We start from the raw sequence: 144,179 nt of genomic DNA, 5'->3' as shown, positions 1-144,179 counted from the left end.
AAAGGCCACCTCAGTGGCCCTTAGGCCACCCCCTTAGTGTCCCTTCCAGATGGACAGCTCCTCATTGGCAGTGATGTAGGTTCAAACAGGTAACTTGCCCTTTCCTCCTACCTGGTCTTTACAATGCACCCCTGCTCCTCGCTTAACTCAGTGCCAGCGTTTATTCCTTTGATCCCATCTTGATGGTCACTGTAGGGCTAATTAAATGCCTACTCTCATGCCCTGGCCCTGGCAGGATTCATGGAAAGTATTGGACAACATGTTAGTGAGCTCTGAATCCACCAGGGTGCTCTGGTGTGGGGAGGAAGGGAGGAGTGTATAGCAAGTCTTGGCTACTACTTCGCCCTGAAGAGGTTTCTTGCATCTCCAGCAGCTCACATGGCCTTTGATGTGGTTTCTGCTTTGGCCAGGGTGATACTTTTGCAGCTCTCTGGCAGGCCTTTGATGTGCTTTTAACACTTTCTTTGCATTGAAATTCTCTCCTCTCATCGTGTTCAGTCTCCCCCCCCCCACATGTGCACACCTGCACTCCCATACACACACACACCGAGTCTGACACATCTATTTATGCCCTTTCCCATAACAAACAGGCCCACAGGCTGCAATGAAGGTGTCCGTTAACAATCTGTTGCCCTTCCTAGCCCCACTGCTATTTCTCCCGGTTATGGCAATACCTTGAGTCTTGGGCCACCAGATTTTCCAATGTGACGGTGAATCCCTCTTTCCAGGGATATCATTTTCAGAAAGCACTGAGCACCCAGCCTGCCAGAACTCATCTCCGCTCAAAGAATCTCAAGTCCGACATGTCAAATCACCTGTCACTTCGGAGCAGCCTGGCCCTATTAGAGACAGCTCATGGGTGCCACCACTTCAAGCACCATCTTCATTAGACAGTGGCTGGTTAAACCAGGGCACCCCAGTCTGCTTCAAACCATTGCAGCTGACCTGCTGTCAGCACTGGGGGCAACTAGAAGAGGGATCCCTAGCGAGATGTGATGTCTGGGTGCATTGCCTTCCACTCCAGTGATGAGTCCGTACAGAACCTAAAAGCTTCTGATTGTAGTGCCTTAGGCAGTTGTTCCTTCAGCACACATGGTACAGCCTTGTGGGGGATTTTAAGCACCCAGGGCACAGACTTCTACCAGCTGAGCTAAAGAAGTCCTTCTGTTGCTTGTAGCAGTAATGGATGATTATCTGGGGTGGGATATAGCCACTGGAAGGGACTGGAAGCCACTTGGCTACCTGTTACCTTGCTTTGGCTTCCACCTTTTATTACAGTAGCATTTAGGACTCTGTCAACACCACAGCAGCACCCTGCCTGCATCAGGAAGCCCCAGAGCAGGCTGCACCCACCTGCTCCTGCTACTCATGCTCCGAACACTGTCCCTAGGAACCACAGTGTAGACAAGGGTCAGCGTTGTGATTGATCCATCACTGTGATTGATGCTTTGCAAAGAGATGGCAAGAAAACAGCCTCTGCCACAAACCACTTCCAAGCCAGATGGACGATGGAAGAAGATGGTTGACAAGGGGGAAGCTTCCCTATCTTAGAGATGAGGATGTGAACAACACTTGAAATGAATGACCTGCCCTAGGTCAGGCAGGAAGGTGCAGCAGTGCTGGCCACTGGACCCAGCTCACTAGGGAGAAAGATCCTAATATACATGCTACATGTACACAACCAGGTGTGTGTCTCTCTGTGTGTGTGCAAGTGTGTGGGAGCATATTTGCCTATCTATGCAGCATACAAAGGGCTCACTTTTAGTGTCATAAACATAATTTCCTGGGATTAATATTAAAAACTCTTCGACGGCTTCCAGGCGTGTTTACTAAATGACCAGCACGGAAATAAGTTATCAACTGCTGCTATAATCCCATATTAATCAAATATTTAAATCAGAGCTGTGTTCAGCCACAAGGAGACACAAACATAATTCTCTGGCTTTGGTAATAATTAATCTTTTCCCCCCCTTTTCTTCCCTTTCCTTTGGACTCTGCAAATATCTTTTGGTTTTAAGAGTTCCCCAGAGAGGCCTGGCTCTAAATGAGGTGTAAAAATCTAAGCTGCACAAAAAATAGCATGCAGCTGGGATCAATATTCTCTTCACAGCTACATCGATTAACAACAATATTCTTCATTTATTAATTATGAAGGGGAATTTTCCATCCTTGCATCTCCTTCTGTGCCTGTTGCATGGGTGTTTTTGCTTATTGGACGGACCCCTCCCCATCTTCTCCTTGTCCCTCCTACTCTTCTGTGGATTATTGGTATGAACTAATTCCAAGATGAAGGCTGACCGTATGAGGAGGGGTGGACACGGCCGTTCAGGGCAGGTTCGGGGGAAAAGGAGCGACACCTGCCAATTCTTGGCCTGGAAGATCCGATAGAAGGTGCTTTCAAGGACTTGGAAACTCCCCCATTATCTGCACAATGGAGGAAGTTCTCTCCTGTGCAGAAAACCAGTGCAAGGCTTAGAAAGCCATCAGAGTCCAGCAAGTGCTTCTTGGCAATTACCTGCTCAGATTCACACCACTTAGAGACCACTCAGCATTGCCGACAGTCCCATTGCCCTGAGTAACTTAGAGGTTTGTATTCTCGCATCTGTTTTCCCCCCTTCCTAGGCTCTGGTCTATCAAAGCATTTAAACGCACATCTCATTTAAGCACTGGAGACTTCCCAGTGGGTGCTTTGCTTGATTAAGGAGAAAATTCCTACAAATACCTATTAGATTTTTATTTCCTTTGTGATTTATTTGCACCATTTCCACATAGAGTTAAAAAGCACTGCAAACTCATCAAGATTTGACTATTCCTAGCAGATCTCAGCCACGGCAAGAAGGTATTCACAGCTAAGGGATCCCTCAAGATGGCCCATTAAGTGTTCAAGGATGGAGTGTACCTGAACATCCTGATCATAATAGTCCTATGTTAATGCAGTTCATCCCTTTTCCTCTGTAGCCCTAGCACAGGGCTGGGCAATTATTTCAGGCTGAGGGCCTCAAACTGAGTTTTGGCAAACCATTGAGGGCCACATAACAGGCAGCCAGGGGCAGATAAATATTAATTTTCTAAATATTTTAGGGGCCCCGCGGGCCAGATAGAATGGACTGGTGGGCCGCATCTGGCCCGCAGGCTGCATTTTGCCCACCCCAGCCCTAGCATGTGCAGAAAGAAAAGGCACTTGCATTGCCTGTAGGGCTACGGGCTAGTACAGGCACATATTTGCAATGGGATTCAGAGCCACTAATCCTGGCCCTCCTTCTCTAGTGTGTATCATTGATAATGAGACAGCCAGTTAATGAATCAGTGCTCAAGGTGTTAAAGATTGTCCCCCTGACTCTCTGTAAGGTGAATGGAAAGGGCAGAGAAGGGGAATGGGAGTATGAAAGAAAGGAAAGCACTGCAGATGGGAAGACAGTTTAATGGTCTTCAATTAAACCCAAATTAACTGTGTTGTGTGATTGAGATTTGGGATCTCCCAGCCTCTCTCCCTGGTGGTGGGCTGTTTGAGGTAACACAGTGATTACGCCGCTTACTGGTCTTAAAGCAATTTGGGGTCTAAAGACGAAAAGCACTATGCACGCTTTAGTGGGAAGATCTTACATTCAGTCCTCCCAGTTCTTTTTCTCAGTGTATGGCTGACTACAGTCTTTGAAGCAATGCTGTATTTTTCTTAGGTTTTTTTTTTTTACTGGAGTTACTTTGGAAAGCAACAGCAGCAAACATCACGAGGTTTTGCTTTCATCCTTAGTCTCTCTGCCTACAGTCCATTCATAGGGCTGAGTTGCTTTGTTGGTCTAATAAAAGATATCTCTACTACAAGTCCTGATTGACTTTTCCTGGGAGCTAGGCATTTTTGTTTGGCTTGGAGCCGCATAAAAAAGCAGGGTTTGCCTAAATGTCATTTGTGACCACCTCTGTTCTGGGCCTGGGGTGCATATAGTGCAAATACACAAGTTGCACTCAGAAAATAGCCAATCATCACATCGCTGATGTCTAGTCCAGTGGTAAATAGACTAGCCAGAACCTGACATTTGCTACTGCTCAGAAGATGGACCAGGTTATTAACTATGGCTAATGAAGGTAGCTGGGTTTACACACATTCACACAAGCAGATATACAAGGTGCTTGTGACTGTGTAATCATTATTTAAAGTGAAAATTGCCCAAGAGCTTTATTAGGCTTTAAAATAAAAATTACAGATTTTTAAATAGATTTTCCCCTAACGAGGTGCGTGACGGATGGGTGTATTGGAGACAATGCAATCTGAGTGCTGCTAAGTGAAATTAAATGCCATTAGGTGGGATCCTTGCCCTCCCCAATGCTCTCCTCCCCTCTAAAATCCATACCGGCGCTGTCCTCCCGAGGTACCATTAGGACAAGGTCCAGAGCTCATTCTTTCTGCGCGTTAAGTGAGCAAAAAAGTTTCCATTTTGCTTTGAGACAGAAGTTTTTCCTTCCATTCTCTAAACACTGCTGGAGACAGAGCAGTATGCTTGGGGGCTATGCCTTCTAGAGTATCCTAACATCCAGCCCGAGTTTCAACCAGTGTCTCCAGTTCCTACCCCCAGTGAAGGAAACACTGTTGTCTTTGGCTGGCTGGGATTATCGTGGGGGGATGAACTAGCCCAACCCTCCCAAATGTACCATCAGAATGACCTCTCATCCCCCAAATACCCACCCAATAGCCATGTCCCCCATACATAAGGTCCCCCAGCTGCATCCATTCGTACGTCCAATCTCAGGTCCCAGCCACAGAGAGGGAAGGGCAGGTGCTGTTAGAGTTTGGGGAGAGTGTACAAAGCTGGGGATAAGTGTGGCAGCCCATTGTGAGTGTTTTACCTGGCTGTGCACCCTTTGCATGAGCACAATTGAAGGGCAAAGGCTGAAACTTGATATGAATTGAGTGGGAGGCCTTTGTCTTTTCACCCAAGGGACCCCCGGGGAAGCAGGAGTCTGAGCAGCAGGCCAGCCTGGCCAAAGCCCATCAGGGTCTCTGATCAGGCAGCAGCCACACCGCCAGTAAGCCTCGGCTAATGAGCTCTGCCCCAGCTCAGAAACGGCGAGCATCCTGGCTGCTGGGAGCACTGCCCGCATTTCGTGCTAGCTGGGGCTCTGGGGTTGCAGGCCAGTCCAGTTCTGACCCAGTTCTGCTACGACAAGCCTCCTGCTTCCTGACCCTGGTTTTGGCTTATTTCTGGACTTCAGCTTTGGATTTCCCTGTGGATGTTTCCTGGCTCCTGACCCCACTTTGGCTCTGCTCTTGAACTTCACCCTTGGACTGGTGCTTGGAATCGCAGACCTGCTGCAAGTCGCTCCAGGACAACGGGGCCTTCTCCAAGGCAAAGTGCTCGCCCCCAGCACCACTGCTGACTGTGGGCCTGTGGGACCTCCATAATTCTGTTTCCAGAGGCAAAAACAAGACTCTTCTTCAATACTATTCCTCCTTCCCTAGGAGCAGCAATTACTTGACCTCCTGAAGGAGAAAGAGAAAGAAATGGGTAGATAGGTAAATGAAAAGAAAGAGCAGCCAAAAGATCAAAGTAACAGCTAGCTGTGATGTAGCTTTTTTCTTCGGTCACTCTCAACCCCTTTAACAAAGAAGGCTAGCGCCATTACCCCCATTTTACAGAGAAGAAAACTGAGGCCTGGAGTGAGGATATGACTTTCCAGGGTTATTCAGCAGGGCAGGGACAGAGCTGGGTATAAAACCCAGGTCACTGCTCTTGCCATCAGAGAAACCCACTGAAGTGGAAAGAAGAAAGATGATCCTCTGGAGGAGTAGCCAAATCTAGTCACAGAGCAGGAAATATTTTCTGTGACATATTTCGAGGTTTCAAGACGTATTTATGTTCCAGATTGGAGATAGTGAGTAGTAATGGGGAGGGGGACCCACCCCAAACAGTCACTAGCCTGGGGTTTGGACATCCATGTTACACGTGGGAGAGCCAAGTTAAAATCCCTGCTCTGAACTGATCTGAAACATTAGGGAAGTTCAGAAAGTTTTGACTCTTCTCCCACGTATTTTCCACTGTCATATTAGCCCTTCACCTCTGCTCCCAGCAAACCCCTTACCCCTCGGTCAGGCTGTCCCCATGGGAACTCGGTCACAGTCCAGCACAGAAACTCCAGTTCCCTGCAGAAGCCCTTCATGCTGACAAAGCCAGCCCGGCTCCTACAGCCCCTAAAAGCCCTATTAAGGCAGGGATTAATCATCTGATTGCTTTGGTTCTTGTCCAGTCTGATCTCCAGAGCTCCTTGCTGTTCATCAACTTGCTGCGTCTAGAGGCTTTTACAGCATGGGGACTGTCGTTCAAGCTAATGACGCACGGATGATAGAAGGCACTAAGGGTACGTAATAGAAAGCAACTGGGCAGAATCCAGCTGAATTTGGAAATGCTGGTGCATCCTGGGATGACAGCTTGTAGCAATGCAGCGCTAGAGGGAAGGACTGCCTTGAGCCTCCCACCCTACAGTGTAAGTGCCAAGACCTTAAACCTTCTTGAACACCATTGCAGCAGCAGTTGACTGGCACCACCCATGAATACACACAGGACATCTGCACATGTTGGATGTGCTCATAAAGATCTGTAGCTTCCCTCACCTGAAGGCTAGGATAAGCTGTCTCCTGCAGGCCTAGCAGCATCTCTGAAGGCATAGCCTACAAAGCCTATATGCTGGGGCTGTGTCTGTCTGTCCACGCATGGGGACGTGTGTCCACCTGTCCGTGCCCTGAGATCACAGCACAGTTGAGTTCTCAAGACTGCAGCAGGCAGGCCTGGCACAATGAAAACCAGCGTCCCATCTTCTACCAGTCTCCAGGCATATTCCAGGGATTTGCCGTGTAGCTTCGTGACACTTTTCAAGATGAAACTGGATGCTTATCTTGCTGGGATCCTATGACCCCAGCTGACGTCCTGCCCTTTGGGCGGGGGGCTGGACTCGATGATCTTCCGAGGTCCCTTCCAGCCCTAATGTCTATGAAATCTATGAAATCACTTCACCTCTCTCTGCTGTACCTAGCCACATGAAAAACCAGAAGGGAAATTAAGATATTATTGTGAGTAACACTGAATATCTTTAAGTTCAAGGTGGAGGTTTTTTGAAGGTGTTCAGCCCTGGCTTAATAATTATCCATGGGCGGTTAGGAGTTGGAAACAGTTTGAAGGGCTAGGATTAAAATTCAAATGGATCTTGATAAACTGGAGAGCAGAGCAATAGATAACACGGTGGAATTAAACCAAGACAAACGTCAGGTGCCATACACACAGCGGGGGGGAAACCTGCCCAAGTCCAGCAAGGAGGACAACTGGCTTGGCAGCAGCACGGCTGAGAAAGATGTGGGGGTTTTGACGGACCTCAGACTCCACGTGAGACATCAATGTGATGCTGTTGCCTTTGGAAGCCAATTACTTTTTTGCCTACATTAATATAAACCTTGTGTGCAAGCCACAGATGGTGACAGGACTCGCTGGGCCTCAGCTAGGCCATCATGTGCTGTCCCAGGCTGTTTTATGAAGAATGTAGAGAAACTGGTCGGTGCCCAGAAACATGGAAAAATGATCAGAATAAAAGTGCGGAGAGTGAGCTGTATTGGGAAAGGCTGCAGGACCTAGGTAGGTTTAGTTTGGACAAAAGGAGATTTAATGGAGACATGGTAGTAGCTTTCAAATATTTGAAAGATGGTTATAGAGACAGTGGGGGAACATTGTTCTCTCTTGTCATGGAGCAGGACGTGTGGCAATGGGTTGAAATTCCAGCAGAACAGATGTAGATCGCATCTCAGGAAAGGCTTCCTGACTGCATGAGCAGTAGAAAAATGGAGCTAGCTGCCTGGGGAAGTTGCTGAATCTCCTTCACTGAAAATTTTGGAGAGGAGATGGGACTGGCATGTCTGGGATGGTTTAGGAACAGCAAATCCTGCATCGGGGTCATCAGATGTAGCCCCCTTCCCTGATGCATTTTTTTAAAAACCTTTACGCACAAAATTATTTTTTCTGTTTGGGGTCTGGTAGGAGTCTCATGACTTTTTCTTTTGAATAAGCAAATATTTTTTGCTTTTATTGTTTGTGGGAAAAGGAAGAATTTCCCTGGAAAATCATGAAAAAAAAAAATCAAAATTTCTTTCAAAAGCAATTGGTGGTTTCCACTAGCTTCATTAAATCTGTATTTTCGTCCTTAAGAATGAGACAATTTTCTATTGATTGAACTATTCAAGCTGTTAGAAAATGTTGTTTGTATCCCTGTGGAAAATTTCAGTTTTTTATTGAAAAGCCCAACCATTGGGGTTGGGTTTTTTTTGCTAAAATGTATATATGATATGGGGGGAGGGGAGTGAAAACTTAAGTTTTCCCAGGGGAAACAGATCCTTTCCACAAAAAACCATTGTTTCACTGAAAATCCAATTTTCCATAGGAAAACAGCTGCAGTAGAAACTTTTCAGCCATGCTTAGTCCTGTGCTATTTCTGGTTCCAGCCGTGTATATACTTATTCATGCTACCGCAGTCCTGATATCCCCAAAAAGCTTGAAGAAGTTGCTTAAATCTTGGTGACTTCAGGCATATCCGTAAGTACGCTATTAAGTACGAGCCTATGTGGTCACCTCGCAAACACTGGAGAATGTCTCCTCGCAACCATTCTCCAAGGCAGGGCGGTGCTATTGTTCCCATCTTGCAGATGATCAACTGAGGCCCATGCAAATTTTCCTAAGCTCACTTGGGAAGAGCATGACAGGCTGATGGGCTAAAGCCAACTTCATCTAGTGTCTTCTCCATGGGACCAGGCTCTCTCTCAAGTGCAGAAGAGAACATCAGGTCCCACAAAAAGGGTCCAAGGTCCATCCCAAGCTTAGCACCTCACTAGCTAGTGCGGTTATGACACGCCAGCTTCGGTAGCCAACAACACACCGAGGGATGACAGGGGTTGGTGTGTTTGGATCGCCAGCCCAAAGGACCAGGTGCCTTTTTACAGCAGGTCAGCTGAGACGGGCTCCAGCTCAAGTGTGGAGCCAGCCTCCTACTCAGGCCTCTGAATCTGGAGTAGGACACTCAGGCTACTCTGCCCGATATGTTATATATACATGCATACCTACATCCATATATCCCAGTTCCTGGATTTCTATAGAATAATCAAGACTCCACCTCAACCCCTTAATTGTGTCTTTAAAAATAGTTGTGAAGCAGTTTAGAGAGAAAAAAAATCTCATAATCCAGTGGTGCATGGCCCCTAGGTGACTCTTTGGCAGGTGAAAGCCATGCCCTCACATCCTCCTTGCTCTTACTACTCAAACTAACTTGGGTCTTCATTAAAGCTGGCTTAGGATTCTTGCCTGTGCTATGACACAGCCCTGACTGCAGTGTAGACAGACCCTAAGCCAGTCTAGGGGCCATGCACCTCCACCACTGGATTCTGTGCCACTGAATCGTCTTTCTTTTAACTGCAGATACCCACCTTGTTCCAAAACAGCAGTAATGGTTTATGAATCTGGAGGGCCCTAGAGCAAAATCCTGGTGCCTGATTGTTCCTAAACCTCCTAAAGCTGCCTTGTGAGAATCGGTCTTCTCCCTAGGAAGGACCAGTGAGGTCATGAAATCGTTGTGCCATGACAACATGCTGACAGGCTCATAAAATCTCCCTGTCCCACAATGGCACATCAATCTGAAAATCTTATCAGAAGCCTGAGCAATGACCCAACTCCGCGAGGACTCTTGATGGGTTAAGTTATTCCCTCCACACCACCTTGCACAGGGTGTATCCCATAGCTGCCCCCATGACCGAGCGTCCAGGAGCTGAGAGGAGGCATGAGAGATGGAGCATGTGGGCCGAGGAGGCCAGGGTGGGGGCAGGCTGATCGGTCTTTGCTGGGGGATGGCTCGGGGCTCCATTTTGTGGTTTGCACTGAATCCGCAAAAATCACCGTAGCTTGAAAAGTGCTCAATACGCCTATTGATCAGTCCTTTGCCTTGATCAGTTTGCCAGTATGTGCTGCCGCAGTGCTGATTTCGGGAAGGGAGGGAGAAGCAGAGGAAGGAACAGAGCAAGAAGGAGAGAAGAGGGCGCAGGGAGAGAGTCCTACAAACTTTTTTTCTGGGGAGTGGAGCTGTTTGGTCAGTTCCTAGCAAGAGCTGCTGTGGACACTCTACTAACCCTTGATCTCCAAGAACTATTCATATAAGGGTAATTATTAATATCCTCCGACTATGGACAGAGCAGCCGTGGCTCTGAGAGACAATGACGTGCACCACGTCCAACAGCAGGGCCCTGGCAGAGCCCAGGGAAGAACCTTACTCTCCATCCAGCTTTCATGGTATCTGGTATTTAATAGGGAAGCTGAGTGCTTGTGAGGTAGCAGGTCTGGCTGCAACTCATGTGAGGCAGAGGAGAATCAGGGCATGGGAGTTGGAGGGACCTTCTGGGGCATGGCACCAAGCGCCCTGCTGTGTAATCTCAGTCATAAATCTATCAGCTCCATCCCATGGTCGACCTTTTCCCCCCTCCCTAATGCTGCTTTTCCTGGCCGGCTGCTCCATAACCTCCCTCCTGTGCCTCCTACAAACCTTCCCTGACTTCCAGGCTACTGCTGTTCATGGCCAGCTGATTCCTGTTTTCCTTATGCTGGCATCATTCTGCAGCATACATAGATCTTCTCCCCTCCAGAGCATACCCCAGGACCACGCAAGCTCCCTATGCAGCCCTGCCCATGAGCCTAGCTCCACGCTGCATGCTCCGTGGCTCCACTCCAAGGGTCCACCCATCTCAGCCAGGACGTCTGCAGCGCTCCCTGGTCTCCAGGCCTGCAGCACATCATTGCGGGCACTTAAGCCCACATGTGCCTCAGTGCCTTTAATGGCAAGCTGCTAACCAGTGAGTGTGTCCTCCCCCCACACTCCTTTGCTGGATGGTGTCAGAACCGCTGGACTGTGTGTCATAGATCCTGTACTGAGATGCAGTTAGGGACTGTGCTGAGTTCTCTCTGGATCTTTGAAATGGCACAGGAGGCAATAAAGAAATGATCACAGCACACTATGTGGTGGCTCATTTATTACAAGGCCACTGCCCCACCGTTCCCCAGCTGGAACGTAGGTCTACACCCAGGAGACCCAGCAGTGTCCACTGCCCTGCCCCTGGGACAGCCTGGCTTTTCAACTTGCATTTGCATGTGCAGTAGCTATCCCAGTGAGAGCAGCTGACAGTCCCCGGAGCTTGAAGGTACTGTGGCAGTGTGTGCAGCTGCCCAGAAATGCCCTGCAACTACAGCACCTAGGTCAAGCAGACGGCAGGGATGCTGCTCCCTTCTGCCTGGGTACGGGAGGGGCTTGGGAAGATGATCCAGTGGTCAGAGCCCTTCCTTGGGATCCAAGGGACGGCAGTGATTGAAGGGTAGAGCAGACGTGCCCAGTATCTCGTCTCATGGCCCAGTATCTACCCACATGTGGCTGCACAGAGCTTCATGTAGGCTGCAAAACCCACCCAGAAATACAGGGTAACCGAGCCGTTATTGAGTTCCATGCTGCAGCGGCTACGTTGCTAGTGCTGCTCCAGCTGGCTCCTTTGTAGCTAACTCCGGTATCTCTGCTGCAATGTAGACACACACTTGGTATCAGTTCAGCTCTACAGAAAGGGGAGAGATGCATTATACTTCAGAAACCTGTCTTGTCATCAGAGGCCCAGGGCAGGCAACCTGAGCTGCCTTTAAACTCCTGAAGCTCCGGAGGAGGTCTTTGTGTTGGAGCAGCACAGGGGAAGTGCAGGCTGCCTCTGCTGCAATGGCTCTGTGGGTGATCAGGAGCCATCAGTCTCAGGAGCTGTCGGTATTTCCCCACAACGTGCATCTCTGAGATATATTATATGCCCTGTGGGTTTGGGATGGTGGGTGTCTACCCTGGTTCTCATGGGCTTGGGGACAGGCAGTGTCACTGTGTTATGGCCTGGTGGTGACTCTGAAACTGCAAAGGGGAACTGGACTCATTTGGAAAGAAGCAGCCAATACCGACCTCAATGGGGAACTGGCACTGACCGGCCAGCTGCAGAGCAGTCCTAGATTGCAGCAATAAAGAACAAGCACCAGAGGGGTAGACTGAGGCTGGCTCCACAGGTCCCCTCAGGCCCTAGCAGGAAGGGGGCTCATGCACCTACAAAGTTGGAGGCCAAGGATCCTGGGTGGAGGAATCTGCCAGAAAAGCAAAGGAGCAGGAGGCAGCACTGTCAGGGCAGGGAATCAGGAACGTCAAGCTTCAAGATGCACAGAACAAAAGCAAGAGAGAAGCCCTTTGTTAAGGGAAGTGGTGGGGGGGGCAGTTATTCATGTGTGTCCGCACATGCGTGTGCACACCAAGATTGTTGCACATGGTTTCTTGAGGTTCTGAAACTGGAATAAGATCCAGCCCCCCTGAAAGAGTTACTGGTCATCCAGAGAGAGTCACAGGGGTGAATGGGAGTGCAGGAGAAGGAAAGTACAGTGACACCCCAACCTCTCTCAGCATGAATCTCTATTTCTTGAATATTTGGATATTTAAATATGTAAGCACAAAGCCATGCTCCCAAGACCATCTCCTCCCTCTGGACTATCGGAGCCTCCTTTGACAGCACCTGGCATCAGCCAAGACCTTTCCAGGCAAAAGCCCCTTTCTCTCCCCCTCCCGATGTGGAGGCTGTGCCCTTTACCTTTCCCCACAAGGCGTGGAGGGAGAGGTGAATGGAACAGGACGCTGGGAAGAGGGGGGAGGGAAGCAAAAACCCAACGCAAAGGTCAAGGTGTTAATTTCCAGCATGTGTCGCCCTCTCACACCTCGCTGATTAATAATTGAAGGAAATGTATTTCTTTTTCGCCTTGGTATAAATCAAAAATAAACACAGCATCCATATTCCGCCCCAGGGAGGGAGCCGGCTCGCTGGCTGAGACGCTGGGAAGCTTTGGAGGCATAGACCCATTGCAGCATCAACTGAAGAGGGTGGGGAGGTGGTGAGGAGCTATGGGGCACGCACGCACCGGTCCGACGCACTCCACTGTTTGGCCCTTGGTGGAATCAGTGGTAAATAGGGTTGGTGCAAGCCTGAAATGGCACAGCTTGCTGTTGGTGCAAGCCTGAAATGAGGCAACAAGAGAGACAGGATGGTGCTGCAGCTCTGTGAGTCCTTGGGATGGATAATACTAGGTGCTCCAGCTGCTGCTTTGCATGAAGATCTTGAAGAAGATCTACAACTATCTCCCAGCCCCCTCCCCTGTGCGCTGCCTGCTGCTCCTGCCCATTCCTAAAGGCTCTGCCCGCGTGTGGCAGAGCTACCTTGTCCTCACATCTCCTGCCTCTCACGGAGGAGCCACGTTCAGACATGCATGGCTATCTCTGTGCATGGAGAAACACAGCACTAATCAGCTCAGAAGGAAGCAGCAGAAGCTACAAGAAAGGTCTGCAGAGGGACTACAGACCTGAGACCAACATCAGGGGTTCGGGGAGCATCTTTCACCCAGCGGCTACAGTCACTAGTGCTGCGGCCGACGGAGGGGCAGCAGGGTTGAGGCATGAAACAGGGACTTGGGGACCTCAGTTCTCTTCCCAGTTCTGCTGCTGACCTGCTGTGTAACCTTGGGCGAATCACTTCCTTGCTCTGTGCCTCAGTTTCCCCTCCTACTTCTTGTTTGCTGGCTTTGGGGAAGGGCCTGCCTCTCGCTGGAAGTCTGCTAGCTCCCAGAACAATCCAGCTCTGATTTGGTTTGCGACTTCCAGATGCTGCCATAACAGTAACAGCAGCAGGTCACCCCTCCATTTCCCTTTACATTCACTGCTTCTGGTGCATTCCCCCACCTTCCTCAGCAACTGTCTTCTCCTCGCTGCCTGAGGAGGCCAGCAGCACCCATTATGTTTGATTGCCATAACCCTGATTTATAGGGAAATTATCATCACTCCTCTGCCTCCCAGCACCCAGTTCTTCCTCCAAAAGGTGTTTATTTTGTCTTGCTTTACCTGAACATTAGGGTCAAACTTGGAAGAGTCTAAAATAAATCAGGGAGAGGTATGGACAGGAGGGATAATGAATTAGAGTCCAGTGGGGATCCACTGAATAGGAGCTTTAATACTGTATTTCATAGGTCTAGATAGGTTGTAGTGAAGGATGCATTAGAAATACCTAGGTGAGACAGAGAGAGGCATTCCCAGCTGGACATGGGTCTTATATATTAGTCTTCCAAGCATTGTCTGTGTATGTGTGTCTCTTGAGTGTAACATATAACATGAAGGAGCATGCGTGTGTTTATATGGGTGTGTGTATCTGCAAATCCAAATGACTTGTGACTAAATATATTTTCATAATCATGCCAGTATATATACTGAGGTCCCACTTGTAGCTCTACAGCTAAGGGAGAACTGAATTTTGTATTTACAGCAAGAGTTTAACTTCATTATTATGAAGAATGCTTCATATGGTTACCATGCACGTATGGGGGGCTGGAGTTTACAGTGGGGTATGTGTGAGAGAGAGAGAAAGAAAAAGAGAGAAAGAGAAAGAAAGATATTTATGTATAAAAAAGTACTATTCATAAGATAAAGATTATTATTAAGGAAACATATGTAAAAATTGCACATGTCTGTATATCTGGAAAAATATACGTATGCACATCTATGTATATATGCATTGTGTAAGTATTTGTTGTACAATCTAATAATCCTTGTCTGTGTCCCTCATGTTAAATAAGACAACATAAAACCAAGCGGATATGCCCAGCCCTTGTAATATGCCCCGGGGGATGTGCTACTTTGCTTTCTGGCCACTCCATCCCCAATCTCTTCCCTTTTGGTTAAATAAAGCTTTGGGCTGTGATGAAGCCCATTAAAGTCAGAGGCGAAGGTGTGGGATTGAAATGTAGGACAGCAGCCGCTGCAGAATGTGGTTGTGTTGGATCAATGGAAAATCAATACCAAGCTTCTGCTTCATGGGTTCCCGCCAGGCCCTTCTGTCCTGGCAGCTTCACCACCCTCCAAATGCTCTGGCCCCCACCCACATCTGAAGCTGTCCCTGTAGCCGTGGGGCTGAGCTTGGCCACATGTCTACTTGTAGCTAACCCCCCAAAACATATCCCTCTTTTGTGGCTGGGGAGAGGGAAAGGGCTTTCATGGGGACACTGCATACATCTTTTCCCTATCAGGCTCATGGGGCTGGTACTGCAAGACCGTGTTAACGAGCAGTGTGATCGAGCCAGGCAGCAGGAAGCAATGACAAGAGTAATGGAAATTGTAGATCCCCCAATGGGAACCAATTGAACCCCCTGGATCCAGACACCCGGGGGGTGGGGTGGCACATGAAATCCAGATCAGAACTTTCCCAACACCTGCACGCCTTGCAGAGAGCTCGTGACATGGAGGCTGCAAGCCTGATCAAGGGGCTGCCCTGAAAACCTACTCAGCTCTCTGTGCTGCGGCAAATTTTGCAGTAGTGTTGCATCTTCCGGTAAGGCTATCGCCCCAGTATCCACCCAGTGTCCCCTACTTAGTCTGTCCACAGGGTCCCCTCTGGATGAGCTGCTGTGGGAGCAGGTGGGGTGATTCTGCACCAAACCTCAGAAAGGCGCCCACCTCCCCCTGGACCCATGAAAAGCTAATATGCTTCTCCCAGCCCCTGCTGCTCCCATCTAGAAATGGGAGTGGGGGCTTGATATTCCACCAGGGAGGTAAGTCTTGCATTGCTCTGATGGACTGTGTGGAGCACTGTGCTTTGGGGAGGGCTCGTTGGTTGTGATGCTCACAGACCTCCCCAGCTCTTAAGCTGTCAGGTGAAGTCCACGCCGCCATTCTCCTTGCTCTCACTACTGATACTAGCCTGGCTACCTGTGCCGTGATGCAGACTGCCCTGGACTGCAGTGTAGACAGGCCTTAAGCCAGTCACTGGTTTCACCTGGTTATGGACCAGGAAAGAAGACAGCTTCAGCTGGTGAACTGAGTTGGAGTGTGAATCCCTCTCTCACCCAGCCTGGCTCCTGGTGGGTCTGGGTAAAGGTAGGAGCACTTTTCACAGGCCAGGGGTCTGGTCCAAAATGAAACTGTTGTTTCATTCCTCTTTGTTGTCCCTTCTGTAGCAGCAACGAGACTATATCAGGGAAATCCGCTGGCAAACCTAAGGGGTTCAGAGCCCTGCTGGAGGAAGGCAGCATCAAGGAAAGCTTTGCCCAGTTGCCTTATGTCCTCCCACTGGTCCCCAGCTTCCTCCTAGGGAGGACAAGGCAGACGAGGGGCTGGGCAGAGGTGGGAAGGATCCTGCTTCTGGGTCCCAGCATAGCAGGGAAGTTAACTGAACCCCAGATCGACGCTGGCCACCACTGAGCTTGATCGGCACGTATAGGTGTGAGTAAGCGGTGGCCATTCCCAGTCCCCTGAGCCCTCCAGCCCCAGTTAGAAAGACAAGGCAGGGAGACGGAGACACAAAGGGATCTATCAGAAATGATAGTTTAATTGGAGGGAGGTGAGCACAGCACTATTTAGCCACAGCTGTGCATTGATGGATTGATCTGAGTCTAGTTACTTTATGTTCATGACATTCAGAAGGCTCCTAGCCAGCATCTAACAGCCTCAGTGATTGCTACTGGACTGAGGCATTCCTGGCTGGAGCTGCACAGCCCAAGTGGAGGAGCAGGCTCGGAGAGTCTGTACAGTCTGGTTTGTAATGGTTTCTTCTGCTTCTTGCAGCAGCCTTGGGATGGGCCGGCTCGGGCATTGGTTGCTCTGGCTGTGTGCTCCTCTTCTGCAGCAGGGCAGAGATACCTGATTTCCAGAGGTGCTGGGAGCTTGCAGCTCCCCCTGGCTCCAGCTGGATTAGAGAATGCTCAGAGCTTCTGGAAGAGGCCTCTGAACACTAGTGGGTCTGCCAGTGGCTTCCTGGCCTGGTCCCATGCTCACAGCATGAATCCCTGCAGTGGCAGCATGGCTCAAGAGGGCCAGAAATTTTCCTGGGGGTGGGGCTGTGAGGCAGAGACCACGGGCCACATTCTGCCCTGTTGCTGCAGCACAGTAGAGAGAGGTAGTTTGTGGTCACGGCAGCCCTGGGCTGGATTTCAACCAGGGACCCAGAAATGAGAGCTGCTCAGCATCTAGATACCCTGCCCCTGAATCAGCAGAGCAATGCAATGGGGAATGCTACTGGAGCTCTGGATCCCCTGTAGCTTTGGCTAGGAAGCTGGGCACACAGGCACGGGGCTGCTGAGCCAAACTTGAGCCACCAGATTTGAGAGGCAGCACGGTATAACCTGTGCAGCCATTTCCTGGGGTCACAATTCAGCACTGGGAACTTCCCATTGGCAGAAGGGGAGACCCTAGGTCCCCTCCCCATCCAACCACTTGTGCTAAAAGAAAATCTCCAGCAGCCCCTGGGGGTATAGGGTCTACGGCCCACAGTTGTGCAGTTCCAGTTCCTCCCAGCAGGTGGCAGTGGTGCACACGCAGACTGGCCAGCCCTTTGCATCAGCATTAACAGGCAGTGAGTGTGTACAATTATAAAGGCAAGTCTCACATCTGATACACTCACCTCCCCCTCCTCCAAGGCACGAGGGATTCCTGCCTCTATGAAGACTCTCAAATATGAACTCTCCTTGCAGCAGCAGCCGCTGACTTGCTTCGTGGGACCGACCAGTCAGAACTGAACCGAAAACTGCCCCTGGAGGATCAAGGCAAGCTCAGCCCCTCTGGCCCAGCTGGCGGCTTTGATTTTTTTTTCAGGGGCTGCTGGGTTCTTCTCCTCCCTGCAGGAGGAAAACCCCAGGGAAGCACTGGGGAGTGGAAAGAGCCTGTAAAAGCTCCATTAAACAGTCAGTTTTATCATCCCAGCTCATGCGAACATGAGAAAACCATGACATGATCAATCAGGTCTGAAAATTAATTATGATTACACCCTGTAATCTCGATTATGATTGATTAATTGATTTGCCAGCCCCTTGCAGCTGCAGTCCCTACATAGGAATTTTAATACGCCGCGTGACGACCAGCTCTGCTGCAGTTCATGTTGGGGTGTGGGGGAAGGCTTGAGAGAGCCGGGGATGCAGCTGCTTTGGAAGGAAAGAGAGACTTAGGGAAGGGACAGATTTAAATCCCAGGTGTCGTCACCAGGACTGCCTCCCAGCTGGCCAGCCCTGCTTAAACCCTCAGCACTTCCAGCAATGAGAACGGCACCTACACCAGTGATTGGGATGTTGAGGGTAGAAACCCAAAAGGGAATTATCAGGGGTTCAATGCATCTCAATCCTGCCCTCTTCTACAATGAATCCATCCATCTCCAGGTTTGTTATCCAGGAGCGTGGTAGCATTTGCCCCATTTTACAGACGGGGCAAGTGAGGCCCAGGAAGTGACAGCAATGGTCACCCTGCAGGCAGCACTGGGAAGAGAACACAGGTTTCCCAAGCCAGCGTTGCTGAACTCAGCCCTAAACTGTGCAGCCTCCGGAGGAAACAATAAGCACCTCCCAGCCTTGCCCCACGGTTCTTGCTAAAGGGAAGTAAATGCAATTACACAGGTGAAATGGGCCCATTTCAGTGCCTGTCTGCTGGACCCAGGGGAGCAGCTGAATCACTGAGCTGCCATTCTGGATACAAGGGATGTCCCTGTCCAAGCCAGAGCTGCTGTCATTAGTGCAGTGTCCAGTGGTCTCAGTGAGCTTGCGACCAAAGACAAGAAATGGAGGGAGTGGATGCAAAAGCACAAAGCAAATTGCCTGACATAGTCCATGGTGTCAAGGTAAAGCTGGAAACAGAGCCAGGCTTCCCAGTTGCTCCTGGAGCATCTTAACCCATGTGGCACCCTGCTTCTGGGGGTGACCACGCTCAGAGCCTGCCACCACTCAGTAGCAGAGTCTGAGCTGTTCCAACCCCATGGATCTCTTCAAGTCCGTCTCTACCATTAAACAGCAGCTGCCTGGATTTCCCATTTTTCTAGTGCTTTGCAGATACAGGAATTGCACTTCTTGCCATGAAAATGCCGCAGCTGCCAAGAAGGGGCTACAGCACACCGCAGCAGTATAAAAGAAGCAGCAAAGGCAAATACTGAACCCACGGGAGGAATCCAGGGAAGCAAAAAGTCATGGCAAGTCTAAGACCACTGCTCTTGTGCTGATGGGGTACAACGTGGGGGAGTCGGACTGCAGATGCTCCAAGCCCTAATAAAACTCCTTTGTTGCTGAGCCTACACACACACACACACACACACACACACACACCATACTTCTATGCTGCTGATTTCTATTGACTTTCTATTGAAATCAATGCATGAAACGTTAGGATGTACCAATTCCTACAGTGTCAGGGGGACACACTCTGTGCCCTAATAGGTATTTTGCATCTTTAGGATCTGCAAAGTATGAGCCTCAGGGCTAAAGGCACTTGGTGCAGACAGCAGCCGTTTCCAGGTTAGCCTAATTATCAAACTCAAGAGGACCGAGGACTTATCTGCACCCCTACAAGCATAGTTGAAAGGGGTCACACTAGAATGGGTTTGCTCAAGACACCAAAGGGTTAGCTCTGTCTGTAGACTGCAGAGGTGATTGACTGTATATGTATGTTCAAAGGCCCCAATCCTTAAAGGTGATAAGGAACAGAATTTCCATTGCAATCCTAGGGCTTCCAACTTGGACGATCTGGACCAACATGCCTAATCATGGCATCCAGAGCCCCAGTGTGGGGGTGGGCAGACACAGAGGGAATAGAAATCGGCAAGGAATGTTTTCCCATCTTGAGCCATTGAAAATTGTTCCATCTCCAACAGAGGCGAATAAAAATTTTTAAAAAATCACAAAAATGTTGTGAATTGAAAAACTGAAAAAAAATGTCAGATATGGATCAATCAAGACTTCGTTCTGATCACTTCAAGGGTTGGTTTCTATTTCCACCTCTTCGTATTTCTCACCTCTCATCTTATGTAAATTGAGGAATCAAAAGGAATTCTGTTGCATTAGAGAAATGGACTGGTTTGGGTTTTGAAAATGATAAAATGAAAAGTCCCAATGACTTCTGAGGTTTTTTTTCATGGGTTTGGATGGGGGGGGGTGTTTAAATTTTGGATGCTGAAATGTAATTTGGAGCTATAGAAGTGAGATGAGGACAAAGAGCAAGACCCAAGAAAGAGATACCCGACCGCTCTCCCCCCAGCTAAGTGCCACGCCACTGGCTGAGGTGGTGGGAGCGCTCTCTCTTTGACAGTGAATCTTGAATTTGGAGGGACAGAAAACATCCTCCCCCCCAGCAACAGCCTCTGTACTAGCTGCTGTGGCCTTCCTCTGGGAAGTCCAAGGAGGAATTGAACCTGGGTCTCCCATGCTCTAAGTGCTAGGCTATTACACAGAAAAGGAAGCCCCTTCTCCAGCTGGCCCAGAGAAAATAGCAGCCTTGCAGCCAGTACCTCTCTGGCCTAGACCAAAGCTTGGCGGATGAGCCCTGTCAATACAGGGTGGCTCCAGACACCTGCAGAGAGGCGCAATCTAGGTGCAGAGGGCTCTTTGCAGTCACACAGAGAAGTAGAAATGTCCATGGAGCTTTGGAGCCTCCAGACTTAGTGAGCCTGGCTCTGAGTGACTTGCCGATGGGCACTAATGGAATAAAGCCCAGGTATCCCAGGTCAAGAACAAGCCCACCCTTCTTCTTAGCACACAGCTGCAATGATAGGAGCAGGCAGAAGTTCTTGCAAGCTTGGGGCCACAGCCCTGCCCCAACCACCAGCAACGCTCCAATCTGGATCCGAAGTGTGCCCTCTAAACTGCCCACATTGCACCCCTCCACCTCCAGCATCTCCTGCTGTGCCGTGCCTCCTCCTTGTCAAGCCATCTGCATTCTGCTCAGCCGTCTCCGTTCGGAGTCATTTCCCAGGGCTAGCCAAGGCATCAGAGTGGTCAGAAAACAAATGATTTCAAATAAGCTGGTATTAATAGCATATTGATAAACAGAAATGGGGCATTGATGAGGTGGAGCGGCAGGGAAAAGCTTCCCAGGGAATCTCCAGGGGAAATTTTCCAAAGGCTAAAAAAATAATAATAATAAAAAAGAAAATTAATTTCCTTTTACGGTAATTTTGCTTGTTGTCATTTAGGTCTGGCTCTCGGGAAGCGCTGAGGTTATCGACAGACATAGTAGGGCTGCTGCCAGCCCCCCCTGCCTCCAGCCTGCCCCTCTGCAGAGGCTACTGAGTGGAGGCCTGTGATTTATTTACTATCCATGGATACCGAATGAAATCAGAATAATGGGGCACTTAGCCGCGTTACTGAGAAATCGCTATTGTGATGCAATTTACTCCAATTAATTAAGCCTTTTTGGTTAGCATTATTCCTTGTTTTAGATTTTGTTTGAAATTTCAAACGACTAGATGCATTGTACTGAGAGGCTGATGACTCTGGCAAGAGGCCTAAGCGTGATAGCAACAATTTACGTGCAGCTCCGGCGATACGGCTTAGCCGTGCCCTGCAGCCCTCTCTCCGTGCTGCTCCAGTCCTGGGCTCCTGCTCCACTAAACTCAGCTAAAGTAACCCCACCTTTGCTGTGGTCCCCACTGCTCTGCAAGCCCCAGGCTTTTCACACCTGTGTCTGCAAATGCCCTCCAATCCCCCCACCTCTCCCCCAGGTACTCCAGTCCTGGGCTTCCCCCAATGTTGCTAGCTGGGGTTGTGGTTGTGTGCTGCTATGACCCACTCAGTCTATTGTGGCCCTCACCCAAGTAATGTATGTTAGAGCACCCCTGGGAGACTGACTGAGGGAGGAATCCAAAGGCCACAAGGGTGGCTTGAAACCACTGCCCTCTTCTCCACCCAGTCTGCCTGTGTCCGGCTCCATCAGACTGAGGTGCTGGTCCAGCTCTCTCTGTCACAGGAGGGGGGAGATGGGATGGTCCCAAAGTTTGGACTTAAGGCAAACTCTGCCAGTTTAAAAAGAAAAGAGATTATAATGGCCAGGGGAGTAGCAAAGGCTTTCCTGGTCTTGTTCCTTCCCAACTGACTACCTTTTATTTGGGGCATGAAGATTTAAAATGAGAAGCCTCAATGACAGTGAGAAAAATCCATGATGTAGCAACCGCTTAATTGCACAGCAGCCGTTATCTTCCTCCCAGAGTCACCTGGCAGGAGTTGTGGGCAGTGAGGACCTTTCTGTTCCATGACCCAGTCCTCTCTTGTTCCTGGTCCCTGGATGATGCTCTTAAGTCCAGGTGAAGGTTGCCGGAGAGCAGATATACCCATGCAGGCCCTCCTCAGAGTTGAGGATGCAGCTTCCTTGAGATAAGCAGGGATAACAGGCAAGGTGGAGTATTTATCAGTGAAACCATTTTCGTGTGTGCATGTGTCCTGTCACCTGCCATGGTTGGACACACGGGAGCCAAGGCAGAGGCAAAGATGTGGCCCTCCTCACCCCCCCATGCACTGACTGCCTACATGTGCTTGGCATAGGGGAGCTCCCCAGCCATTGCCCAGGTCACTTGTCCCTGCAGCTGGCACTGTTGGGGGTGTTTGGAAGGGGGCTGGGGATGATAAAGGGACACAAGGGGTAGAGGGGGTCACCCAGGGGTCTAGTGCTCCTGAAGGACTCTCCAGCAACCCGTGGGGCCTGCTAGACTCAAGAGTGCTTTTATGCTGGTCCCCAACATGGTCCCCATGTCCTCAATCTGTGCTGCTGGTAAAGGAGTTATGGCCTCATGGACCTGCCCTACCTTTAATGCGACTAGCACAGCAATGTTGGGACAATGTTCACGTGAGCTAGCCACATGAGTAAATACCAGCAACTGGGGAGGCACTGGCTGTAGTCTGCCATCCCTGCTCCATTGCTCTTGGCAGAAGCAGATTAACATTCATTGGGGCCTGGGGCCTCCCCCAACCCGTGCTCTGCTCTGCAGCTGTGAGCTCCATCTCCATCTGGTGCAGTGGAAGCAGTGTTCGGAGAAGGACACGCTGCCCCCCAGGCTTGGGGCAGGAGCCGCAGCCAACCTTGTCCACAGGTCCACACTGGAGCCAGAGCCTGCAGCCCATCATGCAGGACCCCACACGGGAGGTGTGGAGCCGCTGCCCAGCAGGCACATGCAGCACAGCCTGAGCTCGTGGGGCAGCCTCTTGCCCTGCCATGACCCAGTCCAGGTGCAATGACACCCAGCAAACATGCAGAACCCCAGCTGGGCTGGGCCAGGACCTGGCTGCACTGGGGTTGCCCCACCACCATCCAGTCCCAGGCATGCGCCTGGCTCTGCTCCTTTCCGCTGGTAGCTCCAGCTGCTCCCAGGGCTCTGGTATGATCATACCCCATGCTCCATGCCTCACCCGGTACCCAATAGCCACAGCCTGCCGCATCTTGCATGCCCAGTCCGGCCTGGACACCCGTTTTGTCTGCATGAAGCTTCCTCCCCTCCTCCCAGTGCCCACCCTCCAGGCATCCGGGGGCCCCCGTTTGACTGGGGCTGACCCATGCGTTAATCCGCCTATAGCTCTTGGTTGCTGAGTTAAGAGGAAGCTGACATGGCTCTGCCTGCCCATGTTGCAGCCCCCTATCCAATCCCACCCTGACAACTCCCAGCACTCCTAGAGGGCTAAGCAGTCCTGAACTCAAAGCACTTTCCAAAGCGGGGGGTTGATAGAAATCGGCTACCTCCAGATTACAGAGGGGGAAAGTGAGGCATGGAGCAGGCATATGATTTGCCCCAGATCCAGCAGTGGGCCCACAGCAGAGACAGGGTACCCCTAGGTCTCCTCACTCCAAGCACAGCATTCAGTGATAACCTCATTCCTGGTGGGACAATGCTCTGAGGTTTCCTATCCAAGGTGTATTGATTATTAGTACCGTCATCAGTGTTTCAGGACAGTCCGGTCTCTCTCACCTTTCATGCTTTTCTTGAAAATGGCTACCCCAAGATTGTTGGGGACATATCACACTTATACTGGTGTAACTTACACCCATATCATTTTACCCTTGATTTTTCCCAGGGCAGCTCTACACCAGATTTACATGAGTCACACTGATGTAGGGCAGTACAATACGTGCCCACTCCTCATTTACACTGCTGCATAGGCCAATTATATCAGAGTAAATGTGTCATGTTTAGGGAGGCTGCAGAGCCTTTTAATCGCTGTTAAGAGTTCTGGATCCTGCCTGCATGTTATTCTTGTGCAGCAGCAGAGAGACAAAGAGAGAAACGTGCTTGGTGGCTCCCCCTACTACCCAGTAGGTCCTTAAAGAAGCCATACCCACCAGCTTGGTTAGTGGTCTCATTGCTGGTAGGGACCTAGGGACTGAATGGGTGATGAAGATGGAAGTCCATTCTCCTCCCTCTGCTCTCAGACCAGGGACAAACCCCTGTGCAGAGGTGGAGCGGGGTGGGGGGGACGGTAGTGACAAACTTAAGTCTATTAATGCCCTTGTTCCTGTAGACAGGGAAGTCTAATCTCCAGAACTAATCATCATCCCAATCCTTTCACAGATGATGGCAATGGCTGAGAAAATCCAGCCAAAAATCAGGGCCCAGTTATCCTTGTTGCTAAGTAGTTAAAACAGTCCCAGCCCCAGAGATCCCAGTTGGAGTCAGGCAACAGGCAACCGAGCAGCATAGACAAGAGCAGGGTTGGCAAGATGAGACAACTGTAAAACAAGGAAGGTTTTGTGGCAAGGAACCTGCCCATTCCAACACCCAAAAAGAATTTAACAGCCTTAGGAGATAAACCTCAAAACAAGAGTTATTCCCCAAAATTGCACAATTAGACTAATTGAAAGCAGCTGTTTCCCTGTCAGTAATGGCAGGACATTGCCAGTGCACCTTCTTCCCTGCTTTTGCTGCTGATGTAGTGTGGGTGTTTCTGGTTCTGTGCCTTGTAGCTGTATGTGAGGGTTTGAAGGGGTGATTCTGGGGACTCCTTAGATAAGCGGTTGCTGCAAATGCAGGGCCTGGTCTCAATAAGCCAGGCAAACCTCCTCCAAGCCCTAGTTTGCTGTGTTCCATAAAACCTTTCATTTCATTGAATAATCATCCACAAAGGGGTTGGCTACATGTGAATCCCTTAGGCCAACTAATTGCCAATTACCTTGTGATAATGGCATTTACTTACAAAACCTCTACAAGCTAAACCAGGAGAGGGTGTTCTGGATAGGAGTGTCCTCATGAAGAGCTATCCTGCTAGGTCTATATGGGACCAGTCCTTACACTAGTGCAAACAAGAGGGAAGGAGAGTTGACAGCTAACAGCTCAGCAGCCTTTATTATTATTCGTGGTCTGTAATTGGGTTCCCAAAGACACAGGGTGTTGTTCCTGTTTCCTGATTGGATGCCTGTAACTTTAAAGCAGGGGAGTTGTTGCACTTGTTGTTCAGTCTATCTGATGAGTGTCTCTGAGTTGGTTAGGTTTGTGGTTCAGATCAAGTGTAGCTATTGCTTGGCAGGGGAAATTAGCTCAGTCAGGGTATGCAATTAAAATGGCACTGTGTAGTGGAGGGTTGTACCCTTGTCTGCTTGCAGACAGGATATCTTATGAGAGCCCCATAGTTAGCTCCTGCTGGCTATTCCAGTGGGAGGGTCTTGGCTATGCACCAATGTTTTGGAAATGGGAGACTTCTCCCTAGCTTGCTTCTGTGGCCATATGGCTGAGGGCAAGCAAAACTTGGGAGTATCTGAACTCCAAGCCTCTGGGCTTGGGCTTGCACATAGGATGCCAGCCAAAGGATTTGGAAGTATCTGAAGCCCCAGGCTGGGGTAGAGAATACTTGCCACTAGCAGGACCACACATGGTTCTTGGGTAATTCAAATGCGTTTGGGCTTTATTTGGCTAATTTGACCTGAGACAGGGAAAATTTTCCTAAAAACAAACAAACAAACAAAGCTGCAGACACAAGCCTAGTGCAGCCCTGGTTAGGGGGCATTACCCTTTCCCAAGCCCTATGGGACCCTGCGGGGATTGAGTTCAGTTCCCAAAGGCAGTTACTTTGCAGTAACAGAGGAAGGACAGTGATTTCCTCTATAGGCAAGTAAAGATGTATACTCTAATCACCTGGGTGCATGAAAACCCACCTGTGCAAACCCGGTCAAAGCATAACCCAAGCAGCAGCTGTCCTGAATTCAGGCACACATTCCCAGCTGTGCTTCTGTAGTACCCTGTCTCTGCTCTTACTCGGTACCTAGAGGTAAGAGACTTTAAAAATGAAGTAAATTCATCGATACTCCCCAGCTGTCCTCCCTGCCCCTCTTGGTAACACTGCTTAACCTCCTGTGAGTTTTTTATATCCTGGTGTAACGATTCCCCCTGCTGCATCACAACTCTTGACTGAGAAGCATCGCACACTTGGCAGCGCTGTGCTCACCGGTTGGGAAGAAAAGGAAAAAAATAAAGGAGCTGGGGGGGGGGGAGGGGATTTTCTGCAGACCTGCAGGAAAAATATCAAACAACAACGTTGCTCCTGCTGTCTTGAAGCCAGTTCCCTCATATGGGATGTGCTGCCCACTAGAGCAGCATAGGGACTAGCCCATGCCCACCTCTGATCAGAGCAGTTGAGGTGCCTTCAAGTTAAAATGACACTATCTCTTTAACAGAGGGGAGAAAAAAATATTGGTGCCCCAGACCCCATCGGGAGTAAATTCATACTGCCGTATTGATTAGATTTTTTTTTCCTTTTGCCTGATTCCCACAGCCTCCTGGGTAATGAAGATTAAGCTTCAAGCCCTTCTGATATTACTTTGAAATGCAGAAACCCTCAGAAAAAGAGACTACATTTTCTCTCTTCTTGGAAAAACAGCAAATATCTTTAGGGATGGTCCAATATCTATCTATTTTTCCCCTTCACCTCCCTTGAGAAATCAAGATGTATATATGCATGCATGCATGCATGCATGTATGTATGTATGCATGCATGGATGTGCAGGTGCATACTACACACACATATACATGTATGCATGTACACTGCTGTACATATAATGCTAAGGACTCATTTGATTTAACTGGTGTTAAATTGCAGCAGGGAGCTTGGGTGAGTTCAGAAGACAGCCACCTTAATATCAGATCAATTAATTATCAGCGCTGTTATGATGAAGGCTAAGAGAAAGCTGGGTTGATAGATCCCCAAGAGCACAAGCAACGAGGCAGTAATTTGGGGGGCCTGAGCTGTGATCCCAGTTACATCGGTGTCAAGCTGCAGTAATGCCACTTGTTTAATTTGGGTCACTTGGGATTTACAGCAATGAACCTAAGTTCAGGATCTAGCCTCTGGGGCTGAGACCTTCACTTATGTCTGCTGCTTTCCCCAGAAGCACTGGGAGTTGGATTTAGAGGCTGGGGATTTAGACTGGTGTGCCAGTGCTCCTGCTGGGACAAAACCCAGAGGTTCCTGGTTAGGGAGTCTTTCCCCTCTTGTCAGGGTCGGACTAATTGCTACTTTTGGGATCAGAAAGGAATTTTACCTTATGCTTGGATTGGGACAGACTGGAGCTTTTTGCCTTCCTCTGTCGATGGGGCATGACACTTGTCCTTGGATCTCTTGCGTGCTTTTAAACAACCCTTGCAGCAGCAGGACACTCACTGCTTTGACCCCAATACTTCGTTTGACCCCAGTACTTTTTCTTTGTTTGACCCCAGTACTTTTTCCTGCCATGGCAGGGGGTCGGACTTGATGATCTGCTCAGGTCCCTTCTGACCCTACCAACTATGAAACTATGAAACTGCTGTTGTCCCCCTGCTTTATCTCTGGCAGTTTAGGGTGTTTTTTGGTGTCTTGGGGCAATATGCCATTTAGCTGTGTGACAGGGTCAATTGTGTAGCTTTTAGGGATAGGTTAGGCAAAGATTGATATGGGACAGTTTGGATAGGGATGATCCTGCCTCAGGCAAGGGGGTTGGAGTAGATGACTGACCTCTGACAGTCCCTTCTAACCCCACTTTTTTATGATTCAGTTAAATGCCAGTAATACCTTGAGGCCTCATTGTGCTGTACATAGACATCACAAAATAATGCCTCTGAGCACCTTTAAAAGCTGTGCATGCAAGGGTTTGGGTGCTTGGCACTTTCAGGAGCTGCTCGGCATTGCACAGGAAAAAGAACAGCCAGGTGACTCCTCGTCGACACCAGGGAAACTGAGCTCAGACTCTGGCCCACCGTGCCCAGAAACTAACTATCCCCAGATGCACTCACTACTAACAAGCAAGCTCTGCTCCTCAGGATAATGAGGCTGCAGGAGAGGGAAAAAAACAGGTTTATAGAATTTGGAATATTTGCAAACAAGCTGGCGTGTGCCAGGAGCTCCGGGGGCATAAATCAGCACTGCTCTGGGCCCTCCATGGAGTTGCACCCGCCTGCACCAGCTGAAGATCTGGCCAAGAGCTGTCAATTGTTCTGGCTCTGCAGGCAAGTGGAATAATGGAGCCTTTCCTGGCTGCCCATTTGGGCCCTGCTTGATTACCCCTAGCAGAATTGGAGCTGGCAGCTTGGTCCCCTCCACGGAGCAGGAATGAATCCAGCGGAGATCACCTTGCAGGAAGCAGAGCTGTGAGGAGTGGTGGCTCCACTGAATTACCCTCAACTTGGTTGAGTTCCCATGACTATTTGTAGCTCAGTAACAGCTAGGGGACCTGCCCCAAAGTTTCTGGTGTAATGGTGAGAGTGGTATCATCACCTCCATTTCCCAGACAGCGAACAGAGAACCACAGGGATCATCTGAGTTGCCCAAAGAGTCTGGGGTAGAGCTGGGATCTGAACCCACAGCCATATTCCTCCTTCTCCAGAGCATTATCCTGATGGAAGGGTTCATAGCTGCAAGGTGCTTCTTAACAGCCATTGACCATCTGTGCAGCTAAGCACTGCACAAATGCATAGGGGTCCTGCATCCAGGGATTTACAGCCTATGTGGGCAAAGCATTGGACGTCAAGTGATTTGCCTAAGGCCACAGAGCAGTGGCAGAGCCGGGAATAGAGCCAGGTTTCATAACACCAGTATGTACGGGCTTTGCAACAGGGCCTAATTCATGCTGGGCCTCACTCTCCTCCGTTCATGAAGAGGTGATGTTCATGCAGGAGGCTGTCTACAGCTCAGGGGACTGGGTCATCTGCAGGGCAAGGCTCACTTTGCAGCCTTCCCCGAGCAGGGGTGCACCTGAGCTACCAATTCCCCTGCTGGCTAGTAGGACCTGGGAACAGTCCAAAGGTGACACATTGCAGTGAATCTTCTAGCCTGAACCTGTGCTCAGTGAATCTGGATACAGCCTGCACGAAGGAGGAGGTGAAGACCTGAGTGGAAGTTCATCATTCAGGCTGACTCCTCCTGCTCTGTGAAGTCTCTTTTGTGCCTGTTGGCTGTGTGTTGTGTTAAGGAAACCCAAGTGAGAAGCAAGGCTCAGATACCGGAACTTCTTGGCTGGGGCTAGGGCTGGTGAACTCGCACTACATGGGTTAACTGTGAGGTCGAAGCCTCCCAACTCCGAGGGAGAGGTTGGGGATGGCATCTAAGAGCCAAACTCCTCTGCTCGTGTGCTTGGCAGGCCAGAGAAGAGATCCTAGACTTGCAGTGGCCTTTCTTTACCAACCTGGATGTTGTTCCCTACAGGCTGAAGGGCAGCCCTGGAAAGAAGAGGAGGAAATTCTGGGCGTGTGGTCATCAAATGTCTTCCATTGGACTTGAGGCAAATTTCCACTGGTGAAAATTTTGCCTAAATATCTTCTGCAGTCCAGTGGCCAGGGTTTTCAAGGGAACCCAGGGGTGCTCTGCACCTAACTCCCACTGAAACCTCACTGGATTTTGGATCTTAATTCCCTTTTTGCCTTCGAAAATTCCAGCTCCTATAGGCTATTGCAGAGCTCTGGTAGAGCCGCCCATGCTGGATGGTCACTTGGCTACTATGTTCGTAGCCGCAGGGCCCATGTGCTCTAAAGTTTCTCTTGGACTGAGCATACTGCAGCACTAGCTCTTTCTTTGTCTCCCTGGTGTGTCTCCCAGAAGCTTTCCCAGGCTCCCCACACCCTTTCCCAGAGGTCCAAACTTGGGGACATTGTGAGTTGACACTTTGCCTCCCCAGGGATGTGTGACAGTGGAAGCCAAGAGACACAAAAGCTGTGCTTTCCAAAAAGCAATCGGTCTTTACTTTTGCTAGCACCAGATCTAAATGTTTTCTTGTCTCCATTTCTTCTGCAGTGTCCTTTGGGCTTAGGTCCGACTCCCTCTCTTGGCATCTCCTCTGAATGATGGACCCTCCGCAGCCAGTTTTCTTGTTGATCTTGCAGTTAAGCTGCTCCCCTCACCTGTTAGGTAGCAAGGGCCTGTTCCTCTGCTCTGTAAGCCCCTCCAAGTTACCTTCAAGTCTCTCAAGCTCCATGGCATTGAAGATACTGCATTAACACCTGGTCTCTTCTCTGCTTCCAGGGAAATCCCACTCTTCCAAAGCTCCTGGTTTCCCTCGGCTTCAGCCACCCCATGGTCCCAGGGGGCTCCCGGCTGAGTGGGAACCATCATGGCTTAATGACTGCCCATCATCCCCCCAGCCTAGGAGGGACGTGACACAGGCCTGGCAGTGCATGGTTGACTCTGCACCCATGGAGGCATCCAACGAGACAGCAGTTTCATAACCTCGGCCATAATACACATAGGGTCTTATCAACCCAGCACAAGCTTCTCCCCTGCGTGGATGGCAGGGAAGAGCAAGCCCTTTAATCTTGAAGGGCCCATTTAGCCCTTGACCTCTCCCAGCTGAGAGCCTCCCCATGGCTGGTGCCAAACTCCGTTGGGTTTGGAGACTCTCTGCCCATTCCCGGGATGAAAGCCAAGCGTGGCAGCACCTGCTGAGCTCCCCCTCAGCACTGGCTCATCTTAGCGGTGTGTCATCCTGGGGCTCTCACGTGGGTCAGATCTCTGCAGACTCGGCTGCTTTTTCCTCCCCTAATAGGTCAGCTCTAACCATGTATGAAGTGATATTTCGACTCTTTATTTTTCTATCAATAAACTTTATTGTCCTTTTCTTGCAAACCCTTCAGCAATTAAAAAAAAAAAAAGAGGAAGAAGAAGACAAAGGGAGTTGATGTTTGACTGCTGGGCTATCACTTAAGTCCTTGTTCCTGTTTACTCAGGGCTTATTAGAGCTCATTCAATGCCTATAGCAGGGCTAGATCAATAGCTGCTGGGAGCAAGAGCGATTCCGCTTGGCCACTGTAGCCCCTGTTGCAGAATTGATCTGCTTGGCTGCTGCAATCTGAAAATCCATCTCTTTTTGCTCTCTCTCGCCAGCCGGGTTGCTAAGCAACGGGGGCTCCTTTGGGCGGTCATTGGTCAGTAGCAGCGGCCAGGTCTCCATAGCCCTCGATGGGCAGTTGGTCAGTTTGGGCTGCAATTTGTCCTCCAGGCTGGCTCCAGGCTTGCGGGGGGGGGGGGGGGGGGGGGGGGGGGGGGGGGTGAAAAAGGAAAGAAAAAAAAAATCAATAGTAGCTCACATTTAACCTTTCTTAAAAAAAAAAAATCTTTTAGAAAACTCTATTGACCCATTCCTTATCACCAGACCCACGGCTGCCTGCGCAGGAGGGGGCTTGCTTCCCCGCACATGTGCTCCCGTAAACACTTCTGGCTTGTTTCCTTTTCCAAGCCAGGGCACTTTGTGTGTCCCACTGACCGTCTGCCTGTCTGGCCTCATCTGCATGGAAAGTTCGCCAGCGTTCAGTGTGTGCTTACACCGATTTCATTAAGCTGGGGCCAAACCTCTGTGTGGATGCTCTGAAATCGATGCAAACCTGATTTGCATTGATTTGGCTTGGTTTGATAAGGAATTGACGGATGTAAACCAATAGAAGCCTGGTTTAAATCAACTTCAGTGTGTCTACACAAGGTTTTTTTTTGTGTATGGACACATCCTCTTTCTTTCTTCCTTTATTAGGCATTTCACTCAGCTACAAGGTTCTTCCCTCGACCATTGTTCTTGGCTGCTTCTATGCAGGCATCTGATCTCGGGCCCTCAATTGTTAAGACTAAACCCAAAGTCTGAAGTCCGATTTCAAAGCCCATCAGATAAATGCCGGAGACGTGGGGTGTGAGTTAATAGTCCAAATTCTCCTTGCCTGGTTTCCTTCCCTGCACATTCAATGAGCTCTCTCTTCCCTTTGCAATCCACATGGCACAACAGAATGGTGCTGATTCCTTCTCCATAGTGCTGTTTTCCTGATTGTTTGGCTTGGCATTGGCTTTTGAGACAGCTCTTAAAATTGCTCGAGACATTTAATGACCAATGAAAGTGTCCTTTGGTTTTACACAAAGGAGTTGCGGGGAAGAGCAGGAGGGGGAGGTTGAGTCAGATTTTCCTATTTAGTAAGTTCTTATGTGTCAGAAACCGAACTGCTCTTGGAGGAGCTGACGGAGGAAGTGAGGAAGGAGAGAGAATCATTATCACATCTCTCACTCTCTCGAAAGCTATCCCTAAACATTGTAATTACTCCAGAAACAGATTGTGACACTGCATTGACACCATGTAGTGTACAGCATACACATTACAGCTAGCATTACATCAGATAATGTATACGCAGCACAACCCACTTATAGCATGACTTATATGTTGTAAGACTTTGCACATCTATCTATCTATCTACACACTCCTCTACAACTGCTTGTCTGTCTGCCATGTGCCTGCTATGATGGCACCAAGATTATGTAGGACCTAGATCTCAAAGTGATGTGCAAAAGTATCAGCATCCTATTTTTATTATTATCCCTATTTTAACATGACAAAAGACCAGAAGGGTAATACCAGAAGAGGGGTGCCTACAGGTAAACACTTCAAGCCAAATGCCTTGAAGTCATCGCTAGACACCTAACTTTAGTGGCCTGGTTTTCCAAAGGGCTAATTCCACTGTGCCAGTGAAGGCCATGTGTGCTCTGTGCCACTGGAAATCAGGTATCCAGATTGTAACTGTATTGGTCTAGAGGCAAAAGGAATCACAACTCATGGAAGAGGGGATATCTTTTATTAGACCAACTAGATATTTGCAAACAAATTATTTATTTGCAAGCTTTCAGGCACTTTCACCCTTCATCGGGCATAGGAGAGAGATTGTAAAAGTTCTCCTAGGTAGAAATGCAAATTCATATTTCACAGGATTGCTGAAGGTGTGGTAAAGTCTTCAGTTGGGAATAGTTCATTTTGTCCCGGTTAGGCACAGAGAAAGATTGAAAAAGTCTTCTGTTAGCTCCCAAAATATGGGCTTGGCTGCTTCTGAGAAGGCAAATGTTAGGAGTGGCTGACTTGGCTAAGATCATCACTGAAAAAATAGATACTGATCCTTAGCCCTCTGCACAATCCATTTGAGCAGAGCTGATCACAGATAGACCGTGACATGCTTTGAGAGAGAGGCTTTTTTGTTCTGTGTACAGCACCTAGCACAGAAGGGTCCTGGCCTGTAACTGGAGTCTCCTAGGTACCACCATGGTACAAATAAATCACCAGTGTCCTCTAGCACGCGCATTTTGCTCACAGTTTAACTGTATAGTGAAACATATACATACAACAGAACAGTGGGTGCTTTGACAGACTTGGACACAACGGTGCATGCTTTAGTTTTGATCGGTGTTACATGGGAAGAAGGTAAAGGAGTAACACGAGTCCTTCCTTTGTGCTACAAGAGATAAAAATTAACCTCAGTGCTAAAATTTAGTACAAGGCACAAGCACCATTCAACACATTCTCCTGCAGCTTAGATGGTGCTAAATCTTGGTGCTGGCCTACTACATAGGAGTAAATCATGTCCTTGGTCCATGTCATGCCACAATGTGTGCAAAGGGGCCAGGTCTTTTGTAACAGAGAACAATCTTGACCCTCGTCTGCAGTTTTTCGCTTGCCAAGCAATCATCTTCTCTAATTTTCTTGTAATCATCCTTCTCTTACATCTAATTTTCCTCCTCCTGCCTCACTCATTCAATAATCCATTTTCCCACATCCCAGGCCTGGTAATTATTCTCCTGTATAAAGAATTTTAAAGGAACAAAGAGAGGCAAGAAAAAAAACAACAAAAAAACCCAAACCCAGCCCTTGATTTTTACTTGGGAACCGGAATCCATTGTTTTTTCGCTTTTGTCTGCAGTAGATTTGGATAGATTTGCTTAAAGTCATTGCAACAATAATGGTGACTAACACACTGGGCAAGAGGGAGTGATGGATTGTCACCAACTAGCAATACCCTGTCTGTGGTCTAGGGACCATCACTGGTCTGCAGAGCATTTGGGTGGTCCAGGGAAGGGTCAGGGGCTGGCTCCTCCTCCTGATTTCCAGCTGGTATTTTGCATTAGAAGCTAAAATTGCATTGCATCTTTTCCTCAGGAATAGAAATATCTGTTCTGGACCTAAGGAAGTGAGGAGGAGGAATCGGGGGGAGAAGGTAAAGACAGTAGAAGAGACAGGTGGGGACAGGAGAGAAGGTGGGGAGCTGGGTCTGTGCTATGGGGAGTGAAAGAGAGCTGGATAATAAGGAAAGTGGGTGTGCTTGTAGATCAGGGGACAGAGGTAGGAAGGAGATGAGGTTTGTAAATCAGAGGGAGTTCATGGGGCAGGGAAATGGGGAATAAGAGGAGGGGGGTGCAGAAAATGGAGACTAGGAGGGGAGGTGGGTCCAGGTTGTAGACGTAGAGAGGGAAGGCAGGGGCCAGGTGAGGCGATTGGTAGGAAAGGCCCCATGATGTGATGTCTCTGTTGGGGTGTGAATCCCCACTGTGAGCCACTCTGAGCAATTCTGTCTTATACTACAAGCTTTTTGGGGAAGACGCTTGCCTTCAGCTCTCCGGAGAACACTACATGCATCTCTGCTCCCATAGAAGCACTTAATTTTAAACCTGAGCACACCCCAACGTGTGCTGGCTTGGGTGGGGGCATCTTCTGGTTGTTCAAATGTTCCTTGGAGCAATCTGGGTCAGGTTGGGGGCTTCATGGATCGGGGATTTTGCTGTCAGCCTCCTGGTCTGGTCACACCATGGTCAGTACGGATTTTAAAATGAAAGGCTGAGCCCTGCTTAGTGCTTACCTTGTTCATATACAATATACAGAGTCCCAGGGATGTCAATTAACCACTTGTGTGGTTAAGATGAGCAGGATTTGCAGAAGAGGGGAGACATTCTTTAATCTCATTGATACTTTTCCCCTCTTTACTTCCTCCTCTCTGTCTTTCTCTCTCTCTCTTTCACCGTCCCCCCCTAGAAATCCCACTGTAATTGCAGAGATTCTTGTGCGTGCCAAGAAATCACACAAAGTCCTCCTCCTCCTCCTCTTTGGCTTAGCACCCATTATCCGTCTTTTCATGTTGTCACTCCAGATTTCCAGTGCTGCAACTAAGAGCAGACTCTGACCCTGTATGCTTGGCTTCCACTGGATTTTCCCCCTTGTCCTGAGAAGCTGTAAACCCATGACAATAGCCCGGGAAAAAGAAGCTTTTCTTACAGCTCTTCTAGCTCAGATGCTCTCTAGCATCCCCCACAACATCTTTCCTCTCTGTGACAAGGAAGCTGCAATATTCCAGTGATTGCGCTTATGTGCATGCCATTATTTTCCCAAGACTTTATTGTAGTTGCTACCCAACCTTGTGCGTCAAGGGTCAAAGGATAAGGGTCAATTCTAGGTTTGACACCTCACCCCAATAAAGATTTTCCACTTTGCACTCGTCGTGTCAAGAGGCATTGATTTTAAGTGTGATCTAATGATCTTCCAGGCTCCACCTTCTTCCACTTACAGTTGGGACAATTTGGTGAGATCAAATTATCCCACAGTTCCTAGGGGAAGCAATCTCATGGTTGATAGTTTGATGGGCTGAGCTCAGGACAGATAAGGATGGGAAAGAAAGGGCCAGCGAGATGTTCAAAGTGAGTCTAGCATCTGTCATTGTGTGCTGTTGACAAAAGCATTTCCTTTGACCCTCAGTCCCAGAGACAGCAGGATTGATATCACCTCTTACGAGCTCAAAAATCAGAATTCAGAATGAATCCAGTGTACACCTGCAGTGACTTCACTAGAGAGAAAGTCCAGGTTTCCCTGCAGCCTATGTGAGAGGAGCCTTGGTCCTTTCTGTATGGACAGGCTAAAGCAGTGATATCAGAGGGCCAGAGCTCAGGTTGCCTTCCTAAGGTGACAGGGGTACACAAGAGATAACACGGACTCCAGCTCTGCTAGATGTACAGCAGGGGCAATGCACACATCAGTCTTTGGGGGCATGATGGTGTCTAGCCCATGGCAGAGCACTCCCTCCCATCCACCTCGCCGCCCAGCTCCCCACACTGCATAAAGCCATCCTGTCACTCTGGCTTGAGACCTTGATCTAAATCCCAGTGAAGTCAATGGAAACGCAGCCTTTGAGTTCAGAAAGCTTTGTATCAGGCCCTTTCTGCACAATGAGCTTGTACACACACACCCAGGCAAATGCCACCCTCGCCGTCTGACTCACCAGGTTGCTGTACTCCAGCTAACTGCTTTATACTTTCATAAGGGCTTTGGTTCTGCAAAGTCTCACCCAGAAATTCAAAAAATGAGACTATCCCAGCTGAAGTCAGTCAGCAAAGCTGCAAGGCATCTGAACTGGGTCACGAAGTAAGGACCTAGATGCTTTTCACACTGATTCTTTGGAAAAATGTAAAGAATCTGAATTATCCTGAGCCTTTTGTCCTTTCTTCAGTGTTTCTGTTTTGTTTTAAACATCACTAAGTCAGTATGATGAAAAGTAGGACGTGTGTTTTCCTAGCAGAGGCACAACCTTAGATAGGACACCTTCCTCCATCCCCAGCCAGCAGAACTGGTCAGGAATTTTCTGACAAAACCATTTCTCATTGGGAAGGATGATGTTGCCCAAACTAAAGCTGTTCCCAAAGGAGGCCTGATTTTAATGCAGGTCCATATCCAAAACCATTGGAAAGAAAAACTACTGAAATGGTTCAGTTGTCCTGTTTCAATGTTTTCCAAAAGCAGAGCATGATTTTCTTCGGGTCAAATTATTATTATTTCTTTCTTCTTATTATTTCTATAATATATAGTATTATCATTACATTATTATATATTATTATTTCTTTTCATTTCAAATTATTTTTCACTTTATGTGAAAACCAGTTAAAACAAATACACAGGTGAAAATCAAAAGAAAATGTTAGAAATTATTGAGCCAGCACATTTTGATTGATGGAATCTGATTTCCTGGAGGATCTTTTCATGGACATTTTTGAGACGTCCCCTTTCTGTTTCACTTGGAGCTGGGGAAAAAAAAGCAAATCTCAAAAACTCTGGTGGGACAGGAAAATCACTTCTTGCCACCTATCCTAGTCAGTCCTTAAATTGACTCCATGGCTTGTGATGGGATGTAAGTGTATGCATACATTTAAGCCCATGGTTATATTTACTGTTGAATAGGAATACTTCCCTGAATGAAAGCAATAATGTCTTTCTCCCATGGAGAAGAACATTATATGTGCTTTATATGTAAGTTAAGGGTTGCTGAATGATCACTTTACTAAACATTGCATCAACCCCTTGCAAATCCTGTCTGCTCTGAGTTGTGTGAGAACTATCCATGCCAAAGCAATGTCTCAGGAAGACCATTAACTGATTTTTGTTTTCACTTAAAGTAGCAACATTGACATGTCTGTTCGATATTTGACAAGCTATCCACTGACCCTGCCAGGCGCTGAGATCTTAGCGGCATCTCAGTAAAATATTCCTCTGTTCTTCACTGCCACATAAATCTTCATTTTGATCCCAAGCTTCACCAGCCACGCTCTCCTAACGACTTGGATCCCGCCTCTACGAGCAAGCGGCTTTCTCCCGTCTTCCACAGCTCTCACTGGGATCCCTTTAACCTGGCCTCAGGCTTGTCCACCACCATCTGAAGCAACTCGCACTTTTGCAGCAGGATCTATGTTACTCGGCCTTCGTGAGCCTTGAGGAATGGAGAGAGAGGTAACGGATTTGCTTTTCTTCTGATTTCACGCTGTTCTTGTGCTGTTTGTTCTTAGCTACAGGCAGAACCATGGACAGCTCTAGCTGCCATGCCAAACCTTTGCCATTTGCTAAAAAGCAATATATGTTCCTTCTGCAAGGCAGGGCTTTCAGTGTGGTCCCCACTAGATGCCTCCCCCAAATTTTGGCTTTCTTCCCTCTGGTTTCATGATGTTACTTTGCCTCCTTGGGACTCCTTAATAAGCTCAAATGGTGACCAGGGGCACAGGGCACCTGGGGTCTATCCCATCTCTGCTACTGTCCTGCTGGGTAACTGTGGACAAGTCACTTCCCATTTCTGAACCTCTGTTTCCACATCAATAAAGTGGGGTTGATTGTATTTGTAAAGTACGCTGCAATCCATGGATGAGACACGATGGATGTGAACTATCGCCATTATTACAACTGTTCTTTAATTCTCAGGAATCAACCTTATGGTTTATATAACAGCCGCACTGAAGAGACCAGACTGCGATCAGCACCATCAGGCTTGTTGCCACACACAGGAAAGACCATCCTAGCCCCAAAGAGCTTCACCCCCTAAAGAGATGAGACCACCACCGCAGAGGACCATCGTCCCCATCCTTCAGAAAGGGAACTGAGGAACAGGGAGGTTGGGTGACTTGCCCAAGTAGCTTCAGAGCAAAGCTGGGACTTGAATCCCCACCTCAGAAGCTCCAGTCTTGGGCCTTAACCTCAAGGCCAACCTTTATATCTAAGCAACCCATCAAGACTTCAGCCCTGGAGCACTCAGAGCCTGCCTTTGCTCTGCAGACCATTGAATTTCTCATCATAATGCCAGCTGGCATGACCCAATCCATGCCTTCCAGAACTTGCAGACAAACCAAGGTTGTGAAAAATGCTCTTGCTTTTCTTTCTTGCCTTCTTGGCCTAAAGCCAAAATCTTTCATAAACTCTAGTGGTTTCTATTAGGGTCATGAGACATTTCAGGTCAAGCCAAAAGGCACCAAGTGACACGTCCCATTTTCCCCAGCATTGATTGTGTTTTACTTGGAATGGCCCAGGGTTGACATGGCTATGGAGTTCATCAAAGTATGGAAAATTGCAAAGAATCCTTTCATCTTCCTGCCGCTCATGATGCTGCTGTTAACCCATCTGCCCTCCATAATTCTCCTTTCTTGGCTCTGTTTCTAGTAAAAGCTTCTCAGAGGAAGAACCTCAACCATAACAGACTGAAGCTCATTCACTATACTATAACTGCCTGATTACAGGTCCAGATCTGCAGAAATGTGTGACAGTCATAGCTCCCAACTCAGCAGCCTTGGGTGTTTAGCTGTCTTTAACCCATAGCAATCTACACTCAAACCCCTGGCGGGTTGAGCAAGACAGGAGCCATCACTGAAGTACTCACAGTGTTTGTTTGTAGGACTTGTTTCCTAGCACTCTTTCCTCTAAACCAGAAAGGTTGGAGTTGTTATCTCACCCTGTGATCCGTGCTTCCTTCTCCTGCTGCACCAGCTATAATCCCAGAGAGGCAGCTGCAAACTTAGAAGAGCAGATTCATTAAAGGAGACCTTGACTCAAGCTCTCCTGTCAGGTAGCTGACAAAAGCTGATTGACAAGAGCTTTCCCCCAGTTTTCTATCCTCCATAAAACCAGCCAGCACGTTTCACAATCAAGTCCCATTGATTTTGATGAAATTTTATCACACACTTAAAATAATCACATGCTTAAGTGCTACTTTTAAGAGGGATATATGCTGCCTCGTGATCCGAGCCATATTGAAATGAAATGTCAGACTCCTGCTGAAGTCAGAGGGAATTGAGTTAGATCCTATTTGTGCTGGGTCAGTAATGCAAAACCTTTGCCGGGAATATTCATTTGGAATTCTCAATCATTTGGCTTTCCGCCCTGGCTGCATAATCACTTTCTAGGGAACCAGTGCCTAAGCCTCACGGACACCACTTCATAGAGAAGAGCTTTCAAAGTATGTAAAGAAAAGACCGCACACGTGCCTGTATGGAGTGGGGGGCATATTCTCATGCAATCCAAAAACAAAAAAAAAGCAGGTGACTTCTGTGACCAATCACTACTCAGCAGCTCATTGCTGATTTGGGACTGATCCATAGAGAAAAACAATGGAGAAAGGGTCAAGTAATATGAAGAAGGAGCATCGATCCCCTGTGTGCAGAAAGCCCACATCTATACCAGGTGTGCCTTCCATCCCATGTAAGCCCCTGATGTTCCCAGGGGGGTTGCCCAGTGCTTAGGCGTTACACTGATCCTCTGTACAGGGATGAATCTCACCCTTTGTGAGAATCCCACCTGATGCTCTAATGGGTTCAGTGGATTCACGAGCAATGGACATTAAATCTTCCCAGTAAGTCACCTCCCATGCTTCCCAGAACTATTGCCTTGTAATGATTATGTTTCTCCTATGGTACAAGTCATTAGGACATCCAGTATCTTCCCCTGGTGACACTTATGGTTGGTGAAGCAGAAAGTTTAGGGAGCTATTAGCACCAAAAGAACTCCATGCTGTGTACAACTTGGACAGTTTCCCAGGTTTCTCCATAATCAGCCCTGAGTCAAGCAAGAAGATCTTGGGGTTAGATTGAGTGGATTTGTGATTCTAATAGTTGAACACGGTTCCTGAAAAAGAATACACTCAGATTGAGAACTTGCCCCTGAACCTGCTTCTGTCAGACTTAGGGACAAAAACACCTTTGACCTGAGTGATGGCACATTCAAGGGCCTTCTCTGTTAACATGTGAAAGTCAAATGTTATGGAAAACCCACACGGGGAACTTGGAGAGGGTTTGTGATGCATTGATTAGAGCAGGGGACAAGGCAGCAGCACTCCTGGGTTCTGTGCATCACTCTGCCACTGAGCTGGGGCTAATTAGGCCAGCATTTTCAAGCTGAAGTCAATGGGAGCTGTGGGTAATTAGCACCTCTGAAAATCAGGTCACTTATTTTCATGGCCCAGGCCCTGCTCTTATGAAGTGTGTTAGCCAATAAGTAGCTTAAAAGTTTCAGTGCTTCAAAATGAGGCATCTGTTCCAGGAGGATGATTCAAAGGCACTGGATGAGGTGCCTGGGCTCCCAGTACAGTTGATGAGGAAAGGCAAGTGCCTTTGAAGGGCCACTCAGTATGTCCAGACACTGGGCAGGGAGCAGCCTATAGCCAAGGGGAAACACTGAGTGCAGGGGAGCAATTGCCCCTCTGCAGAGCTGAAATCAGGGCAGTGCACTGGGCACCTCTGTTCACCTGGGCTCCAGACCACCAAGTCCTCTCCTGAGGATGGAGGCCAGCGGACTGGAGGTTGTGCTAGAAGACTCGCCCCACAAAGGACAGACATAGGTTCTTGGCTGCTCTCAGGTTGAGAGGATTCAAACCCGCACCTTCCACCTCCCAGGAGAATGGGAACCGCTATAGCTCCTTTTGAAGCTGGGCCACTGGGCACCTAAAAATGCAAAGTCTCATGGGGCAAGAAGGAGGGCAAGTCAGGAGGAGCCTGACTCTGAAGCCTAGCGGTCAGGGTACACTGACCAGGGCTGTGGTCTCTGCTGCAGAATGGCCCCTGGTTTTTATCCAGTGACCAGCTAGTGTAAAATGCATAAATCGGTTCTGGGAAGAGGGCCTGGAAATTTGCACTCTGGGAATTCAGGCCGCTGACTTTCACGAGACTTAAGCAGATACCTAGAGTTAAGCATATACCTAAGCACAGGATAAGGCCACTGAAACAGAGCCATGAGCTGAAAAACAGCAGACCCACAAAGCAGCAAAGCAAAAATGAGGGTTTCCCAGTTTCATCTCTGCAGATCCCATAGAGACTTGGTGTCTGGAAGCTGAACCCTCAGCAGCCACTAAAAAGCTCAAGTCTTGAATTGCCAAGGATTATCTGGCTTTCTCACTCCCTGCTTCATTTCTACGGGATGTCCACTGCGGGCAAAAAAGAGAGAGAGATGCAAAGAGTCAATCGACAAACAAGGTTATTAATTTTTCAGAAAAGAAAATGCATTATACATTTTCAGGAGAAATATTGATACAAGGTTTAATGCTTCCTTTGTTTCTATCATCTTCTGCCTTCTCTTCTCTTTGCCATTTTATTTTTGTTCTCCAAACCATTACATTTTAATAATCGCCCATCTTTGATTTTCATTTCTTGTGCATGAAGCAAATCTATTTTCAGCCAAACTGCTGGGTTGTTTTTTTTTCTTCCTCCTCCTTTCTTTGCTTATTAAAAACAGCAGTTAGGGATTAATGCCATGGGATCTTTTCACCAGCATGTTGCATTTATGCTTACTTAGTCCCACACATTATACACCCTGCGTGACTTCAGTAATCCAGGCTGGAAAGGGGGGAAAAGAATATTTCCAGAACCTGGCAGCTCCTCTATTAGTGTGGCTCCATGTTATTTGGAATCCTATTTATTCCACAGTCAAGTCTGCATCTGGAGTGAATGTTCGGGGAAGGGATACAGCCAGCATTGGAAGCTTTACAGATTTCTTTTGGGGTTGTTGCTGTTTTTCTTTTTGGGGTTAAAACATCCACTCTGGATGATGATGATGATTACTGAGACTAGTCCTCAGTGGTACAATCTGAGATCAGTGCTCCATGGGGCTGTATCTGTGCACAGTGAAAGAACAAGCCTGCTGCAAAGATGCTGCAGTCTAAACCGGCAAGACGGGAAAAGAGTCCAAGGTGCAAATAGCAGCACAAAGTGATCTGTGAAGGTCAGGCAAAGGACAGAGCTGGGACTAGCGCTCAGTTTCCTGGATCCCAGGCTGATGCCTTACTCATTGGGCTACACTGCTTCCCAGCAGACAGCCCTAGAAAGGAGGGGGCAGCAGAAGACCTCTGCACCGGCTCAGTCCCATGTCAAGGGTTTACACCCTGATCCTACCAGGAGTGAATTGTGGCCATAAAGACCCCTGCACATGGGGAGACATCGTAGTGATGGCTGCTGTCCCTTGGGTCAGCCCCTGAGCAGCTCCTGATAAAACAGCTCACAGTCTCTGCATGGGACTAAGTCTTACCTCTAAGCATTAGTGGTGAAAGGGGAGGGGTATTTCCTTCAAGGCAGGGATGTGCAGTTCTTCATCCAGGGTCTGCCTTAGTGCCAACTGGAACCAGTGGCAAGATTGTCCCTGCCTTTAGCAGGGATGCAAGTGGGCTGTCCTTCCTCAGTGCGTTTTATGCTCTAGCATCCTATAAAATATCTCATACGAGAAGAAATCCCTTATCTGTGCTATTAACAACCCCATGCATTATTAAAGGGTTAGCATCACCTTACAAATCACAACTTCTGGCTGGATAATATTCCCTTGCATTGTTATAGCTAATCCCTTATGATGATTGGGGCCAAAGGAGAGTGGAGGAAGAGGAAAAGACCTCTGTTTTCAATGTGTGCATTTGAACCTTTGGTTAGGAACATCTTTCACACCACAGTGGAGATGAATCCCCTTTGGTATAGGCAAATGGTATGTAAAACCACACAGATTGGCAGGGAGATCTTGAGGCATTTGAAACTGTTTTTAAATGGTTAGATTTCAAGTTAACAATACCATGTAAAAATTGAAATAATTCCAGGTTATGCTGATGGTAATGCTCATATTTCTCTCCATATAACTTTGCCATCAGGCTGGTCGGTTTGCTTCATTCACCCTCTATGTGTGACACACATTGGCACAGTAAGATTACTGTTGCTTGCATGGGGTCACAAGTGTTCATGACAACACCCAGGTGAGAGAGCCTGGCTAGGCTGGAGTGTTCAATGCCATGCAAAGTCAACAGCAGAAAACCAGCACGTGGTTGGTGCCTCAGTTTCCCCTCTTACATGTTATCTGTTTAGTCTCTTTGGCCCCAGGGCTGTCTTTTCCTTGGAGCATACTCACTGCACAAGCACCATCCATGGGAGATTTGCCTAAGTAGAAATTGCCAGATTTTGGCTATGCTTTCTGCACAGCTGGGAGTTGATACTTCAACTTGGGCCCTAACTTGTCTCTTAAAAAGATGGAGAATAAAGGGAGCCACCAATTAGGAACTGGATTGCCCTGAAATGGCTCACTGGGTGCGTGCCTCAAGACTGATACGGAGTCTGCATACCAACAAGCTCCCACTGGCTGTGATGTGAAGATTGATGTCCTGAGACCCTACAAAGTTTTGAGAAAGTATAATAGTGTGTCACCAGTGACACTGGGAAATGGAGCCATTGGTCACTCCATAGCCTGGCAGGCATATTCCTCAAGGCTTTTGGAGCCATTCCCTTTGCTGGAGTAAATCGGCACTGTTCTGCTGGCTCTCTTGAGCCAGGCTGCACTGAGCTCTGGCTCTTCCACCTAAGGCTCTTCCACCTTAGCGTGTCCTCTGGTTCCTTTCACCCGGTAAGGTTAGATCTTTAGCACTTGTTTGTCCTATAGCTGCCTCTATCCTTGCCCCTTAGCTGCAAAGAGCTGGCCCTCATTCCCAAACAGCCCTCTGTCTTCTCCCATTCAGCTGTCTATGGAAAGCCATAAGTTCTCATGGAATCATAAAAAAGTAGGACTGGAAGGGACCTCCAGAAGTCACCTAGTTCAACCCCCTGTCCAAGGTATGATCATCCCTATCCAAACCACCCCTCACACATGCTTGCCTAACCTATCCCTAAGACTACACAATCAACTCTGTGAAAATACTAAGAGCACCCTAAATTACCACAAGTAAAGGAGGAGGCGGTGGGCTGTCAGCACTGCAGAGATTGCTAAAATGCACTCCAGGGATCTAAGGAAGATGCTCCCTCACTACAGATGAAGTCAAAAAACTCACAGTCTGCAACTCTAACTGTCAGGTAAAATTCCTTCCTGATCCCAAATGTGGCAAGCGGCCTGACCCTGAGCAGAAGGGCAAGACCACTTCTGGGTTTTAATCCCAGCAGGAGCATTGGCATATCCCAAATCCTCAGCCTTGGCTGCAGCCAATATCCAGCACTTCTGAGGAAAGGGACAAAACACAAACCGACACCTGTAGCAACAGTTGGGGAAAATATTCCTCTCTAGCCTCATGTGGCAACCAGCAAAGCCCAGAAGCAGGGGATCACCAGACACCTTCCACTCGGCTCTGCCACTTGGGGACAGCAAGCACAACTCCACACCTCACCCCCTCTAGCTGGTCAGCCAGAGCTCCCCTTTCTGTATCCCCTCCATAAACTAATCCCAGCTCCTTCAGTCTTCTTCTGTGACCAAGGCAGTTCATAGAATCATAGAAAATGAGGGTTGGAAGAGACCTCAGGAGGTCACGTCTAGTCCAACCCCCTCCTCAAAGCAGGACCAGCCCCAACTAGATCATCCAGCCAAGGGTTGTTTAGTCAGATCATAAAAGCCTCCAAGGATGGAGATTGCACCACCTCTCTGGGTAACCTGTTTCAGTGCTTCACTGCCATCCTAGTGAGAAAGTTTAAACTTCTGTTGCTGCAACTTGAGCCCATTGCTCCTTGCTCTGTCATCTTTCACCACCGAGAACAGTCCAGCTCCATCCTCTTTCAAACCCCACTTCAGGGAGTTGAAGGCTGCTATTAAATCCCCCTTCAGTCTTCTCTTCTCTAGACTGAATAAGCCCAGTTCCATCAGACTCTCATAAATCATGTCCCCCAGCTCTCTCACCATTTTTGTTGCCCTCCACTGGACTTTCTCCAACTTGTCCACATCCTTTCTATAGTGGGGGGCCCAAAACTGAACACAGGACTCCAGATGTGGCCTCACCAGTGCTAAATAGAGGGGAATAATCACTTCCCTTGATCTGCTGGCAACACTCCTATTAATGCAGCCCAGTTTGCCGTTAGCTTTCTTAGGAACAAGGGCACACTGTTGGCTCATATTCAGCTTATTGTCCACTGTAACCCCCAGGTAAAAGCTCAGTTGTGGAGCTCTGCTTCATTCTTCTGCTACTGAGCCTGGTCCTCTCCAATATCCATCAGTTCTGGTCTGCAGAGCTCTTCTCATGATCTCTCAGAGAACCATGTGTGGAGAGGCTCCTGGCTTTCCAACCACTGCTCTTTTTCAGGCATAGCTACTTCTAGATCACCTTTGAGCAAAGCTTATCCAACCTCTTCTTGAACACCTCCAATGACACAGAGTCCACAGCTCCCCTAGGCACTCTGTTTCACGGCCTCACTGTTCTAACAGCAAAGAAGTTTTTCCTGATGTCCATCTAAACTTACTTTGCTACAACTTCAAGGCATTGGTCTGCACCCTGGTCTGCAACATTGGAACAAAGGTTTCCTCCAGGCCAATGCAGACTTGTCTTTGCTGTACACTCTCTGCCTCCCCTCCCCTCTCCATCTCACTCACCCTTGGTTGTTATTCATCCTATTCCTCTGCATTGCTTAACTTGCTGAAGACTTTTGGGGAGATGTGCAAGAAAAGGGAATTTAGAAGGGCCAGTCCTTTTCCTTACTTACCCCCTCAAATTTGTAGAGCCATGATAGAAGGGGCCTTCAAGACAGTAGAGAAGGGGGAAGCCTGGAATTACTTTTTCTTTGCAAGATCACAGACTTGATGGTAAAAATCAGCAGGGTGCACACAGAGTGAATGCGGCAAAAGTAGGTTCTCCATACGGTGCCCACAACACATGAGCTGCATGCCCCCCATGCCACACACTGCATCACATGCCCATAACCCACCCCTGCACTGTGCCAAGGCCTCTGTTCCATGCCATATCCCCCTTTCCTCCTGCACTGTGTCACACCTTATGTGCCTCCCCCTGCACCATGCTACCTGCCAGGAAACCCTCAGTATGCCTTGTCAGATCCTTACGTCCCCTCAAAAGCCTCTCTTAGTCCCATGGATGGCACCATCCCACCCCCAGGGGCAAGAGCAGGAAGCAGAAGTTGGGGGAGGGAAAAGGAGCCCAGAAACTCCAGTAGCAGCACCAGAAGAGCAATGAGGGGAGCAGCACCTGGACTGGGATCCAGGTTAGACCCTCGGAGGCTACATGCCATCCATGGACCACCAGTCGGACAGCACTGACCCAGTATGGCCAAATCTACAAGTGTAGCAGCCTTGAGAGGGGAAGGGGGAGCTGTGCATGAGCTGGTAGCAATATGCATATAACAAAACTGCCCCATCTTTAACCCACACATCATCGAGGGGTGATTTAGCTCAATGTGTATCCCTACAGGATCATGCACACGGGCCTGTTACAGCCCAACAGCTTCAGCACCTCCCTGCTCTGCGTTTGAAGCCACTGCCACCTTTTTCTGTCCTCTCAGTGAGATTTAAGTACATGCGTATGTGATTTGCAACATCAGAGATCTCGAGCCGTGACGTATCACAGCGGTGGCTGCACGTATGGATTAAAGCTGCCATAAACAGTTGAGATATTCTGTTTAAACACTCATTTGTTGACAAGGCTATTCTAATCCCATTGAAGCCCTACATGATAGATGTATGTTGTCTTTCTGAGTCTCCTGCTGTATCCAACATTGATTTTTCAGCCTGGATGCTAAGGTAACCTTTACCTGGGAGCTTAGACATAAAGCAATAGGTGTGCGCTCACTGGACAGAAGTGTGTTTGCATTGCTATATGAAGACAAAAAATGATAATTGTTGCATCTCTCCACAGACAAGAAGAGTACAGTTTCAACTCTTTTTAGGAAAACCATGAGAGGGATCAAGCTAGGCTAGAATTATCTGATGCTACAGTGTGACTGAATATGGTAGCTGAAATGAGCTCCAGGTTCAAAAGAGGATTGGGCAAGCTCCTGGCAGTAGGTAGGTCCATCCGTGAGCATTAAATATGATAGTATAGTTAGAGAGGCAGCCTCAAAATTAGGACTTTGTTGGTCTTTGAATTCTGGAAGCAGTATGGGGTGGATTGTTCTGGGTATGCCCTTCTTAAATACTCTTCCATTTAGCATCCACTCTGTCACTGTGAGAGACAGGCCTATTTGTTGCTTGAGGACTGTGGGCCAGTGTCCACTAAGAAATGCTATCAGCCTCCCTTCAGAGAGAGGCCACTGGGTAAGCAACATCTGATTCCTTGGGACAAATCAAAATTTAACAGGAATCAGAGTGAGGTTATGGGTTTATAACAAGTGCACCAAGTGGGGACAGCACGATTGAGAGACAAGATGCTTGGCTGGTTGCTGGGTGGGCTGACCCAGTATGGCATCTTTTGTGTTCTCAGAACACATCTAGCAATAGATGTACTGCCTGGAAACCTTTCTAATCAAAGGCCCAATAGGTTTCTACAGTGTCTGAGTCCATGGTGAATGAAGACAGGATTATTATGTATCATGACAGGGGGCTACGTGAGCCCTAGCTCTATTTGTTTAAGGCTCACACACAAACTCTTTCTCATGCGCACACAAAACTAGAGAGGCAACACAATATTGCTTTTAAAACCAGAGACTTCTCAAGGAGAGAACTGCACAATGACAGACTCACCCTGCTCAGAGCAAATTCTTTGTAGCCAATGTCTAAGTTTTCTCCTTCGGCTTCTTGCCTGTCTTTTGAGAGCTTCACCCTCCAGCCAGGTAATTTCAGTGCCATTTGTGTTCCCCTTGAACACATGCAACACACACTCTTGCATACACACATGAAGGCATGCACACCCATCCAGCTACACAAAAAACCCGCATATAGAAACTGCTAAATCCAGGTGACTCTGCCTAGACTTAGTCACAATCAATCAGAATATGTGTGTGTGTGTGTGTGTGTGTGTGTCTGCCTGTCACAAGTTAGTTTGTCCCCACTGCCCTGCTCAGCACATATGTCCCCTTCCCCTTTTCTTGCTGAAACAATTCAGAAACCAACCAAGGAAAGCAGCAAATGTGTGCCCCCCCCCCCCCAACAAACACATATATAGAGGACTCTGAGTCTTTGACATCTATTTCAAAAGACATTTGTCCCTAGAGAGCCCCAAATTCTCTGATCTCTCTCTCTCTCCCACACACACACACCCCACCAGCTTGGGATGCCCTTTCTGAGATCTGTTTTAATCACATTTATACACTGTAACCAGGGGAAAGGAATCTATTGACAGTCTGTCTTCACATTTCTGTCAATTCTTCTGTCGACATCATTAAATCCAGGAGTGGATCTTAATTTAACGTGTTAGCTAACGGATTATTTAATTAGTTTTCAATAAAAAAGAAAGACCTGAATGATTTATTAGGGGGAAAAAGGAGTGATCAACAGATTCCGATGCCGGATCTGCAGAAAGATTCAGGGGTGGGGGTTGAACCTCTTCCTGAGTCTTTAAAGCACTGGATAGAAACTGCTTGCTTTCCCCATTTCTCCCCACTGTCTTCAATAATAAATGCAAATGCTTAAAAAAAATTTTTTTTTAATGCCCCAAACAAGCAATTCATACCCTGGCGAAGGGGCTGGATTTATTAGCAAGGCAATGACACTAAGGACCATTTCCAGAAAATTACTCTCCTATGTCTTTCTGTGTTCATCCCCCCCCTACTTTGCATAAATACAATAGCAATTACTGCAGCCAGAAGGAAAACAGCACTTCGGGTTATTTCCTGTATCACAGGTGAAGGAAGGAACCGCATCTTACTCCTAAAAGTCCTTGTCCTGCAGTCAGGTTTAGAGCAGGGTCTTGGGAGGGAATTTCTTTGCTAACTAGGGTGTTTTCCTGATTTTTAATTGTGCTTCATGTGGTATGAATGCGTGTGTAACAGAAGCGAATGTCATCCAGCCATTTGTCTGTCTGCCCCGCTATCTATCTATCTAGCTAGCTAGCTAGCTAGCTGTCTTTCTGTCCATGTAGTTATATTATAAGACGTATCTGTGAATACATGTGCCTATATTTATATACACGCAGGCAGGCAAACCGACAGACTGGAGTGGGGGGTGGTCTCCACTTAATTATATATCTATGGAGGCAGCCGGCTACTGAAGTACTGGACACGTTGCTGTTGTTGCAAAAGCATAAAGCAGAGCCCAGTTTGAACCTCCCGCAATAACCCGGGTCCTGCCCTCTGTGCCGCACCCCTGTGGCAGGACGATGTGGACAGAGAAATCCAGCCTGGGTTACGACAAGGTCGGTCCAGCTGCGCGATCGCAAGGCCCCTGCAGGCGAGGGCGGCTCGGGCCAGCCCGGGTGGGCCCGTGGGTTGTGGGTGCGGAGCCGGGCCGGGAATGGGCAGCTGGATCCCGCGGGGGAAATCGCCCCGTTCCCGTGCGCGCCCTCCAGGTGCCCGCCTGCGGCTTTGCCCGCGGTAGAAGAGCAAAGAGGCACTTAACCCGGGGTGGGGGCTAACATCATTTTATGATGAGAGTAACAAGTGCGATCCAAAGAAGAGCGGAGGCGACGGCTGCAAGGGCACGGAGCCGCTCTGCAAACCTCCACGTCCGTGTGCTGCCCCGGAGCCCAGCCGCGCCCGGGTGCGGCTCCCCGGCCCGGCTTCCTGCGGGCTGCCCGGCCCGACGGGCGCTTCTTGAGCAAATGCAACTATTTAGCGCCAGTTCGGCTCTCCAAAGAGACCAGATCCATTGCACGAAGAGGTTTGGGCAGAGAAGCGCCGGCGTGCTCAGGGCGGAGTGAGTGAGTGCCCGTGTGCCCCTTGGCTAATCACCACCCTTGTCCGGGGGCATCTGTATTTTTACATCTGATTTATGCTACCGGGATTTGAAACGTTTCAGGCATGCCAAAGCCCCCGCCTTCTCCCTGCCAGGGCTCTTGTGAAATACACCGGAGCGATGCTACTACATATCATAGGTTAGGTTGTCTTTATCATGTGGCTTTAAAGCTTTATGTCGTTTCTAATGTACTGAATTCACATAGGATGTGCGACTTTGATCACATACACAGACCCTGATGGGATGACTTTTAAGTTAGATGTGGAAGTTCCCAGGGCCGGATCTTGCCGGCCGCGGTCAGGGGTAAGATTCCCGGTCTCTGGCTGCAGGATCGGGGCCTGAAAGGATCCTAACCTTGCAGGCTGCAGCCCCTTCCTTAGCTACAGCGACAGGGTCAATACACAGCTACTCGGAGGCCGATCAAAGTCCCTATGAAATCAATCGATAGGAGCAGGATCGGGCCCTCCGTCAAAGGACATTGACACGTCCTTGTCTGTTTCACTGGGGGGGGTCTAACAGGTGAAGTTAGCCCTGACTGGGGGGAGAGAGGGTTGCTGCTCTTGTTTCCTAAGCCACCTCCCCACCCCTCCGGCATCCATTAACCTTTAATATCAAAGGAAGAAATCACCTGGAAAATAGCCTCAAAAAGCTTGTTTGGAGGCCGGCACGTCCTGCCTGGCTGACAAACCCACGGGGTCGGGCTGTGAACACAAAAGCCTCTGCCCACGGAGATCCGCAATGTGCTGGAGAGGGGATTTGGAGCAAGGGCCAATCGATAGTCTTTAACGTATGCACAGATGTGTAATACCTATGTAAATACTCCTGGCTGTTCACATAAATCTTCCGGCCCCCTCGTCGCCCCCCTGCCCCTAGCTCCGCAGCAGCTCTGCGGGTGTTTAGTTACCGGACTCATTCGCATGCCCTGTTGCAAATAATTTTTCAATCCATCTATAACTTTCCTCCTGCCGGAAAGAGGCCTCCTTTTGTTCCTGTCCCGGAGGCGAGCCCGACAGCAACGACCTCAAGTTTTCCTGTATTTTGCACCTCCATACATAAAGTAGTCCGTCTCCACCACCCCAACACCTCCACCTCCGGCTTAGACGTGTACACACAGCAGGGCTCAAGCCACTTCCAACGATCAGCAGCAAAAGGAAAACCTTACACCGTTTCGGGGACCTGAGTACACCCACATAGGAGCACCCGCAGTTGTACACACACTCACACATACCTGCAGGGATGGTACAGGGCAAGACCAGAATCGGGCCGGTTTATTTTTCTCCCCCACACAGGAATTGATCTGATTTGATCTTCCAGCATGTTTAAGATCTGGGGCATAGTGCATTTAAGTAATTCCTAGCATTTACACAGGCAGGCATACTGGTTTGCATAATAGTGTATATGCACACGTTAGATATAAATTATTTTTCCATGGCAGTATGTATTATGCTAACATATGGTGTGAGGTTTATAAATATATATGGGTGAGTATGTATATATATGTGCGTGTAAGTGTGTGTGTATACACATATATACACACACATACATATATATAGGGGGTGTATATATATATGTGTGTGTTTACACACACATCTCTGTGGATCTCTGTTATATACTACCCAACCTTCCCCATTCTGATCGTTTTTAGAAATAGCTTTTAATAAGCACCCCAAAATCCCCCCCCCAATCCAAGCTCACTCCACCTGTTAGGGTGAGCTGCAGGGACCCTGCGATGCAGGCTGCAGCCCCTCTCCTCCCCCGAGTCTGGCTCATGCAGACGCTCGGTGGCTCTGTGTATTTTCCCAGTAAAAAAAAAAACATTTCCACCTTCGGTGAAAAATCACGGGGGACCCTCCAGGCTGGACTATGGGGGAGAACACCCCTCCTCGGCGTGAGAGGAGCAAGGGACTGGGGGACGTAGGCGAAGAGTAGCTGGGAGCTCTTGGAAGACTGAAGGGTTTTCAGCTGGTAAGACCAAAATCAAGCTGGTTTTTATTTTTCCTTCAGCAACTGGTCCGGTCCCTGCAGTCGCTCCTTCGCCATCGGCCGAGTTTAAAGTTCAGGGGTGGGTCTGCATTTAACTTTTCAAAATAAATTGCGAATTAAAGAGGTTCTCGCCAAGGCGCCATTGATTTTTTCCCCCCTCTCCTTCCTACCCAGCGCATGTATTTTATTATTTTTTCCAGCTTGTGGGATGGGGTGAGTTCCCGAGTGCGGGGTTTCCAATGCAGCACAAACACAGCCGCGGCTGGCACTGGATTTCCAGGTCGTGGGAGATCCCGAGGTGACATCCCGGGCTGGAGCTCCGGAAACCGAAGGAAGGTTAAGAGTTAGACAGGCACCGGGAGCATTTCCATCAAATGGGCTTTCCAAAAAGTTTTCTATCCATCTCTCTACCTCCCTCTCTACCTAGCTGACTCTCCCAGTATATTCCGTCTCCATACAGTCATCTAATGAAAAACACGGATTACATCTCATTTGACAAATATTATTTTACACGGAAAAAAAAATTAGTACAGACTGGCTAATATTAAGGACATAAATTTTGGCTACAGAAATGAGGTTTTCGTCGGGGAAAGCATCTCATCAGATCGAAAAGACGGTGTCAGTTGTTTTTTTTAAATGGGAATAGCTACTTTCTGCCTTGCCTTAGACTAATTCCCCCCGTGGTGGTGTTTCCTTTTCTTTCTCGCCTCCTTCCTTTCTTTCTAAAGAAGCCGGCTTGGTCAAACACATTTCTAAAGCCTTCCTCCTGCGATCTCTTGCGACCCCAATTTTATCAGAGTTTTGTGACAATAGAAAGTTGGGAATCATTTGGGCTTAAATGAGAAAACTCTCCCCTTGGAAACACGGCTGCGACAGCGAGCAATTTCCAGAATGAATATTTCCATATATATATATATATATATATATATATATATATATTGTGTGTGTGTGTGTATATCTATACATATAGATATAGATATATACACACACACACAAATGTTTCATTCTTTTATTTCATTAAACCTCATGTCGTTCAGATTTCCAGATCTTTTCTGTCGAGCTCTTTTCTAATGCATGCATCACTGATCCTTCACGGAGATTTTAAAATTTCAAATAAATAGATGTATTTTAAAACAGCTTTTTTTTTTCCCCCTTAGGAAACCCGGGTGAGTTTGAGCCGGATCAACAAGCTAGACTTTTTCTGCCTCTATAATAGGTTTTAATGTAAAATTAAACAAGGCATGCATATTCAGAAAATAGAAGTACAAATTCAGCACAAACCCTTCTTGTTAGCCTTTTTTTTTTTTTAAACAACTCGCTTTGAATATGTACTTCCACCGAGAGAAAAATATTTCCCACCAGGAAATACTAAGTTAGACTTTTTTAATGAAATATTGCAACACAGATCCTTGGCCACGAATGTCCCCAAAAATGGAATGAGACGAAGGGAATAGAAGGCTTGAGAGAAAAACCAAGCAGTTTCCAAGAAGTCAATGGAAACATATATGGAGTGGATTTAAACAGAGAAAGAGATGTTGTATTTGTAACGTTCTCATTTATTTTGTAATTCCTATGCCAAAGAATAATATAATATAATATAATATAATATAATATAATATAATATAATATAATATAATATAATATAATATAGGGCATAGAGATATACCTACAGATAGATTTGTGTGCATCGGTGGGTTGGGTATATGCAGAGATACTTGTGCGGGGGTGCATTCAGTGGTCGGAGATAACCTATTTATTTACAAGATAACCTCGAGTCCTTCAGCAGGATCCCAGAGATGCAGCTGCACTCACCCCAAGCACCAATGCAACTTTCTCAGCCTGGATCTTTTTGTTGCCGCTGGGTTTTGGTTCCCCCGCTCCCCCCCCCAGCTTTGCTCGGGAGGTGAAAGCTTTGAATCCCCTTCAAGAACTACTATCAAAGTCTCCTTTTTTAAGCTATCGATTGTAAAAGTCTTATTTAAACCAACACATTTTAGTTTCTCACATTTTAAAACATCATCTGGGGGCCATTGTATGGAAAATCGATTAGCAGAAATTGCCACGGTATTTGCCTTACAGTTGATTGTTGTAAAATCGAGACATCTCTAGGCAAAGGCTGCGCTATAAAATATTTGGAACAGAAATGAAAGGGTTTGCACGGGGATCTATAGGCACTAAATAATTCACCTGCCAGGCGGTTCTGCTGCTATTCGGGAACCTCACGGAACTTTTAGTGCCTTGGCTCTGCCTAGGAGACTTGCCCGCTCAGCTCTGCCTACCCACTGCGGAGCCCCTCGCGATCCCACATGTCTTTCAACTGAGATTTCATATTTAAACCTGTTAGATGTCATGCCTGCGCTTGGCATTCCCCTTCCGCAGCTGGTCACGGGGACCTTCAGCTACGTGTCGAGGCGTATAACTTTTGCTTTACAGCCGGGCTAAATGGATACTATGTAGGCTTATGCGTGCAGAAGAGAAATCGCTCCAAAGCAGTAGCTTTATCCAGGCTCCCAGCTCCTGAGACTGGGAGCAAGAAGCAGCGGGACATCCCTGGTATGACATTGTCAGCATTTGCCTTTTTTTTTTTTTTTCAATAAAGGGTTTTAAAAATCGTGCCATCTCGGTAGCCAGTTCCCTCTTCTCCAGTCCCGAGTGCTAGCAGATCTGTGGGGGAAATGATGGAGAACATGAGAGGCAGGGAAGGCGAGGGGAGTAGCTGTGGAGGCAGCACAACGCGCCTGTGAATCGAGCTGTGCACGCCGGAGCGATCAGTCACGGGCGAGCGTGGGTCTGGCGCGGTGGGGAGCGGGGGCCCCTGGCACTGCAGCTGCGCTGCCCCGGGCTAAGGGAGGAGACCACGTGCAGACAGCCCAAGGCGTTAGCAGGTGACTTCACATCTGCGGCGCCCTGAAACTTCCCAACGCCTGGGCAGTTCCTGGGGTGGGGGAGCTTGCAGCCGGGCCAGGGCTTGGAGTGGGGGGTAAGCGGGCTCAGCTTTGGAGCCCCTGGGCCGATCTCCTGGGTCCCTCCAGGGCAAGGTGGCAGCGGGGAGCTGAGTAGGGCCCTTCCCCTTGGCTCTGCCTCCAGCCCCGGTCACCCCTCTCCCTCCGCTCCCTGCGGTGCCTGCACCGCTCGCACTCGCGAAGCGGCCGAGGAGGAGCAGGGAGAGGAGGATTAAATAGAGCGAGGAAACGAGCCCGGCCGAGGAGAGATCAATAGGATGCAGCTGTCGCTGGCAGAGGGAGGGAAGGGGACCCAGGCCGCCCAGCCACGGCGGAGCAGCCCGGGCAGGCCGGGATCCCTCTGCCCGAGGGCGGCGGGGATCAGCGGGCGTCCGTACATCCATCCAAAAGCACCCCGCTTCCTGCCGGCGGGACACACACACATGCAGCCGGCCAGAGCGGGACGGGCGGGGATGCTTGTCCGTGTGTCTGTCTCCCCCCGGCCGTGCATCTAGCCACACAAGCGGGCGACCTCGGCCGACCTCTGCTCCCGTCCCGTCGGGGCGTGGTGCCACCCCTCACCCGTTTCTCCCACGCGGGACGCAGCTGTGGGGCCCGAGGGAGCTGGTGGCAGCGGGAGCGGGCCTGGGACAGCCCCACGCCGACTTAGCCCGGCGTCCAGGGGCACCAGGGCCCGACACGCCGCGGCGGGGGGGATCCCGGCCGATCCCTTTCGGCCCCACGGGAAAGCTGGGCCCAGCCCAATGCTCCCGGCCTTGACACCTGCGCCCTGGGGAGCGTGTGAGTGAGTGTGCAAGACACGGGGCACGCGTGGGGCGGCGGGACGTGCGCGCACGAGCCAGTGAGAGCCCGCGCGTGTCTGTGGCTCAGCCCCGGAGCAGATCCCCGGGGCAAACGCGACAGCAGCAGCCGCGGCTACCTCGGGGCTCTCGGCATCAAAACCGACGTGCAACCTGCAACCGCCCAGCCGCGCTCGGCCCGGATCCTCTGGCCCTGGCCCCACTGCCCCTCACGCCGGCCTGTGGCCCGGCTCCAGCCTGGCACTTCTGGGAAGTCTTTGCACGTGCGAGCAGAGCTCCGGCTCAGCCCTGCCGACCCCCCTCCCCATCTGGCTCGGCACATTTGCCTGCCTTTTGCCTAATGATATTGCATCGATCGGGAGGAAGCGCTGGGCTGCTGTGCTGGGGGGGGGCTCGGGCGCTGCTCAATTATATTTTACTAATTACTGCGAGTCCGCGCTGCACAGCTCGGGCTGGGGAGGGGCGACAGGAGCGGGGCACGGCGCTGTCACCTTCTGGCGCCGCCAGCACCAGGAGCTGCGGGGGGAGGCTGTCCAGCCCCTAGCAGCGTGTGCGCCGCGGGTGTCCCGTGTCTGGACGTGTCCCCGTGCACACACGTGTGCGCTGCGCACAGAGGTGGCAGTGGAGGGAGCTCCCGCTGAAGCCCACGGGGATTTGGCAGGAATAGGCCTGCAGGAGGGGGAGAGGGATGCCTTGTACTCTCCCAGCTGCAACCGGGACGCCTGCCTCTGCACGGGGGGGCGGACTGGCCGGGCCCCGGGGTCCCTTCCACGCCTGTGAACACTCGCTCCCGGCTGATTTCTCCTGGGTTTAGAAACAGCTTGGTCCCGCAGCTGACCCACTCATCCTTTCTCCGGTCCCCAGCCCGGCCCCCGCATTGCCTCGCGGCGTTCCCGGTTGTTCGGGGGTCCCTGCCCGGGAGAGGTCCCTGCTGCGGGCCAAAGCGGCTGGGTTTCAGTGAGCTGCCGCCTTATAAGCAGAGGAAATGGCACATCGGCCCATGCTCCGGACTCAGTCCGGGGCTGTGTCCTCTGCTCCAGCCCTTGCTCCTGTCCCAGGCGGGCACCTCCCAGCTCCGCCCGTCCTCCTCCCCTTCCCGGCTCCGAGTCTCAAGGTGGCAGTTTGGAAAGTCTTTCTGTCTGCAATCCATTGCAAGATCAAAAAGCGATCTCAGTGGGGGACTTTGTATTCCTTTATGCTACAAATCCTCCGTGTAGTCTCCTTAAAGCAAACACCATTTCATGCCGTATCCACAGGATACAAGTGACATTTCCCTGCGGACCCGGATACTCCCTGCAATGAGAACAGTCAGAAAGCCTTTCCATATCCCCACTTCCCCAAGCACCTGAGATGGTACAGATCGGGCCGTCCTGTGCCCGGCTCCCAGTCCCTGCCACAGGCCTCTAATTCTGCGAGGGATGGTGAGGATGAGCAAAATATCTTCGAGTTAGAAGATGACATGACATAAACGTGAGAGAGCTGCCCAGCCTGATGCCCAAGCACGCACACGGATGCACACAGAAAGGCAGCAAGCGAGGCAACTGCAAAGTATTGGTGTTTGGAGTAAGAGGGCACAAGACGACTCCCGTGTTCAAAGGACTGGAATAAACCTTGCAGATGCCCTGAAACCCTCTCCTGGAAAGCGGCGATGCCAGGCCATCATCAGGGCCCTTGGCCTGGTGGCTGCCCCCGCTCCCACGCACGCACGTGGGTGCTGAGGGCAGAGGGGCCTCCCAGAATTGAAGCCCACGGGAATTGTCAGGAGCAAGCCCGACTTTGCCCCTTTCTCGTAACTAGGGCCGATGCTTTGGGGATCCCTGCGGGGTGGGTCTGCCCGCAGGAAAGGCGTGTGCCGGGGGGGAAAAGGGGTCCTGGCCCCATCGCCATCGCCGGCTGGCTCGGCTACATCCAGGGAGCAGAAGGAGGCTTTGCTCCCCTCTCCGCCGGCCTCAGGCCAAGCTCAGCCCCTGGGGTCAGGGAACAGTGAGCATGGAGGACCCCGCCCGGAGATCTCCCCCTTCCAGTCCTTTTCCTCTTGCCCCAGAGGGTGGAAGGCGGCCAGACCTGCTCACGGAGCCTTGCCGCGAGGGTGAAGTCAAACCGCGCCCGGGGGATGCGGGGCGGCGCCGGGCGCGGGGCGCTTGCCGCAGCCCGCCCCGTGCGGAGGGGCAGTGCCGGGCCGTGCCCGGCCAGGCCGTGCCGTGCCGTGCCGTGCTAGCCCGCCCCCTGGGGGCTGACCGCTGCATTGCCGCGCTGCTCTCCCGCAGCCAGCACCGGAGGAGGGGGTCCCCGGGCACCGGGGGGGCAGCCGGACAAGGGTCCCCGCCCCAGGGGCTGGAGGTGCCTGCCCTTCAGAAGCGGAGCGGGGGCGCTTGGGACAGCGACAGACTTCTCCGGGGCTTGATGGGGAGCTTCCCCACGCAGTGTCCTGCTTCCCTCCCCGGCCTGGACCTGCTCCATGCTGCGGGGACAGGCCGAGAGGTCGAGTCCTGCTCAGGGTCTGGGAGCCTCCTGCTCCTTCGGGCCGCTGGACCCACCCCGGGCTCCAGTCTTCCTCCCGGGAGCCTGGAGACAACCCCCGCGCCCGGCCCCCTCTTCCAGGGGCTTGGTATTCATTTATTGTCACTGACGAGGCCTACCACAGACTAAGGAAATAAAATACCTGCTTCCAGGATTGATTTTTATGATGCTCCCCGCACCTCTCTTTTACTAGAAAAAGGAGCAATAGTAAAAACCATCCTCCGTAGTGAAAGCAAAGATTTTTTTTTTTTTCCCAGAGGGAACTTCTTAGAAAGAAGCTGTCATACATCTCTGCAAAGGGGGAGGGAAGGAAGGACTGATCGCGCTGGGGGTATTTTGCCTGAGCAGGCCAGCGCAAAGCTGCGGCCTGAATATTCAGATCAAGTTAAGAAGCTGCGTGGATGCAGTCTCAGCCCGTTGTGGGGATCGGGGGTTTGCTCCAAGTCGAAAGGAAGCGGTGCAGCAGGTGCAGCTGCAAAGGGGGGGGGGGGGGTGCGTTTGTCAAGGTAAGCATTGAAGCTGGGGTATGCAGCTGCTGCAAACATGAAAAACTAGGTGTGTGGGGGGGCGGGGGCGGTATAGGGAGTGACAGATGGGTGCTGAACAGAAGGGTTTCAAGTATTCCGAAGCAAATGACGTGTGCAACACACACGCACGCGCGCGCGCGCGCGCACACACACACACACCCACACACACACCGTTTGGTTTCCCGACCGCTTTCTCAGGAGTGGAAGGTTGACACTTCTCCCGGCTTTTTACCTTCCAGAAAGAAACTGCCCAGAGATTCCAGGGAAAGGGGCTGGATCCAACGAGGAAAGCTGACAATAATTAAAATAAAATACTCCATGTCGAAATGACTCTTCTTCCGCATAAATTACACTTGTTGTGTTGGTTTTGGAGGGTGGTTGGTGCAATGCATCTGGGTCAATAGCAGCTAAATGGAGACTTCTATCCCCCCCCCACCCCCCCAAACGCATTACAATGATTTGTCTCATGCAGGCTATTGTAATAGATTTAGAGGGCTGGAAGATGATTTCCAAAGGAATAGACGTGTTCTCTATTGATGGCCCTTATTAAATCCAAAGCTTCGGAATAGTTAGTAATGCTTTAAAAATGGTAAGCTATAGATTTTTTTTACATAGTCCAATAAAGCTTTGGAAACCAGCATGTATTGACCTGAAAGGACTCAGAACAGACTGAAAATATTGGAACTGTTTCAATATCAATTTGAATATTAGCTGGAGTCTCCGTGAACGTTGAATTCTTTGTCCTTTTTGGTCTGTTCTTTTATTTATTTATGTATTTATTTATTTTTGAAACCAAAGAATATTCTCAGATTTCAATATTGCTTTTTTCCCTAGAAAGACGAGAGGTGATATTTTGTTGTCTGCCTGTCTGTCTATCCCCTGCACGTCTGTATTTTATTGTCTGACCTACTGTCTGTCTCTCTCTCCAAGGATCTATTTAGTGTATGTGTCTGATCTGAATGTAAAGATCAGGAGTTTCAAAGTGTAAATGTTATTCTAACGTCTGCCCGGGCTGAGTGCCTCGCACTCGGGTTTCCAGCGAGCGGGAAGGTTGTGCTATGGAAATGCTGGATGTTTGGGGGTCCCGGCTCTTCTGCGCCTGAAGGATCATGCATGCACGCATGTAGAGTGAATAATCTTTTGTAAATAGGTTGCTAAAGGTGACCGCCCCCCACAAAACCAAATTTCCTTCCCTCCTTGTAAACAAGGCCAAAACAACCCGACAACACCTTAGGGTCCTATCCAGCAAACCCTCTCTTCGTAAGAAGTCCTGCCGAAGACAATAAAGCGACTCACCTGGGTAAAGTTTGCAGCCTCGCCTGACGGGTGCTTATACTCTATGCCTATCACTGTGCGGGTATATCTGTCTCCAGTGACACACATGCACATCTGACGTCCCCGAGCCTCTGAGCGCTTCCAGCTGTGCCTGAGCCATGGCGATCACCATGGATTTATTGACAGCCCGTTCCCTGGCCGGTGTCCTGGGTGTGCGGACAGCCCGGACAGGCTGGAGGGGGCTGTGGGTAGCCTGCCCCTCCCCGCCCCCAGCCCCGCGTGCCCAGGGACCCTGCGCGCAGCCCCTGTGCTCTCGGCTCCACGCAGAAAGCATCTGGAAGGGGGTGGTATTCCTGCCTCCCCGGGTCAGGCCCGTCGTGGGGCCCGGGCCCACTTCCTGGGCTTCCACAGCCCCTGGTGAGGCGCTGCCAGGGGCAGGGAGCCGGGCTGGCCGCTGGGCGGTGGAGGGCCCTTTTCAAGGCACCGCTTACTCACTGTAGCCCCCACCGCAACACCCCCCACTCCCAACAGGAGAACCTGGCTCTGTGCCTCCCTAAGTGAACATACACACACACACCCGTATGTATGTAGATATGCATGCAGATCAATACTTCTTTTGCGCGCGCGCACACACACACACACACACACAATGTATGTATGCAGGTATACTTCTACACACATACAGTGTGTATGTGTGCATGCATGCAGATAGATACTTCCTCTACACGCGCGCGCGCGCACACACACACACACAGTATGTGTGTATGTATGCATATATACTTCTACACACGCATACACTGTGTATGCATGCATGGTATACTTCTACACATCCTCTACACACACACAGAGAATATGTATGTATATATGTATGCATGTGCATGCATGCAGATGCCTCCTCCACACACACATACACACACACACACACACACACACACAAGGTATGTATATATGTCCTCATGCATGTATGTATTTATGCATGCAGATAGATATTTCCTCCACACGCACACAGTATGTACGTATGCATGCATGCAGATGCCTCCTCTACACACACACACACACGCAGGGTATGTATATATGTGCGCATGTATTTATGCATGCATGCAGATAGAGACCTGCTCTACACACACGCACAGTATACGTATGCATGCATGCATGCATGTCTGCATGCATGCAGACAGAGACTTCCCTGTAATGCACAGAGACAGAGGGAGGCAGGAAGGAGAGAGAAGAGCCGCCTGGCTACACGGAGAGGAAGAGAACCGGGAGAAGCAGACACGCGGAAGGAAAGGAAAAGGGGAAACAGCCCGTGGCTGGGGCAGGAAGCCAGCTGCCTGCATGCACCCGGCGCATGGTGGTCCCCCGCCGCCTTTCAGCTGCCCTCCGTGCCCGGGCCGGGGCTGCGCTTCTTCCCCGGGCCCAGCAGCCTTGTGTTCCCCGGGAAATGCTTTCCCAGGCCAGCCCCTGCCTTCCCCGGCCCTCAGCTCTGCCGCTCCCCGGGTCGGGGGGGGTGCATACAGAAGTTCATTTATTTCCCAGCGGCGCGTGGGCAGCGAGTCCCGGCGTCCCCGCGTGGGGGGCGGGGGGGGCGGGGGCTGCTGACGTCAGGCCGCGGCGCGCGAGGCAGGAGCGGGCGCAGCGCCGCGCTTCAATGCGAGCCGCAGCCCGGCGGCGACACAGCGCGGGGAGCCGGGCTCGCGGCGGGGCCGGGGCCGGGGCCGGGGCCGCGCGGCGGTGCATGGCGGAGCTCCGCGCACCATGCACTGACTGCGGGCAGCGGGGATCCATGGCTCCGGCGCTGAGTCTGAATTAACCGGGGCAGCGCGAGCGGGAGCGGGGGCGGGGGGCGGATCGCCAGCCGGGCCGGGGCCGGGCACCATGGAACTTACAATGGAGAACCTGGGCAACCTGCACGGCGTGCCCCACTCGCAGGCGGGGGAGCTGCTGAGCCCCGCGCACAGCCGCCAGGCTTCGCACCGCAACCTGGTGAGCCACGGCCGGCCCGCCATGGTGTCCAGCATGGCCTCGATCCTGGAGGGCGGCGACTACCGGGCCGAGCACAGCCTGGCGGCGCCGCTGCACCCGGCCATGAGCATGTCGTGCGAGTCGCCGTCCGGCATGAGCCTGAGCAGCACGTACACGACGCTGACGCCGCTGCAGCACCTGCCGCCCATCTCCACCGTGTCCGACAAGTTCCACCACCCGCACCACCACCACCACCACCACCACCCGCACCAGCGCCTGGCCGGCAACGTGAGCGGCAGCTTCACCCTCATGCGCGACGAGCGCAGCCTCGCCTCCATGGGCAACCTCTACGGCCACTACCCCAAAGACATGCCGGCCATGGGCCAGCCCCTGTCCCCGCTGCCCAATGGCCTGGGCTCCTTGCACAACGGCCAGCAGCCGCTGGCGCCCTACGGCCCCGGGGGGCACCTGGCCAACGAGAAGATGCTCTCGCCCAGCGGCTTCGACTCGCACGCGGCCATGCTCTCCCGGAGCGAGGAGCACCTGGCCCGCGGGCTGGGGGCGCCCGGCTCGGGCATGATGCCCCCGCTCAATGGCATGCACCCGCACGGGCCGCCCCATGCCCAGCCCAACGGGTCGCTCCTGGGCGAGCGGGAGCGGCAGGCGTCCACCTCCGGCTCGCAGGCCGGCGGCTCTGGGCAGGTAGAGGAGATCAACACCAAGGAGGTGGCGCAGCGGATCACGGCCGAGCTGAAGAGGTACAGCATCCCCCAAGCCATCTTTGCCCAGAGGATCTTGTGCAGGTCTCAGGGCACCCTCTCGGACCTGCTGCGGAACCCCAAGCCCTGGAGTAAGCTTAAGTCGGGCCGGGAGACCTTCCGGAGGATGTGGAAGTGGCTGCAGGAGCCGGAATTTCAGAGGATGTCGGCGCTGAGGCTCGCAGGTAGGGGGCTGGGGGTGCCGCCGGCGCCCCGCGGGGGGAGGCGAGCGGAGGAGCCCGGATTGAACCGCCGGAGGAAGGGATGGGGGGGTGGGGGTCAGCTTGAGACTGCTGGTGTGTGTGTGCGTGTGTGCGTGCTTGTGTGCGCGGCCAGTCCTGACACACGGCCGGGGGGTGTGCATCGCTAGCCCCGACACACGGCCGGGGGGTGTGCATCGCTAGCTCTGACACACGGCCGGGGGGTGTGCATTACTAGCCCTGACACACGGCCGGGGGGTGTGCATCGCTAGCCCTGACACGGCCGAGGGTGTGCATTGCTAGCTCTGACACACGGCGGGGGGAGGGAGCGGGGGGAGATGTGTGTGTGTTCATTGTTGGCCTCAGCACACTGCCGGGGTACGCGGGGTTGTGTGCGCGGTCAGCCCGAGCCGGTGCACACGCGTCTTTAGTGGAACACAGATTTAAAACCCAGGTCTCTCTAACACCCTGCTCCTCCGAGGAAGGGAGTACACACACACACGCATACGCGCACACACATGCATACACACACATATACACACACACACACGCACACGCAGGGTTGTGCTCTCCTCCAGCCGCTCTGTATTGGATAGCAATTCCTGGCGCTATTATTTTTCTCTCCGTCTTTCCCCGTGTGACCGAGTGTTTCAAGTCTTTAAACAACGGGCGGGGGAGGAAATGCGATTTAGCTCAAACCTCGCCCTGTCCCCGCCACCCAGCCCCCTCCTCCAAACGGCCTCCTGCTGCCAGCCTGCAGCGCCAGAGATCAGAGGTCAAAGGGACCAGGAGTGCAAATGCTGCTGGTGACTTGTGTCGGTTTTAGACATCCATCCATCCGTCCTTCTTCCATCCATCCTCCTATCCCTCCGTCCACCCACCTACCTACCTACACACCTGTCTGCCTGCCGTCAATAAGGCCATATTTATCCCATCAGTCTATCTATCCATCCACATCTCCCCCCAGCTGCTCTCTTCCTCTCCCTTTCCCTCGGCCTTTCAGCCCACTGTGAGACCCAAATCCTGGACTGGGCTCTCCGCCCGCACGACAGCTTATTATATCCATGGCCATGGCAAACCCCTAGGCCTGCTTCTTCATGTTGCTGAATGGATCAAAAGTCAGCTGCTCCAGTCCCTTCCCCTCCCCCTTCCCGATGGATCGATGTTTTAGCTCCTTCATTTTACAAATGGCACAGCCAATCCATTAGCTATAGCCCGGGCAATGAGTTGCATTTGGGATGACTGGTTCCTCTCGCCGTTCGGCTTTTCCCTTTTCCAAACAGAGCGGTGCTTTCTAAGCAGGGGAATTAGGCTCTGAAAATGCAGGGTGTCCAGAGAGCCGCTGCCCCTGGGGTGCTGGAGCCTTGACTGCGTACTCAGTGGAGGGGCAGGCACGGAGATATGGTGCCCGTACGGCATGGGGGGCTCGCTGGAGGGCTGGGGGGGTCGCTCTGGCTGGGACTCTCTAGGGCACACAGCACAGCTCCAGGAGATCCCAGAGCCCGACCTGTGAACTTTGACGCCTGTGGGGTGGGGGGCCTGGCTGCCTGCGGGCTGCAAGACTGAGGATGCCTGCCCATTTCCTCCCCACCCACCAGCTAGCACGGTCAGTCCACAGCCTGGGGTGAATCCTGGCATTTTAAACGCGTTTAGCTGGGGGCAAAAATGCCTCCCTTCAGCCTCCTGTCTCATACATGAAGACAGGATTTTGCGTGGATATGTTTTATATTGCACCCAGCGTCCTTTGAATATGTGCGTGGCTTTCTAGACAAGGTGTGGAGCCTTTCCCCCCGCACTACGCCCGCGCACACGTACCCGCGTCTCGACATGCGTGTGTCTGCGGGCATCTGGGCTCAAGAGACGGGGACACATCGCCTTCCCACCGGGCTGGGGGGGCTCGCAATGGCATGGCAGCCAAGGCGCGATGCACGGAATAAATATTGACCCGCGTCGATTTTCCGCAGTTGGAAACGCACCGTGGTTTCTTCCCCGCGGGCCTCCCGTGCGCCCCCCGCCCGCACTCCCGGAGCACCTTTGTACCAGGGGCCGGAGCCTGCTCCGAGAGACGCTGCTTGTATCCGTGGGATCCTGGGGGTGGGGGCTACACACACCTGTGTGCGTCCCCTTCCCGCCACTCCTGATCTCCTGGGGGCTCCGTCTCCCTTCCAGCCGGCCTGGAAGGAGGCAGGGCTGCCTGAGGGCCAGCATGGCCATGAACCCGCACGGTACACCCTGATCCAGGGGATCCACGGTTGCCTATATAACGTATACATTAAATTATGTATACCCATGATAATTATAATATAGTATAATTATTATATTATAACGTTATAATGATTCCAACATAACATATAGTACAAATATATTATAGCATATATGTATTGTGGGTGCAGAGAGCTGGATTGGGCTCTTTTTTTAATTGCACATGACCCGTGAGCCATCTAGTGTCAGCGCGTCTGAGCAGATCTTAACAGAGCCTGGGAGATCTCCCATCTGATGAAGCCCTCCGCACATATAGCGAGGTGTCTGGGGTTATTTATGGGCGTATAGCAGTATTCATATGTATTTAGTGTAATTCAGTTGCTCTTTAATTAGGGCAGGATAGTGGCATCCTTTAGTTCCAGTCGATGCCCTATTGAAAAGCAGTTAATAGAATGCAAATTGTTCCTGCCTTTACAAGGTTCTGGTAAATAAAGATTTAAACACTGCCACAATTGGCTTTTTAAGTACCCCTGTTGTTCAATCTAATTGAGCAGTTGGTGTTTTATTTCTGACTCGCCAAAATAAAAAAAAAATTAAAAAAAATGGAAACAAAAAGATTCAAGGATTCGCTAGAATATATAAGGCATGGGTTTTATTTGCGTGTGCATCTAGAGATATTAAATACGCTGTGCAGACGGAGGGTCGGTTGTGAAAACTTCAGAGCTTCAGGACAACCCCGGGATAAATCAGCGCGTAATATTGTTTCAACAAGTTCAAATTTTATTCTTCCCGTTTTCAAATCCATGCTTCCCTTCCCACCGCAGAAATCCGCCACAAACTTTCTTGTCACTTGGGTTCTTCTTTGCGGTAGGTGATATCCCCCCTGTTTCAAACAAAATCTTTCGGCTGCACACTATGCCCGCCCTGGCACGCGTTAAAATGCAGTTTTGCTAATAATAATGATGATAAAATTAGGGAATATAGGATCGGTTCTGCTCCCCATTTACACACCGGTATTTAGTGTGTGTGTGTGTGTGTGTGTGTGTGTTTATTTAATATATATGAATGCAATGATAGATAGATAGATAGATAGATAGATAGATAGATAGATAGATAGATAGATAGATAGATAGATAGATAGATAAAAGCAACCTCCTCCGGAGCATAGTACACATATCCAAAAGATCGTTTAGGTTAAATAGGAAAATATGGTTTCGTTGAAAATAAAAATTCAGAGCACAGGATACGAAAAGCGTTTCAAGGCCCCTTTCAGGATTATGCCAATGGCACCTCTGAAACCAGAACACCCGGAAAAGAAAACGATCCCCCTGCAGTATGGACCATCCATTAAATGCAGGCAGCTTATTACAGATAGATAGATAGATAGATAGATAGATAGATAGATAGATAGATAGATACACACACACACACAAATATCTATATCTATTTATAATAACCTTACGACACGCAGCTTTGTTCTCACAAAGCGATTTCCCCGGATTAAATTCAGGGCATTGCGACCACACAAGGTAATTGCAGGGTGAGGAATAGAATAGATTTATTCACGAAAACACTCCCCTTTTTGGAAAGGGAAAGATCGTGTTTTACTTTAAAAATAATAATAATAACGACGATCCTATTTCTCATGGTGTCTCCGGGAAAAAACGCAGTGAGGACAGGAGCAAAGCAAAAGCGAAATAAAAGGGGATCTATTGGAAATGAGGCCCGTGCTGCTCATGTCGGGGAGGGGGCGCCCGGCTGTCTTTGCAGCCGTCTGCCAAAGTCCTGGCATGGACCAGGCTGAGACCCCCTTCCCCCGCCAGCACTCCTTAAACCACCCCGCGGGGAGCCGGGGGGCAGCTGCGGCGGCTCGGGCAGACTGGGCCGGGCAGGAACCTCGGGGAGCGGGAGCGCAGAGCTGCCTGCACCGAGGCAAGAGGCGGGGAGGACCCGGGTGAAAGCAAGGGCTGTGTAACAGGCAAGGGGAAGGGAAGGGGCTCAGTGCGGCGCAACAGTAGTCGGTGAAGGCCCAACTGGCTGTGCCAAGAGGTGTGGAGGTGGGTGGCTGGGCCTGGAGGGATATTTTTATTTATATGTATGTGTCTATATATTTATATGTGTGTGTGTGTGTGTGTGTGTGTGTGTGCGTGCGCGCGCGCATAGATAGATAGATAGATAGATAGATAGATAGATAGATAGATAGATAGATAGATAGATAGATAGATAGATAGATAGATAATATCATTGCAAAGGCTAAATCAGTCCCAGAATCAACCGGGCAAAGCCCAATCATCCAGTTCCCAAACTGGACGGAGCAGAGCTCAGTCGCCACGCCTGTGAGCTCAGCCACCGCGGTGCGAGTATCCTCCCTCTCGGACCCACCGCTCTGCCGCTTCGGCTCCTCCCCAGGTCTAGGCTGGCCTCCGACATGCAAGCCCAGGGCCCGAGGTCTTGCGGTTCAGATGCCCCCAGTCTCATGCGATCTAAGCCAAGAGGCCGGGAAGCGCTCACACCCGCGCCCTCCGTGCTGCGCTTCCCACGTTGGCCTTAGCACGACTCCGGCCGCGTCCACACGGCAATGTCCCTCAGCAGGCGGGCTGGAGAGATCGGCCCGCCCCAGCTGAGAGGCAGGCTGCCTGGAAGGCGAGGGGCTGGTTCTGCCTCTACGGATTTCCCCATGTGATCTTTTTTGTATTTGTATTTTTATTTTTTTTTGCTCAGCTGCAGGGACTTTTGTTTAACCCCTGACTTCGCCTCACCCTCTGCCCGCTTTGCATCTCCTCTGCATACGCATTACGCTGATTTCTCTTAAAGCGGAATTATATGGAGGGGGGGACGGGACCAGGCCTCGTCCAACAGCTCCGATCGATACCTTCGAATTACTATCCCTAATTCATCACAGTCACGCCAATCGATTGGGCTTTTTTTTTCTTTTTCTTTTTTTCTTTTTTCTTTTCCCTGGTCCCCATCCTCTCGGCCTGGCAACTCCGGAGCGGAACTAGATTTGGCAAGTGGGAGTGGAGGAAGGGGGAAGCAAAAGGCCGGGCCTCGCGATTGCATCACACGTGCGCTCTCACGTCTAGAAAATCAATCCCCGAGGCAAAGTACAAAGCCGCCGCCATGGCGCGGGGCTGGGGAGGGACGTGCGGGGAGCTGGGGTGCGGGCGGCGGGTCCAGCCCCTGGCCCGGCTTCAAGGGAGCTTGGGAGGGGGCAGGCCCGTCTCTCGCCTCTTGCAAGCGCGGTGTCTGTGCGTCTGTCCCCGCTCCGAGCCCGCCTCTGTCCCAGCGTCTCCCCACGGGCCTCGGGGAGCTCTTCCCCAGCCCCAGGGCAGAATCAGAGCAAACCTCGGAGGATTAAAGGCCTGGAGACTGGACTCGAGGCTAAGGGATTTTCTCCCCGCTCTGTACCAGCACCCTGCCCTGGGGCCGGGGAGGTGGGAGGCTGCTGGGACCAGGTGGGGATGCTCTCCCGGAGCTGGATGGAGCGGCCTGCCCGGGGAGACTCGGGGGCCCTGGGCTCCACCGGCCCCTGCCAGCTGCTAGGGAGGGAGCCCCGGGTCTCCTAGAGCAAGGCGAGCGAAGTGGGGTGGAGGGAGAATGAAGCGGGGTAGAGAAAGTGAGAGAGGAGGAACGGAAAGCCAGAGGTTAGGTTGTGGCTTCAGGGGGAGGAGAGGAGAGTGGGAGGTGTGCGAGTGGTGACAGATGGATGCACAGGAAGGGGGTGGAGGATGCAGGGAGGGGTGGGTGCGTGCGGGGATGGGGAGAGCGGGTGGGTGGATGCACGGGTGTGCAGGGGCACGGGCAGGCGGAGGGGGTCGGCAGCCGGGCGGAGAAGGCCCCTGGCTGCCAGGGTCGCGCGGGTGCCTCCACCCGGACCGGGCCCCGCCAGCTCGCTGGGAAGTGCCTCCAGGGGCCCAGCCCCCCCGGGAGCAGCCGGGCCAGGCCCTGCGGGGGAGAGGAGCAGCGTCTCGGCGGAGGCCCCCCCCGCCCCTGCCCCCAGCCCAGAGCAGCCCATTTGCCGGGTTCACAAGTCCATCCTGATGTGTTCGCTCGAGTCAGTAAATAGAAGATCGATAAACAAGCGGGGCCCCCTATAAAACGGCAATTGCGGCCTTTCTCTTCTTTCCACTCCACTTCCCCTTCCCGCCTGGCCGAGGTGCAGAGCAGCCATTAATTATTCAGCGGGGCTCTAACACGTCCCCGGCCCGGCGGCGGCTCCAGCGCCAGCAGCCGGGAGGGCGTGTGTGCAGGGGGGCTGCTCCCGGGGAACGGCCCGTCTCCCCTGTCCGCAGCGCTGCTGACTTCTCTGCCGCCCTTTGCCTGCGTGTCTGCGGTGGGATAAAGGGGAGGAAAGACAGACCCGGGACACCCGTGTGTGCGCAGCCGCTGCCTCACCTCCAAGCGCCCACGCGGGAGTGTGTGCACAGCACGCACGGCCCGGCCCACGGACCAGCCCCAGCCACTGGCCCAGGGGCAGCCTCGAGGCACGTACACGCGCAGGAAGACACGCGGGGAGCGGCGGGGTCCGTGTGTCCGCAGCAGAGCGGGGCGGGGAAGGTTGCACACGCATGGGGCACGCGCGTGTCCCGCACAGGTGCGTGGGCCTAAGTGTGCAGGCCGGCGCGGGGAGGGTGGGAGCTTTGCTGAGCCCCCGACGTGACAGAGCCCCTTTCCCGTCCCGGTCAAACCCTCCCCTCGCCAGCAGCTCCCCGAGGAGGCTCCGGGCGCTGCTTGTCCGCCCCAAGCCCGCCTCGGGGGTCCGCGATTCACTCCCCCACTCGTGTCACTGCATCGCACGGGCCAAGTACCCCCCACCCTGTCGCGCAGCGGCCCGTGGCGTCGCATCCCGCGTGGCTCAGAGCAGCCCCCGCGGTTCAGGCGCCCCCGGCCCCGGCCCCGGCACCTGTGGAGCTGGAGCGGGGCGTGGGGGTTGAAGCCCAGGCTGGGTGACACGGGCTGGCAGCTGCTCCTTCTACACCCGAGCCCGGATCCGCGTCCCCTTCCTAGCAGGGGAAGGATCAGGCCGCTCTGGGGATGGGGCTCCCTGCATCCCGCCTGTCAGCCTGCTCCGGTTGTCTCCGGTCCCGACAGCCGGGTTGCGAGGGGACTTAATGCCGGCCACCGGCTGCCCCGGGCCGGCGGCGCTGAGCGTGCGGAGGGGACTGAGCCGGAGCTGCTGCGAGCTGAGCCTGTATCGATTTCTAGCCTGGCTTTGCCTCGTCTGTGGGTCAGGCAGCTGCTGCCTCCTCCTCTGCCCCAAACCGCCTCCGCCGCATCCTTGGCGGTGATCAAAAAGCCTGCGAGTCCCAAACCACCTCCACTGAAATGTTATTACAGGGCTAGCAGGGGATGCGCCATACATCACCGCGGAGGCCGGGCGGGGGATTTATAGACCCATCCAGAGGACTCATTAAGGAATGTGGTATTCCTGTGCTGGGGGCGGGGGAGGACCACAGCGATGGGGATGGATGGATCATGCGTATTAGTGACGATGGATCTTCATTTAGATCTATATGTAATCCTATGTAGATGCAGGCGATGCGTACCGAAGTGCTGCTCGTTTGCATGGAGAATTGGCTTATATGAAGAATTGTTTCGTATCAGACAAGTAGGCACCGCTGAGCTCCCTTCCCTCTCTCCCCTCCTCGTCTCCTGCTCTGGGCATTATGGGCATTACCCCCTTCACTTCAGAAGCTTATTTCTCTTCCCAGGAAGGATCATTCCGGCTTCCCTCTTCCCCCTCTCCCCCCACTCTTCAGCCAAGATCAAACAGATCTTTGTCCTAAAAACGCCCGAACTGAAAGAGATCCGAAAGGGTTTGACTCACATCTGGCTGGGCTCAATCCTGAGTACAAAAGCAGAAAAGGAGCTGGTAAATACAGCTGCTTCGATCAAGCACATCCGGTAGTGGATGAAAAAAGTATTTCTATCTATCTATCTATCTATCTATCTATCTATCTATCTATCTATCTATCTATCTCTGTGTACATATATATATGATGTATATGTAGCTATATATATTATAGCTCTATATATTGTATATATAAATGTGTGCGTGTATATATATGATTATATACGATTATATGATTGTGTATATGGTTTATGTGCAGACAAATAAACGTAAGTACACATAAATATGTGTGGGTACATATATATAATGTGTGTGTATACATACATATACACACATATTACATATATGTGTGTGTGTGATTATATATATACATACATACATACATACATGCATATATATCGTGTGTATTTTCTTTCCTTTTATCTACTTCTGGATGTACTTGATAGGAGCAGATGTATTTGCCACCCTCTTATTGTGCGTATGTGTGTGTGTCTTCTTTGCCTGACGAGGGGCGTTTGGGCCCGAAAGCTTGCAAAGAAAAAAAAATATTGCTACTATTTAATTGGCCTAATAAAATATATCGCCTCTACCCCAAGAGTTTTGTCTACCTATGCTTCTTAGACCAACATGGCTACAACCTATATCCTATGCACCCTATGTCCATACGGCCATGAACTGCACGCACATACACCCTCGGACACAGAGGCAAGCAGAGCTAGACAGATTCCCAGTTTGAAAGGTATCTTATTGGCGTGTTTCATCTGAAAATTGTGCTTCCTCATGAGAAGTCACAAATACTAATATGCGTGTGTGTATACACCTCCACACATATCTACGCACTACAGTGTGTACTTGTGTTTAAATGTGTCTGCGCATATGCACACACAATAAATATGCATGTAGCCGTTCACACATTATGATTTTGGCCATTTTAGGAATAACTACGTTTAGAAATACAACCCCCAAGTAAAGCACATTCCCAGTTCAGCCCTATCTCAGTTCCCAACGTCTGCGGTCATTTCTCTAGCCAGGGAGGGTGGGTGGAAGCAGGTATCACCAATGCCATTGCGTCCCCTCGCTCCTGCGCGGTAGGTGACTTAGCAGGAAAGCATCAAAAATCTATTCTCGCCAAAGATTTATTAATAGATCCAGAAATAGAAAATTCACTTGCGATTATTATTGCGAGGGGATGGGGGGGAAGTCAATAACGTAGTTGTTTCTGTTGAGCAACACAATCAGTCCACCATCTCCTTATTTATTTGTCCTTAACTTGAATTAGCGCTCTGCTAATAAATCATTTGGTGTTTTTTCCCTGCTCCTATGAGATGCACTTTATAAAGCATTTGATCTGCAGATCAGATTTATGAGCAAGTCAATAGAATTCTTTTTGTTAAAAAGCCGGCGCTGGAAAGAGATATTATGGACTTTTTATTGGGTTCTCTTTATTTTTACAGTTTCTTTTTAATAGGGTGGATTTGAAGTTCATGATATTGGATAATACTTGAGGAAAAAAAAACAAATTCGAGATATTGAAAAGTCATATTCGCAAATCATTTGAGAGCAATAGAAACGACTGATAGGCGTGTGTGTTATATCTAGAACACGTATACGCATGTACGCGTGTGTACATGTAATAAATAGGCGTGCTAAGCCAGCGTTTAGCCCTCATATACGCACGCTGATTATATTATATTATATTATATTATATTATATTATATTATAGGTACATATGAAAGCTAAGGATTACCTGGATGTTAAATTCGCACATGCCCTATGGTACACAACAGCTAGATATTAAATCCATTACACACCACGAACCTCGTTTCTCAGCAGATGCGGGAGGTGTGCAATGAAACAGTGCGTGTGCAAAGCCACCTGCCACTCGGGGCATGCACGTGTGCTCTGTGCTTTACCGGGGCGTGGATCGATCTCGTGTACTTGTCTCCCGCACGCTTTCCAGGCGGTGCCTGAAGTCAGTGCACGCGGGGGTGGGGAGCGGGACAAGCGGGGGCAGTGCTGCTCTATCGGGGGAGTAAAACCAGCATAAAGGGGATCCCGGACACAGCTGGCTCTGCGCCCCGGGTGATTCCGCAGCACCCCCGCCGCCCCTGCGTAATGCTCTCTTCTGCCCTGGGCTGGGAGGCAGTCGGTCCTGCCGGGCCCCGGATCAGGCCCCCAGCGCAGCCCAGAGCCAGGGGGAACAAGGGCAGCGGCTGTCCCGTGTGAGCGCGGACACCTCCCGCTCTGCAGAGACCCTGCCCCGTCCGATCCGCCTCCCTGGCGAGGCCCGGGCCTCTCCCTGCTGCCACGGCCACGAGACCTGGGCTCGGGGCGACAGCACGAGGACTGGAGAGAAATACAGACCGTGTTCACACCCTTAGACACAGGCACACATCCCATAGAGCTGTATCCAGCCTAGATCGCGTCGCTATGTGCTGCAGAGGGGCTGCACGTATATAAACACACACACGCACACGCTCGCACACTCATATATATCTGTGTGTGTGTGTGTGTGTGTGTATACGCATACATATATGCGCGTGTATATAAATATACATACACATGTACATATGTGTGTATATGTGTGGGCGCTATAGCACTCACCCCACTCATCCGTGTTTACACGCGAGTGTCCGAAGTAGCCCCGGGTTTTCCGCCCCTTCCCGCCGCGCTGCCCCAAGCCCCCTGCGACTCATTCTCACAGGAGTTGCAAAGCAAACCCGCCCCGTCCCCGTCCCTGCATCCGAGAGGGGAAAGGTTAACACCCCTCTCCCCTCCTCCCGGTGCAATCAAGGCAGCCCCCGGTGCATGCCCCGCCGTGTCCCGCGGGTGCAGCCCGGGTGGCCTGCCCTTCCCGCTCGGAGGATAAAGCCAGGGATCGGGCAAAGGCCCCAACTCCGCATTCACCCCGGAGCCCGTTCGTCCCCTGCTTTTGCAGAGAAACCGGTTTAAAACAACGCGGCACCGCCAGGAGCCCGGGCCGCGCCGGGGCCCGTGGCTCGTGGCCCGTGGCCGGGCCGGGGGGGCAGGAGTGGGGTTCCCAAGCGGTGTCTCCCCGGCGGCCGGAGATCCGGGGCCCGCGGGGACAGCTCGCCCGCCCGCGACCGCCGCGCACAAGAGTTTTCTCCTTGGGAAATTGTTCTGCCCCCAGTCCGGAGCCAGTCCTGGGGCAGCCGCCTCCTCCCGAGAGCCCCGAAGAAGCGGCCGCTGCAGACGGGCGGCGTGAGACCTGGAGGATCCGCTCCGGGGCGGTGCACACGCGGGACCCACCGCCCTCCCGCCTGCACCGCGGGGACAGGCACAGCTGCTTTCGGGAGGGAGCCTGCTCCTGTATTTAGGAAGTCCCGGAGCAATTCAACATTGATTCCTTTTATTCCGCCCGGGACATCGCACTTCACGCTCCCTGTCTAAGCATTGAAGGTGTGGGGACAGGACAATGAAAGACGGGCGTTTTAAACACCGGACTCCCCTAGACTGGTTGCCTAAAGAGCAGCGGATCCGCAGCTGAAACATTCACCAAATGGACCCCTCGGAGCCGGGATTTCACCGCACTGGGTCACCCCCACGAGGCTGGAGTAATCCCCCGCTTTCCCCAACCATTGTCACCCCGGTCATTTTAACGGAGAGTCACTTCTCTGAACGAAGACAATCTCATGCCAACCGCGCTCGTACCCGTCTACCCTTTTTCCCTCCCTCCCTCCCTCCATCTCCCCTACAGATTTGGGGCTTGATTCATTCAAAAATAATCCCGAGAAATAATGTCCCTTTAGCATATCCCCCCAACCAGCCCTGAACATATCAGGGGCTGGTAGGAGGAATAAAGTCGTGAAAATCAACTCCTTTTCCGCCTCACTGAAGTCGAGCTTGTAAAGAGATCCGCAGAACTGATGGATCTGGATCAATTAGGAAGAAACACACCGCTTCGTTTACACGCCTCACGCTTAGTCCGTTTCTGATCCGGTTTTGTCTTAAATTTCCCTGCCAGTAAATACAGCGCGGATCAGATCCTTAGCCAAGCATATTATTATTATTATTATTATTATTATTTAGTAATAATAATAATAATAATAATAATCTTGTTCTGTTCAGGCTCCCATGTTCTAGTCCCAAAGTATTTGCTATTTGCTCCTAATCACCGGGGAGAGAAGGAGCCCAATAAAGCCTATCGCGGGTTAAATATTAAATATCTTCTTTTTTCCCGACAAGGAAATGATCTCGAGCTGTTTCTTTCCCCGGGCCCTGCTGCACTTGCAATTAGCACTCTCGCCGCTCTGTAAAAATGCCATTGTTTCTGGAAAACAAGCACGTCTTTGTTATCAAGCCCAAACCGCGGATATTCCACCCCAAATGCTCATCCCCTTGGTGGCATCCATGTGAACCCGTCTTTTCATTTTCTGCATTTAGGCTGAAAAGGAAACGTGCCAGAAAAGTGTCTCAGACTATTTTACTTTATATTCAAGTCAATGCAGGATTTTATTGCCTAATTTTTGTGTGCCCATTTTTCAAGGTTGGGAGAGGAGGTTGTATGTGGTGGTGGTTGGTTGGGGGTTATTATCGTTATGTGTTGTGGATTTTTTTTTTCCTTGCCAATTGCCACTGGAACCTTAAGGGAGAGATAACAGAGAAGAGAAAACTCTCTGAGTGACCTTTGAATCAATTTGAAAAAGCTCATTTAACTGATAAGTCTTGAAAGCCCCAGAACTAATTTGAAAATACATCTATTAAAATCCCATTGCTGGTGCCTAAGTACTGCCGTGAAGGAGTTGCAAGGCAGACTTCGTGGGCTCTGTTGATATCTGCAAGAACAGCTCTAAGCAATAGTCAACAAAGAAATTGCACCATTGCATGAAAAATGATGAGGGTTAAGGAGGAATTGTTCCTTCCTTTCCCAGGCTGTTCTGGAAAGGAGGGTGGCTGTTCAGAGCTCAGAGCCTTTTCCTAGGATAACCTTCCAAGCAAAAGGGACAGAGTCTGGAGCTGCAGACAGAATATTGAATTTTCCTCTTGAAAACAAATCCAATATTTTGTCATTCTGTTAAGCTGCAGTTGTAAGGCAGGAAACGCTGAGAGTCTGTGTGGAAAGCAACTGCCTTAAAAAGAAGAGGCAGGTCCAGGGAAGTCAGGAAGGGAAGAAAAGGCTTTTTTTTTCTGTTATTTATTTATGAATTGTTATGCATTAGCCATGGGCAGTGGAAAATTCTGGCTACCAGATATAGGAAGCAGCAGGGGCCAACATGCAGAGAAAATGCATGCACAGTGCAGCCCTTAGTGGTATAAGGGAGCTTGACTTCCGTGACCAGCTCCAGGGAAGTTTGCAGCCGACTAACATTACATTTGGTTGTTAATTCTTTGGGCAAGGAACAACTCTGCACAGGGTGTGAGCAGTGCCCAGAGCAAAGCTGTGCTCCTGACTATGGTGGAGGGGAACACACACAAATAGGTGGGACTGAGGGCTGCAGGTAGGCCCCATGGGCTTCTAAACCCTCAGTGAAGGAGGAAGAGGAGCTCCAGAATGAACTTCCCTGGGGATGGCAGAAACCTCATGCGCTTCAGCTCCAAGTGCTTGGTGCATATACAAGTCCTTGGCTTCTCTCACATGTAGCAATGCATGCATGTATTAATTAAGCATCCACTTCCCTGCATAGTACATACACCTTTCCCCTAGAGGGAGGAGGCACCAGCAATTGCCCAAATGGTAGCAGTCATGTTATTTAATGCACAACCCAAAGGCATGAGCACAATAGAGCTCACACAGACCAGAATAGACTAGACAAGGTATGGGAACCTTTGATGAGCTAAGTACTGTTTTCTCAGAGGACCCATGGGAGAGTGAACAAGCCAGGATAGATGTGCTAGGAAGGATTGTGGAGATGGGGCCTCAAGGCAATGACCCAAAGCCCAGTGAAGTCATCAGCAAGTGAAACCTTTCCATTGATGCCAATGGGCTTTGGACCAGGGCAGTAAGGACTGGCTTGAAAAACAGGTTAAAAATCAACCAACCTTCACGCCCAAGTCACAAAGGTTGGGTTTTTCAAGGGAGCCTAGAGGAGTTAGGTGCCCCAATCCTACTGAACTTCAACAACAACTGGGCATCTAATTCCCACATGTCAGCATATGTCTAGGTGTCTTGTAGCCAGATTATTAAGGGAGCTCTCATAAACATGTATCACTTCTGCTAGCTCTGTTTTTACACACACACACACACACGCGCGTGCGCACTGATACCATCCAAGATGACCCTCAAATAACTTCTTCTTATCAAACACATGGTTACTTAAGGCTTTTTGGCCTGTTATCAAAGCTAAGATGACTCCCCGCCTTGGATCAATTTCGTAGCTATATTCTGCCTTTCTCTGGTACTGGGCACAGAAGCAGAAGGCTGCTGGGTGGCTTCTCTCAACCTCTGATTTAAGCAATGGGGAGTGAGCAAGGCAATTACCTTCCAGCCACCCTGTCTTCATAGGATCATAGGAAAGTAGGGCTGGAACAGACCTCCTAAGGCCATAGCAGGATCAGCTATAACTAAACCACCCCTCATCAGTGTCTGTCTAACCTGCTTTTGAAAGTTTCCATGAATGGCAAGCTACAACTTCTCTAGGTAGCCTGTTACAATGCCCGACCACCCTCAGTTAAAGGTGAAAACCTGGAGACTGCCAACAAAGCTTAATTTATTGAATAGTTTGAAATATGGATGGGGGTTGTGAATGGGGACTAGATGGGGTTCACAAGAAATTCATCATGCCAGAAGTTATTGGCAGCCTGGCCATGCATAGTGCTGATCACCTCCAACTCCTGGGTGTCCAGCACTTTCCAGGAGGCAGGATTAATCCAGGAGGCAATCTGGGAGCTAGCTTGAAGCTAGTCATTACTAAAGCCTTCAGTAAAGACTTCATAGCACTTGACTGAGGCTGGCCAGCTGGGGAGAGGGCTATACATAAGTTCACAAATTGGAGAAATGAGTGGGGAAAAAATAACAACAGGATGTAGTGGGAAGGGGTCACTAGGAGGATATTTCAATGGCCACTGCATTTCAGTGCATTTATTAATGACCTAGTGCAAAGCTGTGGCAGAAAGGCGGCAAGATTTGCTGATTAAACGGAAATTCGAAATCTCATTAATACTTCGAGTGATATAGATCATCTCTGGGAAGATTTAAACCTAGCCACGGAGTGGCTAGCAAAAGGGATGATGGATTTGAATGCATTTTGAGCCTTAAAAAAAAATAAAAGGCCAAATGGGATGGTGACATGGAGAGAAATGTCCTTCTAAACAACTCAGGAGAGCAGTGAGCACTATTAGGGCCAGGAAACAGTCACAGAGACACAGCCGGGATCAAATAAATGTGTTGCCTAGCTATATAAAAACACCTGAGCCTGCCTGCATTTGTCCACCGCTGCTCTGTTAGGTTCTGTGTGCTGCAATAAAGGACAGGGAGGCCCACTCGAGGCCTCACAAACTGTTTAAAGGCATACAACACAATGTTTATGCCCTAAAGAGGTGCCTCACTAGGTGAAAGAAATAGTGTACAATTAATGAAGGGAACCAGAGAGAAAGGAATTCACTGGTGAGTGGCAAATGGGAGCAAGAGACCAAGAGCCTGGGGAGCACCTGAGCTTGTGCTAGGAGCATGGCACTGGGCATTACAGTCATGATGCCATGCCATAGCCCTGCCAGAGTATGATACCCAGTGGGGGCACTAAGAGGGAGCACACACTACCTTGATATGAAGTGCAAAGGAATCGAAGCTTTGATGACTGGAAGAGCCCAGGTCTGAGGGTGTTGGAGAGGAGTACTAATAATGCCCAGTTGCTCTATAAATGTCAAAATGCTTTTCAGAGGGTGATGGCACCATGTCCTCCATTTGGAGAAGTAGAAACTGAGATGCAAAGCAGAGATGTGATTGCCCAGGGCCAGGGTTGCTCAGCAGCTGAGCTGGAAACAGACCCTAGCGCTCCTGGCTCTCTCTCCCATGTTCTGGGGCACAGGACCTAGGAGACACCGAGAACTGTCTCAGAGCACATCACTTCTTACACGAGAGGGTGTTACACAGCTCTTGTGAGGCAGTGCAGCTGTAGGCTGCCCTTAGCTAGTGAGTGAGCTGGTAGATCTGGCCTTCATACACATTAGCTATGAAGGGAAAGCACAGAGGAGGATTTGGCCATTGCTAGTGCCAGCAAAAGCCTGCTCTAGGATTAACATGATCTGCTGGCACCGCGAAGCTGGGCTTAGTTGCCAGCTTTACCACAACCACTTGGCACAGACTTTGCCATGTCACTTGATTGCTGTCTCATTCTCCATCTGGCAAGTGGAGGCAATGACTGAGGTTTTCTAAGTAAGGAGTGACTTGGGGCATTTCACCTTTCCAGCCTGAGGCACCATCAAGAGTTTTCAGCATCTCCAAAATCATGCGTTGTTTTTTGAAACCTTGTTTGACAACCCTGCATTTCTCCTGTCTTTCATGTGCATGGTCTCCTTAGACTGTAAGGGACTCTCCCTGCCTGCCTCTCACATACATACACCCCATATGCCTAGCAGTCCCTGGCAATATTAAGCCAGGACCTTCCTGGTTAGGCCTGCAGGCAGTGCTGTGCAGAGACCCCCATGCCAGCTTCCATCCTTGAATCAGTGTATCTATGTACAGTGCTCCATCAGGCTTAATATACCCTGCTTCTAAGCAGGTCCTGGGTGGAGAACTGCACTAAGTCAGCTATATGGCTCCTAAGTCAGCTATATGGCTCCTGTTATCAGTACGAGCATATTCAGCACTGGCTTTAGCATCTCTGCAGGGCTCTGCATTGTGTCGTGGAGAAAACCTCAGGGATGAGAAGACTAACAATAATCTTGTACTCACAAAACAAATTCAGACTCAGAAACATCCCTTCATCTCTGTGCCCTAGTAGCATGTGTCCTAGAGACAACCTCTGAGGACCCCTTACCCTGGTCAGTACATAGATGCCCTCGTATCAGGCAGAGAGGTCAGGAGTTACTTGAGTTACTCTCCAACTTTAAACCAGGGTGGAGATGCAGCCATGAAAAATTAGAGCCCAGTGAGCCCCTCTGCAACCAGAGGAGAAATTTTGGGTCCTGTTGTTACAGAAGGTGAGATGGAGTGATTATTGGTTGGCACAGCTGGATGAGGGTTTCCAAGTTTCAAAAGGGTGATGAGAGATGAGACAGAAATTTCAACAAAGAGAAAATCAGAGCTGATGTCTCCCTCAGCTCAGAAATTTCAGTATCAGTGGGGTCTAGAGACCCTCACCCAGACAACTGTGTTGTTACACAGGGTGCTTGAGACCCTGGGATCTAAGGGATTTATTTTCTAAACAAATCAGAGACAACAACTGGGAAGAGAAACGAAGAAAATAGAGACATTTTCCTCCCAGAAGCCAGCAGCAAAGACAGGAATAGGACCCAAGGCTTCAGGAACTGGTTTGCTCCCCATATCCTAGCCTGCTCTGCCTGCCCTGGAGGAGCTACAGGGCACAGGAGTGACTGATTTACCAGCAGTAAGAGCTCATGCAAGAGGCTGTTTTAAAATGAGATGCAGGAGCCAGATCCTAAAGAACATGCATGCCCAGCCTTGCCCGTGACACTGGCATGCCCATTCTCCTAATCACTGTGGGACCCAAACACCTTACAGCCACTAATGACACTCCTGTGTTGCAGGGGAAAAAAATATTCCTGTTTGATCAATGGGAAAACTGAGGCATGGTAAGATGAAGTGACTTTTCTGGAGTCAAGAAAAGCTGTGGCAGAGCCAAGAACTGCAGCCAGATCTCCTGGGGTCTCCATCCAATGCTTTTCTCACAGATGCATGAGTGTGTGTGCCCAGCCTGTGGTTAAGACAGGGGATGTCATTCAGAGATCGATTCCAGATAGGGAGCCATCTCTCCACTAAATACTGCCAAATCCAGTCCTTAGGCCTGCTGCCCATGCAGAAGCACTAGCTGCATTTCCTGCCTCCCCACAACCACTAACAGCTATGTTGGCAGCAGCAGAAGCTGAGCAGCTCTGCTTTCCACCCTGCATCTAAGTGTTTTCCCATGGAGGATTGTTTAGTGGACACTGGCCAGTGTTCTGGGGGTAAACCATGGAGGGTGGCACTGGCTTCCTTTACAACCCACCCTGGCCTCTTCTGGCTCAGTGGTTTCTGGGCTGCTCAGTCCATCGGGCCAATCCCAGTAATAAATCCCAGTGGGGCAAATTAAGTGTTGTCTCCTCCAGTCCTCATCTTCCTCCCTCAAAGCAGGTGCACATGTACACACACACACACACACACACACACACACACACACACACATCCATGCATATACACAAAGCCTGCCAGAATTGTGCAAAGCACTTAGTGCAATGCAGTTTGCAGTATTGGGCTTAGGTTGTTCTGTTGGTTCTGCCACTATCCTGTTCAGTGACTTCAGGCAAGTCATTTCTACACTCTGTGCCTGTTTCCCAATCTATAAAAAAGAAACAATGGAGCTTCTTCAGTGTGCTTGGATGAAACAGCATCATTTGTATTACAAGCCATTGGATGGTAATGCACTTTGGATCGTGCCCAGGTTTCTGAACTCACTGGTTCCCTCAAGGACAATTTCCCTCTCTGCAAAGCTGCCCAACCCTGTGCTGATACATAATGAGTAATGGGCAGGCTCTCTCCATTAGGGATAAACTTGCAAATGTATTCGGAGCTGCTGATGGGCGATTGTATCGGGGCTGACAGGGATATCAACGCTGCCGACTTTACGGCTGCACCCGTGGACGGCGATTACAGAGTTTTAAAGAGCACTGGAGGCAGGAGAACTCAACTGTCTGTCACAGAGCCCCGGAGTGTGGAAGTGGATGGCAATGATGGGCAGGGCAAGCAGCATGCAGACTAGCTGTGCACATGTCCATGTGTTCAATGTGTCTATGGAGTTATCCATTCATTTCCATTATTTATAGTCCATCCATCTACCCATGGGCATCAGGGCACTGCACAGAGAAGTTTCAATGCACAAAAATGCATAAAGATCAGGAGTTCAGATTTTATTTATTGCCAGGAGCACCTAAAGGGTCCGGCTAAGCCGGAGGAGTCTCATGGTGCTCAGTGCTGTATGAACACACAGCAAGAAGCAACCCCTGCCTTTAAAGGTGGACTGGCTGAGCAGGTCTACACCACCAGACTAGAGGAGATGGCAATATGTATGGTACAACTAGAGGTAACACTGCTTATGAAGATGGGGAGGTGAGGATTTCAGCATGGACCAGCAGCCTCAATATGTCCATCAGGACCTTGCAGGCCTACACAGCCGATGCTGGAATCTGTTACCCCGGTCAAAGCTGCCCATGCTGCAGTCCTACCTCTGATTGCACTGCCAAGTCATCTCAGATGGACCAGGGGATGGGGAGAGGATGGCTCTGGATAGGCAGGTCCCAGAACAGCACTGGGCCAGGCAGCTTAAGCCAAACCCCTTGAACTGCACCAGGAAGCCAATGGATTGCACAGAGCAGGTGATGTGCCCACACTACCTTGGCTGGAGCTGCTGTGGGGCTTTCATGAATATCTCCAGGCAGCACCCACATCAATCGTCCATGCAATGGGGGAAGCAAAGCCTTACAGTAACAGCCCTGGATGGCTCTTTGTCTCTCTCTAGTGGCTGGATCACAGATTGAAGTTTATGACTCTACTGTTCCCTCTTGTTAAGATGCTTTGTCCATTATCTCAAGCAGCAAAGACTTGAATGTTTAAGACCACAGGTTTATGGGAAATGGAGCAGTGCCCATAGCATAAACTTGGAAAAAGTGCTAAGAAGACTGAAATACTTGAATTGATTCAATATGTCCCAGGGTGTGGGAATGCTATTTGTTAACCAATGACTATCTAATGCATGGCCACAGCATCCCAGGCACAGAGAGCAGAACTCTGCCTTTTAAGGGGGGGTGTTTTAGGGAAGAATGGCATTGCTACTAGAAGCCCGCAACTTGCCAAGTGGAACACGCAATGAGGAATGCCCCCATTCACAGGCACCCACTTGGACTGAGCACCAAGCTCTCCTATGGGTCGCCAGCTGGATTTAAAGCTAGGACCCTCAGACAACTGGAACCTAAGTCAGCAAAGACTTCAAGTAACATTGGCAAAGCGCCGGTATTACACAGCACTCAAGACTCATTTGTAAAAATAGCACAGAGCCTTATGAACCTAAATCTTTCTGGCAGGCAAGGGAGCTTACAGTGCTAAGGGGAAGGTATCCTAATACCCAGCCTCTATGTAGGTGTGTAAATACCCTTGCCTATGTGCCTAACGTGCCTACAGGCAGGTCTACTTTGCACTGGCCGTGTGTCCCTGCCAGGCTCCACTAATATGCTCTCACATGCACCCTCCAAAATACACGGGTTGAAGATGCTACGTGGTCATCCCCAGTGGCTGCTCTCAAACACACGAGACTGAGGTCTCAAGAGCAGCTGATGGGGACAATCCCAAAGTGTCTTCAGCAGTGGTATATCTCCACTCTCAGGACATGTGTGCAGGAACAGATCAGTGCAGCGTGCTTGTGGCCCTCTTTAAGCCCACGAGTAATCCCAGTTTTGCTGGCCAAAGCCTTTAACGATGTGCTTAAATCCCAGTGAAGCAAATGGGAATCCATTTCACTGGCACTTTTACCCATGCTCAAGTGCTTTGCAGAATCAAGGCTTTAAAGCAAAGTGTTCAGTCCCCTGAGCTAAGCAAACAACTCCAGGAGCTGGTGGTAGCACTAGGCTGTTATCTTCAATGTGGACCAGCTACTAGAGGGAGACGTGATGCATTGTCAATGTGTCAAGTTTTTGCTCACTTATGTACAGGGGACAGCAAGTGTTTCTGATGGGTGAGTAGAGATCAGAAGTTCCTTCCCTATCACCTTGGTAAAAGTGCATGAGAAGGATTTTGGGATCTACAAGAGGTTTGTAAGAACCCCTATGGTTTGTAGCACAATCCGCTTTGCCTCTTGGTTAGAGGCGGTCTGCTGGGTGACTGATGTTTCCTTGTCTGTAAGTGCACATCGCTGTATGTACAGTAATATTAGCTCCATGTTGCACACATGACACAGGGGGTTTGACTAAGAAGTTTCAAGTGAGTTTGTTGGCAACAGTGAACTAATGGTGCCATGCAGCTGTTGGGAACCGTAACACATGAGATCTGCTGGCTTGACCAAGGTATGGAAGGATGGCTGGACATAATTGCTAAGTTTGAGGAAGGATGAGCTGTTCACTAGATCAGATGCCAGAAACTCGGGCTTGGTTTCTTGTTTTAGCACAGAGTTCTCATGTGCCCAGGGGCAAGTCTGTCCATCTCTGCCCCAAGCTCTTGATGGGATCTAGGTGCTGCAGTCTAGGGATCTAGACTGAAAGTCTGCATCTCTGCGTAGAATGACATGGTCCTGCTCCACAGGGCTACTGTGAGATTGTTGGATACTACAGGGAGGGAGCTAGGCAAATCCCCTAGGTGTATGGACCATGTGGGTAGAGATTGTCAAGCCAGGGGGCCTAAACTTAGACACCCAAATTTACTCACCAAATTAGTGGCTTGTTGTAGAAAGTGCTGAGCAGGTCCATATTCCACTGAATTGCCCCAAAACAACTCAGGAGCAGGATGTAGTCCATTAATACCAGAACGATTATTAGAAAGAGCAACTAAATTGCTGCCTCTCCTGTTTATTCTTCCAAAGGCCCCCACTGATGGAACAACCCAATCCCCAACCTACTATAAAAATGCAGATGGATGCCAGAGGTGCAGGAGTCCAGGCGTGTCAGTGCATGGAATATTCTTTGAATTCCTCGGGGCTTGCCCCAGGCAGAAAAAAATTGAGAGATTCAGGCTTTTAATAGCACATCCCTGGAAGCAGTCTATCTCTCTGTCTATTAGGATTGATTGAAAGACAGATCAGTATTTTCACCCAAATCAGCTCCTTCTGAGACAAACTTCAATATTTTGACCAAAATTCTATCAGCGTTTCTCACTGTGATTTTCCCCACCTCAGTTCTTCCAAGGAAGTCATTCAATTCAAAGGGCCGGTTCTGCCCTCAGTGAAACCTTTGCAACTCCATCGATTTCAATTTGGTTTTTGTTCCAAACACCTGCATTATCATGACACAAAGATAAATGCGTCAACTCCAGGATCTTACTGGAAATCCAGGGAAATTTATCTTTCCAACCCTATAGAGAACAGGCTTCAAATCCTAATATTCTAGGGGGATTTTACATGTGACTATATATCAAATTGCAAACAGAGGAACACACTGAATATAATCATATCTTTTTGCATGAATTTATGCACACCAAAATACATGTAGGCACACTAGCACACAGGGGTATTTATGAGCTGAAGGCAGGGTCGGTGTGAAAGATCGTTTCCTGCAGTATTATAAGGGACAGCAGTGTCACTGTGTGATTGCTATACTGGAAAGCCTCATGCCAATATAACCCCATGCAGTAACTTCATGACGCAAGTGACCCACGGCAGCATGATGACTATTCTCAGGAGCACGTGTGTCACCTTTCATGGTTGAAAGGGCACTACAGATTCATGGCACTGGTTTGATTGACTTCAGTGAAGGCACTGGGGTTTTGCTAGCAGTGAATTTGCAAAGGGAACCTAGGCCATGAAGCAAATTACAGTCACACCTGCTTATTCAATCACCTCAAAGGGACTTTGAACCTGGGCACTGGTAGTGTAGGCTCAGGACATAGCCTTTGCATTGTTGTTTTGGGGAGCAGGGTGATAAACACACAAAAATAGGAAGATAGCAGCACCCACTCCTCATCCGAAGCTAGCAAGGCTTAGTGCTAGGCCAACTCCCTGAACATGGGGCTCCTGATGCCCCTCATGCCTGGCTGACAGCTGTACCCCAAACTAGGGCTCCTTCTCACATGTAGCTCTGTTGGTGCCCCTCAGTCCTGATCCACATGCCAGCCCTAGGCTTATCCACACAGCAACCTGCTCATGTCCATATATTTGGGGCTGGAGTACCTCCTGCCTGCCAATCCTAAACCCACACCTAGTGGAAACTCTGCATGAGGCCTGTCCTGGGATACTCCACAGTACTTTAGTCATGGGCTTCTTTTGATCAGTGATTATTACAGATACAGGCATGCTACCAAGACATCTGGAAGGTGCTGAAGACCTCTAACAGCTGGACTTGGGCATAAGGAGTTGCCCTTAGATGCTCCCAACCCATCATGGATTCAGTCCGCCAAGCCTCAGTTCCCCATCTGTGAATTGGGGACAGCAACGCTCATTGTCCTGCCTGAGCTTTGCTAGGTGAAACACTCTGATCTTAAGACAAGAGGCACCAGGAAGAAGATGTTTCCAGATCATCAGTTGAGCAGAACACAGTAAATGAGCTGCGTGGCCAGCCCTGAGGCTCTGAAACGCATCCCTCACGGACTAGAAAACTCTCTCCCCTCTCTTCATTGTTGGCCTGTCAGAGGATATCTCTCTCCACTTCTTTTCCAAGTTTGTGCTTGCTCCCCAGGATTGAATAGAATCAGACAGATGTTCCACTGAATACCATGCCTCCATTGTGCAAAGTACTGCATGGCTGCCAGGAGTAGTTAGCAATCCAAGAGCATCACACCCCAGACGCTAACAAGAAAGGAACAGAACCAAGGGCTCCCTATTTCTCCCCAAGGCAACGCTGCCCTGCTTTGATAACCTGCCCTCGTGCCCCGAGCACTCTTCTTCAGCGGATCTCACACTGCTACACAAAGGTCAGAACCCCTGTCCCTGTCTTACAGGTGGCACAGAGGTGTATGACTGACCCAAGGCCACCCTGCAGGCCAGGAACGGAGCCCAGGTCTTCCCAGGCTTGGTGTCCCACTGCTGAGAAGATGTCACAGCTCCTCTAGGCAGGTGCTCCTCCCTCCAAGCCCAGGCACCGCTCCTCCCCTACTACCATCTCCCTCTTGCTGCCTATCCTTCCCCCATGTCTCCTTTCACATGGTTTTCATGTCCAGCTATGCCAGCCCAGAGGTTTTCTTCTAATCCAGCTGCCCTCCAAGTGATGGAACAGCTCCAGCAACTGCTGCTCCCACCTCCCCATCTTGTATGGTGCAGTCAGGACACTGGTGCTCCTTGGTGCAAAATTCATCTCTCAGTGCAAGGCAGGGAGGCCTAGTACCCTCTCAGATGATCCATGGATATCAGGCTCATGAGAGCCCTAGACGAACCAGGCTAGATGGTTTGTTTCTTCCATTAATCTACTCCACGGATAACTCCAAAGATTCCCTAGTCTGTTGGTCTATAATGAGATGCAGGGAACCAGGTTAGTGCACGTGTGTCACTGCTGCTGTCTGCTGGATGGAATTAGCACTACTCAACTGTGTTTCATAGGCCCTGTAGTGCTAAAGGAGAGTCTCCCTCTTGCTCAGGTAGCAGCATCCTGTGCTGTGTTCTCAATGGCTGTAGGCTGTGTGCACGTTACAGTGGGGGTGATGCCATTATGCCAGTAATGGAGAGCCATCAGTTGGCTTATATGCTCTTATTCCAGATCTCTTACCTGCCACAAGCTGCTTCGAGTGAGCTGCTGGTGCAAGGCTGTAGAGAGTGGGAGGAGGCTGAATGAGCCAGAAACATGTCAGGGAGAAGTGTATTGAGTATGGATTTTTGCCACAGAGTCCAAAACAGCACAAACTCCATAGGTCCGTGGGCTCCATCCTCTGTGTACTGCCCGATCTCTCAGTTTGGGGCAAGAGTATTAAGGTTCTGGCTTTTCTATAAGAGGGACCTGAAGGGGATGATGACTGAATAACTGACTGACTGAGTTGGATTTTCAGCTGTACCTCAGAGCCACCATCTCAGGCTTGGGCCCTATAGTGCTAGGCAAAGAGGCAAAGACAGTGCAGCCAGCAGCCAGGTCCTTGCAGAAACACTCAACCAACTCCCATTGGCTTTCAGGGGACTTACTCAGACCCTTACTCAGTCCCAAATCTGGCCCAAGAGAGAAAGGATTTGTAGGAATCCAAGGATTTGTATGGTCCAGGCTCCCATCAAGCCTGTGGGGGTCTCACAGCAAAGCCACAGGGGACAGCTGGGCATCCTGGGGGGGAAGTATAGGCCAGGAGACTAGCAGATGCCACCTGACCCATTACTGTATGCAAGGCAGGAGCTGCCTCTCATTATATGCCTGCTCAACCAGCACCATGGGGGCACCCAGGGAGCAGGGAAATGACACTACACACAGTTTAGACATGAGGAAATGAAGGCATTGGGAAGGAAATGGGATCTCAGCTTCAAATGCCCAGATCCTGGCCCAGATCTTTGTCATATACAGAACCAGAAAGGACCTGGCTCCACACTTGGTCTGCCTGTCTGGTACCTGAACTGTCTAGCCCGATGGAAACCTCATGAGTGCAGCTCATGACCCTGCAACTTGCTTATCCCCCTGCTGCTGCCTCCCCCGGTACAACCTAACACCCAACTCCTAGTGTCACCTATTGCAACTCCACAAACTGCCTTCTCTGACCATGGCTGTTCATTGACTGGGAGACGTGAGTGTGATCTCTGAGAAAGGATAAAGCTAGGTAGGGCTTGGCTTGCAGAGTGCTAGAGGGGGAGGCATTTTCCATGAGTTCAGGCATTATTTTTTATGTTGTTTTGGGGTGGAGGGGTTTCTAGTTGTTGCTTTGGGGGGGGGGGGGGGGGTCCTCCTGTTTCTTCTTTCTACATTACAGAGTAACAATTTTCAGCAAAATTTTTTTACCATGAAAACACAAGTCCAGCCATTCCAAATCTAGCTTGTTTTTACTTGATCACTTGTGCTGAGGGAAGAAAAGTCCCACCATTTACCTTTTGTCATTCACAATCAGCTTTTTGCTCCTAAATTTCCTTAAAATAAACCCCAAAAAGAAAACACTCAATAGCACTCATTCCATCCAGGAAGAACACGCACTAACTGCTGAAGCTTCCTTAGCCTGACGAAGGAAGCTTGCCTAATAAAGCTTGCCTAATAAATATTCTCCAACCATTTGGGTTGGTCTAATAAAAGATATCAAATTCACCCAAGGAACCTTGTCTGCCTAATAGCAAAGTAGTTTACTCATCCTGAAATTATTTTTTCTCCCACCAGCATTTTCTGAAAATCCAAACCCCCTCAGTTTATTAAGGGCTGACCAAAAAAAAATCATTATTTTTTAAATTTTTTTTGGCACGATTGACAAACAAAAAATGGTTTTCATACAGATGTCACCTGTATGCATGCGTGAACTGGAAAGGGGAGGACTATTTGTGAAGGCATATTAGGATGTGTCAGTGCCTGGCTTGGTCCCTGTGTGTTTCTGTGCACACCTCAGCATTTGTGTGCGTCTATGTGTGCGTGTCTGTATAAACATGCATAAGTGTATGAGCTTTCCTGCCTCTGTGTGTATTAAGATAGTGGGAATCCTATTTGTGTGCATGGGCCATCAAGTGCCTCTCTGTATGTTTGCACACATACGGGCAAAATTGCCCCTAGCACAAGCCGGGTGACAGCCGTGCTGCGACACTACGACTGGATTTGGCCCTTGACATGCGAGTGTGAATCGGAGGCTGTGGGAGGCGAGCCGGAGTCCCTTCTGTGCACACTGCAAGATGCTGCTGATCGATAGAGGCAGGGCGCAGTTCCTTAATCATGCGTTTGGCATTCCAAGCACTGTCATTGCTCTTGGAAAAGTCATGTCTGGAGGAACCTTTTCCCAATCCGGTGCCTCAACCATTCCCCTCTGGTTGGGGATCTTTCTCATAGTGCTTTGTACAGCTTTTGTATGATCGCCTTTACGGCCTTCTAGTTCCTGCTAGTTATCCTTGCGTGTCATTTGTACCAACCACCTCCCACCCCACCCTGGGGCTTACGTGCAGAAAAATAGGGTGTTGTAGATATAAAACAGTGCGCGTATCAATTAATGGCTGTGTTATCTTGGTGGCGAGGGAGAGATCTAGAGTCAGGACACCTGGGTTCCATACCTTCCCTCTGGTCTTGGGTGACTCATTCCACCTTCCCGGGCTCAGTTTTCCTTTGTTTCCAATTTCTAGGGAAATATTTTTCTTGGTTATTTCCCTCACCTCCCTTTGGCTCTTTTTTATCTTTTCTGTTTAAAAATGGGAGCAAAAGGAGGTGAGAAAAGGTGAGGAAGAGGAGGAAAGAAACCTCAAAATACTGACAATCAAGAGCCAACTTCCACCCACCCATCCGTCCTTGCTTAATGAGAAAATCTTGGCCACGAAAGAAAATCCAACACAAAACCCCATCATTTGGATCCAAAAAAAAATCTTTTAGCTGAAAAATAACAAAACCTGCCCAGGTAGGGGGGGTTGCTGTATTATTTTCTCCTCCGCACGGACGCTGCTGGGGCTCTGGTAAGAAATAGCAAGCTCTCGTGGTAGGGGATAACCCAAATGCAACTGGATTTTTGTAGGCACTACCACCAGGATCTCTTCCTTTCTACCTTTCCCCCACCAAAACAGAAAGACCCCTCTCCAGAAGCCACTTCCGTCTGCCTCACTTATTACAAACCTTGCCGAGAGCCTTAAAGCCAGTCACGTAGCGATCAAACTGGTGTGCCAGCAATATCCAACACGTAGTTAAAGCTACTCGTGGGGGTTTCAATAAAATTGACAGGCTCAGGGATCAATGATCTGCCCCAGCTTCTCCCTGCCCCCAATGCACACACAGTGTGGAGAAGAAGGGAGGAGAAAAAATATCTCGGCATGTGAAATGCATGCGGTGGGGGTGGAGGCAGGGTAGAGATCTGATTACAAATCTATCACATACTTCCCATGATTAATTGCTTCTTTACCAGTAGGAACAGCTCTGTATGGGGGTCATTTTTAAAGGTAACATTGGGCTGGAAGTTTCTTCCCAAGCCACATTTGCAGCTCGGATTCAATAAAGCATATATCATGAGCAGGTGCAAAAGCATTTTTTCTGACAGGTTTTGCAGGTGAGCGTGAAGGACTGAGACAAGCAAAGAAGCACAGGAGGGCAAAAATAAGAGACAGAATGAGAAAAGGGAAACGAGAGAGGCATTTGGGTCTGACTTGGGCCAGTAACAATCTGGAGTGATCACGCTGAAATCAATGGTGTTACTCGGGATTTATGTTTGTGTAAAAGAGGTCAGAGAGGGTTGCAAATAAAGCCTGGGTAACTCAAAGGCGTCAATTAACCTATACCGGCACAAACCACTAAAGTCCTCCTAGTGATACAACTGTCACTTAGCCTAGTATTGCTTATTTCTGCTTGGGAAGTTATCCCAATATAAACCCTTTGATGTCCACATGGCTATATCCACATTAGGGCATTTACCAGCAGAACTATATCGTCAAAAATCATCACATCCCCAACCCATGCCATTCTGCTTAAGCACAGCCCAGGTCTAAAAAGCTGCCTCTAACTCTTGAGGGGTTCAGAAGGGATCAAGGTAGTTGTAAGAACAAAGTTCAAGTAATTTGTGATGTTGTCAGACGGGTGAGATGCATGGAGCCTTTTCACCAGATCTATAGTTTCCTTGAGCTGCGTTTTAGGATTTGCCGAGGAGGATCTTATGTTTCAATGAGATCTGCAAAACTGTTGCTGTTGTAGCACCCAAAAGGCCCCATTGTGACGGGAGCTGTTTGAAACTGGAGGTGGAAAATAATAAAAGCTAATCAGGTGGGGGACAGAAACAAAGAGAGATTGTGACTTTATCTGTGGGAAAATCAAATGCACCAACCCAGTCTGCCATTTTAATCCCAACTACTGTTGCTTTATTTTGCTCAGATTCTAGTTTGGAGGGAGCGGGGTGGGGAATAGAAACAGTTTTCTAAATTCACAATTTAATTTGAAAAATAATTAGAAATCATTGGGGAACACAGAGGAGCCTGAAGGGTGGCAGGGAACATACTTTAGCCCGTCAGTGAGGTAGCTTCCCTTTGTACGGCTGCGAGGAAGCGTCTTGTCTGAGATGGCTGGCTGCAAATGCAAGTTCTGTTTCATGGCAAATCCTGACATTTCGATACCCGTTTGCATGCTGAAATCAGAATATAATGTCCACATTTCTACCCCTCCCACAGAACAGAAAACCAATGTGCAATCCAAGAAGGTAAATGCATGTTGAAAGACATGAAACACTGTACTAGAAAATAACAAGTAGAGTATATTATTAAACAACGGATAAAACAACATGTATGAATGTTAAATAAATATTAAACAAAGCATAGAAATATAACGTCATGTTCAAATGTACATTTAGATCTAAAACAAAAGTCAAAATGAAACGCAGCAATAAAATCAAAACTAAATATTTTTTTTACCTCTGCAAGTGAATCATTTTAACCTGATCGGAGCAAAATGAGAAGGCTGCTATGATTTGTATAGACGGTTTTTCAGTGAATATTTTTGGATAAAAAACTGTTCCATCAACACGGTTCCAGCTGGTTCCAGCTACAAGCTAAACAGCATCAAGTGGGGTTAATGTCCTTGGAAGGGCATCCTCCAAAGCCAATCCAACCTTCAACAGGGAGTGGGGTTAGTGCTGTAGTAGGTGCTGTCTCACTCCTTAAGCCATTGAAGAAGTGCTCAAGCTGGACTTCATGGTGCTCTTTGGACAATCGGAAAATAAAACCATTTCAATCCTGCTCCTGACTGTGGAAGAGTCAGGACCAGTTTGTTAAGGTTATAAAACCAGGGCCCGAAGTTTACAAAGGATTGGCATAGACATTGCCCTGAGTAGTTACCTTCAGCTGGAACAGCCCCAGGGTTATTTAGATCAAGGGTTCTGGTTTGGTGCAGCATAGAGTCATGGCCAAGCTATCACATCTAGATCCAGATTTGGGTAAGAAGTCAAACACTTACAAGATGTGCATCGAGGAGCTGTGGCTTGGCCCCATCTATAGACAAGTTTTCCTATGGTCAAATCTCAGGTTCAACCAGTCCAAAGTCCCAATTGTCGTGGGGCACACTGGAAAATACCAGATAAATTCCCACTGAATATGCCTTTGATTTGCACACATGACCTGACAGCAGCCACTTATCCGTTATGGGGCACCAGACAGAGCAGAAACCTCCAAGCAGCGGCAATGGGTAGAGCAGGTGGGAAAACGACACACTTTCGTGAACATTTTTGTCCACATTTTCTACATTTGTCTCTGTTGCAATTGCAAAAATCACACGTTCCAAATTTTGTGGGCAGGCTTCTTCCACAGGGCAGGTTAGGTCAAAAGGGCCTGCTTCACCTGCCATGTAAGTGGGATACCCTTGACTTCAGTAGAGTCACTCATGGCTTAGACCAGTGCTAGAGAAGGATGTGTCCTGTCAAGTTCTAGCAAAGCCTGTGCGGTTGGTGACTACAGATCAGTGCTGAACCGTGGCTAACTGTGATTACTTTTGTAGCTGGGGGCTTATATTTAAAGGAATTCTAGGACAGAACAAGAGTCTAGGTGTTCAACCTAATTTCATGGCCAAATTCCAAGCAAAGTAATTACTTTAAATAGACCTGAATTCCCCCTACAGCAATACCTGGATATGAGATTCCCTCTTACGTCTTACCTTAAGCTCTTCTGCAGTGTGCTGTTATGAAGCCACCACATGCTATCACCAAGGGGGATGCATTTTAGTGGTAGCAACAGTGCTTCCTATAAACTTATGGCAACTTCAGGGAGACCGAGTTAAAAATAGCAATGAGTCTTTTTGTCTGATCTTGCAATGAGCTCATTACAAACAGGCTCTCCCTCCTGAGGCCTCCGTGGCTTCGAAGGGACTGTGCAAAGTTCATTGCAGAATGGTGCCCTTATGGCAGGATTTCCAAAAGCAGTCGGTGTTGGCCTAAACTGATGCCATTGAAGTCAAAGCAACACTCTGCTGTCATTGCAGATGGTGGTAAAGATCTCACTGGCTCACGAGAGGGAAGGGACTAGAAGGGAACAAACAATGAAGGATCCTCATAATAGATTCTAAAATGCAGTGGGATCCTTTAGGCTGAAAGCAAGTGGAAAGCTGTAATCCATGAGCCCCTGTTGTTTCAAGTTTAAATTGAATAAAACCAATCGTGGTTAACACAAAGGCTGTTGCTTTGGCTTTTTTTTTTCCCCTGCCTTGGTACATTTCCTTCCAAAGACAGTTTCTTTGAAATACAACTCTCATTTACACTGCAGTTATCAACTGGGACATTATTTCAGTACCCAGCATAGGATTTTTTTTTACCATGGCCATTAACTGCTTCTGCTAAGTATCTGGACAATTTTGAATGACATATCATTCTCATTGCATTGTTTTCAGTGAGCTGAAATGACAGAGAAGGGGACAGAGGTTCAGAAGTGCTCACCCCCTAGGAACAAGGCCACATTTTCAAAAGCGCTTGGTATGTGCTTAGTGCTTTTGAAAATCTGGCCCCTGGGCCTTATTTATTATTTGTATTTCTGTTCCAGCAAGGCTAAAGGCAAATCTTTATGATTCTGCTTAGCCTCTGCGAGGGGTGTGTCTTTGTCTGCAGCGCTCGCTCAGCCATCCTGTTTGTTAGGCTGTGGGTATTTCAGAGGGAAGGGAATGGGTTTCCACCAGCAGATTTTAGCATAGTCCTGGGATTTTTTTGCCGTTGAGAACCATGGACCCTGATTAGTAGTCAGTTCTTCTGTTGGCCTGTGCCTTCTGCATCATAGATTTGTCTGATACAGGCTGCCTCCCCATTGCATTTGTCAGCCTGGAAATCCAGGGTCTCCGAATTTTAGTCTGTAGACAGCAAACAGACTGCGTGTCTGCACTGTCACCAGACTGTGCCAGGCAGTGGCACAGCCAAGCATGGAGTGCCTACTCCGGAGCAGATGTAACGTAGCCGTGTTAATGTGGTGCTGGGCATGTGCCAGTAAGTACCTCTGAGGCAGAGAGCTTTTGGGCACGCACCCAGCTCCGATACATAATGGGTGCATAACAGCCATTTGGGGAAGTGCGTGGGCAGAGCGGGTATGCCATGCTGAGCTGCAGTGCCCCTTAGTGGGGATCTTTGATGGTGCAGACCCAGCCATTATCAAATTCAGAAACATCTTATTTACACCATGGCAATGGTCTTTCTAGGATTCAATACCTGCACTGGCTCTTGTGCCACTGGCTGACAGCCTGCCTTCTCACTGCCTCCCCTTCCTTGGCTATACAGCAGGCGGGATAAATTGACCCACCCGTGCAAAACGCTTTGAGATCTCTAGTGCTCTAGACCACTGGATAATCCCACTGAGTGCTTCAGACTCACGTGCTTAACTCAGATCATAGCCTTATATGATGGACTGGGCCTTGCTGCTGTACACCTACAAGATCAAGCCCTAAAAGATTAGTATGAGCTGTTGTGCCTGTTATCTCAGCCCTCGTCCTGGGACAGGAACACATTTCTAGCCCTTCTCACAACCTGGGCAAGCCTTTCTTCTCTCAGCTGGACATTGCCCTTCTCATTGATATCTTCCTAAAATGCCGCACTTGTCCTCAGTTTACAAGATATGGCTGCTCAGTGACTGGGCTTTATGACCCTGGAAGTCCCTTTCAGTCCTGTGTTGTGTCCTTTTGGGGGGCCAACCCCACCCTTTCCTTAGATATCCCTTGTAGCACTAGTCTTTGTCTGCACGGTCTCTTCATTCTGGATGCAGTTTCTTTCTGCCTCACACGGGGATCACAGCTGTCCATTCTTGCTACACAAAATGTATTTTCTGATGTTCAGAAAAATGGATCAAAAGATCATAACCATTTCAGATACGCAGAGGTGTGATCGGTGGATCTCAGTGCTCCAGTACCAATAACCTCAATGCCAGGCAATGCCAATTTCTAATCACCTTATGAGCTTAGATAAACTGGGGGTTAATTTTGCCAAATAGGACATCCTCTTTATAAATCTCAGGGTATATTGCAACATATGCAGCAATATATGATCCATGCATGCAAGGATTGTGTTTATCTGAACCAGCAATCAATCCATCAGCATGAAGTCCTGACAGCATTTTAGTCAATAGGAGTTTGGCCATTGACCTTGATGGGGAATAGGAATTCATTCTGTGCAATGGATCTTACTTCACCTAATAGGTGTCTAAATGGTACTTAGATGTCTATCTGTGATCCTATTTCAAATCCCTGAAAAATGTTAACCCAATGGGCAGTTAGATGATCCTCTTCCCTGACACTTGTTGTGAGTTAGTCTGAAGGCTAAGGTCAGGGTACATGGCAAAAATAATTGCACTAGCAAATTTTCAGGTATATGAGCAGAGTGGAAGAGGATTGAATGTAGACATGTAAGTGGGTATGTCTACATGAGAAACTAAATGCACAGCAGACTAATTCCACTGCTCATTAGCACGTCACAGCAAAAGCCGTGCTATTGCGCTAATGCACAGTAGAATTAGTCTACTGTGCATTAGCGTCACTAAAAAGGCATGCGCTTTATTACAGGTACTAATCTTAAAGTACAGTACCTGCAGTGCATTAATGCACGCGTAGATGTGCCCAGTACCACTTAGATGTCTATTAAGTGGAACAGGATCCAGGTTTATATGTTTGCATTTTAATCCAGGTAACTCTGGGAAGTACAAGGGTTTCTTTTTAAGTCAAGTGTCTCGTTCCCTTCAAAATTTGCCTGTGTCTTTTACTGTGTTGTGGTGCCTAACCCAAATTAAAACATCATCCATTATAACTTCAGCATCTTGTAATCCCTCACAGATCTATGCAATTACTCTTTGAAATACCTAGGGAGCAGAACTAATAATGTCGAAACGGTGCATTAAAAGTCACTAGCTTAGGGCTGGACTCACCTGACTTGGCTTGCCACCGTGCATGTCCCCCATCTCAGAGCAAGAGTAATCTCACTCCTGAGTGTTTAGCTTTCAGTTCTTTAACTGTTTGCATTGAGTAGGCCCTCACATCTTCTACTTCTGTGGCAATCAGGTGTATAATTGTATACCCATAAGTCTTAGTTATTCAAAAAACTGTCATCAAAAAGTCTTTTGGACCCCAAAATGGCTTTATACCAAAAATGAACGTATTCTCAGGAAAAAAAAAGCAAAATGTTCCATAAACTGTTCCAATTTTCAATGCAAAACTGGAAACTGCAAATCAATCGTCTATCACTGTGGGTATTGGTTTAAGGCTGTATCCGAGGCCTAGCTCTGTATCTTTGCACCGGGGTTAAGAGGACCTCTGAGAATCTGCATTGACACTCTCAGGGGGCCGTCGCTTTGAGGCGACGTTACAGACCACATTCCACCAAGCAGCTGTTCGGAACAGAGAGCATGAATTTTTCATATCGTTCCAATAATTACAAGTAATTATTTCACAGATATATATGTGCGTATGTAAAAACCAGGTTAGCGCTGGAAGGGTCAGCAGCCTGCATTTCAATTAGCTGCTTCCCAGCCAGATGAAGCTGAGCTACTATAATTGCTTTGACTTGCTTGTATTGTTTGGCCTTGGGACGGTCTCTGTTGGTAAATAATAAAAAAGCATTGATTTCCCGTGTAATGAATAGCTTTGGCTCTGGGTACTTCCAGTTTGATATCCATCCCGTACACAGATTTATTGGGAAGCCCAAGTGTTTGAGCAGATAGTTTTCCCTATGCCAGGAGTAAATATTCACATTAATCTTATTAGCGGTGTCCCAGCCAGCAACCCAGCTGCTCTCAACCCGCTGCCAGCTGCTAATCCTTTTACTCTTACGGGTACAAATGACCCACATTTATCTTGCAGACACACGTCAAAAGCCAGTTTATTATTCCTGGCACCTGGCGTGGCCCACGGGTGCCAACCACATTAGTGCTTGTTTTTATGTTGCATCCTAAATGCCAGCTGGGCTACCAGCCAATCAGCATGCTCCCTTCCACCCACCTGTCCCACCATCCTCTTGTGTGTTGCAATGAGTGATGTCTTGCATGGGACACTTGCACCTGCCCAAAAAGAGGCTGCTGATTGGTGGAGGGCCCCTCTGCCCCACCCAGGAGCAGAAATGCATACACAATGGAGGGTTCCATTCCCATGTGGCATGTAGGGGTGCTGGATGGGAAGCTCCATCTCCCTTCCCCCATGGGGGGGTGGAATGGTCCATCCCTCTGTATTATGCTGCTGGAATGCTCCATGCCCTTGTGCTCTATAGGGGTGCCAGGTGGAATATTCCATGTTGTCACCTAAGGATGCAACACCCCATTCTTTTGGTGTGCTGTTTGGAGCACCCCGTTCTCTTGTCTCTTCTTGGGTGCTAGCTGGAAAGCTCCATTGACTGGGATGTGTCAGCTGGACTGCTCCATTTCCTCCCCCCCCCATCCATGCAGGGACTGGAATGCTCCATTCCTTTGCCTTTTGTAGGGGTATTGTCTAGACTGTTCCATTCCCTTGTGTCAAGTAGGGGTGTCAGCTGGAATGGCCCACTCTCTTGTGTAGTGCAGGGGTGCATTTGGAACGCTCCATTCCACCTGTCCTGAAGGGGTGCTGGCTGGAATGCTCCATTCCCTTCTGTTGTGTACCTTGTGCCCCATAGGGTGTCTACTGGAACGCTCCATTGTGCAGGGGTGTTGGCTGGAGTGTCCCATTCCCACCTGTTCTACAGGGAGGCACCTGCTGGAATGTCCCAAGCTGCTGTGTTGTGTAGGGGGGGCTGACTTTACTAAAAAAGAGAAAAGAGAAGGAAAATGTGATGCCACAAATGAATTAGGGATAAAGGTTGGAGCTGTGCTGGTCAAAAAGTACAAGCAGTCAGTGGGCTGGAGGCAATAACTTAAAAAATAAAAATAAAACATCTTTATTTGCAAGCTAATTTGCATAAAATGAACTTTTCCAATCAGGAGAAATTACACCACCCTCCAGCTCTCCTGTATAATATGAATTATCATTTTTACCTGGGAGAAATTTTACAAGTTTTGCATTCTCCTATGCCCGAGGACGGTGCACATGCCCAAAAGCTTGCAAATAAAGAAAAAAATAGTTTGCAACTGTCTAGTTGGTCTAATAAAAGAGATCACCTCTAGCACACTGACCACAAATGTATTAGCATGTACAGCCATGGGCGCTGTGCCCTCGTTTTTCCTAAACCTCTTTGCCAAGTAGCGGTTGAAGCTGCTGTCTAGTCCCGTGCCAGCGGTGGTTGCACTTTCTTAGCAAAGACAAGTGACCTTTGCAGTTGTAGGTCCAGAGCCCGCTGGTTTATTTTATTCGAATCAATAGGAGCTGGAGCAAAGTAAGGATTCAGGAAAGTTCGTCAGGTTTGGGCCTGAAAATACTCTTGAGATTCGTCAGGGTTTCAGGGTGGCAGGCACAATGCTAGAGTTATTTCAATCTTATGATCATTACAGTCCAGGTGAGGATTCATGCATTAACCTAAAATAACCACTGGGGTAATCCAGCTGGAGGGGGCTGAAAAAGCATGATGCTTTCTCTCGTGTCAATGTTCCTCATGCCCCAAGCCGGTGATTCTCAACCGGGGTCACTGAAAGTCTGCTCTCTCGAATGGGAGCTGAGCCCTTCGGTTCCTTGCTTTCGCTCAGTGATTCTCAACCAAGGTTCCCCAGCTCCCAGGCATCCCACTGATGATCCCCAAGTACATTTCTTTGGCTACAACAACCCAGAAATGCAAAATGAATCCTTAAGGGAGGAAAAAATGCCAGCAAAACCCAGACAGACTCTGAAGGTGCCAGCTCCCTCTGTCACACTGTCATTCAAAGCAGTAAAAAAGAAGACAAGAGCATGCCTTGGCTTGTGATGGCCTATTTGGGCAGGTTCCTCCCGTGTTGGCTGCTGCAGCTCATAACTTGCCGTTCGTATTTGTCACACATAAATTAATAACCCCGTGGAATTTCATTATGAGCTGATCTGCGCTGTTTTAGCTGACAAGGTCTTGGCTGCCAGTGGAACGGAAACCTGATTGCAAAAGCCACAAGGCCAAAGTCTTCCCACTGGAATTGGTCGGGGCCCCATAAAAGCCTCGGGGACAAACTCACTCGTGGCCTTAGCGGGGGTCCGATGGCAGATGAGTCTTGATTCTGATCCATGCAGATCAGCAGGACCTGACTGGACTCCGGAGTGTCCATCCTACAGGAAACTGGTATTTCAGCTCTTGGTTGTGTTTCGATCTTGGACAGCAAATGAATATTTCAGAACTTTTCACGGGAGATTCATCTCTGAAATATTCCAGACGTTGGAGCCAGGCTTGCCTTATTTTTGCTCCCAGCTCAGCTGCTGCAGTGCCTGGGGGTAATTGTGTTTTCACCACCTCTTTTCTGCCCATGGACTTGGCTTCTGGTCCGACTGCACCTCCTGTGACTTGCCTAGTTAGCTCAGCCAAGGCGACGATTGGTGCACCAGAAAAGATGCCATCGACAAAGGGAGGCCAGTCCACGGCCGGAAAAGGAAGAGGAGGGAGCATTTTCCTGACCGGCTCCAAAATCCAGGGGAACTCCACTGCCACCGAGTGAACCACTGCAGCACCAGTGGGATCAGCATCAGGCCCTGCTGCACGGCTGCAGGCTGTGAATGGCATGGACGTTACATTCCTTGCACCTGGATCAAGGGCCTGGCAGTTTGCTGAGGGTGCACATCTGGGAGATGGATGGCACTAGGGGCAGGAATGGCCATGCAGTGCCCTGGGTCTGAGCAGGTAGGAATCAGTCAGTCCTTGGAAAGGGTTTGGGAAGCAACACAGCTCCAGGGCTCCCTCCTTCTTGCCCCCCACTGCTCCGCCTGCTGCTCCCAGTGCCGTGGATGCAGGGTGCTTTGCGCTGCGACAGAATTGAGCATCACAGCACCCCCACCCAAACATGCCCGGTTGCCCACTCCTCCCTGAGACTGACTCTTGGTGCGCAGCCTGCTCTGGGGCTGTCTGTCTTGGGCCTTCAAAATCCAACAAGCCCAATTCTGCCTCCAGTTCCACACATCTAATACTCCAATAAAACATCATTCCTGCGCCCCTGTGCAATGCTGGGCCATCAGAAAGGATTAAATGTGAGGCAGAAGGCAGGGCAGATAGGCACCTTAAAAATTAAATAAGATAAGAGAGCAGAAGCTTTCATGAATTCGAGCTCACTTCATCAGGTGCTTGAGTTCACAAATGCTTATGCTCTATCTATCTATAGATATATATATTTACTTAATCTATAAGGTGCCTATCCACCCTACCTTTTGCCTGACTTCAGACTAACATAGCTAATTACCTTTCTCTTTAATGGAAGACTACCAGCCCTGCAACAAACCCCACCTGCTGAAATGACTGCATTATGTCAAAATTCTTGGTAATAGGAGTTGGCTCTTGTCTTCCAGCCGGGCGCTCACTTAGCAAGTGATACAACACACAGCAAACCAGCGTGTAACACACCCATCTCCTAGAGGAGTATTGAACAGCTTCCGAACTCAGCGTCCTGAGCCGTGTTTGACTGGACACTAAGTTACCATGAAATATCCTTGTTCCCCAGGCAGGCGGTGTGGCTTAAAAAGAGATTTTGGAAAGACCACAAATAGGCTCATACAAATGAAGGGCTGGAAGGGACCTGGAAAGATCATCGAGTCCAACCCCCCTGCTCTGGGCAGGAATACTGCTGAGATCAAACGATCCCAGCAAGGTGTCTGTCCAGTCTTCAATTGAGGAGTTCCAAGGTTGGGGACTGCACCACCTCCTTGGGAAGTCTAGTCCAGATGCTGGTCACCTTTACCGAAAAGCAGTTCTTCCTTACATCCAACCTGAAACCATCCTCTAACAGCCATTGCTCCTTGTCTTCCCCTGGGGTACCCTAGTGAATAGTTTTTCTCCCAGCTCCCAATATTCACCCCTTACATACTTAGAGATGGTCACCAAGTCCCCCTCAGTCTTCTCTTCCCCAGGCTGAACAATCCCAGATCCCTTAATCTTTTCTCATAAGTTTTGCCCTCCAGGCCCTTAATCAATCTTGTGGCCCTTCTCTGGACCCTTTTGAGATTCTCCATGTCTGTTTTGAAGTGCGGTGCCCAAAACTGGACACAGTACTGCAGCTGGGGTCTCGCCAGTGCTGAGTAGAGAGGAAGCATCACTTGCTTAGCCCTGCTCATGACCCAGCTGGCTATCAGTCTAGAAAAATACATCTCCTGGCACTGACACACACTGACACCAAAAGGTCTAGTCCATTTGCTCAGTGCTATTTGCTGTCTTGGTTAGCAGTTGAAGAATTTGGATCAGTCTCAAGACCTTTCCAAAGTTACCCTGGCATCCTTGCAACCACCTGGAAAGTGCTGACTACCCCTTAAAGGGAGCCGATCAGGCCACTATCACATGTGATCTGGATGAACTGCAAAGATTCAGCAATTCTCAGGGTTAAGGTAAGACAAGAATACATGAAACCACCCAGCACGGGATCAAGATGCACAGAAACCAAACATGAACAACCACCAGTTAGAATTAAACAGGCAACTAGTTTGGTCCTATTGGTTATTAAGGCTGCAACGGCACGCACAATTACTAAGGCATTCCCAGCAGCGGAGCAAACATCTCCTGTCCTCCGTGACTTTATCTTGAAGCCGTTACTGCTGTTAGCATTGAGCCCAAACACGACCATAACGCAACCAGGACGGGGAGGAAGAACCTCTTGGGTCACATCTGGCCGTTTGTCAGGACTGGCTCATTCAGCTGTGCGTTTTGAAATGCAATTTCTGGGCCAGATTAAAAGTGCCCCCACGCCACCATCCCATCCCTCAGGAGACCAGTCAAAGTCCAATCAGATCTCAGCGGTAACAAAGTTTCATGATGCTTCGCCTATGTTAAAGTTTCTCTTTTTTGTTTTCATCATCCCTTGGTGCCTAAAACACTCTCTTGTCCCTACGCTTACCCTTTCAGTACATTGATAAAGTCCCTTCCTTCTGCATTCATGCTTTTCCTATGATTGCACTGCTTAAAATGCACTATGCTCCCCCAGATTCTCCCCAGCAAACTTGCTAATATCGGCCTTTAGGGGAAGCAATTTCCAAAGGGGAATAAACTCACACTAGGCAATTTCCATTAAAAAACCACATTCTATATTTGCCATATTCCCTCATATACAAGCACCAACAGGAAGGCTTAAATAGTAAAGGGCTTTTCTTTCCCCATCCTGTATCTTTGCATACTAAACCCCCTCCCTTCTACTTTGTGCCCCTGAATTGTTCAGAAGTGGCAGCAATACCTTGATTCAAGGATGATCTCTACCACAGCTCATTGCTGGGTCTTGAGGTGACTTAAGAGTCTCAGCCTTGAGCCACAGATCCATCTGCAGAAGTTGCAGATCTTTCCACATAAGAGAATAGGCCATAGGTTGGGATTCTTCTCCTCTTCTTTCTTCTGCTCCCTCTTCTTTGCTTTAAGGGCAAGGCACTTTACCTTGAAGCAGGCTGCCACTTGGTTGAAGTTGCAGCACCACTGGAGTCAGTTAGCAGCCAGATCATTAAAGCTCTTGCTGTCAGCATCTGATTTCTTGGGGTATACCTTGAGTGCGTCCTTGTAGCACATCCGTTGGCTGCCATGAGATCTCCAGCCACAACAAAGCTGGGAACAGAGCACTAGTTTGGGGAGCTGAGAGTCAGGCATTCACACACAATGTCCAGCCTAGCGAAACCAGTATTTGACAATCACTACTTCAATGCTAGTAACACTGGCTTCAGCAAGGATGCTGGCATTTGTGCTGGCATCTTCCCATCTGATTCAGAGGATTTTCCAAATGCATTGTCTTGAGATGACAACCGTGGGTCACCCACGTTTCACATGCATACGGGAGAGTGGGCACGATGATTGCATTGTAGACCTGGATCTTGGGGTTTTGCAATCAATAAAAACCAAATCCTATGCTGGGTCTCCCCATCAGTGTTCACTCTCTGAGAGACATAGCTAGCTACCGAGGAAAGGAAGTGCTTGACTACCTCCAGGACTTTCCCTCAATGGTAACTGGAGGAAGGGGGGCATCACATCCATGGCTTGGAGCAAGCTGATAAAGCACTTCAGTCTTCTTGATGTTGAGAGAGAGGTCCAAAGTTTGACAGGGTTCTCCAAAGAGATCCAGCCTGATCTGGAGGTTTTCCCCTGTGCGCACAAGGATGGCGTAGTCATCAGCTTATTGAAGGTCAAGGATGGTTGTTTTGAATACTTTGGTCTTCAGGTCAAAATTCCCTAGATTGAGGAGCCCCCATCTGTATCGATTCAGGTGGTCCTTAAAGAGAATTGTGCCTTTCCTCAGGGTATTGTGTGTGGAGGGGCAGAAGTTAAAAGTGAACGTTGTATAAACTCTGTGCAGAAGTGGAAAAAGAAGCGGGGTTGAACATGGGCTGAAGAGATGAACGGAGCAGGAAAATGTGCATGGTATGGACCAAGCCAGCTTGTTGGTAGGCTGAGGTTTTATCAGCTGCACAAAGGGCCTGTGGGGTCAGCAGGAGCCTCTACTGCGTTCAGTAGGCTTTACTTTGGGCTTGCAATTCATACATGTAGCTCAAGAAGCAGCATCTGCAAATGCACCTATGTCGGGAACATGGGGCAGTGCAGATGATAAGGTGTCTGCAGATCACACCTGCAGCTAGCAGTCAGCATCTCTGCTGCAGTCATCTCACCCCTTCTAGCCTGCCTCTCCCACAAGAGTTTTTTAAACAGCATCCAGCCAGCACAGAAACCAGGCCATGAACCCAGCTGAGGTGTTATGTGAGCTCAGGTGCGGCAGCTCTTGGAGCCCTCTCCCGTTCCCACAAGAGTACTGCATCCACCCAGGCTATGAGAGCGCCCTGTAAACCTGCCCAGGGCCTGACTCCGTTCGGGGAGCTCTGCCGTTGACTTGGGAGACTTCAGAGCGTGCAGCTCAGCGCCCAGAATACAAAGATCCATTAGAGAAATGAATCAGCTCCAACCCAGAGGGAGGCCGAGCTAAAGGCCTTTCAACTTCACGCCTGATAAGAATGCCTGGAAAGATTAGATATTAATCAGGGATGACGGGTAATTGTCAATTTTTTCTCCCGCCCCTATAAAAAGACATGTTTCCTTGCTTGATAATTGGAACGTGTCCTTTCTGGATGTCTGCTCTCTCCAGAGACTGGCTCAGAAGGGATACATATTTTCAGGGTTATTCTGAATGATGGTGAATTTGTGTCCCAAGCTCGGATTCTCAGATTCTGTGAAATCAGCCAGATTTTGGTGCCATAATAATGGGGTCGGGGTGAGGATGAGGAGGAGCGTGATGACACTAGCACCCACAGATCCTAACCCGCCATCAAAGCTGCTCTGTGCACATGTACTGAAAAAATTGTCCCTGCTCCAAAGAGTTTCCAGTCTATGAAAAGGATGAATAACACAGCCGGGTGTGACAACTGGCAGAGCACAAGGTCACATTGTGACAGTTGAATAGGAGGCAGCCCTAGACCGTGCAAGGGAAAAAGAGACTTGGGTACAGATCTGGCCACTTGTCAAAAGCCATTTGGTGTATCCTGAATTCACACATTGCTAAGAAACAGGCCTCCTGCCCCCCTGTCCTGTCCTTGGAGCACAACGGTCTGTTCTAAGAGACCAGTCTGGGAGCTGGAAACACTCTTCAAGCCTGACTGCACCAGGCTCAAGAGCATTGCCCTCTGCAGCAGCTCGGTGCTTCCTGGAAGCTGAAGCCAAGGAGGATGGAGGGACTTGCCCAAGGTCACAGGGAAAGTCAGTGGCAGAGCAAAGAGGTAAATTTGTTCTATGGCAGGATCCGTCCTGGAAGAAACAAGGTTTGGCTGCTGGGAAGAATAAAGAGGATTCTCTCTAGAGGCCGATGGACACAGACAGATCTCGCTGTTCTGGTTCCTTAGCACCAAGCCTAAATATGTATTGTCACAACAGTCTCCTTAATTTCTGGTCTGGATTTCACAGTCATGGATTGGATTAGTGACTGTATGACTGAACACGAGTCTCCCAGTCTGCACCGAGCCTGCCCTTCTGGTCCAGGGCTGGAAGGGGATTGTTTGCCATCAGAAAATGCAGCTGTGTTGCAATCGCAATGCTGTGCCATCATGTGGATTGGGCCCGATTCACTCACTGCAAGAGGAGAAACATCCAACCATGCCGAAATCCTCCCGTGACAGCTTTGGAATGAAGTTTCCATTTTTTCCACTTCAAAATGGCTTTTGTTTCCAGTTCCAGTTATGGCGGAGGACAAGCGGAGTGTAATGTAAGAGTTAAAAGGCTGAAATCCAGACAGAGCATTTGCATCCACCTAAAACAATTTATGGGGGGAATTTTCCGCCGTGAAGAGTTTGGCAATGTCGGGGTTTTGTTCCAAAGTAGAGTGAAAATAAATGGGGAAAGCTCAAAATTCACTGCTCCCTGCACAGCTCTGTCCCCATCTGCTCCCGCAATGTAACCCCGTGATACGACCAGCAGGACAGCCAGGTTCCTCCCCCGGAAAGAGGGCTGGTCCGAGCCTCCAGGAGGGAGGAGAAGCCACAGACCGCGTTTAGACCATTCTTCCTCCCAACACACTATTCAAAGTCCACCCATCTCCACTCACTCGCTTGCTGGGACTTCTCTTTCCCTAGAGGGAGGTTGATTTTTTTTCCCCACGACACGTCTTGCCAAGAACCCTCTGGCACCGATGGAGTCACCTGCCAAGTTGACTTCCTCCAGCACTTTATTAGCACCAATTTGCTCTTGTCACACTAAGTAGCACTGACTGGAAAGAAGATTAAAACAAGAGATCAGCCAGCACTGGAGACAACGGGGGATCTCCATTTCCCTTGCCTCCGAGCTCCAAATGCAAGATGCCCCAGGTGCAAGGTGCTGTACAGACCCATAGTGAGAGACTATGAGCCTTGCAGAGCTCCGTCTAAACTAGGCAGCGGGTGAGAGGGGAAACTGAGGCTCAGAGCAGGACAATGACTTTGCCAGAAGAGCAGGGGCTGAGCTAAGAATTGGATGTTCCTCCTCTGAGACCTCATCAGTGCCAGGGGGAAGATGGCAGTACCATTCCAGGATGGGTTTTTCGATCCCAGAACTTGGCATCGCCGCCAGTGAGAATGGAAGCCCAAAAGATCAGGAAGATCCCAGCCAGCCACTCTGGGTTTTTTCAGATCAGGCAAAGCAGCTGGGATGCAATTGCTAACGTCCCCTTTTTCTTTCCTTTGTTCCTTCAGGAGATGCCAAACCGGGACGTTCCAACGTGTGAGATATTTTCCTGTTTTCTTCCAAAACAAAATTCCAGCTCGCACGAGCCTGTCTCCCCTGTGTCGATGAAACTGCAGGACCAGAGGGAGAGAGGCTTCTTCAAAGTCCAGTTCTCACCCAGCATCCTCCCCAGCAGACCTCACCACTGCCCAGTCTGGGCTGGGCTGGGTCAGGAGCTCACCATCCAAGTGGCACGCGCAGGATTTGCAAAGCCATTTCCCCACACTTATTTCTGCTGCTGTTTAAAGGCTGCTCTGAAATGCAGGACCCAGCAGAGTAGCACACATCTGCCTGGAAAAAACTGAGCTTGCTCCCCATTCCCAGCCTGCCTCTGCATGCCTCCTTGCAAAAGCTAAGGACAATTGTGAGCCCATGGGCCCCCTGCTCCTGATGCCAATGGCAGCACAGTTCATCCTAAATGGGCCATATGAGACTCTGCCTCCCCACAATACCGGGCCCTATGCTGAGTTGGGATGGAGGTTGCCTCCATCTCCTCGTGTCCTTTGGGCTCAGGAGCTGGGTGGGTAAGAATGAGGCAAAGCCACCAATGAGCGGAAGAAGTGGTGAGACCCTCCTGCTTCAGAGCACAAACCAAGTTGCCTTTGCCAGAGGTGCAGGGAGCCTGCCTGCAGGCAAAGCATCCCCAAATCCTCCGTGGCTCTTGGAGCATCCTCACCTGGCCGGCAGAGTTGCCTAGTGGGGAGAGTGCTGATCTTGAATTCATTCAAGTCACCTGCATTCTGCCACTGACTCACGGAGAAGATTCAAGCAAACGTCCTTCTCTGTGCCTCAAGTTTCCCCATCTCTAAAATGGGTATCAGAATAAGGCAAAGAGTAAGGGTATCTCCCTTGATCTGTAAAACAATGAGAAGGGGGAAAGAAGTGCTGTCTAGGAACCATGGTGTTATGCCTCTGAAGCATTGGTTCTGGTGACTGTCAGACACTGAATTTGCTCCTGGAAGGACCACATGCAATTCCTATGCTCCTAGTAAGGTCCTTTTCCATGAAACCCTCCTGTCAGAAGCATCCACTCAAAACACCAAGGATATTCCCAGCATGCTTTGGGGAAACAGAGCCTCTCTGTGACATGGCTGGACCAGGGACACTTGTTTTGAGAGGATCCTTCCCAATCCCAAATGTTGGGACCCAGGGGCCTGTGGGCCTGGGTTTTCCTTCTCTTAACTTTGCTTAGCATGAGTCTCCGACAAAAGACTCCGACAAAAGACCAGCCTCTTGTCACTCTGCGGGGAGAGTCTGACAGGCTGGTAGGTCTCCATCCCATGCATCCACACCCTAGAAACTGCAGTGCAGCTGGCACTGATTGGCACAGGTCTTCTGTCAGATGGACTGGACCACATAAGCTGAATGCCCTCCATCCCAGGATGCAATCCCATTTGAAGCCCCTTCCCAAGACAGCACTGTGTGGAAGAACTTTGCCCTGGATACTTGCATGGACAACCAGAGCCCTTCGCTCCTTGGCATCTTCAGCCCGGCCTCTTCCACCCAAGACAGAGTCCATTCTGAGAAAGGGAAATGCCCCCGGAGATGCGTGCAGGAGCCTCTTATATCATCTAACATCCTCATTTGCAGAGCTGAGAGGAAGATTTAATTTGCTTTGCTGCAAACAGCCTGCCCGGGAGCACGGCTTGCCAGAGCATACAGGCTGCATACCAATGACCAGGGGCTCACGCGGGATCGGAGCGCATGCTCCAGCACCTCCCAGGGAACCAGTGGGAAAATACCTCCCAGCCACATGCAGGCAGCTCAGTTAGACTTGGCCCCTCAGGCTTCCCCCTCTTGTTTTTATGCTTTGCTACCAAGAAAGCTGGGCTGGATCCACCTCCGGGCACAGGCCTCTGTCCCCATCACTGCATGGAACCAGCAGAGACCCTTTGGGTCCCCTCCTGTTGCAGACCACTGGGTCATATGGCAGTGAGAAGGAGCTGTCGGGGCCAGATCTGGCCATGCTAAGCCCCACTGCTTTGTGCTGCAGCAACAGCGCTAAGTTTCAGGCCCAGGGCCACTGGGAATCCCCTGCCACTTGGTATGAGAGCCTCTGTTTTCTGGACAGCTCCCTGCAGTTACATTATTGTGCCTCCTAAGAGCTCACCTGGATCTTTAGCTGGACGTGGGAATTTCCTGCCCTTCCCAACCTGCTGGCCTGTGCAATGTTGCCTGGAAATGCATCCTGTTAGACAGCTGTCCCAGCCCATCCCATGCAGGGCTGCATCCCAGTGAGGACTTCAGCAGGTCCTGGGGGCTTACCTAGCACACCCAGCACACTGGGCTGATATACCCCAAGGAAAGGAAAGCCGAGCTGGGGGTCAGGAGCTGCAAAGCTGCACCGTACTGCAGTCTGCAGGGCTTGAGAGGTGCCTTGTGGGACTGTCACAGCCAGACACATAGGAACCCGGTGTGGTTTTTGCCCTTGATGCTTGCTGTTGTAAAAATGCAGTTACCCTGGTCTTTGGCTTACAGTCAGGTGGCTGGAAAAGCACAACTCCCTGCCCTCCATAGGCCTGTTCCCCTGAGGTTCTCGATCTGCTAAGGAGGACATGATGTGTCCCAAGACACTGGATTGCACCGCCAGAGACATATGTGTCCAGGGAAGGGGATGGGAGGCAAAGGCCACTTGATTCTGCCACTGACTTGCAATGTGACCTCTGGTGAGTCACTTCTCTCAGTGCCTTGTCTTGCTCGTGTCTTTAGAGCTGTGATTCTCAACCAGGGTGATCCAATACCCTGGGGTGCTATGAGACCCTTTAAGGTTGCTGCAGGGCGCCATGCAATATTAGCACCATGAAGTGTGCAAACATCTACATATAGTACACGAGCTAAGCCCAGAGATTTCAAATAGGAATCCAGAGAGTCAAAACCATTCTGTCCTGCCGCAGTCTTTTGCGGTTCTTTGCAACAGAAGAATTGCTCCGTTATTTTTCCGTTGCCAAAAAAACAAGTGAAAACGAAGAGATGGCATTTTCTAAGGAGGTGCCTGGAGTTTAAAAAGGTTGAGAGCCACTCATTTAGAGGGTAAAACCTTCAGGGCAGGTGCTGACATTTACCATGTGCTTGTATTTTGTATCATCCCAGAAAAGTGATGAGCTATTCAGGCCTGCTTGGCTTTCTGTCCAAGATATTTATTTGTTAATGCTACATTAAGTGTGTGTTCGTGTGTGCGAGGCAGAGAGAGAGAGATTATACTGCCACTCAGTGGTCATTTTCATATTTTTTCACTACTGGCAAAAGGGACCCTACATATTGCCAGGCCTATTTCTCTATATGAAGACCAATCTGGATTTCAGTTAGTTGGCAAACATGTGCCAGGGCTCATATTACAGAAAGCAGAACCCAAACTTGATTCTTTGGAGCTCGCTGTGACTGATGTGAGTCTCGTGGCATCTTACAGCTTGGACGGGATCTGGAAGTTGGGACCTTTCCATAACTTCACTCATTGGGAGAGTACCTTGTATTCAAAAGCTCGTCTTAACTTTATCCCAACTGTGCAGTTGGTCCAATAAACAATATCGCCCCTGAAGAAGTCCTTGCCTCTCATACAATTCCTGGTCCATCACAGCTCCTGACATCACTCCTACACTGCTGTAGCTGAACTCAAATTCAAACCATAATCCAAGATTTCTCAGGGGAAAAAAAAATTCAGTTCAGTGGAAAATTAAATAGCTTGGGATTTCAAAAAAATCAGAAGGATAAAATCATTCCCCCCCAAAATTTCCCCCAAATTGGTAATTTTCAAGTAGCATGAAAGAAACCCACATATTTTTCATAACACACACAGAACCAATCACCAAAGTGCCTGATAAAGACTATTCTCATATATGATCCAATAGTTATAATACCAAGCTCTTATATAGACAGCACTTTCATCCAAGCTCTTTATGAAGGACGTCAGCATCATTCCTCCCATTTTACAGAAGGGGAAACTGAGGCAAAGGGAGGTGAAGTGACTTGATGGAAGTGACCCAACAGGCCAGTGGCTACAACTCAAGTCTCCTGCATGGGAAGCTGGTGCCTTGAGTAGTAAAAACACCACTGCTGAGTCCTGAGGGATTCAAATGATTAGGAGTCCACTATGTCTGAGCAGGGCGCACCAGGCATCTCACAAGAAACCCATTTCCCAACCCAGATTCCCAACCGAACATGCTCGGACAAACCCCCAAAGTTATCCAATGCTCCCCCAGCTTTAACTGAGGTTTCTCCCCATGTCTGTCCAAGCCTGTTTGACAGAATGGGGATGAGAAAGCCTGGTGTTTTTCTAACCTCACTTACAGCCAGCATGTGGGCACTGAAAGCCCCTGGCTGTCTTTTGTGATTTCAACAAATCACCAGCACTTAAGCAAAGTGGGCAGAAAATTGCAGGTTGTATTGCAGATGAATGGAGAGCGAGAGAGCGCCGGGGTTGAGAAAACAGAGGTTTTGTAGGTATAATAGAGAAACCGCTGTCTGACAGCCTGTGGCAGCCTGGAAAGCCATCAGGTATTAGTTAAATGCTTAGTGAAGTTCACGCTGGGAGGCATAATCAGAGCTTCTGAACAGCAGCCATTTGATTGTCTCTATTATGTCCCTTTAGAAATGATTTGGGGGATGTTTTGCCTGGAGTTGTCAAGGTTAAGTCAAGGAAAACTCACTCTGCCCCGCATGCTCATGAGACGTGGGAGCTGAAACCCGTCTGCAGGGAAGGAGAGGGCTTGTCCTTTCAGACTCCTTGAGTAACTGGAAATGGCCCCTACTCAGCCGGCAGCTTTGCGTCTTGTGGGCAGATCGTGCTCAAGGCTGCTGAGTTGATGCTGGGGGGGCTTCAACGCCTGTTGACCCTGCAGAGGCAACAGCGGAGCCAGAGGCTCTTGCTGCTTTGGGCAGGACGGAGGGGATCGCTCCAGGCCCCATTAGCGCTGCCTGGTTAAGCATGCAAGGGCTGTGCTGGGGTCTCAGAGGACATGATCTTTGCTCCAGAAGCTTTGTCACAGGTAACGCTGAGGAAGGACAGTGCCTAGCTTTGCTTGCAGAGCCCTAGGGACTATGTGGGTTTGGCAGTTTGGCCACATATGTTTTTACTTGTAAACTGAGCTCGTCTGAACTGGCATCTTAGTCCAGTTGTTAACCTGGATCCCTGCAGAGTCACCTTTAGCATCATGTGGCAGAGGAAAGCCATAGGCTACAGCCTTGATTGTCCTTTCTCACTGCTGTAAATATGGTAGATCAGGTTCAGGCCTCAAGCCTCTGACCTCCAAAGCCAACTGGATTACCAAGGAAAAGTAGCATCTGTAGCACTGGGCAAGTAGCAACTTTTGGCAGTCCAATGTTGAACTGAACTGATTTGATTCAAATGCAAATTTCTGGAGCAGTTTCATGTAGCTCCTTTATAACAGTGGCTTGTTCACAGAGCTGGACAATCAAAGGATAACCTCCCCGATAGTTAAATTACTAGTTAGGAGAACAGTATGCCAGGGGAAAGAGGGGGGCTCCTATCACTTGCGACTTTTAAAGTAAGACCAAAAAATCATTACTGCAAATTACAATGCTGTACTGCCTGAAAGCCATGGATATGGCAGCATCCGTAGCTCAGGACTATGACTGGGCTAATAATGGATTTTCCAGTTCTTTGGCACTTTCAAAAGGGTTGAAAAAAATGTCATTCCAAGTCAGACCAGAAATGATCATTTTCAGAATTTGCAGCAAATTAAAAATTTGGGGGAAAATTATTTTGGGTCAAACTGTTTTATTTTGGCATCAACCTTTTTTAATGTTTTGGACTATTTATTTTAATAGCATAGAAGGAAACATGTGGCTGAATTTACCCGTGTGCCACTTCCCATCCTGCCCCCACAACCATATCCAGATCCAGCCTGAAAGCAGGGGTGAGTCTGACACCCTTGTCCCAACCAGGGTTTGAATTACAGGGGAGCTCATCCCCCCATAAGAGATGAAGCTTTGCAAATCATAACCTGGGGTGGGGGCTCCAATTTTATTAGGGCATCATGATGGGCAGCCCAATTTTTTTTTACAGACCCCCTCAATAGTCAAAGTGTAATTTGAACCCTGGTCCCAACCGAACAGCTTGGAGAAACTGGCAGCAGGAATGCAACTGAATCCGTTGCTGCTGAATCTGCTCTTTTTTGCTTTGGGTTGTGCCCCCCAAAAAGTCCTCCTGCTCTGCTCAGGGCACTAGGCTCCCATTCTTGGATTGGCTTCCAATGGAAACAATGGTCTCAAGTATAGCCAAGGGAGAGGCACAGGGATTGTCTTCACTAATGTGTTTCTCAGTTTGGAGAATACAAGTGGTCATGGACAGACAGGGCTTTTTCAGGAGTGGCCTCGCCAGGATGCGCTGCTTCTGGGGGCAGGGGGCCATGCTGCATGTCTTTGGGCCATAAATTAGTCAGGGGTTGAGCTGTTCAGACCCGAGCAGTTCTGGACACGCACGCGATGCAGAACTGCAGGCCCATACGCATGTTTGTTTGAGTCAAAACCGGAAGTGGCCAGTGAGCCGAGGTGTCTCCAGAGTTAAGCAGCAGGTGAGCAGGTGTTTTGCAGCCTTGGTGTCTATAGTCCACCCAAGTCCCGTTTTAGGGGTCTGAGTTCTTTCCAAGTCCCACCACAAAAGTGTGGAGCAGGCTGCAGGGATGTGGCGAATGCATGAGTAGCAGCGGTTGGAAAATGCCAAATCTTTTTCACAGAGAAATTTTGAGGGGAAAAAAAAATGTTATCCTCATCAACATTTCCCACTATCATCTTTCAGGAAAGCCGCAAAATAGAAACAAAATAAACAGCTTGGGAAAACCCTTTTTAGGAAGCAAAAAGTGGACTTCAGTTAAAGACAAGACAAAACAAAACAGTTTGGTAGAAAATGGACAACCCCCTCCTCCCCGCTCCATTTTTAGTTTTCTGTGAAAATCCATTTGGGGTCCAAATTCCTTTTTGATGAACGCATTTTTTCTTACCAGCACTAAATTTGCAGCTTTAAAAAGAGAAGGCTAACTGCAGTTTATCTCCTAAATTGCATGAAATGTCAGCCAGATGGAGCTGCACAAAACTTGGCAGCAGAAGCGTGTGGCTGAATGCCCGTAGAGGACATGCACACCATGGACCTGCTGCTGGAATTAGGTGCAACAGTTCGATGGGAGAAGAGAGGTGAGGACCACGGCCATGGAGGGGTAGTGCAGGGCCTGTTGCTTTAGCACCGAGGCAGTCAGCAAGGCATGCTGGATCTGCCTGGAAGCCCCGGCATCTGCCCATTGTTCAGCAATCGCACCAAGAAGGCTGCAGGCTTCTCTTGAAAGGAGAAAATGGGCTCTATGCATCCCACGTGCAGACTTTGCTCCCCGTCCCTTGATCTGCCACAGCTCATGTGCTGCTCAAATGCCGAACTCTCAGGGAAATCATCCCCACACATGCTTAATAAATCAAAGGCAGGAACTCAGAGGACTGGCAGGCAAAGTAATTAGAGCCCGAACATCCGCTTGGTGAAATACTCGTCTTGCCCTTTGAAACAGAAATAGATAGTGAGTGTCGGTGTGGAATTAGTAGTTGGCTTCTCCTGGAGCGGGGGGAAAGGGGGGAAGCATATGCTTACACTCACAAAACAGAAAGGCAGAGCTGAGCTCGATATAATATCACAGAATCAGAGAAGCCGGGCTGGAAGGGATCTCCAGAGGTCATCCGTCCAACCCCCTTTTTGAGGCAGCATCAGCCGTATCCAAACCATCCCATACCATCCATAATCTAACCTTTTAGTAAATCTACCATCAACCCTGACACAAGACATAGCACCCTAACCTGCCACCGGTAAAGCAGGGGGGACCACAGCAGCCAACGTCCTGCTTGTGTAAAGTGTGGTTAATATATGCTCAGGAGACCCCGGGTAGAGGCCACGCTCCCTGCTACAGAGGAAGGCAATCACAGGACCTAAAAATCCATGATTTTTTTAAAATCTCATCATTTTGAAACCAATCTTGAGATGTTTGAGGCCTTATGCATGATCTTTGTGTGCTTGGGCTTGTCAATATGGCGTGTCAACACAGATGGAGATGGTCCCTGTCCCAAATGGTTTACCTTCTAAATGGGCAAGAGAAACACGAGCATGCTTTAGTCCAGCGAGGGTCTGCAGACTATGTCTATGGGGTCTGTTGAAGATGACTATGATCAATCAGAAATATGTGAATACCCACGCTTACAATTCAAAGGGATCCATACCTCCATTCAAAATGTGTTAGGGGGGTCCCCCCCAAAAAAGGTTGAAAACTGCTGCTTTAGTCAAAAGCAAGGATTGGGTCAATACAAGTGTAAAGTGGTAAAAGGATCAAAAGGTCCTTTTTGACCCTAAAACACCACAAATCCCTGCTTTCCAGATGAAGGACAGGCCACCTGTTGTAGGACTAGGAACTGAACTCAGCTCCAGTCCGCAAAACCATCCTCACTCTACAAATGCGTGCCTGGTCCTTCCTGGGACAAAGCCTGCTTCTCCCTCACTTGCATGCGTGTGCAGCACAATATGAAAGCATTAAAAGGCCTGAATATTCAGGACATTGTTACAGGCCCAAACCCATCCTAATCAGCCAGGGCCGTTCTGTTTCCCACTCTTCCTACACCTCACCGGCACCTTCCTTTGACAATCCCCTTGTTGGGAACTGGACCCGAACAGATCATGAAAAATGGACTGTTCTCCAGGAAGGTTTTCCCCTGTGGCTTTGCTATTCTGGAAGGGAAATGATTTGCTTGCAAGTCCGCTAATCACTCAAGAACAAAGGGGCCTGAATGCTCAACCACAGCTGTTCTGGGCAGCGTGAGGTGGGAAACCAGTCCTCAGATCCATGTGCAATGGCCTCTTCCTTGCCCTTTCCACAACGCACCGTTTTAGAGACTACTGCAGCATCACACGGTACCAATCGGCTGCCACTCCTAACCAACAGTCCTAGAAGTCCCACCTTCGTGAGACTTAAGATGTCAGGGCAGATTGTGCAAATATGGTCAACCGCTTTCCTCCACGGCGAGGTGATACAACGAGGGCTCGCTTACCTGCCGCGACAGAAAAAAACCCACCCCAGACAGCTCGCAGCCAGATCCGAGCAGACAAAGCCTGCCTGGGAAAGCAGCGGCCAGGGATGAGAAATATGAAAAAGATCCATCAGCTCAGGGTTTAGAGAGCTGTCGTAAATAGATCTGACGAGAGTCACTATTGATTTTTGTTGCGCGGAGCTGTAATTAGATTGACTGGGAAGAGATGTGCAAAGTGGTCTCAGCAGAAAATAAATAAAGAAATGCAGAAGGAAGCCTGGGCGTTCTTTCATGATCCGCTCGACTCCAGAATTTCATGCCAGGGTCTCGGTTTGTGTCCCCTCCCTACCAGCCCTGTTAAGCTGGGGTCCCCAAAAGTGGGTAGGGGTTAACACATTAGACTGTGAGTCAGGAGCCCTTGTCTCCTATCCTTGGCTCTGCCATTTGCATTTGATAAATGACCTTAGATTGTCCTGTGCCACGAACAACTGGTGCCTCCTGATCCTGGGGGGGCACCAGTGGCCGATCACCAACCGGGCAAGGGTGGGGTCCCCCAGCGGCCGATCACCGACGGGGGGCAAACCCAGAAGTGCCACTGGCAATTCCCTCGGCACCCCCACATTCTTGGGGGGGGCACCAGCTGTTGCCCCCCACTCCCCAGCCGGCAAGGGCCAATCTCAGGGGAGGCATGTGCCCCCTCTATGCACCGCCTATGTCCCATGCCTCAGTTTCCCCTCATATTAAGGCAGGGCATAAGGATGTAGGCCTCCCTGCTAAAAGTCTTTGTGCTTAACGCCTGCAAAAAAATATCATTATTCAAATCTCACCATTAGTGACTCAAGTCTATTTTCTGCCATGCCACATAGTTGGTCTAATTCAGATGACCTCTATCTTGGGTAAACTGCTAGCCCAGTGTGGATTGACAGCATGGACTGAACCAGGAACCATTAGCACTCAAATGATAGGATCACTTTGGGAGAAAGCAGGCTGTCTCGGCTAATGCAGCAGACTAAGAGTCTGGAGATCTCTTGTCTACGGACATGTGAACAAGTTACCATATGGCAAAGGAAAGCTGGGGCTCACGGTGTGCCAGGTGTGCAGGCTGTCGTTACACAGTAAATAAAATCTTCTCTGTGGTAAGAAGGCAAGGCTACGGTGGGTTAACTTTCATACACCACAGGGTAGTGTGCACATAGGCAGTTAATGCAGAGCAGATGAGTTGCTCTAAGGCCCTACTGTCTCTGCCTCATGGGAACCTGTCTGTGCGCCCAGGTCCTCAGCTGCATCACAGATGCCAGTGTGACTTTGAAGGAATCACCTTATTCTTGCCGCTCCGTGGCTCAGCTGTGCAATGGCAATCATATCACTTCCCTTTATTTTTTACTTAAGTCGTGACCATTTTGAGTCAGGGATTGTCTTTCTATATGTGCACAGCACCCAATACAAAGTTGTCTGTCTCAGGAGCTGAAGGCGCTACCAAAGGATGAAGAGGAAGAATTGAATATCTCTATAGTGCTGTTGATCACCATGTTTGTGAAAAAAGATGATAGCACAGCTACAGTAGGGCCAACTCCAGCACCTGGAGTCCTGTGATTAGATTAAGATTTCACAGTCATCTTCCAGAAAGTACATTATTAGCCACTCAAAAAGCTCCAACACTCAACTACAAATACCACAAAACTAATTTTTTTGTTTCATCTAACTACTTTTAAGGTCTGTGGCATTGCTCATGCCAACATTAGTGACTCAAGTCTGGACTATTTTCTGATATACCATAGGCCAGAATTTGGTCTCATTCATTTTACCTCTAACAACACGAGTAAAAACTGCAGGCTCAGTGTGAACTAATAGCAGGGACTGAACCAGGAACCAAAAACCTTTAGCACTCAGATGATAAAACATACTGGGCACATCTACATGTTCATTAATGCGCTTTAGGTAATGTGCATTAAATCTAGTACCCTCTGGGTGCCTATACACAAGCGCGGAGGCTGCTCCAACCTGCTGGAAGTCCAGTGTCTGAGCAGACTTGATAAATCAAGTCTGTAGGAGCATGGTAATTACCATGCCCTGGTAGCCTCCTAAATCTCACATATCAGCATCCCCATGCTCAAAAATGGGGGCACTTTATCAAAAGTTCATTGAACAAGCATCCCTGGGACCATTTTGAAGCATGGGGATGCTGGTCCATGAGACGTAGCAGCGCTTTAATTAGAAAAGCTCTCAGAGACACTAAATAAAGCACCACCCCCGTCCACCCTCGGGGCATATGTAAAAGTAAAGTACCTTCCATTGTGAGGTCCTAGAAAAAGGCACATTTGCCTATTTTAATGTGCATTAGCTAAAGAGCATGGGGTTTTTTTGTGACATTCATTAAAATAGGCTAATGCACATTAAAGTGCACTTATAGATGTGTCCCTTTGTGCATCTTTTAATGCTTTTGGGATGGTAATATTGTAACTTGAAAATACTTCTGTTTTCATATACAAATATATAATGAGGCTCTCCAGGGCTTCCAGGTTCATTAGAGTTGATCCCCAATAAACCAGCCCTACAGGTGCTGCTGGACATGTACCCAGTCGACTACACAAGCATCCATCCAGACAACCATCTGTATTCAACTCTCTATTCTGCTGTCTCGCCACTAGATGCTAGTATAATACCCCATATCATTCACTCCAGCCAGGCAGTTGGTACATCTACACAGCAATCGATGTTGACTAGCACTGCTGTGCACATTGGGGTACCAACTGCTTAGGGACTGGTTGCAGTATAATCTACGCCAGGTCTATGCTGCAAAATTTTGCCCACATCCCTGTATTAGATGTATGGTCGTGTATGATTTCTGATTGGCACAGTTGTGTGGGCAAATGCCCCTGGTGCTCCCGCTGCTACATTTTGTGCCAGGTTATAGTCCACCAGTAACATCACTGACCTGAGGTGCCCAAATGCAATTCTATTCCACCCTGTTCAGGTCCTTGAAAAACTGCTAATGGAAAAAGTAGGTGGCTGCTCCTCCTCACTGCTCTTTTATGATATCATAGGGTAAGATCCTAAGGTCCCTATGATCTTAAGGGTAAAATAATGGTGTGTTACAAAAGTAGATGCATTAATGGATTTTCAAATACTTGGCCATGTTGGCACAGAATTGCAATTAAGCACCTACGTCATTTAGACACCTATTAGGTAGAATACAACCCGTACCTGCAGTTATAGCAACCAAGCTATGCTTTTAACCAGACCAGCTTTTTTGTTTTGGGGGCTGAAATAAGTTATAACAGATAATTTTGTTTGTATAAGTTGTGTACATGTTGGCAATGGCATCCCATGCCTATATAATACGATGGTATGCTTAAAGCAAAGCACTCCTACTCTAGATGGTTAGAAGCTTTTAGAGGCTTTATTAGTGGCTATGATGGACTGAAGGGACCTGCTTTCAGGGACTAAGCAATACTGGGCCTGGCTAGATTTTGGATAGGAGACCTTCTAAGGACCCAGATGCTATAGGTTTGAGGCAAGGAGAGGTGGCCAAATGTTTGGCAAATATTAGTCTGTAGAAATTAAATGATTTCAGGACTTCACATGGCACCGTTGCTGTTGCTGAACAGGTGGATAGAAACCAGAGGAAGAAAAGGACTTTATTCTCTTCCCACACAGGATTAATTTACACCAGTGGAAACATGTCCACAGCAGGAGTTTTGTCCTGTTTTATCAAAAGAGCTGCAGCTATACATTACTTGAGTGTAGGCAATACCAGAAGGTCTTCATAGCATCCAGCACGGTGGCATCCCAACCCCTGATCAAGGTCTCCAGATGATACCTAACTACAATTAATTCATTATTTAGATGCGATCAAATTACTCCAAACTTTAATATTGCAATGGGGGAGGAGAGGGAAGAGAGAGAGACGCATTTGTTTTTTGGAGGGTTTTGGTGGGGTTTTTTCCTTGTTTGAAGAAATGTTCCAGAAAAAGCCGTGCTGCTTTTCAGGCAGCCACAGTAAATGAAAAAAATCACCCCAAAAAGAGATAAATTAACAAAACAAATTTGCAAAGACGTTTTGCAAATGTATATTCATGATTTGGATAACAGGTGGAACGAACGCTTATCAAATTTGTGGATGACACCAAGTTGAGCTGGAGTTGCAGGCAGTCTGGGATCCAGAATGACTTGGACAGACTGGAAAAAATGGTCCACAATCAATCAGATAAGATCCAACAGGGACAAGTGCAAAGTCCTCCTCATCAAAAAGGACGTGGACAGGTTAGAAGGAGTCCAATGCAGATTAGAGGACTGGGAAGCAAGTTTATAAGGAAAGGCTGAAATCACTAGGATTGTTTAATCAGGAGAAAAGAAGACCGAGGGGGGATTTGAAAACAGGCTTCAGATACCTGAAGGGCAATTGTAGAGAAGATGGAGATGGGCTTTTCTCTGTTGCCATAGGGGGTAGGACTAGGGGCAATGGCCTTAAACTGCAGCAGAAGAGATTTATTGGAGATTAGGAGGAACTGTCTGACTATGAGGGTGGTCAAGCATTGGATCAGGCTGCCTAGAGAAATTGTGGACATCCCCATCCTTGGACATTTTCAAGAGCACGTTGGACAGACAATTGTCTGGGGTGGTTTAGTTGGGGATGATCTTACCTTGAGCAAGGGGATGGACTAGATGTGATCTTGTAAGGTCACTTCCAGCCATATTTTCCTGTGATCCAATAATCCGATGTTTTGTATTTTTTGACCAGTTCCAGCTAGTGTTGATCATGATAGTAATGGAAGGGCGTATTGCTTTGATAAAATAATACTGTACTATGGAAAACATTCAGTACCTTTGCCCCTTCACCGATATCATTCATTCATTCATATATCTTGAAATGTTTTACCTAAATAGCTCAGTATTGGGGAAACCAAAGCACAGTCCAGTACCCTGATATGGCCAACATCATATGGACAGAAAAATATTAGCGCCAAAATGAGAACCCAAGTCTTTTCTTCCAGTAAGTCATCATCCTCTTGAGTAGCCGTACTAATGAGCATTGCCTTTGAGTTGCAGAATTGAAGCAACACTATTAGTCACTGGCTATTACATGTTGCATAATTGAGTGGAGTTTAAAAACTTGAAACACTGATTAACTTTTCTCAGTCTATCCAATGCAGCTCGTGTGAAAGATGGGCCAACAGATGGGAACCATAATAAAGGAACTTCACCCTTCACTGCAATTATAGCTGGGGTGAATACAACCTGCACCTGTCCCTCGGCGAGCACACCTAACACACCTAGCACATCTAATAGTGTCTCCTATGCAAAGGTATATAAAACAGACAGAGCAAAAGCGAGGACCTACTGTGGATAGTTGCAGGCCTTAAACTCACTGGTAGGTAATGCTAACGTTACACAGCAATCATCACCAACAGAAAGCCAACATCTGCCATACACATTCATTCTCACCCTGAGTGCAGGGAGATATTACCTTGTCACAGAGATGGCTATGAAGTAAATGCCTCTAGTAATTCATCGGGCAAAAAAAAATGACCATTATATCATAGGCATCAAGAAGTGACACAAGATCCTTGACCTATTTTGCTGTCAGTGATTTGCAGCAATCAGATGCAGCTTTGTTCCAACTAACTGCAAACATAACATATAAATACTGCTGCTTTGCTGCATTTTGGAGGACTGCATGGGAAGGACACATAGAAGGGGTCTTGCTCATACAACCCATTACATTCGCATGTTCAGCAAAAGGCAGGAGTTGCCACAGTTACACTATACCACACACCGGTTTGGCCTGATGCACAGTTGCACACCCCTTTGCTTCTAGCTTTCACCCGCAGCATTGTTGAGAGTGAGCAGAGGTTTGGACTAAAGTATGAATGGAGTGAACTGGGAGCTGGGGGGGGCGGGGGGCTGAGGGGATCTGATCAAAGCCAATATGTCACTCACTGCTCGGACTGTGCACGCCTGTGGGTTTTTTTGATTTTGCTTTTAATTCATGTCTGGAAAAAAGTCAAATTTTCTATAAAAGGTTTTTTTGTTTGTTCTTTTTGCAAGCATCTGATGGTCATAGGGTAGGTTTTTCACTAACACATTCATCTGCTGGCTGTTTGACTGAGGTACCTCATGGGACCCAGACTCCACCTGGTACCACAAAGGGTTAAAAATGTCTTTGTTCTTCAGAATGTCTGTTTCCAATAAAATTCAAAAAAAAAGGGCAGCTGGATTCAGGACCTTTGGCAAAGCCTGGGGAAATGCTCTCTGCTAACCATTATCGCCCCAAACCAAATGGCTTGAATTGGATATATTTTGCTTGGGCAAATCTGTTGTCTCCTGTAAACTGGCAGCCCTAATTAGAGCTGAGCACTCAGGCAATCAGGGGAAAGAATCAATACCATGTGACAAAGATGACCAATCACCAGGAAGCAACAGAAACCCAAGATGCAAGCAGAGAACCGATTTGGAACCAGTCCATGTCTAAAAATTCACCAATTAATGTATCCATTTGCAACTTGCTTGTGTCTGTGCCCAGCAACAAGAGAATAGGCAATAACTGCTAGATAAGTGATTTGGCTATCAGCTCTAGATCTACCCAACGTGGGCTGGAAGTGACGGACCTCCAAATGTATCTGTGCCTACTGTTAGTTCAGGGTGCCTAGAATACAATGAGGATTTGAGCAGAGAAAAGCAAGCTGGAAAAAAGAAATCATAAAAACCCTCCCTCTCCCAAAAAGTTGGAGGAAGTGATTTGCAATACGGACGCACTTTCATCATGCCTCCTCAGAAAGGACAGATGTGAATGGGCTGTGCTGCCGCTTGCCATTAGTTCACACTAGAAGTAAGGAGCACGTTTTTAATTGGGAAGGTGATGAACAGCTGACCCAAGGTTGTGGTAGGTTTTCCGTCACCTAGGCTCTTTCAATGAAGAATGGGTATCCTTTCAAATAGTATTCCTTAGTTCAGTCACAAGCTCTTTGGCTCATTGAAAGAAGCAGTGAGCAGAATCGCCTTGCCTCTGCTCTGCAGGAGATTAAAGTCGCTTATTGTAATCTTATTTTCTGGCTTGAAAAATCTTTTAACATTGCTCCTGCTGTGCGTTGCCTGCCAAAACCATAGCACATAGAGATCTCAGTACACATGCCGGTTTGGGTTTCTGAACCCGAAAGCTGGCTTAATAATTGTTTTCCAACTAGTTAAGTTGGTCTAATAAAAGATATCAGATTCACCCAAAGAACCGTGTCTGGTTAGGCATGGTAACATTTTCAAAGGCATGTATGACTTTGGCTCCTCAAACCCATCCCTTTTCATAAGGGTTAATACGCCTAAGTCCCCTAGGCCACGTCCTCACTGCACAAAGCTTTGTTGTTACAGCCTGTCCCAGCGTGCCGCCCTGCCCGGCTCCTAGAGAGGGGAAACCTGCTGGGGAAAAGCCCTAGCCAGGATAATGAGTACAGATGTGGGTTGCTGGGGCAGCTAACGAGAACCAGCTGCCTGTAGGAGGCAGGGCCTGGCTCCTATAAAGCCTAGAGTCAAGGCCAGGCTAGCAGGTTTTCCCTGCCAGCAGTCAGAGGGGCAGGAGCTCCTGGAGTTAGGATGCAGAAAGGAGCCTAATAGCAAGTACCGCGGTTACACTGAGAAATCTTGTTATAGCCAGAGGGTGTCAGTTTGAGTTATAGCCAGGAGGCTCGAGTTTATGTTTGTGCTGTTGTGTATTACACCGGTGGTTTGGGTGAGGCTATAGGGGTGGAGGAGGCCTCATAGGGACCCCAGAGAATGCGCCAAGAGGGCGCATTAACCTCATAAAGGGACCCACAGCGGCGTGGGGGCCCTAGCGCCAGTGAGGGCGCAGTCTAGCGCTAAAGAGGGCACAGCGGTGCGGGGTGCGAACACCCCAGGCCCAGGGAAGGGCATTTTAAAGAAGCCCAGTGTGGGCATGGTGAGCCCTAGACGGGGGGCAGTATATTGAGAAGCCCGAAAGAGGGGCAATATTTGAGAAGCCCAGGACGGGCATGGCGGGCCCGGTGACAGGCCTGCACTGCAGGAAAACCCAGGACAGGGGCAGGGTGCTGCGGTGGACCCCATGAAAGAGGGTTAGCGGTACAGCGCCCCAGAAGAAGGGCGGTGCTGCGGTGGTCCCCAGAAAAGGGGGATAGCAGCGCGATAAGCCCGAGGGACAGGGTGCTGCGGTGGTCCCCAGGAAAAGGGGACAGCGGCACAGCGTCTAGAAAAGGGGAAGCAGTGCGGTGGGCCTAAAAGACCAGTGGCCCAATAGGAAGTCCCAGAGTGGACAAGAGTCCCAAGGAGGGACGATATTTTAGAGAGAGCCCGGAGCGGGCATATCGAGACCCCCAAAGGAGGGGCAGTAGACTAGAGAGCGAACCCCAGAAAGGGGTACATCAGGAGCCCCGAGAGGGGCGACGTTCAAGAAGGCCCGAGAGAGCGGGCATGTGTTTATGTTGACAGTCCAACGTCTAGTACATCAGCGAGGCTTGGGGCATGGTATATGGGGTGGTAGGAGCCACGCGTAGCCCATAAGGCTAGGGTGCCTGAGAAGCACCCAGTATACCAGAAGACCCCTGGTGGGGTCCAGGAGAACACGGGGACAGCGGTCCCAGCTATCCGTGCCCAGGGAGTCGGAAGGTAGCCTCCTAACATATATTAAACAGCAAAGACATGGCGGGCGAGAATCGAGGGTGCCCTTGGGCCGAATTGGCACGGAGAGAGGGCCTTAAGGAGATCACGGCCCTCCTATAGGACCCCGCCGTGACACAGCCAGACAGCTAACTTGAGATAGCTGTCACAATGTAAGGTCCTAAGGGAAGCAAGGCACAGGTAGATTGTACCTCAAGGTAGAGTCGAGGTCAAACTTATACCACACTTTAGAGCTAAGCTCATCTCCTTGGTTTCCAACAGGACTCAGCATTGCAGGAGTTATCTCAAAACATAATTTTAGACATTTGTGAAATTTTTACCCACCGTGAAGCAGCTTGATGTCTACATGCCAATGATCCTGCATACAAATGAAAGGCTCTTTATCCTTAAGTCAGTCCCTAAGACTCTACATAGCTTCTAAAAATGATCTGGGATCACTTAATTCATTTCAGCTCACCTTTAAAGCAGCCTTAATACTCAGCAAAATTGCATTGCAGTGAGTTAACAGACTCGCTGTTCAATAGAAGAGTCATTTGAGCTTTCTTCACCTGACTCTCCCGTGCTCTTTACTTTGCACAAAGCTGGTGCAAAATGCAGCTCTTCTGATCAGATAATGTTTTACACTTACTTTATAAATGATCACGAGGCCTAAGACAGGGGAAACGCAGGCTTATAATGCCTTCACTCAATCTCTTTAACCACAAGACATCACAATCGTCACTGTTCACGCTGGCGATGTGTCTACCCTTTCATTTTTTTCTCCTGTTTTAACATGGGATAATGAAATGAACCCAACCGCGCATTCCAGCAAAAACAGGACAATCTAACTCACTTCCCCAATGTCCTGTGTGTATGCCGAGTCATTTGCACCTGTACAAAGTGGATGTAAAATGCTACTAATTCAGAATGGATGTTTTTTTACATACACCCTGCAACGGGACAAATGACCACACCAGGCACAGAACAATGGAGAAATGGGCCTAGACTTTATCGCCAAGTTTGAACACAGCTGGAAGAAAGTACTTGGATCATGGAACAAATGTTTCACAGCTATCCTACGATTGTTAAGTAGCACATGTAATAACACAACTAAAGTATAGACACACTCAAGAGGTGTAACCTGTCACAAGACCCCCCTCAACCAAAGCATTGGGATGACTCTCCAAGAGTCCACTATTCTGTTAACATTATAGACATCCTGAACTAACCCTATAAAGTTATTTAACGACAAGGCAAAGAATGACTTAGCCTTTACTGGAAATAAAGACACAACTGTGAATTAATAGAGAAATGAGAGCCCACTGTTGAGGAATGCATGTGGCTGGTGGACAGTTCAAAGAGGACAGATAACAGACAAACCTTGCAAGACTCATGGTATAAAGCAAAGCAAGACCACAAATGCCTATGAGATGACTTTAGCAATCTGAACTCCAAAGGGAGTGTTTGATTGGCTGTCAGTGATGTCCTCACCCTCAAATCCAGTGGACTGCACCAGTTAAACTCCTATTCCTCGGTCTGGTTTTGTTGTTCAAACAATTTCCATCTTACAATAGAAATAGGACCCAAAGGGGTGCGTATTGCCATGGGGCTCTCTCCTCCTCTGAGGCAGTCTAGTTCCCACTGAGCTGCTGAGTAGTCTGTAACGAGATGGCATCACATCCTCCTGCTCTAGGGACATCCTCCTTGTACCCATCCCAGTGCCTCTAGCAGCTCTGCTTTGGTCTCTGCTGTGAGCCTGAGACCAGGGCTGATGGGACCTGTAGTATTTTGGGGTAAGAAGTTAAGGCATACGCAGAGCCTGCCCATTGATCCCAAAAGGGAGATCTTCTCTCTGAAGCAGTGCTGTGCTGACTTTGATTCTCTGATGTCGTACGGTATTCAACTGCCTGAACCACTGAGGACCTCTGTCAGCTCCACAGCAGGGATGCTCTTTGCCTCCTAGGTTCTTCAAATGGCAGAGCCCCAAAGGCCAGAGCTGCAGCTCCTCTAAACTGCCGTTGGTCCTTTGACTTCAACTGAGCCATGAGAGTTTCCAAAGTTGATGAGAGCTTACAAAGTTGATGATTTAGCCCTTGTGTTTCTGAAAGAGAAGGACTCAGATCTACTCCCAACACCACGTGGATGCCCAAGACTCATTCTGTAACTGTCCTTGTCCTCTCCAGGACTTGGGTGGCCCAAGGGAGGCTGAACAGTGAAGTTATTCCTTTCCCTTGGGCTTGCGCTTGCATGACCTGACCAACCCTCAGGGAAAGTGAACTGAAAACTGGAGTAAAGTAACAGTAGTGTAAGAGAGGTGGGGGGCGAGGGTGCAAAAATAGCCACGTTCAACGTGGAGGCTGATCATATTGCTGTGACTGTTGGAAGCTAGCGCTGCTCCGGGTGTCACGTGGCTGTCCCAGGAGCTGAGCTGTCTGGCTACGCCTCTGTAAAGTGCCACCTGTCTGACTGAGCTGAAGGTGATACTTTGAAAGGGGTAAATGACAGCACTAAGTTCAGAAAAACTAAGGATGGACAGACAGCCAGGCAGCCAGATATGCCTATTAACACTCATACGCACACAATGGCAGCCTCCAGATCCACAGGAGCAGTGGATTTGCCTGCAGACTACAAGCCCCGTGTAGACTATTGGCTTGCAAGAAGTGGTTCCAGAGCCTCTGATCTGGATTAGTGGTCCTAGGAGCCTATGTAGTGCCAGGAGGGTCCAGGTAAAGGCTACAGAGCAGCAGCTCAGGGGAGTAAGGTGTTCAAATCCCACTGAAATGCAATGGAGTAAATTTTTCAAAAATACTTCAGAAATTGAGGAGCATAAATTCAGCTGAAAGTCACTATAGGCCAAATTTCCCCATTTTCATTAATGACTTATGGCCAGATCCTGATTCACTGTTTAGGCTGCTAAATCACATGGAGTTAGGCACTTAACTTTAAAAACTAGGCCTGAGGAACAATTTGAATGGGACTTGGCTGTCTGAGCACTTTTGAAAATCTCAATAGGTGCCTATATATCTTAAAGCCTGCAAAGATAAAGTCCTCAGGAGCCTAAGTCTCACTGATTTCAATGAGGATTAGGCTCTTAAGTGCATAAGTGACTCTTGAAAAATGAATTTAGGCTCCTAAGTCATTTGGAGATTTTTGTTAAATAATGCCCTTAGGCACTTTTGAAAATCCTAGCTACTACCAAATACAGAGAAAAAATGTCTGTGTCAAGTTGTTCTTTTTACATTGTTGAGCTTCTTCTCCTAAAAAGAAGTCATGAAAAAGACCCTCCAAAAAAGTAAATGTGGGGGTATTTGTGTAGATTTAAATGTAAATATTCATGTCTTTAACTGCTCCTCTGCTCCCTGCACATAGCATGGAAATGTATTAGGCCTTTACTTCCCCCACCTGCCCCCCAGCACATATCAGCCTGGTGCCACCCCCTACTCCCAACTTTGGGAAAGCACTTCTTTTCATGACCTACTGTTTAAGCTGAGATAGGGTGGGAGAATTTGAAGCTGGTTCTTCTGGACAGAAGTGTATCCATGTCTCCCATGGAATGGGATTGAATATGACAGGAAAGGGAGTGAGCATGATAAGGAAAACAGTGGGGGAAGCTGAAATCTCCTGGACCTTAAAGCTGCTCAGTCCAGTCCATGGGCAGAAAGGGAGCAAAGGAAAATCCACCTTCTGGGACCTTGCTGAGAGCAGAATGACCGCTGCATCATTTTGCTTTGAGAACCACTGGGGCCTACCAGGAAGTGTGAGCAAAAGTCCATTTCAGCCACTTTGTGCTGGTTCAAGTTGGCTGTGTCATAGGATCACAGGAAAGCAGGGTTGGAAGGGACCTCATGAGACCATCTAGCCCAGCAGCCTGCTCAAGGCGGGGTCGTCCCAGCCAAGGGTCTGCCCAACCTGCTCTTCAACATTTCCAAAGACAGAAATTTTACAGCCTTTCTAGGCAGCCCGTTCCAATGCTTGGCCACCCTCATAGTGAGGAAGTTCCTCCTTCCTAATCTCCAACCTAAATTTTCTCTGCTGCATTTCAAGGCCATTGTTCCTAGCCCTGTCCCCCACAGCCATAGAGAACAGTCTATCTCCATCCTCTTCATAGAGAGTTAAAGGTGAAGCAATGTGTCTGTTGATACACTGGCTCCTGGGACTGTTAGTCCTCCAGTGAAGTCAACAGACAGCGACAAAAGTCAATGTGAAGCAGAAGCTGCCAGTGAAGCCTAAGGAATCTGCGACTAGGGGTTGCATGCTAGGCACAAGATGAATGGCCACCTCCAGCACTCGTGCCGTTCCTAAATTATGAGGCCCCAGATTGCCAGAGGGTGGGAGCAAAATCAGACCACAAGCAACCTCTGTCTCCAGCCCTATTACCAGAAAGGGATATTGAGAGTTCCCGTGAGATGCCGGCTGCCAAGGGCTTCCAAGCAGTCACTTGCATGGCTTGTCTTCACCCTGGCATTTCTCGGCCAAGTGATGGAAGCACCTGGAGTCCCTTTTGAAGAGAAAATAGTAGAGAGGAGGGGATGAGAACAAGGTAGAGAGGTGACAGAGGGAGCTGGGCAGAAAGCCAGGGACGATGAAACTCAGGCTAGCAGGTAGTAAGAGGCCTGGCTTTGTAGTAGAGCCAGGAGACAGGAGCACAGAGTAATGGGATCCTGCACCAATTAATGGCCATGTTCTTTCTTTTGAATGTGTAGCTTGCAAACGCAAAGAGCAGGAGCAGCAGAAAGACCGGAGCCTGCAGCCCAAGAAGCAGCGGCTGGTCTTTACGGACCTCCAGCGCCGCACCCTGATCGCCATCTTCAAGGAGAACAAGCGTCCCTCCAAGGAGATGCAGATGACCATCTCGCAGCAGCTGGGCCTGGAGCTCAATACTGTCAGCAACTTCTTCATGAACGCCCGCCGGCGGTGCATGAACCGCTGGCAGGAGGAGCCTGGCACCAACCCCGGGGTCCCCTCTTCTTCTACAAGCACTTTCTCCAAAGCATGATGTTCCTTCTTGGCCCCTCTGTATCCCCTGACCACTCCTTCCTCATGAGAAATCAAACCACACACTTATACACATGCACCAATCAAATGACAAGTCAAACTGACCCAGACCTTATGGATGGGTGCTCTTGGGTGCTGCAGGGAAGTTGGCCTCCCTCTCTGGATTTTGGCCTACTCCTATAGGATTTTGCCTTCATAGTCCAGTCCCAGAAGAAGCTCATGGCAGAGGGGCAGTTTCCTTTCTCTTGGCACTCTGAGGAAACTTCCAGTGGAGTGAGTGATGCCCAAACCACCTGAAGTCCAAACCATCCTTGCAGCTCTCATGGTTCACACAGGATATGAGGCCTCCTGTTCCTTCCCCATGATCCAGCCACTGAGGAGAGATGCCCTCTCCTGCTTCTGCCAACAAAGGAGGGTGCATCCCTCCCCAAACATGTCTCCCTACAGTCTGATGTATTTACTAGGCTCACCTTTAAACGTCACATTATTAGCCTCTCCCTTCACAGGATAAGATACAAGATTTGCAGCCTGAGAAACGGGCTCCAGCTCATGCATTTAGAACCAAATTCCATACGATTTAAGTAAAGAAGAGCAGCCAACCTCTCCCCATTTCAGGCATTTACATAGGAGAGCAGAGGTCTCAAGTCCCATATTTGTAAAGGTATTAGATGCTTAATGCTGCAGACGGGCACCAAGCGGGAGCTCAAAAGCACCTGCGCCACTAATTCCCATTAAAATAATGAAATGCATGGGAGTTAGGCATCTCGATGCTTTTGAGAATCCCACCAGGTGCACCCCACAGCTTCAGGCAAATAAGTACCTTCTGTGAAGACATTTCTCCAACCCTTTGAGAAGCCCCCAAGAGCATCCATTGCGGCTACTGGTTTTTGACATCAAGTGCACAAAGAAGGTCCAAAAGGGAAAACAAGCAAACAGCCCAAGAGAAGACTCCTTTTCTTCTGGGATTCCTTCCAAAGAAATTCCAATCCTAAGGAAAATGTGGAGACATTAATACAGAAACAGCACCCACCCTCTCCCCTGCTGGCCTTGCTTTGACAGCAGGGTGACACAGGAGCCAGCAGAGGAGGGTGCCACGTTGAATTGCACTGTGTCACCGAGAGTTCAAGCAGATCAAGAAGCACATTTTAGCGAAATAAATCGGGTATAAAAATAGTTGTTTGACAAAAACCCACGAGGAAAGACTTCGACTGCAGGATCTGATCTTTCCTGGGGACTGGACCGGTGAGGCCGGTCGAGCCCAGCAGTGCTCGCTGCTTTATTTCTGTTTTATTTTTGGTTTGTTAGCGAACCCAAACAAAGCACTGTTTTGTCTGCTTTGTGTCTCCCCCCCACTGGTAATACACATACTGTCTGCCCCGCTCCCTACCCTCCTCTCTGTTACCAAAGAAAGAAAACCTAAAACCAAAACCCTGCTGAAATCAACAATGGTGCACGGTGGAAAACAAAAAAACAGCAACAAAAAAATGGATCTAGTTGCAAAATATAGAGATATATGTGAGAAAAAAAAAAAGATCAAAAGGGAAAAATAAACAAAAAAGTAATAAAACCACAAAAAAAAAAAAAAGGACCCCTAGAAAAAGCTCAACTAAAAGACCGGCAACTTACAAAAGACGACAGATTTTTTTTTGTGCCAATTAACAACCTGCCTTAAATGCGAAATCCTAGAGAGATGGTACTAGCTTCAAAATTTATCGTTTCCTCTGATCTCTAAATGGTGACTTGTGCCATATACAAAGCAATCACAAGGCCAAACAATTAAGATCAGCTGTCAAGCAACCAACCAACCCCCCCACCCCCAATGCCTCTTTACAAAACTCCAGTGCCTCCTTGGGGAGAGGAGGAGGTGGGGGAGGAGACAAGATGAGGTTGGGGGAGAAGGAAATGGCCCCTCCTCCACATATGGGAAAATTTTATAAAAAAAGGGACAATATTGAATTGATGCGGGTAAAATAGTACCATCTTGGATCTAGTGCTACAGTTTCTTCTATTCACTTTACTTTGAAAATGATCTGTTGTGCAACAGTGAGGCACCTTGCTGAAAAGAATGAAAGAAGGAAATATATATATATATAATATATATATATACATACATTGAAAAGGAAAAGAAAGGAAGGAAAAAAGAAAGGAAAGAAATAAACCTAGAAATCATTTAATAACCTATCAGAATGGGCTGAGTAGGTTATCAGGACTCCCTGTACCGTCTCACCAAAGCGATCATTGGGATGGAGAGGGCGACCCAGAAGCAGGGGTGAAGGGGGGGGTCAGAGTGATATGGTTACAACTAAATAAAACATAATTTACTACTAGAAAGACAGAGAGATGGAAGAAGGAAGAGAGAGAGAGAGAGAAAGAGAGAAAAGGAAGGAAGGAAAGAACATGGCAGGCGCCACGTTGTGTTTTGCCGACAAAAAAAAAACACAAAAAAGGAAAAGCAAATATAATTCCCCACCCCCCCGCCACCAACTTTCCCCTAAAGTTGTTTCTTCTTGTCTTGTCATGACGTGGTGGCGATGATGATGGTGGATTCCTGAACCCGATCTAGTAGTATTCAAGGGCTGAGAAGCCAAGAAGGGGCCTTGGTTTGGGAAGCGAAAAGAGTAAATTCCACAGGCCCCCAAGGATGCAAAGACATTTCTAGTGAGAACCCAAGGATAAAGGCTACCTCACTTGAGTTTTCAATTTTTGTGATTTGAAAATCACGTCTGATACCAAAGATTTTGTTCCCCTTGTCTGGTCTGTGCTGGAAACACCGCTTTCCCTGCTGCCTTTGAGACAGGTACATCTGTAAATCCTTTCCCCCCTACCCCTCCTCTACCTCTATCCCACTCCCCACAACCTCCCCCTCTTCTTCTCCCTTCCCGGCAGCCCCTTCGAGTCCTGAGTGCGAGAGAGAAAGAGAGAGGACAGAATGGTAGCATGTTAGATGAGTGCCTTTTTCTTGTACCAAAGGTGTGTGGCTATTTCTTCACTTCTATGCTTTTGTCCTATACGCTCGCTGTTACCTCACCTCTTCGAAGCAGATGGATTCTGGTGATCCCTTTAGCCTTTGGGTGTTGGGGCAGAAAAATAGATCCCCCCTTCTGGAAAAGTTCTCATTTTCTGTTCTTCCTGGGCAGAAATCTCCCCCTTGGACCTCTCAATGCCTCAAAATAGAGCGGTTAGGAGGATCCCGGAGACCCACCTCACCACTTGTTCCTTCCCTCACCATCCTTCCCGCTCACTGACCTCGGTCCATGGCCTCTTCCCTACGTGCAGGTCTTAGAGCTAGGGACAAAAAGAGATCTCGGTTTGTCTGAAGTTCTGAGTTGGCTCCTGGGATCGTGCAGATGCTAGAGAGAGAAGTGTATTTTACTATTAAATCCTCCCCTTCCTCCTCCCGTGGAGGACAGTGTGGGGCATTCCTCAGACCAAATATTGACCTCGCCCTCAACCCAATTTTTGGCAGCCTGGGCAGAGCTTGAGATTTTTAGCAGCTTCACAGGCCGGGAGGGTGAGACTCTCAAATACCACAGCTCATGTCAGAAAGAAGTTGAAGGGAAAACTCTCCCCTTAGATCAGGGGTGGGCAAAATGCAGCCCGCAGGCCAGATGTGGCCTGCCAGGCCATTCTATCCAGCCCGCAGGGCCCCTAAAAAACTTAGAAAACTAATATTTATCTGCCCTGGGCTGCCTGTCATGTGGCCCTAGATGGCTTGCCAAAACTCAGTAAGTGGCCCTCTGCCCAAAATAATTGCCCACCCCTGCCTTAGATGGATCCTGTTGGTCTCATATATACATCAGGACCATTGGTGCCATCCCACAAGGGAGCAAGGGAGTCGCACAGGAGAGTCACCTGATGCGGGATTGTCTCTTCAGCATGCCACGTTTTTCCTAAATCTCTCGCAAAGAAGGGTTTGGAGCCAAGCCACAAATGTAATAACCACAAAGTGACCATAACATTTGTGGACATTTTGGCTTGTGGGTCCTGCGTGACCTCAGTTAGGGTATCCCCCACCCAATGAACCTGCATTTCTGAGAGTAAGCAGTTACACCAGGGTCAGATACCACCAAGCCTGGAAGGTGAGGAGGGAAGTTTGGGAAATAGCGTGGTGATGTTTATTGCCTGGCAAAGTTTTCCGGCCCCTCCACATGTTGGTCACATAACAACCTTCCCCTAGGTGGGCTGGCAGAGGCAGGGATCAAAGCGGGACCCTCTAGATATAAACACATGAGTCTCTACTGCCAGAGCAAAACTGTAGGTTGGCCAACGCTCAAGAGGCTCATCAACATTTACCGGTGGCCTGGTCACAGCCAGAGGGAGACAGTGCACCACATGCCTGCACTGCCGCCCAAAATCACCCCAGTGCAGACTATGGCAAGTGGAGCTGGGTGTAGACATGCTTGCCATGCAGATTTCTTCTGGCACTGTTGGTTCCTTGGCAAACGAAAAAATTTAAAAGAATTTCATTCATCTTGAACTAAACCTTTTTTGTGGGAAAGCAAAATGTTTCGATTGTCTTATGGGTTTTGTTTTGCCTCTTTAGGTCAGGTCATTTTTTTTTTTGAATATATAAAAGGGAAGCAGGCCTCCCATGAAAAGTCACTGCCAATCAAACATCAAAATGCTTCGCTTTGAAAAGGTCCAAATGAAATATCTAATTTTTTTCAGGGGGTTGTTTGGGATTTTGTGGGGGGGATTGAAACAACTTGGCAAATTCATCACAACTTCATGAAAGGTTTTGCTTGGAGTGAATTTGAATTTTTTCAGAAATGAAGATTCGGCCAAAACATTTGGGCCAGCTCTACCCATGAGCATAATGTGCAACTCAGAGCTGGACCCAGAAAGGGGAATTTACCCTATATTGCTTTACTTGTTAACAAAGCCAGAGCAATACTAGCCTATCCTGACCTTGCAAACCACAGTCCCCGCCTCTTAAAGGAGAAGCGTTCACATTAACTAAAAAAGAATAACTCATGTTTACCAAGGGACCTCAGTAGCTTTGGCATCTGCTTTTTTCTGGGGAAGATAATAGAGATAAATCATGAGCCCTCATGGGTCATGCAGAAGGTCAGATTAGAGGAAAGTACCTTCTTGTCATCCCTTCCCCTCCCCAAATCCAACCTGCATCAAACTCCACTAGATTGAAATGCTAGCGATTGTTTCTAAGCATGACGTGGCTAACCCCAGTTAGCCATCAGGATTCAGCTGGGCTCACTTCCAAATTTGACTGCTCAGCCCAGCGAGGAAGGGGCAAAGGCCAATGCTGAGATACTATCAACCAACCTCAATGAGTTGCCTGCCAGTTGCCATTAAAATTGATGGCAATATCAGGTGGCTTTCAAAAAGTCTGCCCAAAAGTTCATTTTCTTCCTAAACTACCACAGGAGATAAATGCAAGAGGAATGGGCAGGCTGGATGATCTCCAAAGCACACTGCTGCTCCAGGTCCTTGTCAACCCCCTTACAAGGGTGACCTCCCCACCTACCAACCCTTTCCCTGGCCATACCAATCCCAAACCTCACCTCTGCCAACCTTCTACCCAATACCCAAGTGGCTTTTGATACCAAAGACATTTTTCCATGCAGGGAAAGACCCTTTTTTTTTTTTCTTGCCCAGCACAGACCTTACAAGCCTTTGACAATGTTCTCTGAAATACCTCAAAATATTTAATGTATAGTTTATGTGATAAAAAAAAAATTACTTAGCTAGTTTTTGGAATTTGTGACTTGAAGCTTTATACTGTTAAATTATAATTTTGCAGAAGACGGCATGTTCTTATTTCTTTGACGCGTTCAATGGGAGACATATTGAATGTTAAGGAAATGAAAGCTGGTTAGTTTCACGATTAAAAAAAAAAAGAGAGAGAGAAAGAGAGAGAGAAAGATTTAAAAAGGACCCTTGGAGTTTACAGATTTCATATTTAAACAAGTCCTTTTAAAAAAAAAAAAAGAAAAACTAATAATGACGACAATGATACCTTTGCGTTCAGATGTGTTACTTTTCTCTGAGTCATGTCTTACGAGAGTATTTATTATATGTGTTCTGTGTTCAAATGTAATTTAAGAAGAAAAAAAAGACAAAAAAAAAGACGATGAAAATTTGATTTATGCATGAAAAACTATACTCTTTCTTGAAGTAATGTAATAATTATTCGGGGGAGGGGGATCGGGGGGGAGGGGGAGGGGACAACTGTGCGTTTTGTCCACACGGTTTCGTTTGACTAGGAGTTCTCTGCATGGACCATGTTTTCAAAGTCACTCAATCATGGGAGGTTCTCGTTTATTTAGTTCACTTCCTTTCCTTTGTATCGAATGGTGTTGTAACAACACTGGGAGTTAGAAGGAGCTTTCCCTGCCCCATAACGGGGCAGCGGAGGGAAAACCACTGCGGGAGGATGGGGTTGAGAGAGTCACGTGGCAGATCCACGTGCCCAGCAAACAGGGTAAGAGTGCCTGGAGCACGAGGGCCGGAGCATCCCCGAGGGGCCGTGTGGGAGGAAGCTAGTTCAGCCCATCTGACTTTCCCACCCCTCTGAACCCAAAGCCCCACATGGTCAAAGCTGCTTCCTTGTACTCTTGATTGCTTTGGTTTAACCAGATCTGTTTGCTCACTTCGTATCAAATCACAAGTGTCTTTGTGCAGAAGAGAGAGAGAGAGAGAGAGAGAGAGAAAGAGAGAGAGACAATCAGTCACAACGACTCCTGTTACTTGATCAGCCTGGCTCCTGTGCCCTCTGAGACAAGGGAAGCAGCCTGTCCTGAGCCCCAAATCGAACCATTGCCTCCCCCCAACAGCCTTGTTTTAGCCACTTGGGCTCCTGTGCTAGAATCCAACTGAGCCGGCCGCTCATTTGAGCCAAGAGTTTTCGAAGCGGGCAGGACACCCTGTCGCCATTTATTCCACCACCATGCAGCAGCCCTGCAAAGACAAAGTGAAGCATTTCAGTCCGTCGCAAGGCTTCGTCGTAGCTTCATGCTTCAGGAATGGGTGGAAGAGACCGTTTCTTTTCATGTGGACCTCTTTGGTACTTGAAGAGTCTCCATGACCGCAGTACATCCCACCTCTTCAGACCTTCATCTGCACATCACCCCAGTGAGATGCACAATGTGGACATTGGCCTTTGCCTACACGGGGAGTTAAAACACAATGGACCAGATTGGATACAACCCAACCCAGGGCAATGGGAGCCCAGGGAGGAGGCTGGCATAGACGGTGGCCAGTGGAAGAACTCAGAAGACTTGGCAATCTCCAGACTTTTGTAGTGCAGCCTGCTCTGCTGGGCTTCAGCCTCCCATGCCAACCTCAGCCACACTACCTGCCCCTCGCCCTTTCTCCATGCATTGGCCCAGAGATGGGGGGTGGAGGGTAGAAAAATCGGGGGGACATGAAGCAACAATAGATTAACCACCATAGGGGAAGGGGGTGCATAAACTACCTCTTTCTGTTTCTCAAACATTACGAGAGCGCTTGCCTTAAATGACTCTTCCCCATCCCCTGCCAGCCCCCTGCACCTCTCCCCCAGGGCATGTCCCCAAAGATTGGCTCTGTGCAAGGAACCCCTCTGAATGATCTCTCGGCAGCTTTGGGTTCCACCAAAGCAGGCAACGTCCCCACTTGTACTAAAGCTGGGCCTTACTCCCACTCCGACCATTCTCAACAGCACCCTATATGGGGATCACAGCATTGGGCCTCCACCAGCCACAATCCCCGAGGCCGCAGCGCCTCGCCTTCTTTGCCCTAGAACGGCTGGTGGGTTCTGCAGAAGTCTGCCATCCCGCCTTTAGGGCAAGTCATTGATAGCCTCCTCCATGGCCATGCCTTTAGGACCAAGATGCTAGACAGTCCCCAGGCCCCCCCACACCTGTTCAGCAGCAATTCAGCTGCCACTGGATTCTCATTCTTGCACCTGTTCTTTCCATTTCCATTGTTTTTCCTCCCAGCATCCTCCCAGACTAGATGGCTGCCATACCACTTGGGATCTATGGCAGCCACATCGTCTGGTCTATTGGCCACAGGTGTGTGTAGCTAACCAGGGCAAAAGCAAAAAGCTCTCTCCTCCTTCCTACACCTCCAGCTTGCAGCCCTTCCATGGTTCTCTCTGCACTAGGATCTGCCTTCCTTGCACTTTTGCATCTCTTCAGGCGATAATAGTTTCTTCGCTCATTAGCAGCAATTCTGGCAGGAAACATCCTATTGACTATATGCTCCCCCTCATTAGCTAACTCCCCTTTGCTGCACAAGATAGCCTGCCTGTATCATAGCATATGGCAGGAGTAGGGTGTGGAGCAAGAGGCAGGTCACTGATACAGGGTTAATCAGGGTGGCTGAATTCCTTCAAGAAATCTCCTTCGGCCAGTCCGGCCTGTAATGCAAAGGCTGGAGGGCCCAGGATGATTTGTATGGCACCAAACTTGAGCTCAGTAATAGATCATGGTGCAGGACTAGACTGGCCAACCCAGGTCCGAGATTTCTTGAACAGGCACTCAAAATATTTCCTTCCAGCAGGCCCATCTTCCAACAAGCTAATGGTGTCATCACCCTACCCCGGTACTCACTTTTCTTGCTTCATCCTCTTATACTCCTAGAAGTCCTTGAGTTCTCCTTCCGCTATACACAGCACCTTTACTCCACACAGGACACCCTGCCCCCCCACCCTGCCATATTTCCACATAAAAATTCTCACCTCCCAATGGACAGGGATTCATCTCCAAGACTGAGATCCCTCTGCTGAGCTGAAGAAGGGGGTCCTATGGATTCAATGCATAGAGTTGCTGGCACACTCACAATCCATCCAACCTTCCTGGAGCACGGAAGCTCTCCCAAGTTTGCCTGCTCCGATTAGCTTGCTTAGTCCAAATTCACAGCACAGCCTGGGTGACCGTCCTAGCCAGCTGGTTTCCACAGCACAGCACCACACCAATCAAGTGGCTACAACAAAGAGGAGCAAATTAGGGTGGGATTTGCATGAGTGCATGGCAGCCTCACCTCTGTTCTGCCCCCATGAAGCTGGCAGGATTGACACAGCTGGGAGCAAGCTGGCCAAGGCCGAGTGTTTCCGCATTCTCCTCTTGGCCTCTTGCCCCGCACAGAGCAGGCCGTTGCCCGTCCATGGGATGAAGAGTGGGGTGCTTGGGCTGTCGGGCAGGCTGAGTCACAAGAAGGCAAACCACGTGCAGTGCGAGTGCCCCGCCGCTCCCCCACAAGGACCCCCTTGGCTTTGCCGGCCACCCTGACAGATACCAAAATGGCTTGAGGAACAGCCTTTCATGATACCAAAGATTTTTTTTCATACAGGTAACGACAATCCTAGCTGTGTCCTACAGACAATTCTCTCTATCAGGGGTGTCCCTGAAGAGCATTTTTGTACTGTGGGGAGCGGAAGCCAACCTTGGACCCTGTGGGGCAGCCTGACAGTGGCCTTCAGAAATGCAATGGCAGATCCATCAAGATGCCCTTTCTGAAGGGGATTAAAAGCTGAGGGTGTAATACCAGCAGGGTTGCTTGTCACTACTAAGTCTAGCAAAGGCTGGAACTGGGAGCCAGGAGAACAGGACACTCTTCTATGCCCTTCCAAATGACTTGTGAGCAGTCATTTCCTCTGGCTGTGACATACAGCCCCAACTCTGTCAACGGCTTAGACATCTCATGATGGAAAGCACAATGTGGGGTGACACCCGAGTGTTGGGAAGGTGCTATGTGAAGGGAATAGCCCTCGGGGCTCACAGAGAGCAAACAGCTTGTGCCAGCTAGATTGATCATGATGGTCATCCCATTGAGCAGACTGGGACAGAAGGTGGCCGAAATATATGCAAGAGAGATCCTGGCCTTGCTGTAGTCAATAGGCATGCTTCCATTGACTTCAGTGGGGCCAGGATTTTACTCTATAGACCAGTGGTTTTCAACCTGTGGTCCACGGACCCCTGGCGGTCCACAGACTATGTCTAAGAGGTCTACGAAAGATGACTATGATCAATACAAAGTATGTAAGTACCCACATTTCCAGTTCAAAGCAGTCTGCACCTCCATTTAAATTTTTTCTGGGGGTCACAAATGCGAAAAGGTTGAAAACCACTGCTACAGATCCTTCGGTTCAGTGCCTGCTCTGTCTGTGTCCCTGTTTTCACTGGTGGAAATGCGAGAAGTTCGCTTTTAGTCAGCCATCTCCATTTTTCCATGTGCAGAAAGCTTCTGTAATATCAGGCTGGGTTGATCGTTGGCACACTCTGACTTGGCACTAGGTTGAGAAATAAGATTTTTTTTTGCCAGTTTAATCCATTTTTACCAGTAAATATTTTTTGACTGAAAAATGTTCTCGTGTCAAAAAAAATATATATTTAAAAGGAAAATGTTATCTTCAACAACGTCATTAGAAAATGCATGATGAAAGAATTTTAAAAAGTTCATCTTTTTTTTCAAACCACATTTTTTTTCATTCTGAAACCTTTAATCCCATTTTCTTTCTTTTTTTTTTTTTCACATCTACCTCTCTTAAAAATTGGGGCAAGGGACACAAACCAGAGTAAGAAAAATAACCCAGCAGTTTTGAAATGAAAAAAAAATTAAAAAATGAAAATTGAAATAAAAAGTCATTTTTTTCCAATCAAAAATAAAAGTAATCAGTGAAAGTGCTCGTTAAAAAGCTGAGTCCTGACCCTGAAGTTCCAGTGATAAAAATCTAAATGTTTCCTTGCCTTTCAGGCAGGCATTTCCACCAAGCCCTTGTTCTTGTCTGGTAGCTGCTTTAAGGCCTCTATGCGTCAGGTATGCAGGTTGTAGCCATATTGGTTTAAAGGAAAAAACATTCAGGACTCATAGCAGAGGTGATATCTTTTATTAAACCAACTAGATTTTTGCAAAAAAAATAATAATAATAATTTTTTTTTGCAAAAATCTAGTTGGTCTAATATAAAATATCACCTATACCAGATAATATAATGTGATATATTATATTAATATATTGGTCTAATATAAGATATCATCACCTCCTGATTGCTCAAGGCCTCTATGAAATGAGTTTTCTGGCCTCTTTCATTTGAACTGACTCTACATCAGGGGTGGGCAAAATGCAACCCACCAGGCCATTCTATCCCTAAAAAATTTAGAAAATTAATATTTATCTGCCCTTGGCTGCCTGTAATGTGGCCCTCGATGGCTTGCCAAAACTCAGTAAGTGGCCCTCCACTCGAAATAATTACCCGCCCCTGCTCTACATCCTTAAGGACCCTGATTCAGCACGCTCACTACTTGGGTGCTGTGCCTAACTTTCTGCATGTGAATGAAAGAGACTCTTCATGTTGAAGCTTAGCATTAGGTTAGTGCTTTAATTATCATGCAGAATCGGTGGGGGAGAAATAGCTGGTGACCCAGAGGCACTTGTTTCAGTCCTCTTGAAGTCACTGGATTTAACCAGATACATAACCATATGCTTTTTTAAGTTAAGCCTTGTTGAATCAAGGCCCAAGCAAAAGGTATGAGGAAAGAGGAGGAGGCTAGAATAATTCCTGGAGATTGGGCTCCCTTGTTGCTCCTTCAGAGCAAAGCTCACAGTAGGAGACAGCAGCCAGGCAATGATCCAGATTGTCTGTGTATACAGATGTCCTAAATGTTTCTGTTTCCAGGTGTAGCTCTCCGCCCTAGGCTCCTCCTGCCAAAGCCTATGCATGTGATGACCTTTACAATCATGGGGATAGGTATACTGAGATCCACCCAGTTGCCTCCAGTAACGAAGCACCTGTGTAAATCATAAATCGACTGGGCAAATCAAACACTGATAAAAAAAATGCTCAGATGACAAGGGAGGTCTGGGGAGGGTTTGCTTGGGAAAAAATGGCCTTCTGTTTTGGAAAGGAACCTTTGTACCAAAAGATGCCATTTAAAAAAAAAAAAAGCCAGTGAAAAATTTCACATTATTTCTAAAGATCTTCATGCAATTGCACGTGCCCGTCTCGGCATTTCCTTCTTTTTCTCCTCTTTCCGCTTCCTGTTTATTTGTTGTTCCTTTTATTCCCCCTTCATTTTCAAAAGTCAAAAAATTGGGAGGAGAAATAAAGACAAAAACAAAGAGAAGGGGAAACAAGGGGAATATGGTGGTGAGGAGAGAAACATAAGAAAAAAGAAAAGGAAGAAAAACTGAACGTTGAAAATGACACCAAAAAAAGCTGGAAACTAATTTCCACTATTCTTGCTACAGCCAGCATATGCTTAACCAAATGAGATCTGCTGGTGCAAGCTTTGCTAGGCAGGCCTGGAAAGAAACCCGAGGTCCTCCCTGTCTAGGAGCAGCTGAGGTTGGAAGAATCAGAGAGGTTCATTTTTTTAAACCTAGCTTCTGACACCCCACTAGCATGACTGTATTGGCCTCACTTTTCTTTCTCTGGAGGAAAGAATTACCCTGGCATCAGACACTATGCCAGGTTACGCTGGCTGAGGTGCTGATCAGCAAAGAGGACGAGGAGACAGGGACGCTTGGAAATCCATCTTGCAGACCCGATCCCAGCAGCGAGCCCACGTCTCAGCCCCAGCAGAGCGGAGAGCCCCGTTCTCGGTCGCCCACATTTGAATCTCCCCAGCAACCCACACCCGAAAGCCTAGTGCAGTTTGCTGATGATGCCGTGTCCCCTTCCCTGTCCCTTGGGTCTGCTGCTTTGGTTCTTGCTGCTGCCTAGCCTTGCCCGTCAAGGTGAGCGCAGTGCAGGGGTCTTGCTGTCGTATGGGGCTCTTTCTTGGTAGCTCTTTGCTCTCTGCAAGTCTCAAGTGGCGCCGGCTGATTCAAACGCTGGGGTGGAGATGTGGGTCACATCATTTGGATGTCCTGTAGTACCCTGAGAATTAGGGTCAGCAATGCTGGGCAGCTCCTAGAGCAGCATTTCTCAACCCACGTGCATTCAGGATGTCTATCAAAGATGCTGAGCGGGATCTGGGAAGACGATGATAATCAAGAAACGTTCCCAATGTTCGACTCAGCGGAAGCAGCATTTCGGCAGGGGAAGGGGAGCGGCAGGGCTCCTGAGTTGTTTTTGTCATTCATCCTCAGCAAATCGCTTAACCTTGCTGTGCCTCAGTTTGCCCTGCCTATAAAGTGGGGTTAGCGATGATTTCCTATGCCCCGTGGTTGAGCGTGGGGGTGGTTAATGAGTTAATGTTTCTAAAGGGCTTTGGGCCCTATTGTTTGCTCTTCATAATGCTGCTTTTGCTGAGATCTGCTTAGGACTTCTCGCATGCACAGAGGAGAGCTCATCTGTGCATCACAAATGCCAACAAGTGCTCAGTGATGTTAGGCTTGGGTGACTGGCTCTGCTCACAGAGACCTCGGGGCCTGACTGGATTTTTGCACCTGAGACGAGGGCTGATGGGACACCATCTCCATCTCCTGCCGTGGTCTGCTGCTGCTCGCTCAGCCACAGCTCCCAGTACGGTCACCAGGAGTTTTGTCCAAGTGAGGATGGCAGGATCAGGCCCCACAATAGCATCTTAGGAAACACTGGGAGGGAAAAAATACACTCCTGATTTGGATCTCATCCCATGTGAAGCCCGCTTAACATTCCCAGTTTCCCCCCAGCTGGATGCAAAGCCAACGGCAAGTTAATTCAATGGACTTAATTGGGTCAGCCACCAGTTCAGAGTTTAGTCCAGCATGACGGCTCCTCTATACGCAACACTACACCAGTTTCAGCACAGGTGTGATTTTGAACTGTTTTAGTCCAACGGGTGCACGCCTCTGAGTAAACCCTCTTCCACTTATTTGACCCAGGTTTATATGGGTGCACTCATCTCAGTAAATAGCCAGCCCCAGCCCACTTGGGCAAATCAAACTGAACCTACCCAGATATTAGACCTACCCAGAGTTTACCGCTGGTTTAATGCATCAGTGCAAATCCTGTGTGGAGAAGTGAGTGTCAAGAGAATCAGGTGCTATTCGTCTCCTTACTGCCATAGCTAACCCTTCTTGTTGCATTCGGCTGACTAAAGGAATCACTGGGTGATGTTCTCCGGCCTGCATAATG

At 49.0% G+C, this 144,179-nt stretch overlaps 1 protein-coding gene across 1 annotated transcript; it reads left to right on the top strand.

Moving 5' to 3' along the window:
- Nucleotides 1-62,373: 62,373 nt before the first annotated feature.
- On the top strand, nucleotides 62,374-130,332 carry ONECUT3 (one cut homeobox 3). Its single transcript, XM_019489919.2, has 2 exons — nucleotides 62,374-63,403; nucleotides 129,885-130,332. Exons 1-2 carry the CDS (start codon nucleotides 62,374-62,376, stop codon nucleotides 130,175-130,177), a joined length of 1,323 nt encoding a protein of 440 aa, XP_019345464.1. The 3' UTR covers nucleotides 130,178-130,332.
- The last annotated feature ends 13,847 nt before the right edge of the window (nucleotides 130,333-144,179 follow it).

Source organism: Alligator mississippiensis, chromosome 16, assembly GCF_030867095.1.
Source record: "Alligator mississippiensis isolate rAllMis1 chromosome 16, rAllMis1, whole genome shotgun sequence".
NCBI lineage: Eukaryota > Metazoa > Chordata > Crocodylia > Alligatoridae > Alligator > Alligator mississippiensis.
This window is presented reverse-complemented; position numbering and strand designations above follow the sequence as displayed.

Bases quoted from the DNA above. Each gene is read 5' to 3' on its own strand.
- ONECUT3 (XM_019489919.2), top strand. From the start codon at position 62,374: ATGGAACTTACAATGGAGAACCTGGGCAACCTGCACGGCGTGCCCCAC. The intron at 63,404-129,884 runs GTAGGGGGCTGG...TTGAATGTGTAG, and splicing joins GTCGGCGCTGAGGCTCGCAG to CTTGCAAACGCAAAGAGCAG.